The sequence below is a fragment of the Sturnus vulgaris genome, chromosome 16 (genome assembly GCF_052056855.1).
Source record: "Sturnus vulgaris isolate bStuVul1 chromosome 16, bStuVul1.hap1, whole genome shotgun sequence".
Lineage (NCBI taxonomy): Eukaryota > Metazoa > Chordata > Aves > Passeriformes > Sturnidae > Sturnus > Sturnus vulgaris.
Window position 1 is genome coordinate 3,021,005 of NC_142258.1, and position 118,536 is coordinate 3,139,540.

At 47.0% G+C, this 118,536-nt stretch overlaps 7 protein-coding genes across 11 annotated transcripts; 3 read left to right on the forward strand and 4 right to left on the reverse strand.

Moving 5' to 3' along the window:
* The first annotated feature begins 28,758 nt into the window (after nucleotides 1-28,758).
* Nucleotides 28,759-30,450, forward strand: ATP5MF (ATP synthase membrane subunit f). Its single transcript, XM_014870816.2, has 4 exons — nucleotides 28,759-28,835; nucleotides 28,925-29,032; nucleotides 29,855-29,971; nucleotides 30,297-30,450. Exons 1-4 carry the CDS (start codon nucleotides 28,820-28,822, stop codon nucleotides 30,323-30,325), a joined length of 270 nt encoding a protein of 89 aa, XP_014726302.1. The 5' UTR covers nucleotides 28,759-28,819; the 3' UTR covers nucleotides 30,326-30,450.
* Nucleotides 30,451-31,301: 851 nt separating this feature from the next.
* Nucleotides 31,302-38,041, reverse strand: CPSF4 (cleavage and polyadenylation specific factor 4). 2 transcript variants are annotated; one of them, XM_014870792.2, is made up of 8 exons: nucleotides 37,778-38,040; nucleotides 36,805-36,855; nucleotides 36,165-36,317; nucleotides 35,338-35,433; nucleotides 35,105-35,198; nucleotides 34,329-34,401; nucleotides 33,683-33,775; nucleotides 31,302-32,498 (listed from the first exon to the last, which is right to left on the reverse strand). In XM_014870792.2, exons 1-8 carry the CDS (start codon nucleotides 37,878-37,880, stop codon nucleotides 32,430-32,432), a joined length of 732 nt encoding a protein of 243 aa, XP_014726278.1. In that variant the 5' UTR covers nucleotides 37,881-38,040; the 3' UTR covers nucleotides 31,302-32,429. The 2 variants fall into 2 exon arrangements, with proteins under 2 accessions (XP_014726278.1, XP_088030405.1); XM_088174279.1 differs by lacking the exon at nucleotides 34,329-34,401 and having other exon boundaries at nucleotides 37,778-38,041.
* A 175-nt stretch (nucleotides 38,042-38,216) lies between these two features.
* On the forward strand, nucleotides 38,217-42,769 carry PTCD1 (pentatricopeptide repeat domain 1). Its single transcript, XM_014870785.2, has 8 exons — nucleotides 38,217-38,809; nucleotides 39,343-39,483; nucleotides 39,673-39,891; nucleotides 40,203-40,304; nucleotides 40,630-41,382; nucleotides 41,620-41,736; nucleotides 42,043-42,225; nucleotides 42,444-42,769. The coding sequence occupies exons 1-8, from the start codon at nucleotides 38,348-38,350 to the stop codon at nucleotides 42,621-42,623; spliced, it is 2,157 nt and encodes a 718-aa protein (XP_014726271.2). The 5' UTR covers nucleotides 38,217-38,347; the 3' UTR covers nucleotides 42,624-42,769.
* A 442-nt stretch (nucleotides 42,770-43,211) lies between these two features.
* Nucleotides 43,212-45,379, reverse strand: BUD31 (BUD31 spliceosome associated protein). Of its 2 annotated transcripts, none has more exons than XM_014870804.2 (5): nucleotides 45,245-45,379; nucleotides 44,663-44,815; nucleotides 44,096-44,218; nucleotides 43,784-43,950; nucleotides 43,212-43,480 (listed from the first exon to the last, which is right to left on the reverse strand). In XM_014870804.2, exons 2-5 carry the CDS (start codon nucleotides 44,754-44,756, stop codon nucleotides 43,430-43,432), a joined length of 435 nt encoding a protein of 144 aa, XP_014726290.1. In that variant the 5' UTR covers nucleotides 44,757-44,815; nucleotides 45,245-45,379; the 3' UTR covers nucleotides 43,212-43,429. The 2 variants fall into 2 exon arrangements, with proteins under 2 accessions (XP_014726290.1, XP_088030406.1); XM_088174280.1 differs by having other exon boundaries at nucleotides 44,914-45,273.
* An 80-nt stretch (nucleotides 45,380-45,459) lies between these two features.
* Nucleotides 45,460-53,613, forward strand: PDAP1 (PDGFA associated protein 1). Its single transcript, XM_014870773.2, has 6 exons — nucleotides 45,460-45,564; nucleotides 48,603-48,694; nucleotides 50,500-50,607; nucleotides 50,960-51,081; nucleotides 51,977-52,128; nucleotides 52,763-53,613. The coding sequence occupies exons 1-6, from the start codon at nucleotides 45,555-45,557 to the stop codon at nucleotides 52,819-52,821; spliced, it is 543 nt and encodes a 180-aa protein (XP_014726259.1). The 5' UTR covers nucleotides 45,460-45,554; the 3' UTR covers nucleotides 52,822-53,613.
* Nucleotides 53,614-54,894: 1,281 nt separating this feature from the next.
* On the reverse strand, nucleotides 54,895-61,919 carry ARPC1B (actin related protein 2/3 complex subunit 1B). Of its 2 annotated transcripts, none has more exons than XM_014870761.2 (10): nucleotides 61,511-61,919; nucleotides 59,039-59,112; nucleotides 58,312-58,416; nucleotides 57,629-57,851; nucleotides 57,215-57,322; nucleotides 56,722-56,928; nucleotides 56,145-56,220; nucleotides 55,869-56,065; nucleotides 55,322-55,412; nucleotides 54,895-55,188 (listed from the first exon to the last, which is right to left on the reverse strand). In XM_014870761.2, exons 2-10 carry the CDS (start codon nucleotides 59,100-59,102, stop codon nucleotides 55,150-55,152), a joined length of 1,110 nt encoding a protein of 369 aa, XP_014726247.2. In that variant the 5' UTR covers nucleotides 59,103-59,112; nucleotides 61,511-61,919; the 3' UTR covers nucleotides 54,895-55,149. The 2 variants fall into 2 exon arrangements, with proteins under 2 accessions (XP_014726247.2, XP_088030404.1); XM_088174278.1 differs by having other exon boundaries at nucleotides 59,039-59,137; nucleotides 61,511-61,669.
* Nucleotides 61,920-64,323: 2,404 nt separating this feature from the next.
* ARPC1A (actin related protein 2/3 complex subunit 1A) lies at nucleotides 64,324-80,236 on the reverse strand. 2 transcript variants are annotated; one of them, XM_014870739.2, is made up of 10 exons: nucleotides 80,077-80,236; nucleotides 76,786-76,867; nucleotides 75,932-76,036; nucleotides 73,263-73,485; nucleotides 71,502-71,609; nucleotides 68,466-68,678; nucleotides 67,181-67,256; nucleotides 66,790-66,983; nucleotides 65,786-65,876; nucleotides 64,324-64,710 (listed from the first exon to the last, which is right to left on the reverse strand). In XM_014870739.2, exons 2-10 carry the CDS (start codon nucleotides 76,847-76,849, stop codon nucleotides 64,672-64,674), a joined length of 1,113 nt encoding a protein of 370 aa, XP_014726225.1. In that variant the 5' UTR covers nucleotides 76,850-76,867; nucleotides 80,077-80,236; the 3' UTR covers nucleotides 64,324-64,671. The 2 variants fall into 2 exon arrangements, with proteins under 2 accessions (XP_014726225.1, XP_088030407.1); XM_088174281.1 differs by lacking the exon at nucleotides 80,077-80,236 and adding an exon at nucleotides 79,398-79,553.
* Nucleotides 80,237-118,536: the final 38,300 nt, after the last annotated feature.

The window sequence follows — 118,536 nt, forward strand, 5'->3', positions numbered from 1 at the left end:
AGCTTGATCCCCAACAGCAAGGAATTAGAGTAACTCTACCCTGCGTTTTTAGAAGGGTTTCCATCTCCCAGGAATCCAAAGTGCTTCAGCAGCCCTCCAGGGAATGCAGGACTGACATTCAGATCCTTCTGGGGTGGAGACTGGCAGTGGGACAGGCTGCTGTGTGCAGCGGAGATGGGAGGGAACCCTGGTGCTTCTGTACAAAGCTATAGGATCTCTATTATGCAAGCAGAGTAGGAAAGGGTTGGCTTCCAAGGACACAGAATATAATTAGCCTATCTCAGAACAAGTAGCAATTCCTCCCCTGCTAAGCTGCTCTCAGTTCAGCTTCAAACAAATCATCTCTGCTCCCTGGCTGTGTCTCCACACACGAGCACCAGACGGCTCTTCACGTCTGGAGGGGACGAGGGGCTGGAGGTCTCCATGTAGTTACTGAACATTTTCAAAGCTGACTTAGAAAGTTTTTGTTCTTTTCTGCCCCCACTTCAGTTTTCCACCCCCTCAGCTGTACTGATGCAACTGCTTGTGGATCTATGGGGAAATGAGACCACAGAAATTATCTATTTTGTTAAATTTTTTTTTTAAGACATATTCACTTGCATCACTTCAGCAGAGCATCCCCCAGTCTCAGAGCAACACAAAGTTTGGTGAAGAGGTGGAAAGAAGCTCCCAGAGGGGAAGAGGAAAGTGAAGGAGCCTCAGGTGCCTCCTTCAGCTGCTGCTATCCTGAAGTGCTCTGCTCTGGAGCCACCACGGCCATGCACAACCCTGGCGACCCTGCAGCTCTGCCGAGCCAGCTCCATCCAGATGTCCCTGCAGCTGGCACGGGGGGACACTTACAACTCCCTTGTTTCAAAGATGCTTCTTTGCTTTGTGTCTCTGGCTTCACTGCCATGCCCCAGCTGACTTCCCACGTGGCAGAGCCCCTTTGTCACAGATGTCACTGGAACTGCGGCTTCTCGGGGAGCTAAAGAAGAACTGGGAAGCACGAAAGGAGGAGGAAACTGCAGCTCCCTCCATGGGAAACAGAGACAAGTGGAAGTGCAGGGTTTCCAGGTCATCCCAGGATGACCCCCATGCCCATTCTAGGGCAGAACTGGGGAAAGACCTTGAAGGAAGAGGGGAAATGAGAGTGTTTAACCCCTGCCAGGATAGCAGCCATGGAGAGCCCAGCACCTGTGAGGGTGGGAGCTGGGAGGGTTCACTTCTGCTACAACAGAGAGCAGTGGTCCTCAACTTCTCTGCCTCTGCACCACTTCCAAAAATCCTCCAGATGGGAGCTGGGGATGATCACGTTTGTTGCCTTGCAAATAGTGATGTCCCCGTGCAAAGTGGTCAAACAAGGAGCTGTCAAACTTCCCTTTGCCCCCTCTGCACCCTCCAGACAATGCATGAGAGGCACCTTGTTTATGGGCTTGACACTGGGTATGACTTAACCAGCTTTGACAGGGGTGATCCTATTTATAGGAGGAACTCCTAATGCCTCTCATTCAATGTCATGTTTGGGAAAAAGTGAGAAATGAAACAGAAATGACCCCTGAGTTTCTACTTTCAGTAATGGAAATTTCAGCTGCTGACCTGGGCAGGATGAGCAGCACTGAGCCAGTTTACTCAAGGTCACTGAGAAGTTCACATCACATTCCAATTTCCCCTCTTTGAATGTCCTTTCTGGCTTAGCTTGGCACTCCTGATCCATTTTTCAAGCCTGGATCCCTTGCATCTTGGAACCTTCCAGAAATTCAACTGCAACTCAGCCCATTCCATAAGGATGGGAATGTGAGGAGCTGAAGGAGAGGTGTTATTTCATAAAATTTCCACTTAGGAGTTGCACAAATGCTTTGCTAAACACCCCTGAACACAGGTCAAGCAGAGGAACATCCAACCATCCACCTTTATTGCTCCTTACACTCAAAGGCTTCAGCAGAGGTCAGATCTTATTGGGGGTGCAACTCCTCCCAAGGGGCAGCACAGGGGCAACTCCAACCTCTGCTCTCTGGGAGCAGGGACAGGACCCAGGGAATGGCTGGAGCTGTGTCAGAGAGGGTTAGGTTGGATATTAGGAAAAGGTTCTTCCTCCAGAGGGTGGCCAGGCACTGACCAGGCTCCTTAGTGAATGGTCACAACCTCAAGGCTGCCAGATCTCCAGGAGTGTTTGGACAATGCTCTCAGGGACAGGGTGGAATTGTTGGGATGTCTGTGGAGGGCCAGGAGTTGGACTGATGATCCTTGTGAGTCCCTTCCAACTCAGGATATTCTATGATTCTACAAAAAAAAGTATTTTTTTAAATCCCTGTGAGTTTTCCTAACATCTCAAAGGATGGCTGGCCATGCAGTTGGCCACCAGTCCTGGCCCTTCTCAAGCCCTCTGGTCAATCCCTGCTCAGAGGGAGCATCCAGAGGTGCCTGGCTGTGTGATGAGCCGTGCCAGGAGACAGCACGTGTGCGAGGCATCCTGAGCTCCAGGCGGCTACGATGACTCAGAGCCAGTCGCCTTTTTCCCTGCAGTGCAATTGTACCAGGCCCTGACAGCATCAGCTGGATTTTATCACTGCTCCACATCAGAGCTGTCAGTCCTGAAGACAATGGAAGGTGTGTGGAGGGGGAGGAATTGAGCATCTCTGCGCTCTGTTGGCTTCCCAGAATGATGCCAAAGTGGCGAGCAAAGAGGTTTTGATTAGCAGCAGCAGCAGAGTTTTTGATTAGCAGCCTGCTGCCGCAAGAGGCTCAGCGAGGACGTCAGTGAGTGTGGCAGCACTGAAATAAAGAAATGATACTTCTGGAGCTTCCTCCACTGCTGTTCTGTGGGGAAGAAATGGTGATGAGGGCCCTGGAAGGTACGTAGCCACTGGATGGTTCATCCATGCTCACAGCTCTGTGGATGGAGGGCACCTGTCTTCAGATCTACTGGCTCCAGTGGGGTCTGCAAAGGATTTGAGTCATTTATTTCCACAGTGCAGCTCATCTTCCCCACGTGTAACTTCTCAAACTCACCTGTTGCTGCGGCAGTGATGACAGAGAAGGAAGAGACTCGAAAAGCAAAGTCCGGGGGCATTTAGAGAACAAACAAAAGCCTCAAGAGAACAAAAAGATGGGATCTTGCCAGCTCTGCCAAGGAGGAGGGGGGCGTTTGTGCCTCCTTCAGCCATGTCACGGAGTCTCCTGTGGCCCAGGATTGCTGGAAGTTCACCCACGTGGATTCCAGAGCTGCCCTTGTCCCGTGCCTCTCCCTCGCGCTCCGGAGCCGCTTCCCGTGAACGCCCACGGAGCGATTCCTTCTCTCCCTGCGTGTCCCTGATGAGATGCCAGTGGAAAAGCTGACAGCAGCAATGCCCAGGGTCTATTTGCCTGTCAGCTCTGCCTTCTTTCATTCCTTCTCAGCAGACTTGCACCTGCCTGCTGTCCTTGTCTTGCACTTATGCACCAAAGTCCCCCAGAACAGAAATCAGCTTTTTATTCTGCTTCTAAAGCACAGAACACAAGGGCTTTGATGCCATCTAAATACTATGTTTATCCTAAAACCAGAGCTAAGGAAAGTGTTATATTGATTATTTTCCAGACTCAAAGGTTAGGTTCAAAGCAGGGTAAGTGATTTGAAAAAGGTCTAGGGAAATCTGTGAACACTGTCAGAACAGGGTCTGTTTCTCTCAAAATTCAATCCAAAACCTGAAGCAGAAGTCCATCCTTCCCTCCAAGACGGACTTAAATCAAGACTGTTTCCTAAAGTGCTGAGGCATTATGTAAAATAAATTAGCTTGGTCTGTGCAGGCCCAGGTACAATGGGTTTCTAAATTAAGCCCTTGTAAATGGAAATGGTAAGACAGGTGTGAGAGAAGATACCTACAGGCTGGAAAGCTTAATCAGAAATGAAAGTTGCTGAATGGACCAGCCAGTGATTTCAGCAACTGTTATGTGGTGTTGCTGCAAAACAGCAACAAAATGGCTGTTGTTTTATTGATCCCACACAACCTGCTCTGCCCATGCTGCTGATGTACTCAGGCACTGTGTCACTGTTTTCCTGAGAGCTGCTGCAGTGACAGAAGTCACCACTTGTCCCTGGGCCCTGTATGGCCCCAGCCTGTGAGTTTCCATCCAGCCCCCACAGGTGAAATGCCCTGTGATGACCAACTGGCATTTCATCTCCACAGTATTCCTCTGGAAGTGACACATGGGGAAAAGAACACATTCAGCACCAGGACAAAAGCTACCAAATAAGCAGAAAGGGAGGAAGTTTAAAAATTAATCAGAGCTTAAAGTGCTGTCATTTTTTTCCTCCTCTTGCCCTTTCTGGACACACAGCCATCAGCAAAGATTAAAACTGATCGACTGACCAGGTCAGGGCAGAGCAGATGTGATAATAGGAAAAAGGGAATGACTTCAAACTATCAGAGGGCAAGGTTAGATGGGATATTGTGAAGAAATTCTTCCCTGTGAGAGTGGGGAGGTCCTGCAAAGGTTGCCCAGAAAAGCTGTGTCTGTCCCATCCCTGGAAGTGTCCAAGGCCAGGTTGGATGGGGCTTGGAGCAATCTGGAATAGTGGGAGGTGTACCTGCCCATGGAAGGGAGATTGGAACAGGATGATCTTTAAGGTTCCTTCAATAAAAGCCATTTTAGGATTCAGAACATTGTGTTAGACTCTCGTGGCAAACAATTTACAGATCTCTTCCTCCACCCCCTTTCCTCTGTAGCTCGTTCCTGTTCCCTTGCTATGAAAAGTTTGGTTGTCTTCTCCTTTTTCTGGCTGAGTCTTTCCACGGCAGTTAGCTGCCATGGTGATAGAAGTTAGAGAAATTAGTAAGAAGAAGAGTCATAATTAACAATTGACTGACAGTCCCATCTGACCTGAGACAGTAGCTGAAAGCTGCCTCCCACTTCAATCTGCTTGCCATGAAACAGCCAGGAACAGGCAGATCCACTAGCCAGGGTGGTCTGGCTATTGGCTCCATTCCTGCAGTGGCTGCCCTCAGTGGATTTGGTGCTCAGAGCCTCGGTGAGGATGTGTCACCATTGCCCTCTTCTGGATCCACAGCCAAGCCTGCTCCAAAGCTTGGGAGATGTCACTGTTTAGTGATGGCAACACGCAGTGACTCCAAGGGAACTGCTCCAGGAGTGACCACTGGTACCTCGTGCAGGTGCTTTGCACTATTTCACTCCAAGAGCTTCGAGTTCTTTTGTGTTTCTCATTCCAGAATGGTGACTACACTGCAGGGCAGATTTCGAGCAGATGGTGGATTCAAAGGGAAGGAGATATTAGAAAACAAATTAACACTAAATATATGACTAATTCAGGATCTTTGGGAATATGTACCACTGTGAAAGGTGGGTGGTTCAAAACCTCCCAGGAATGGGGGGATCTCAAGGTTCAAAAGAAAGGAGACGTGGTTAAGCTGAGGAACTCCTTGACACAGGATGCTGAAAAGGCTAAAAATATATATGAACTTAAGAACCTGGAAAAGTTTGTGGAAGAGAAATCCAGCAAGGGTTACTAATTACACAGAACTTCTAGCCATTTATATAAGTTATATTTCTACATTAAATACATATTTATGGAAGAAAAGGCCTCCTAGTCTATGCTAGGTACCTTCTTTTGGTGTCATAGGACATGATCCTGAATCAGCCCTTTGCTGACCCAGTATAACTCACTCTGTTTGTATGAATATGGAAAAGCAGGGGTCAGGTCCTCAGCTGCTCCCTCAAGGTTTTATTCAGCTTAAAACAAGTGAAGACTCAGTAATTGCTCAGTAACACACTTGAGGCCTGGCCCACCATGAAGTCCCTGAGATCTGGTGTTTTTGTAATGCACAAAATTATGCAGAAACCTCACTGTTTTGTACAGGGAAGAAAATTAGCCCAGCTCAACAAGCATATTACTTATGGACTGAGCAAGGCAATTTTTCACACTCAGCTGGAAAGAATTTCTGCACTTGTCTGTCTGCTGGAGTTCATGCAATATGGTAACACAGAGAACCAAACCTGACACTGGAAATTATGGGGCTGTTGTCAGCATCCAATGACTGAAAATAGGCAGCAAATAGGAATCTGGTGAGGAGTTTCAACAGCTTGACCCGGCTCTGTAATGGACTTTAGAGTCAAGAGCAGGTTGATGACAGCTGTTAATCCCTTCTAGCACAACCCTCCCTCACAGCTCTGCCTGTGTTCCCTGCTGTTAAATAATGTTATCTCCCAAACAGGGAAAAAATAGGAGCGGGCATCTCCTGTTTCACCCAGCATGGGGGAAAGGAAAGATGGGGGAATGATGTGTCCCTGGCAGCAGGGAGAGTGATGGATGAGGGAGCCAGGGGATGTGTGGAGTGCCTGGCTCATGGAGGGACAATGTGGGTCCAGGGTGAATTACAGAATACAGGGGACATATATTCCTGAAACAAGGATTTAGTGGGGAAATTGGCACACACGTCTTGAGTCAAGGGGTGGATCAGTGAAGTAGAGTGGGATGCAGGCTGGGATTATCCAGGAAAGTAAGAATGGGAAGCAAAGTGCTCCTAGTTCAGTGCAGTCAGTCCCAGCACAGGCTCTGAGCGTGAACAGTATGACAGAAGGGACAAACCCACAGCTCAGGCGTCTCAACATTGTCTCCAGTGAGTCTCTGCCAAATGAAGATCCCGACACTGAACTGCAGAGGTCTAGAGAGGAACTTGTGAGACAGAGGTGATAAATGGGACATAGCACACAACATGCATAAAAGAAGCTCTCCACGACCTCAGTGACGGAGTGCCTGAATGATAGATCAGGACTAAAAGTCAGGATTCCTGACCCATGATTAAACTTTGGCACATGTTAATTTACACTGGACAAAAGAGACATTCTGCCCCAGTTCCCTGCTTTCCAGCAAGTGTAAGAGTCATTGCCTGCCCTAGAAAGGGAGCATTCTCCATTCATGTTTGGGAAGCTCCTGGAGAGCAGAAGCTGTGCAAGTGCAGAGCATTATCTCCTCACATCCTGCAAGAACATGCCAGCAACATTCAACCTCCCCTCAAATCCAGTGGCAGGTCACAGCGATTGGCGGGTCTCGCATGTGTGTGACTGTGAGTCACCCAGGATTACTGATCTTCATATTAATCTATTGTTGTAAATGACTTGGAGCTGCCTACAGACAATCCTTCAGAGTAGGGAACAATGGAGAACCTGCACATCTGAATAAAGCCTCCTCTGCATGGCAACTAATTGCCATCGTAACCAGCATAAACAAGAGCAATTAAGACAATTTGAGAGCATCACCTCCTCCCTCTGGGGTCTTAATGAGAGCACGCTCAGAAGGGGGCTGGAGCAGAAGCAGCAAGGGCTGGGAGTTATCTTGTGCAGGAAAAGAAGGGAAGGGAGAGTGCTGGATCCAGAGGATTGCTCCTCTCCACTCCATGGTGTAATACAAAGGGCAAGCAGGGGGAGAGGCTCAGTCTCTCTGGGGCAGATAGAAAAGGCTCTGAGAGGCAGAGCTTTCCTGCTGTCTAACCCTCACACCAGCTGTCGGGACTCTGCAGATTTTGCTGACATATCCAGGTTACCAGAAGTAGCCAGAAGGGGTGAGAAACACACGGGCACCACACAGAAGGATAACAGGGTTCCAAGCCATTGTTCTTGGTAGAATCATGGTTGGCCTTCTAGGAGCAAGGTGTTGAGGAAGAAGCTCTTCAAAAGATGGTGATTATCCATCCCAGAAAATAAATACGAGCTCCACACGGTGCTGTTGGATTAGTGTACAGGTTGCACATGCTCCATAAATCTTTGCTGTATGGTACTGACCTACCAGCACTCAGATGACTGAGAAGCTGTTTGTGGGTGGCTGTGCAGTGAGGAGAGATGGAAAATTGGGAAGCTCTCCTTTGAGGAATCTGTCAGGAGATGAGAGAGACTGTCCTGTACAAATACTCCAGGGAAGGAAGGGAGACAGCTTGGTGATGGCACCTTTTTTTTTTGGAAACCTGGCCCCTTGCAATGGAGAAGAAATGGATGGGGCTCTGGAGCAGAACTTTTGTGAAGGTTTTCATAGGATTGAAGGAACTATATGCTTTTTGACTGACTTTTCAAATTAAAGGCAGAAGTCAAAATCGAGGTTCCTGCACTGTCACAGTGTATAAATAGCCTGATGGAAGCATAACAGCAGCTCAGTTTGGTATGTATCGTGCACTCAAATAATTTTATTTAAAAACCCACAGAATTCTATCCAGCTACTCCTGCAAGAAGCTCACCAGCTTCTGTTTAATGTGTGTGCAATGACAGCTACCCATACTTCAGGTGGATCACAGAACTCACCCTAGAACCAAAATGGTTCTTTCCATTTTCTGCAGAGACAATTTTTTCCTTTTAACTTGAAATTTGCTATCATAGACTTGATTGTCTGCTTAAAAAAAAAAAAAAAGAAGAAGAAAAGTGGCACATTAACTTGCAAAGAGAAGAAAGGAGCTAAATCTGAGACCTCTTATCTGAATCTTCCCAATGCCTAAGTGCTGGATAATTGGAATTGCTGTCTGAGCCATAAAAGGCAGTTTTGCTCAAATGTTCCTAACCCCAGATAGTCTTCTCCTTTCTGCTTCTCCTTCAGAAGCACTCTGGTTCTAAGATCTCAGGAGATACGTGAAATCTGACCTTCAGTGGAGAAAGATCCTACTTAAACTTCCTAAAAGCCAGCAGGAGATAAGTGCTTTGCAGAATGAGCAACCCACTTTCCTTGGAGTCAGGAGTTTTTTGGAAGTACAGGGTAACTCCACATGGACCAGTTTGCCCTTAGCTAAGAGTTTTGGCAACCAGAGTTCAAACCCTCCCAGCCAACAGACTTCTTATCACCAGGTAGGTTTTTAGGAAGGAAATAGCTGTGAAATAGTCATCTTTAGGAAACTGGGTTTATATGCTGTGCTCATTGCCTTGTGCTTATGCTGTGTGCATCACCTTGGATGAGTGTGCAGAGATGGAGGCCACCTGAAAAACATAGATGACTCTATAAAGAGAAATAGCTATTAGTAGTTGCTGATATTCAAGACAAGACAGATTTCCCCAAGGATATCTTGTTTGGGTACTGCCTGGAGGGCAACTAGTGAGGACTCAGCAATTCTGAATACCAGCCTACATATTTAGGAACCTCATGTCAAATGAGTCCTAAAATACAGCAAAAAAAAAGAAGACCATTTGACAGAGAAAAATGGGAAGATGTGAACAGCTGAATCTGTTCTCTGTCACCTGACTCATGTCAGGGACATGGAGCAAATCACTTTATTTTTCCATTATTCAAATACCTCCTTGCAAAATGAGGCCAACAGCAAAGCAGGTCCAGCACTTCCCATAGCGCTCAGGTTTGTACCTGGTGCGGTGTGTGTGTGTCAGCTGGGGAGCACCAGAGTTTTCAGTTCACAAGGAAGGTCTGTAGAGAGACATCAGTGTTTGTTAATCCATGCTTTATAATGTTCTGACATCTGGAAGGGCAGAGCAGAATCGTTATTGTTCAGATGATGACCACTGTGTCCCTTATTAAGAGGAAATTAAAAATAGGAAGTGGTTATAATTATCATTTTGGACACCATTCCAGTGGTATCATTCTCAACACAGTGCCAGGATTATAAAGTAATAGCCAAGGGAATGTCAATTTACAATTCCTTTTTTCAGTGCAGCACGAGTGTGAGCCAGTACGATCCCTGCTATCTCCTTCCCCGACATCCAGCCGTGCATTTCCCCGTACGGCTCATTCGGCTTTCTGAGGTCCATTGTAACATTAACAAAGGCAGCCCAGTGATATTGTTACATCCAAATGATGGACAGAGACAGAGAAAAAGCTCCCGGTACCTCTAGAGATGAAAACAATAATCTTGTACCGTTGCATATGGGAAGAGAATTTCCCAGATAAAGATTTACCTGTCTTCTGCTCTAAGGGAAAGTGCTGTTGCTCGTTCCAAGCTCACTGGCTTTGCTCTCCACTCCACACAAGGAAGCGAGGACCTGCCTTTGGAAACTGCTAACCTTTTCCTGCATGGAAAACCAAACGGGAGCACTTTGTTTGGGAAAGGCTTGCGCTGGGATTCATAATAAGCCATCATTGACGTGACAGACCTTGTTGTTGACTCGGAGCCAAATCTTGAGGTCCTTGCCTGAAGGATCAGAAGGATTTGACCCCAGGACTGTTATTAGCCTTGACATCACCAGCTCCTGACATGGGATATTTTTCCAGTGAACTTGCTTGAGAATGTTTAGAAATGTCAAGTGGCCGAGCCACGAGGACACAAGAACGAGCAGGTATCAAATTCGCCCAATTGAACGGGAGAATTTCAGTCCTCCCCCTGCTCTCGCTGGCGATGGCAGCGCTGCTGACAACGGATGTCAGGGTCACACTGTCTCATCAGGCCCCTCTCAGCCCAGCACCCTTGGCCAGCACAGTCCATGTGCACGTCCCAGCTAAGCGAGAGCAACGGGATCCCGATGGAGGCTCAGAGAACCACCAGAGAACTTTTCCAGCACTATTGTGTTGTGGTGGACAGAGTTTGTACCAAACCGTTTACACAGAAGATGGACACTGTGCGAGCTGGACAGGAAGAAGTTCTGTTTGTGGTGTGGTAGAATTTTGCCAAAGGATTCCTGGTGTCACATCATGCTGAGAGCTTTGAGCATGGGGAAGGAGAGGGGCAGAGGAGACTGAAGAAGCCACAGAGCTGTAGGCACCAATGAGCCTGTGAGCTGCAACAACCTCATACATTTACTTTTACTCCATGTAGGCCAGAACTCCATGCTGAACTCCAGCAGAGGAAAGGCCGTGTGTTAGATAAAACCTCTACCCAAACTTTCTCCATGCCGGGCATGGCTTCAGCACTCATTTCAATACTTGCAGAACAACTTGTCTCAACATGGTTTAAACCAAACTTCTCAACAACCTTTGCCATTCCCCATTGTCTTCCCTGTGTTCAGTGCTGCCAGCTTTCCTTGGACATATCCACAGCACAGTAAATCTTCCTCCTGTGCTCCTTGAGTCAAGCCACCGTTCTGGTTGCTCACATTAGTCAAGGTCTAACAGGATCTACCATTCCATTCACGCCTCCAGAAGATTTGTGCAATCCAGATGCCCTTACTGAGTGAAACTCCCATTGTTTCACACAGCTAAAATCAGTTCCACTAACAAAAATGATAAGGTGTCAGAATCCATATTGATCATATATCCACCATCTCTCTTGCCATCTCTCCGCAATTTCCGCAATCCTTGAGAGCAACACTTGCTAGTGCGCTGCAGGAGCTCATCCAAAATGCTTTAAGATCCCTAAATTAATCATGGAGGATTCACCTTCCCTTCCATCAGGGAAAACAAAAGCTTGAAATTCAAGGGGAGGGCTGGAATCTCCCCGGCTGATTGGCTGGAGGATGCTTCTCGCCCACACGTCCCACTCGGTAACATTTCCAAATATTTTTGAGCAAGCTGAAAACAATTGTGTTGGAGGGGCAGGGGGGCTGCTAATACCCTATCGGTTTCACATTCCTAGGAGAGTTCCCAGCCCACCAATCTGCCATCCTATATCAGGCAATGAGCCCTCAGCTGGAAACTTTACCCTGGCTCTACCTATTGTCCAATGTTTTCCTTCCTGCCAGATGATTGGAATTGCACTAGTTGTTAATTTTACACCTGCTGTTTGTGAATATCCCTGAGTGACCTTTACGACAACAGCCACCCCGGGGGATTTCTCGGTGGAGAGATGCACACACATGCATGCAGGAGCAGATAGAAAGGGAACAGGAAGGGGCCTCCTGATGAATGATGAGGGATTAAAATAGCTCTTGCTGGGGCCATAGTGGGATGTTGGACAGCAGGAATGATGAAGCGGATGTTTAAAACATAGCGAAGTGTCGATCTAAGCACAGAGGGCAAAATAGTGTTAGCAGATCCCTTCCTCTTTCCAGCTCTCTCCTTGTGCCCAGCTGGCTGAGCAATGCAACTCCCAGAGCCTCTTACAAAAGAAGAATGGCTCCCTGAGACGCTGAAGCCAAGTTCTGGAGAATCTGAAAACCCTTTTATTTGGGAATCTGAAAGGAATATTTGCCCTGTGGCCCCATTCATCACTTCTTAGCTTGGTGTAACTGACCCTAATGCCATCTCTGGAAGGTATCAATCACCCCAGAAGGGATGTGTCAGTACAGCAGGACAGGAAAAGCCATTGGCTTCTGAGTCCTGAATTCTAGCTGGTCTGAGGAAGTCACAGGTGCTCAAATATCACTGTGACCAGTTTTAATACTCAGATTAGGTTAAACAGATCTAGCCCACTTTAGAAGTGGATTAAGAGCACTCTGGTTATTAAAAATTATTTGTGGGCCCAGAAGTGGATCAGAGAAGAAACTGTCCATGGGCTGTAGCCACATAACCTTGACATTTCCTACAGCAAGCTGGTACTTGGCTGTAGAAAGTGGAGTGGTATACAAATAGGAGCAGGAGATGGCAAATTTTCCTCTGAAAAAAAGACTGAATATTGGATAAATAACACAGTGGTGGATGTCTGCTGAGTGGTAGCAGATGTTCAGGGACAGGCAAGCCTGACCCTTGTGGAGGAGAAATCACTGATGTGGATATCAACAGAATTCTGTGTGTACAGTGCTCAGTCACAGGCATCCATCCCCCTGGTACAGCAGGGATCTGTGTGCCAAGCAATCCCTCTCGAGAGATCTCAGCTCAGGATAATTCACCCTTTCACTGGAGAATGGCTCTGGCTCAGCTGAGTCTGTTCAGAGATGATGGGGCAAATCTTGCCTCCATCCTCTAACCTGGCCAAGCACAACTCAAATGGAAAAAGCCTTCTCAGATCTGAACCCAAGGTCCAAAGGAAGCTGTCCCAAACTCCTATAACTTCTCACTACAGGATGAGGGGACCCCATGCTGTTCTGGAGGCCCCCTTGCACGTGAGGCTCTCCCCACATTTCAGCTAATGAGCATCCCACTGTGTCTTGTGCAAAATGGGGGCTCCAAGGGTTGGCCACTTCCCAATTTTGAAGAATTTGAACATTCTGACAATCTAAACTCCTGCTTTAACCCTAAAAGACATTTCTCACATCTTCTCCTGATCAAGTGAAGATGACAGAACCATTTCTGCAGAGAACTGTCTAAAAATGCCAGGAGAATAATCCCAACACACATCTGAAAGAAAGGATGGCCCTCATGCATCATTTTGCTGTGGTGTTCTTGTGAGTCCTTCTTCTTTGACTTCCAGGCCACCAAGCCACCACTTTTTAAATACTCTTGGCCAAAAACTCACTCAAATGAATGGATAGCTGCAGACAGTACAAGGTGCCTTGGGCAGCACTGGAAAGGGTCTGTGTGTCAGGTATCTCCAAACTCCTGGGAATCAGGGGAACAATACTTGTGGTCTCTAAAAAAAGAACTCCTTAGTTGAGTGAAACCCATGGTGGAAGAATGGGGATGGCAGATGAGCTTCTCTCTGCAGCCTCATCAACATGCTAATGGCCATCTGCATCTCTGGATTCAGCTCCATCCTTGGCCAACTCAGTTTAGAAAAGATTTTGTTTTTCTTGGGCTGGTTTTGTTTACAGCTGCTTGACCGAGGCAGAGAGTTCACCAGCAGCTGAGTGCAACCCAGGCTCTCCCAAGTGAACGTTCTCCAGTGAAACATCTGGTTACAAGGCAAGGTCAAATGGGCCTGAAATGGGAGAGGGCCACAGATTCTGCCCGCTGAGATGCAGCCAGCTGGGAAAAGAACAGACATTTCTGGGTATGTTGGAGGATTTGGATGGGAAAAGGAAGGAGAAAAAGAAATATACTGCAGAAAAGCTGAGGATCAAGAGGCTGTTTTTTTTATTGGTTAAAAATCAAGAGCACCCTAGTTTGTCACATGAATTTCTGAGTCTTATTTAGCAGGAATTCTAGTTGCTCCCAAACAGACAGAAAGTCTCTTCAAATCCCTCATTTATACATATTTCCAGTGTATGTATATTAATTCTTCTATTCCCCATTATCCTGTGATTACCTCAGACAAACATCTCAGACCTTCTCACTCTGTTCTTTCTAATTTTCACCTCTCACAAGGCATTGGAGCCAGAAGGATGAAGACAGATCTGAGTAGCAGCACACTGCAAACCTTGGTCTCCTAAGTTCCTTGGGACAAGGACCACCCAGGTGCTTGGTGCTTATCCAGCACCTGCACCACTGGTGCCCAAGCCAATGTCTGGATGCAATAATGACACAAATAACAACATTGTTCAGGACTGGTGTGCTTCTGCAAACCAAATAAACCATTCAGGAAGCTTAAAGAACAAATCCTTCCAATGCAGCCCCAGGGAATGCTAGCAGCAAATATTTAGGGTTTCTTTGTTTTTAAAACAAGGCTTGTTCCTCTGAACAGGAATCAGAAGAAGCCCCCATGTGAATTGGATGAACCAAGCACACAGAACACCAAGAGAGAAAGCTCATCTTGCAGACACAGCAGGAGCTGCTTGGTGAACCGGGATTGATTCATGGACAACCAAAAAACAGCGGAAAACACTAAATTCACATTATGGTGTTTATGCAGCATGAGCTGACCAGCCTTAATAACACTAATGCTTAGTACATGACTTTCAGAGAGAAACAAGTGAAGAATAATTGTCTGAGCATGGGACCAAGCACTATTTCTGAGCTGTGATACTTCCTTCTTTGGAACTTTCACTAAATATCCTGACCTGTTTGTGCCTGAGCATCCTTCTCTAAAAGGATAAGGACAACAGCAGTCACTCACCTACTTTGGTGGGTAATAAATGACTCAGATAGCTCTCACCGACCTCAAGTCCTGCACACAATACCCGATGTGTCATGCAGCACCTCGCAGCAGCCAGAAAGCTGTCACCTCTTAATGGGCCTGCCTTGCCAGCGTGATGGGCAGGGCAAAGCCTGCACAAGGTCCTTTGGCACTTCTATCCGAGCTGGGAATGGTCTGCAGAAGGATCCAGTGTCCCATGGAAGGAGTAGAGAGGGAAGGGGAGCAGCCTGAGCAGGGTGTGTGCTGCCATTTCATCGGGTCCTGCTGCAATCCGGACATTGCAGGCAGAGGCAGCTCTTGAGGCTCAGCACATCAGCTGCTGCCTTCATGCACCAGAAATAAAGGACTCCAAATCCAAACCTGGAAGCCAACCAAAATACCAGAAGATCGTTGTGCTTCTCATGTGCATAATCTGATGCCTAATTTGCATGCACTGCTTGTGTATCTTAATCCCAGCTTTCCAGAAGATGCTGTCCCATCCCTGATCCCATCAACAGATGGACTCCATCTGCCCAAATGAAAGCTACAGTTTCACCCTGCCCAGAGTTCTCCCACCAAACTGCTGGATGCAGCTGTTACCCGGGCCCCTGCCTTATGCAGCCCTTGGTCTGAATGCAGAGGTTTTCCTACACAAGACTGTTACCATTGCAGTCACCCTTCAAGCTGCCTGGACATGAGTGAGCTCTGGTCTGCAGTCACTGTGCTCCAATAAACTCCATCAGCACTTCCAGCACACAGCACTGGCTGGAAAAGCAGCCACTGCTTGCTTGAACACAAACGTCACCTTTAAAAACTTCCTTAAAACCCTTTTAAAAGCCAACCATGTGATTTTGGCAACTTCATGCACCCCTCACGCTGTAGGTAATATTCACTCGTTTGCTCTGACCCCCTGGTATCTGCAAATAGTGTTGGAGGGATAAAATGGAACCTGGTCCCATGCTTTTCCCAGAAAAGGGAAAACCCAAGATATATGTGAGGCCCTGGCACAGGCTGCCCAGAGAAGCTGTGACTACTCCATCCCTGGAAGTGTCCAAGATCAGGTTGGAGCAGCCTTGGTTAGTGGAAGGTGTCCATGTCCATGGCAGGGATTGGAACAAGATGAGCTTAAAGGTACCTTCCAGTCCACACCATTCCACAATTCTATAATTCTATATTTCATTCTCCAAATAACAAGCAACACAAATAACAAGAACACAAAGTCACATTCTTATTTCTGTCTCCCAAAACTGAGGAAGGGGCATTAGGAAAAGGTGCATTAGCAAACTCACAGAATTAGATTTGCTAGGACTCACTGAAGAGTTAAAAGGGTAAAAAAGCCGACTGGGAGCACTAAGTATGCACATGTGGGAAGACGCTGTAGAAACTGGGCTTGAGAAGCCACATAGTTAAATGTTGATTCATCCTCAACCCTTTGCTTCTCTTCTGTCTTTTCTCTCATGATGGGAGCAGTCTCTCTAGAAAAACCTCACTGTATCTTTCAGTTGTGATAAAAGAACCTTGCTGCCTACCCCAAGCCCATGTCTGAGTGCTTTAAGAGCAGAGTTTTGTCATAGGTAAAGGGTCAAATAGTTCCCCTGTCCCTTTACTCATTTGCCCCATGGTAGGTAAATTTGGGTCATTCCCAACCTCTAATGGGCACAAGGGCTTCTTTCCTATTGAGGCTGTACCAAAGTAGCCAGTAAAGTCTGTCGAGGCCTCCCCTCTCTCTGCTGGGAAGGAAGAAAACACACTGAGAAACTGTCTGGGACTTGGGCACTTCCCTTCCTCTTCCTTTCAGAAATGTTTTGATTAAACTAGTAAAACCATTCATTCTCTCTATCACTCCTTAACTTTATTTTTGTTACTTCTAGACAGCTTGGAACACCCTTTCCTAGGTAACGTTCACTAAATCTGTCTCAGAAGCCAAACTCGCTGCCTCCCTACACCCAAGTGACAAAAAAAACTCCCATGCATTGGAACTGGCATCACCTGGGGAGCACCAAAGAACCCACCCACCTCCATTTCTCTGCCCCTTGGTTCCGGGAGGTGCCATCCTCCAGCTGGGAATGATCCCTGCCTCATTCCCCACGGCTCTCAGTCAGGAAATGCCATCCCTGAGCCCCTGAGCTGGGAACAGGGAGTGCTGTGGGGACACCTCTGTGGCCTCCCCATAGCAGTGGTTTAAGGGTGCTGACTGAAAGCATCCGCTGTGGCCGGGCAGCCGTCCAAGCACGTTGGATGCAAGCTCAGCTGCACTTCCACAGGGATCACCAGCTCCTGGATCGCCAACCCTTGACTGCAGAGGGCAAAATCCTAAAGCAGAGAAACTGCCCTTAAAGCTTGTTCCCTCTCTAGTTGTTCACAGCAGGGATAAGTAAGGCCTCATCTATAATCACCTAAAACCATCACATGATTCCTGCTCTGGCAGTACAACAGCTGAGCACGCTGCAGGATACACAGCAACACACATTGGTGATGCACCATTACACACTTCCCCAGTGCAAGCCCTGTTGAAATGCTGCCATCAAATTATTTCAACTGATCAAAGCAGGGAAAAAAATAGAATATTAAAGCCCCAGATAACAAATTAATAAGAATAAAAGCATGTAGGTGAGAATTAAGAAGGCATTAACATTCTGATGGCATCTGCTGCCTAAATTAAACTACAGGGAAAAAAAAAAAAAAAAGAGTTCAGCTGACGCTCAGGATCAGGACAAATAGTTCTCAAATGGAAATTACAGTTTTGAAAATTATGTACCAAAAAAGGATCCAAATTAGGACATTTCTGATTTGTGAAGTTCTTTCTCCAGGTGGGGATCTCAGGCTTGACTGGAGGGCTGGCAACATGACTGGCAAGATGCTGGAGTTGCTCAGTTCCTGTATCCCACAGCAGGACCAAACCGGCCCCAAGCCCAGCTGGGACAGTGTCTTGTCACTTCTCTGATCCCTCTGGGGCTCTGTCTCTTTTTGGACTTGGACCATATGGATATGGTGTGTAAAGTGTGTTTTATTTGTGCAGACACCATCTTGCTAAAAGAGGAGGAATTAGGCCTGGATTTCCAAAGGAGCTCAGTGCTAAATTATGTGAATAACTGCATCAGTAATTTACATGAGCAGTTACTGTGACAACTAATAGTGAACAACTTAAGTAACCAGTTGAGCATGTAATGACCTGAGTTATATGCACCATCATGTCTCTTTGGCACACCAAATTAGGTGTGCATACACATTTTGCATGCCCTGAAGGACTTCTACCTCAGCAACGAGCCTTAATTTCACAGCACAAGCCTGATCTCAGCAGCCTAGCACAGCACAGCCAGTTTATGCAACACAAAGAACTGGCACAAACTCCATGGCCCAGGTCGGAACAGATCCTCAGACAGCTAATTAATTTTTACTGCTCCTTTGTGAACTGTAAATTACCCTTCATTTCCTAGATTTCTGTCCCATTTTTCGCCTGCCTTTCTCTAGTGAAGCAGTAAAAAGGGAAAAGTGCCAATAATGGGCTCTCGTTGTGATAAAGGCAGCCACGATTCACTCATGCTTTGAACAATGCTCTGCTTATGACCAGAATATAAAGGCAATTGGGTTTCAAGAAACTGTCCAGAGATAATGACTTTGCCTGTAGATGGGAGGATAGGAGGAATATTTTATAAAAGGAGGGGCGGGAGAAGTGTCTGGTTTTGCAGGACAAACATAGCCAAGTTCCTCTCCTGCACAGGGTTAAAAACAAGATAAATAATCTTCACTTAGAGACCAAGTTCATCAGTATTGCCTGCACAAAAGAAAAGGGAAACTGCTTACAAGGCTGAACTGCCAACAGCCTCCCCTTCTCACTCAGACAGGAAAGAAGAGCCTCTTCCCGAGAAAGAGTGACCTTCAGACCACACACAAACCCCCGGTGTCTTCTGAGAGCAGCCCCTGAGCAAACGGTGCTGGAGCAAGGACGGGCGGGGTTTTTTCAGTACTGCTGTGACCCTGTGCAAAGACTAAACTGCTGATTCTGCTGAATCCAGAAAGCAACACCCTGCCAAGAAAGGATCTATCAGTGTATACAATCCTGCAAGCCATGGTTCCAGTCTATGTTCTCTGCTGATGTCACTGTTCACAGAATCATAGAATGGTTTGGGTTTGGGAGGGAGCTTAAGCTCACCTCATTCCAGCCCCTACCATGGGTGAGGACATCTTCCCCTATCCCAGGTTGCTCCAAGCCCAGTCTGGCCTTGAACACTTCCAAGCATGGGGCAGCCACAGCTGCCCAGGACAACAAAATTAATCTAAACCTTTTACCTGCAGCCACACACTGATCAGAGGCAGAAGCAGCTGTAGGGAAGAGATCACAACACACCTGAGATGAACTTTGCACTGCTGAAATTCAGGACAGATTCAGCATTGTGAGACTCACTTCACCCCTGTGTCAGGACACCAGCATTTGCATGAAACCCACAAATAACAAAAAGGTATTACTGGAATTTTCATGTGGTTGCATCTACCAAATGCCCCTTGAAAGGCCACGGCCACAAGAACATACGGAAGATCTCCAGGTCCCAGCTGTTGGGATGCTGCAGGAATGAGAACACAGCATTGCTGGGGTGCATTTATGGGGCCTTCAGCATATGAGATACTTTTATTGCAAAACACCACATTCCTCAGCTCTGACGGAGCCTCTTTTATCTCCGTGGCAGATTCTTGAGTCGCAGTGGCTGCCAGATGAGGGTGCACAGTGAGTTAATGGCCACGGACCCTGAGCTCCTCTTGCCTCAAGTGATTTACCCAGAGCACCAGTGACGTTATCGTGTTCAGCCCATATTTACTACAGCTACAAACTGATTCAGAGAAACCTGGAGTACAGGATTAATCATTACTCTTGGGATGTTGAAAATGGATACCAGAACGGACTTCCAAATTAGGTATCTAAAAGTCCTGCATCTCCCAGGAGAGCCCCATTACATCTCCCTACTCCTTCTAATGGAATCTATAGTATGTGAGCACGGCTTTGCCTCCCACAAGCCCTCCCTGCATAATTATCCCCAGCTCAGATTGCTGCTTTCTGTAATGGCTGGAGAACCACTTTCTTCAGGCTACTGAGATATAAAGAGGAAATGTTTATTGCAAAATGCAAGTCAACCACAGCCAGTGGGTCTGGGCCATGGTGGAGGGATACAGAAATGGCTTCTTCTTCTTTTTTTGGCCTCAGAAATAGAACTCACTAAAAATAGCAGTTCCACAGGAACAAGACTGCCTGAAAATAGCTGTTTCTCAGGAGCAGGGCTGGCTGCTTCTGAAAGAAGTAGCTATTAATGTATAATTGTCCCTGAGGCTGGTTTCTGAGAAAATGCTGTACATACAGAGGGCTGTAAAGAGATATGTTCACAGCAGGGAACATAGGCACCCCTCTCTTGTCAGAGGTCCAGCAAACTCCAATAGCTCATATCAATGTATTTGGTTCACTAATCACAGGCACAGTTAGATCCATCACAGCACTGGGAAGTATTTCCATCTGTTCTGGTTAAAGCAGCACTCTAGGATGCTCTTATTAGCTAGACCAGTAAATAAGAAAGCCTCCATCAGCTTTAACCAAATGTGCACTGGTTCCTCTCCCAGGACTAAACAAGCCTTACAAGCTAGGGCCAGCTCTGAAATCCCAGCACTTTCTTTCCACAGAAGATCTAAGAACTTTGTTGAATTGCAAGTTGTGCAATCTACTTCCAATTTCCTGCTCCACTCAGCACTTAGAGTTTTCTTGTGCAGATGCTACAGGGCAATAAATCTTCTGAAGAATGGCTCTACATTTCTCCCACTATGGTGTTGCCTTTTAATGAGGAAAGACAAATTGCTTGTTAGATTGGCTGATTGGTTGGTTATTCCCTAAAATGTCTCACTCATCCCTCTCATAACACCATGGGTCCAACAGCTCATTTCTTCTGTCTTCGTTTTCCTTCCCAGCACAGCCAGACAATATCTATATCAAGGCCATTCTCCTCCTGTTCTTCTCCCCTCAAGGAAAAATCCATCTGGTCAAAAGCAGAAGAGATTATAAAAGGTCCAGAAAAGGCAAATTTTGGAAAGCAGCAGCTTTAAGGAAACTGCAGTGGGGATGAAATAGAGGACCTAGCTGCTGCCATCACTTCAGTCCCACAACACCAGTGCCAGAAGCCATAGTAACCTCTGCTGGGAACATCCCTGGATCCCAAAGACTGTGGGACTGGGCTGGTCATCACAGGATGGAAATATCAGATTGCTCCTTCCAGGCTGTGCTCTAAGTGCTGCTTCAAATCACAGCTCCTCTGTTCACTGGTGATCTGACACTTCAGCATTCCAGTAACAAAGAAGGAATCCCTTTCCACAAGAGGTGTATGGCTGAAGTTCTACCCACTGAGTGGCCTAAGGCTGGTCTTTTTAGCTTGAGAAATTATTCTTTCTTTTCCTGACTGAATTCCAGAAAAAGAAATGGCATCCTGCTTATCCTTACACCAGGCTGCAGTTTCCAGTATGGAAACTACTGGTTCCCTGGGAAGGTTTACATGTACAATGAAGACCAACATTCCCAGGCTTCATTTTATCCTGGTTTGTTTAGGAGAGAGAACCAGATATGCTTCAGCCTGGATGATCTCACATGACTACAACTGGAAAACATCTAAAACACAAAATATACAGTGCCAGAAGTGTGTTGCCTGATGTGGCCCAGTAATACTGGAGCAGGTACATACACCCTGTCACACAGCCATGACACCCAACCACACCATTGTGATCTTTCCCTTCCCTGTTGCCAAGTGGTTTGTTATATAATCTAAACTGCACACACAAAGGGAAAGATCTATAAAATATTGAGACACAAATACGCTCCTTGCCTCTTTATTTTGCTAAAGTTTTGAAAAATGCCTTGGGATCCTCAAAACCAATAGCCCATGAAAGACAGAGTACTTGATTCCTGTTTGATAGCAGCAGGGTGAGGATTTTTTTTGCAGCTCAGATCAGTTTGATTAAACAAGCGTTTTTGTTGCAGCCGTCATACAGTGCTCATTAAAAAATACTCTACATTTGTGTAGCATTTATCATCCAAGAATCTCATCATGTTTTACAAAATGTAATTAATTAAACTTTACAACTCCCCCCGGAGAGGGATAAGGAAAATCGAGAGTTGCTTTAATCCATCACTGAACTGCAGCAGGTGCTGGGTTAGAGGAAAGCAGCTTTTCAACAGCACACTGCAGCACTGGATCAAGAAGAGAACATCTCTAGGTAAAGTCACCCAGGGAATATATCACACACCTTGTGTTTGCCTGAACGGTGCACTTCCACTAAAGGTTAAATGCCAATTCTTGCAGAGAAGAGGGGGATTTTTCACCCCCACCCCACTCCCCAGGTTTGTATCTCAGGCACCTGGCAGCACAATGCCTTCCACTGAATCCCCAGCAGTTCTAAAGCCCAGGGGCAGCCAGGACCCTGCCTGGAACCCAGGAGGCAGAAGATATAAAGCCACACAGCCACAAATTGCATCTCACGGTCCTGGAATGTTGTGCAAGCTGAGGCTTAAAGTGGAGGGAGGGTAAAGTCCCTTTAATCCCTCGCTTACTTCCCTCTCCCCTCCCCATCCGCAAATCCACACCTGTTAAAGGTCACCCTGAAATGAAATACATTTAAATGCTTCCAGCTGCTGCTTGGCTCCCCTGTCCTGGTCCCCTGTGATCCCTCCTAGTCCACACTGCAGAGCAGAGGGAAGGGGGGTGCCCATGTGCCCTGTTTGAATGTCAGAGTCTCATGGCTGAAATCCCAGCCGACCCTTAGGTGATCTTTAGAGAGGAATCTCCCACTCACCCCAGCTTTAGGAGCATATAGGAAACATGGCCATGGGGCAAGCCTGATTAGACAAATCTGTTATGCTACTTTACCTAGGAAACAGCTAGAATTGTATCTGGTGCAGGTTGGGGAGGGAATGCAAAGGATCACTTTTGTGAGAAAAAAAGGGATATGTGCCAGGAGAGAGTGATGCAAACAAACACATGGGGGGAATAGATGGAGCAGCACCAACTCATTCACCAGTGATCAACACAGCCATGAATCCAATAGAAACTGCACATATGGATTAGAGAAAGAGCCTTCATTTAACCCTCCAGATGTGCAAGTACCACACTGGCAGGCCTGGGCTAGCTGTGGTGAGACACAAGTGGCCAGTGGGGGCTGAGCTGTGGCTCTCCCACTGCAGCCTTACAAACCTTCTGATTCCTTTGTGTCTTCCAAGAAGATGCTCAGCTCATGCACTGGTACAAGCCTGAGGTCTCACTGCACAGTTGTTCCTCTTGGCTCCTTGGCACTTGCTTCAGCCTCATGTCTTCTTGCTGTCCCCGGCCAAGTGACTGCAGCTTTCAGAAAGAGAAAGACTGGGATACAAACCCTTCCATTTCTCAGTGGGAAAATGTGCTGGGTTGACACTGGCTGTGGTCTGGGATCCGCAGGAAACAACATCAACAGGTTGTTTCAACAGGAGGCAATAATGTCCCAAAGCCACCAATGTCTTTGGTTTGAGTAAGGCTCAGAGTCAGCAACTGAGCTTCTTCCAAGAAACAAGGTAGGAGAGGGAGAACAGCCATCAGCTGCTTCAGCTGAGAAGGTCAGAGAGACAATTTCCACATTTATTTTCATCAGACATAAATGTGGGAAGAGAGAAGTACAAAGATTGTGCTGGAGGACCTGACAGTGGATTCAGAGATGGTAACGAGGTGATTCATTTTAAGTCTCTGTCACATCATTTAATTAGTCTCCAAATCGTCCCCTGATAATATGAGGCCCATTTGTACATCCCTCCTGCTGGGCCACTCACACTTAGCCAAACAGACACATGGATAAGATGGAATTTATCACACCAATCTTCCCCCACTAATGAAGGCAGATCACCCTGCCCTTCTAGACTGATATCACCATGCCATTCCAGTGGGTACATGTCTTTCCTCTTTTTAGCATGAAGAAACTGGGTTTTACTGGTCTCTGGTTTTATTTTCATGTTTGTCTCTGGGAAGCAGCCTCAAATACAGCTGTTGCTGCAGCAGATTTATCTCTGTGAAAATTCCTGCTTTGGTTTTGCAAGTGTTTTAATTAACGTACATTATTTTAGTACACTTTACTACTGATAGCATGTAATTATCTCCCCACAGGTATATATTTAGCTAACCACCAGGCTGATCAAAGACTTATAAAATAAGATACTTTTGCAACTGACACCAGATACAAGCGAAGGCCAGCAAGACAGGACCAAAGGAGGAGGGAGGAATTCCCCATCCCCACTCCTAAACCCAGGGCTCAAATTTCACCAGTTAAAAAGATAATCATAACATTAACGTATACATTTTATCAGAGGAGCATGAAGATGCATCAACACTCAAGTGCTGCGAAGGAGAAAAGAACTATGTACATGCTAAACTATTAATCATTGGTAAGTGATCTCCTCTGCAAAGTGTTTTGAGGTTGATGAAGGAAAATGGCTCTGTAATAACACAGAGCAAGCAATCTGCTTGTAATCACAGGTTCATTCTCTCAACTGCTTTTGCCATGTCAATCCCTAGGTATTATTATCTCTGCAAGGCAATTCACCATTTTCCTGAGGAAGTCTGGCCATGGAAGAGATTTCAAACTCCACACCCCTTTCTTATCCTATTCAACGCTGGAGTCTGGTTTTCACTGCAAGCACAATTTTAGATGAACGATGCTGAGACCTCAGCAGCTGCTCTGCTCTCACCACATCAGACTGTTCATACAATTAAAAAAATAACTGACTGGATGAAGCAACCCGGGGCCATAACTTTTCTCCAAATTACTGGCTGATAAAATGTGCATCTCTCTGTTGAGTTTCTGCAAGAGCTTGTAGCCCATGATTTCTCTTTCTCCTTGATGGCTGCAGCTTCTTAACCTGTGCTGGTGGGAATTCATCAGATTGAAATGAGTGCTTTGGAGCCAAGAGGCATCCTGTGCCAAACCACATGTTTCAGAACCGTATCTGGTCCACAGACCACGGAAAGTTTGATTCTTTATTAAAAGCACTGGGTGCTTTGTCATCAGTTTCAGTGGGCACGGGATCATTGAGGTAAATCCTCATTTCTTGACCTTCTTGAAGGCCACTCTGTGCTACCTCACACACCTGCAGACACTGTGTCTGTATGTTCCTACAGGACCACTGACTACCCAGGTGAGACCCTGAGTCTTCAAAGGGTGGCATATGGAACAAGAAAAATGATCCCAACCTCTGAGGGAGGCTGTTCTGCTTTTTATTTCTCCTTTTCAGCAGCTCAGATGAAGTGTGAGCTTAACTTTTTGGGCCACAGCTGAATCTTTGGACTAAAAGCTGCAATATTATGTGTTACCCTTGTTCGTGGAGAAAGGAAATCTCTTTTTTATCCACTGACGTCTTTGGCAAAATACTCTATGTTTTTTTTCTATTTCTATTTCTACTTCTATTATTTCTATGCCATTATTTACAAACTTCACAGCATTTTCTAGAGAGGTCTTCACTAAGATGAAAACCTCAGGGCAACACTCCATTAGGCTTTTATTTTTAGAGGTTGGGCTAAACCTTCTTGAAATTGGTAGGTTTAACTGCATTCCTTTATTTAGGGTAGCTGAAGGAGACATTAAGTCTATTCCCACCCACAATACAAGATTGCTCAAGAACCTGAAGGCTCTGGGAGGACAGCTTGGAGTAGGATTTTAAAAGGAAAACAGGTTACATGTGGATGCTACGGTTCAGGTGGAGGAAGAGACAGAAAGACAGAGTATGGAAACAAGCAGAGAACGGAAACTTCAAAGAGCCTGAACAATCACTGATATAAGACCTGGATTGAGTACAAGGATTTGGGGTCACATTGCTGCCTGGAGCAGATGTGGAGCTCTAAGCAAGGCAACTGGCTGTCAGAGTGTGAGTTCTGTGGTAGGGAAAGAAGGGCTGCAAGAATTCTTGTAAGCAAACTGAAACACATCAGAAACACCTTTCTTTGTCACAGATCCTCCCATCTGGATCAACCAACAAGACTCTGAGTTTTGGCCAGCAGCAGAGGCCAAAAGCAGGAAATGTGCAGCAAAACCTCCTGCACATCTGTACCATTCCACTCTTCCTGCTGGGTCAGGTTAAGGTGGCATAAAGAGAACAGCCCTGTTCCTCTCACCCTGCCAGCATGGGCAGCTCTGGCCAAGGCTTGACTCACTGGTGCCTCTAATTGCATTGGAGATGGATACTCATTAAGGATTTCCATTCTTACCCTAACAGTCCAAATTTCCCCAGATCTTGCTATAAGCAGTTGGAGCAGCTTTATGTGCTCTTCTACTCTGCAGGGAACTCCTTAAAACGAGGCCCCCGCCATTGGCTTTCTTCCTGTAGGTGAATTAATCTGCCTTGCATGAGTAATCCTATTTAAAACAATAGGTTGCCGTGCAAGAATGAGGGAAACAAGTTTGGAGCATGATTTTCTGCAAGTACAGTAAAAAGGGCACAGAGTAGTTCATCAGGGGACACTTCAGCCATAAAATGACAGTTACCGGTAAAGTCCAATAATAAAATAAAGGATAATTTAATAAGAGGATTTTAAACTCATTTAGCAGGGTCTAAATTTGGAACCCTTTCTTCAGGTGATCAGACGCACTATACTTTCCTAATCTTACTTTCTTTTAATAAGGAAAAAAAAAAAAGAAAAATCAGGTAGCAATGTATTTCTTCTGCCTTTTTTTAATATATTATTATGTTATGTTATGTTATGTTATGTTATGTTAATGTTATGATGTTATGTTAATGTTACATGTTATGTTATGTTATGTTAATGTTTGTTAATGTTATGTTGTTATGTTAATGTTACATTATGTTATGTTATGTTATGCTATGCTATGCTATAGAAGTACTCAATGTAAATAAATTAATTTTGATAAAATAGAACGTGAAGCTAGACATGGAGACCAGCCTCTGATGTGTGACACAGTTCCATATATTTTCAGACAGCACAAGTCCCTCGCCTCATTTAATACCAGGTAACATAACCCCGCAGACTCCAAGAATCCTGCAGTGGCAGGAGGGAGGAGTATGGAATAAGACTCTGTGAGCTAAGAGAAGTAAAAGCTGCAGAGATTAGTGTTTATGTAGGAGCCCTGTGGGCTCCTTTCAGCGTCCTTAATTCAGTTTTCATCGCTGATCCGCTCTACCAGTCCTCTGTGGGATGGAGATTTCATATCCAGGAATCCCGGGGTGCTGTTTGACCTGTCAGGAGCAGCGGGGGAACGGCTGCTCCCTGTTTAGCGCTGCAGCGCTTTGCTTTTCAGCTTCAGCACAATAAACAACAACAAACCCTGACACTGCTATGAACCTGCAGGAGAGGATTTGAAGCCTCTAGAGGTCACTACACGGGGACCATCAGTCGCAGCCACTGCCTGCGAGTGACACCTGCTGGAGTCACACCTGGTGCCACCACCCAGGGCTGCAGGTGTGCTCAGGGTGGGCCCGAACCCCCAGAAAGGCTCCGGGGAAAAAGAAATAAATCTGGGTGGTTCTTTCCCGTTTTGCTCTGAGCTGGTGCAGTCACACCTCAAGTTCCGGATGCAGTTTTGGGCACCATAATACAAGATGTAAAGCAATTTAAAGGAGGGCTACGAAGATGGGGAAGGGTCTAGAGGAGAAGCAAAACAAGGAGTGGTTGAGGTAACTTGGTTTGTTCTGCTGGAGGAGACTGAGAGGAGATTCATCGAGGGCTGCAGCTCCTCCAGGGCAGCTCCAACCTCTGCTCTCCGTGAACAGGGACAAGACTCAAGGGAATGGCTGGAATGTCAGAGGGATTATCAGTAAGAGGTTCTTCCCCCAGAGGGTGCTGGGGCACTGATCAGGCTCCCCAGGAAATGGGCACAGCCCCCAGGCTGCCAGAGCTCCAGGAGTGTTTGGACAACTCTCAGGGATGCACAGGCTGTTCTGTGCAGAGCCAGGAGTTCAGCTCTGATCCTTGTGAGTCCCTTCCAGCTCGGAATATTCTGGAATTTCTGTTTTGGGAAGGTAAAATTTATCTTTATTTGCACATTAACTGCTCCACCACTCTGGTTATGTGGGTTTATTTATATCATATACCCCAACCCAGCCTCCTCTTTTGCCTTTGACACCCTTCCAGCAGAGCTGGAGTAGAACAAAGTATTCCCACAGGGAAAAGTCCTCGGTGGGCAATGAAAAGGGACTTCCTACAGTACAATAAGTGACAATTTCAATGTATGTTGCAGTATATAATGTCTGTGAGCACATATTTACCATGTTAGAGCTGCAACTTAGGAACACACTGGAAAAGGTTCATTTGTGGGACATCAGCAAGATTGCTGATGGAGACGTGTGAAGATGCCGATGACAAGTTGTGAATTTTTCTATATTTTCTCACCATCTGAAACACTGCAAGGAGGGCACCTGATACCCCGTAACGTGGGACGGTGCGAGGCGCTGCCCTGGGGGATTGCAGGACATGCTCAGGAGTTGTTTACCATCCCCTGAAGAATGGTACAGCTGATGAAGAGACCTGCTGGACTGGAAATGAAGGGAAAATCCCACAGGTGGCTCAGCCCTCTGGCAGGCTGGCAGTGCCTGGGGCAGCGTGCACCTGGGGCAGCGTGTGCAGCCCCCACTGAGGAATTGGCTCCCAGAGAGGAGATCACAGGATCATGGAATGTTAAGGGATTGGGAGAACCTTAAAGATCATCTAGTTCCAACCCTCTACTATGGGAAGGAACACCTTCACCTTCCATAAGATCACGTTGCTCCTTGGACACTCCCAGGGATGAGGCATCCACAGCTTCTCTGGGAAGCCTGTGCCAGGGCCTCACCACTCTTACAGGGAGGAATTATTTCTGTGTATCTTATCTAAATTTCCCCCACGTCCAATTACTACCCATTAATCCTTGTCCTGTCGCTAGGACAGGCTGGACAAGCCTTGGTCTTGTCCCTGGGCTCAAGGCGACACCGGGACCGCCGTGGTCCCTCCTGAGGGGGCCGTGACACACCCAACATGGCGCCGTGACACGCCCAACATGGCGCCAGTCCCTCCCCGCCCACAGCCCGGGTTCCCGCCCTTCCCTCCTCCCATGAGCCCCCGCGGCCCGTCCCTTCCGGGCACATCAAGATGGCGCAGCCGCCGGGTGAGTGTGGGGGGATCAAGGTGACCGCGTTGTCCCCCTCCCTCCCTCAGCCCCGCGCTGACCGGGCTCTCTCCCTGTCCCTGCTGCAGTTCTCCTCAAGGACACGAAGCTGATGGACGTGAAGCTGGGCCAGCTGGGCTCCTGGCTGGCCATGAGGGACTTCACCCCCGGCGGCATCTTGGGGGCCATGCAAAGAGGTGAGGGGGCTGCGGGGAGGCCCGAAGGGTGCGGGTCCCTGATTCCTTCTCCTCACGGAGCCAGGGAGAGTAGCAAACAAGAATTCCTGGCTGCTGGAGTCGATGTTGCCTGGGGGGGGGTCTGGCAGCGCAGGGGCTGCTCCATGGCTAATTTCGCATTGCTAGGGCAGTTTCTCCTGTAACATCTCGTTTTTCATCTGTAAATTTATTTCTCGTGTGGGCTTTTTCCACCTGCTGTTTGTTCTCAGTATTCCTTCTTTTTATAAAAGGGAAATGGGGTGCCCTTAGTCCTGAACCCGTTGGCTGAAAATCCTGGGGTTTCACAACATCCAAAGTAAACAAAAAAATTATTAAAAGGCAGTTGATCCCTATAGATGGTAAAGAGGTGACAGAGCTCGTATGGATCAATTGGAATCAATGTCATTTGCTGTAGGAACAAATGTATTCAGGTAGATTTAAACACAGAATGTCAAATGCAAGTGTCTGCCTTTGATAATACATGTGTGCATCTATATAATGTATGGAAGAGTTAGGTAATTCCAAAGCAGCTTAAGCTCATTAAAGTGACAATATTTAGGGAAAATGAAAAATGGGGTTTTTTCCCTTTTGGTTGTTGTTCTTTTATTTAAGGCTTAGGTCTATTAACTTGGGGTCACCTTGCTCAACTAACACAGGTTGCCTCCTCTCAGTCTTGCTTCTGAAACCTTGAGATGTTTCATTAGAACCAATTTCCTGAAGTTTTGCGAATCCAGGCTGCTTCTTTCTCTCACAGGGTGACACACAACTCATCTGGCTGCTCTGAAAGTTTTTCCTCCTCCACAGGTTACACCAGATACTACAACAAATACATCAATGTGAGGAAGGGGGGCCTCGGGGGTATCTCCATGGTGCTGGCTGGGTACATTGTCCTCAGCTACATGTGGAGCTACAGTCACGTCAGTAAGTAAAAACCATGGCTGAGTGTGTGCAGGGCAGCTTGGAAGGTTGCCTGGGGAATAAAAACAATGAGCTGCTCTGCTTTTAGAAATAAAATGAAAGATTGGTGGCAAACAAACTTCTTTTAGCTGTAGAAGACTTGAATGCTTACTGAGTATTTTCTTGGCAATGAAGAAAGTTTAGACCTTGGTGCCTGTCTGACCTGATAGCACTTAGAAAAGACATGCTCAGGGGTTTTTCAGAGTTCTTTCTTGCCTGTAATTTCAGGTGTGGTGGGTTTTTTTTCTTGTGATTTTAGCAGAATTAACTTGCTGTGCTTTGCTTGCAGAACACGACCGCAGGAGGAAGTATCACTGAAACACCCTCAGAAGGTGAAGGTGCAGCTCCTGGCACAGCTACCCTGACAGAAGACATTACAGTGTGGATATTAAATCTGTACTCTTGTGACCAATAATAAAGTGCATACACTTTACATTTCCTGAGCTGACACTCTCCTAATTGAGTTGTTAATTGTACTGTGCAAATAAATTTGTCTTACCCCTCAGGGTAAGCTCAGAGGGAAAGCAGCTGCTCATTGGGTTGTATTATGGACTGAGGGAACTGTTGGCAACTGATTCCTGTTTGATAAAAATGATAGCATTGGATTGCTTATTCCTGGCCATTAGGGACAGGCTGGACAAGGGGCTGAGAGGATGTGTTTTGATTTGAAACAATATCTGAGATTTGTGTGTCCTGTTGCTGTTCCTGGTTCTCAGTCAGGCTGTCACCAGGGACTGGAGGTGTTTTGGCAGTTTTCCATCATTGCAGAGCACTGTCTGAGATGAGACAGGCCTGCAACTCTCCTTCTTTCACTGCCTCAGATAACCCAAAATTTCCATCAAAATAAAGAAAAGGAAAACTTTCCTTCTTGACTTAAATGCAGCTTAAAGGAGCAGCTGTGCGTTTGGCCTGAGCTCTGAGCTTCCTCATGCCCCACAGTCACGGCAGCACCTGGAGCTGGGCACTGCTGCCCACCTGAACCATCCTTGTCTGAGCAGCAGGGAGTGAAAAACACTTCGTGAGGGACATGAAGAATCTCCCAAGAGCTTCGGTGGTTACAGGAAGGCTTTCAGTGTTGGAAAATTGGTACTGAAGTCCAAGAACTCCTGAACTCAATAGGGAAGGTGATCAAACACAAGTGTTTTAGTTCCTTATCTACATGCACAGTTACATATAGATCACACAGCTCAGTCTGAGAGGGGCACAGAGTGTTATGAAAGTGTCTGATGGTCTGTGACTTCAGACTTGAAACTTCCACAGTGAAATAACTGCAGTCATTGACACCAACACAGGCTCTGGTCACTTCTCTTAATCCAGCCACATTTACCTTGCTCTTAAAGAAAAATAAATTCACAGCCAGCTTTTGCCATCAGTACATTTCAATAAAAACAAAGTATAAAGGCAGGCAGCAAATGAAGAGATGGGGTAGAATCAATAAGGTTCACATTGTGGGTAATTTTTTTCTTTTAATTCACATTTTGTCATTGGCCCTTTTGAAATAGTCATCTCAAAATAAATGGGGTTTGGGTTGAAAAAAAAACAAACTGCTCTCTACCAACACTTTAAAAGCAGTGTTCCATAAGAATATACAGCTCCACTTCCTGGTCTCTAGAGTGTGGGAATACCTGTTCAGTGTGAGCTGGATGATGGGGGCTGAGACAAGGCTCTTCTATTCCTACTCCAAGCCGTGCTCATTTCCCTCCTTTCTACAAGTGGAAACTGAGCACAGATGCAGCTTTCCTATAATCATTGTTCCTTACTGTGCCTAACCAGAGAGATGCCAATTTATTTTCCCCTTGATCAGTTCTCTCCCAGAAGATTTGATTTCTAACCTCCAGTACAGCAAGAAGCACAGAAACAAAGCAAGTGGACACGGGTTTTACTGCCTGATGTACGTGAGGGGGTTTTGTCAGCCACCAGGACAAGCTCACCAGGCTGACCTGGAAACAGGACTTTGAAGAGCTACAGGACAGCAGAATCCCTGCTTCGTCACTGAGGAGAAGGCATTGCAAGTGTTTAAGTTTTTCCCAGTCAGTCTTCCTACTTCCACAGGGAGGGCTGAAACGCTGCAGATTCTCCAAAGAGAAGTGGCAGAAGGAAAATACTTTAAAGAAACAGTGGCCTAAGATGTGTTTATGTGGAGTGCTGCACCAGTAAGGGCTTAGTTTATCTACTGGCTTTTAGATCTACCTTTCATAAGGGCTCAATGAAAACAGGCGGAGGCCAAAATCGATTTTAAAAAGGTTAAAACTTAAAAAAGTTAGGGACAGTTACAAAAATGTTGCTTAGCAGCAGCCAGCCTCTGACCAGTTCTTTCAGTAATGGCATTAAAAAAACAACCTGATTAATAGCTCCAGACATTGTGCTAGGCAGAAACCTTTCCTCAGTGGTAACAGCTCCCTTGCACCCTCCTGCTGCTCCTTCACTGTCCACTGAGAAAGGCCAGGTGTCCTTTGGTGCATCTGTTGGCATAATGACCTTTTTCACCACACTGAAAGAGAAAGAGAGACAGGAATTACTGCAGAGTTCCAGCTTTTTTCCTCCTAGCTGCCTTTCTTAAGGCACCCAGCAACTGCTGCCATCTGGGAGCTTTTCCACACATGGAAAATGCAGCATTTAGCAGGTGAAGAGAAACAGGGTGTCAGGAGGGATAGGATTTAAGGCCTGCTACCACTCCTTGGAGCAAAAGCTGCTTCTATGCTGGGAGTAACCTGATGCCATGTTATTCTCAGGCATTTCAAAGGAGAGAACCCTCAGCAGACAAGGAGGATTTCAGCCTCTCATTCTACTCCATCTGATATGCACCATATCCATGGAGACTCCTGATCTTCATGAATAAACAGAGAAAAGCACCTCTGAACTTGAGAAAGTCACAGATTCGTGACTTTGCATCTTAAAGCTACTCAAACACAGAGAAATGCAAGTATCTGGTGCAACAACTTTCTCCAGATCTGTAATCTACTTGCAGATAAAATAGGCAGCTATTAAAAGTTTACAGTGAAATGAATGCAGCTATTTAATATCCTTGTCCAATCACTGTGATTTTCACCCAAACAAGCACCTAAGGCTCAGAGTTGACCTGTAAAATATTGTAACTGTCAGGGCTAAAGGGACAGGAAGATACTTTGTCCTTTTCTAGTGACTGGGGCTTTTGTGGAAAAATAAGGAGATGGAAACTTGATTGTGTCCAAATTTTCCTCGTGCTCCTCAGTGAGCAACCAAGGTGAACAACTCATTCCTTGGTTTGACACCACAGGGTGCATTTATAGCTGAAACACTGAGCAGGCTTTGCAAACCTAATTTCTGTTACTTTCAATGACCTTCCAGGAAACAGGAGAGAAGAAAATCTACACCCACCAGTGTAAGCAAATCAGCTTATGAGACAAAAAATTGCTATTAACTCTTATTTTTGAAATGTGCAGCTTGGCAGTCTCCTTTCTGTCTTTGGGGCAGGGTTTTCCTGTTTATTAGCAGACAGCAAAGTCCTACAGAATTTGTCATTGCCCCAGCAAGTCCAGGACTAGCAAAGCAGCAACCTCAGAACTCAAAGCCAATTCCCACAGCTGTAATCAGGCACCACACAATGAATATTGAGCAGAGCTCAGAATTCATGAACCTTTTTACACTGTGAAAAAGCCTTTTGCTTTCCCTCCTCAGCCCTCCTCTCTGCATTACCTTGTAGCAGGTGACCTGCTCCAACGGCCGGGGTCCTCTGTTGCCACTGTTGTTATTTTGAGATTGCATGACTCCAATGACTTGGGGTGTCCTCTGTTGGGTAGGAGAAGATTTCTGACTCGTTAAGTGCATCCAGGATAAAGATCTCTGTGGTTTTTGTTTCGTTAAGAAGGGAAAAGAGCACCCCATATGTCAAATGATCAATTTTCCTCCAAATCTGTGTGTGGGTGCTCCACCAGCTGGAGCACCAGAGAGAAGAAATCAAGCACTGAGCCTTACAAAGCCCAGTGATCCTGTTTTTCTCTGGAAAGCAGATTTGGAGAGTAGGTTTAAGCTGCTAAAATATCATTGCCATCACAGAGGGATGTCACCCTGATTACAAAACCTGGCAGACTGCTGCACAACCACATAAGATGTGCTTCTGTGTAGCGTGGGAGTGTTCTGTGACATGATCTCTCTGTGAAGCTGGAACAATTGTGGGGTTTCATCACTATAATGGCACTCAGAGTCGCTCACTGCTTAATTCTCCCTTCCAGACCCAAGAGGCTGGGTGCCCAGTTTTGACCACTTGACAACCTATTCTATTTTAAAGCAGTGTGGGAAAGGTTTGAGGGTGGCTGTGTGGGGAGGCAGGGGATCTGGGTACCTTTTGCTGTGTTTGTGTTGGCTGAGGCAGTGGTGGTTGCTCTGTGGTTCCCATTGGCAGTTCAAACCGAGGGCTGGTTTAGATGGAAACAAGAAAATTGATTCTCAAATCATATGCCAACATTTTATCATCAGCTCAGTCAAGTAACTCCAAACAACAAAACATTCAGCCAGTTAAATCTGGCTCACAGGAAACAGACCTCCCCCTCCCCACTTCTCTTTACATATGTGTAGCATATCCCTCTGCCTTCTGGAATGTAAATCCATGTGATTCCACTGCACTTTTGGCACCTAATCACCATGCCACTCTTACTGGGAACTCCCTGGAGAGGCCCTGCCCCATATCACAGACTGGTTTGGGTTGGAAGGCATCTCAAAGTTCATACAGTTCCAACACCCCTGCCACAGGCAGGAACACTTTACACTGCCAGGTTGCTCCAAGCTCCATCCAAACTGGCCTTGGACGCTTTCAGGGATGGAGCAGTCCCAGCTTCTCTGGGCACCCTGTGCCAGGGCCTCCCCACCCTCACAGGGAAGGATTTTTTTTCTAATGCCTAATCTAAACCTTACTCACTTTCAGCTTGAAACCCCTTTCCCTTGTCCTGTCACTACATACTCTTGTAAATTCTTTCTCCATCTTCAAATCAGTAAAAATTTAGCCCGACTAAACACTGGCAAATCTCCAAACCATTGGGAAGCACGGGAGCACCCTCATTTGACATGTACCAGACCACAAGGGGAACACAAGGCTGCAGGGCAGGCCTGGAGCATACTCACTGCATGAATTTACAGGCAGGCCCCTCTGGACAGAATCCTACCAGGTAATTCACACAAATGACTCTCCGAGTGTGCCGATGCCTGCAGAGGGGACCTGCAACACAAAGCTCAGCAGTTCACATTCCACACATTCACATCCCAGCACATCCACCAGCAGATCATGCAAGGATGGAACAGCAACACTCCCCCCTTGATCTCCAGCCACAGGAAGAGCAACTGTGGTAGGCACATACCGTGTTTACAGAAGCCTCTGTCATACCAGGGACAGTCTTTGATCTTCGACTCCGGGTCAATATGCAAGAATGGGCATTCCTTGTTACTGCATTCCCCTGCACCAAAGGCAAACACACTTCTCAGCCAATTGTTGCAGGTTTGAGATCAAAATGACTCTCAAAACATCACCTAGATCGTGTAGCTCCCACAGAGCTGTTACCAACATTTGTAAGTTCAAGCAGAACAGTCTCACTGCCTGCCTTAACCTCCATGGAGAGCTCCAAGGACTCACCCCTGGGGAGCCAAGTTCTACCTGACTGGATTATTTGTGTTTTTAAAAGCAATGAGGGAACTAAATTTGAAAGAGCAGTCGTGGTAACAAAACCCAAATATTTAGTGCACCAGAAGTGTGGAGGAACTACAGATTGCACACTAACCTCAATCCAAGGAAACCTACAAGACTGTAAGTTTCTGGCACCAAGCTGCCTCATTATGTCCAGATCTCCAGAGCTGGAAAGCAAGTGCACAAAAGTTTGGCACCACCATGCCCTCTGCTGCTCATCAGCTCCCCAAAATCAGAGTCATGCAAAGTCCAGCTGCTCAGCCTACTCATCTCATACCCCCAAAAAATGAACTTAAGGCAAAAAAAAAGCAGTAAAAACAGCAGTTTCCCCCCACTTCCTGCAAGGGACAAGCAATCAAGTGAAGACATCTACAATACATCACAAATTTATGTGGATAATAAGATGAAGCAGATAAGGAAAAATGTCAATCTAACATCAGAAACAGAAGAGGACCTTCTTCAGACTCCCACATCTGCAAGGAAGGCTAAGCAGGAGCTACTTACCAAATTTGGAGTAGAAGTAACACTCAGGCATCTTGGTCATGTCATACTCGTGCAGGAACTCGCACTGGTCTCCCTTTTTGCACAGTCCTCGTAGCCAGTGTTTACAAACAACTGTCTTTTCCCCACTGATGTGTCGGAATGGGCACATGCCTCCTGTGGAGAGATGGGTGGGGCAAGGAGAAGGGAAAAAAAAACAATTTAAATATGTCACACAGAGCAACAGCAAGCCCTCTGCAAGAGGGGTTTCAGAAGACATCACCTATGATTTCAGCCTTAAGTGATAACAGCAAAACAGGGAGTTCCAAAATAGTTGTGATGAGCTTCACAATAACACACAGCAAAGTCTCCAGCTCTTAATCCTGGTAACTACAAACCACAGCAGATCCACAGCAAAGTGTGCTTGTGGCGAGTTCAAACCTTCCTTTAACAGCAGCTTTACTTATTGACTTCCCAGCTCCCTTTAAAAATACTATTATTTCCCAATTGCTGCAGATATTCCAACATACTTCAGTTTTCTCTTCTATCTAGGTTATCCCATCAGCTTTACAAAACAGAGCACTATGAGCAGTGCTGGAAAATCTGTTTTCACCCCTCCATCCTGTGAGAATAATTGCCTTTTCCAATATTCCACACAACTTGCCTTTTCCACATGCCGCCTTTAAAAAAAACTCACAGACAGCTGCGCCCGATTCTGTGGAGAGAACAAAGAAACATTATTTGTTTTAATAAAGCTTCATGGCAACTTCTACAATGTTTCCTACCCTAGAAAGAAAATCTAATCTCCAGCATCAAGAGGAAAGTAACATTTTGGTTTGGGGAATTTGCTTTCCTCCAGGACTTTCTTGATAAAGCCTGGTACTCAAAAATATCTGTTTCTTTCTAGAGTGATACCAAAAGGAATTTGCAGATTTGGAGTTGCTTGTTTTGCTTTTCAGCTATTTAAGTTCTCAACTGGATTTTCTTCTGCTGTTAAATCAGTCATATCACAGAGTATCCTGAACTGGATTGGACCTACAGGGATCATCGAAGTCCAACTCCTGAACCTTGAATTTGTAGTCATGGCATTAAAAGTCTTATATTTCTTTACCACAACTGCCTGAAACAACCATTAGCATGTTATCCCCTGCTGATCCTGACGAAGAGGAACATTCGAGGGAGTTAAATACAAATTTAGTAGCCCAGAAAAATTCAGCAAACTATGAATGTCCTGAGTTCGTGTCAGAATGAAGGAAAAGATTTAGAGTCAATCAAGGATAGACCTAAAGATGATGACTCTTCCCATCGATATGCTTCATCTACCAAAAGGGAATGAAAAAGGAAATATAAAGTACTGTGCAGGAGAGTGATGTTTATTCACGGTAACATCTCAACTTTAGTTTTCCAGCCTGGCTGGCAGTAAGTACAGATTTCACTAAGAAGAAAAGAAAAACATCTGGGTTATGACAGAAACCGCACGGGGAAAGCGGAAACGGTAGATCTATGGTTAAGACCTGAGGAAGACGCTCAGATCCCTGGAAACCTCTCAGGCACCTCGGCCCTGCCAAACGCAGCCCACCCTCCAAGGCCCCATGGCCCCGGCCCGAGCACCCGCGGAGGAGAGAGCCCACACGCACTGTCCATGCCAGGGAAGGGGAGCGGCTGTGCCCCCAGCTGCTGCTCCACGGCCAGCTCCAGGTCGAACGTGATGTGGTCCACGCTGGCGATGAGCTCTTGCATGGTGGCAGCTGGGGGCCGCCGGCAACGGGAAGGTAGGGGCGGAATGGTGGCGGTGTTGGTGGCGGCGGCCGGGCGGGCCCGGGCGGGCCCGGCCCGGCCCGCTCCGCTCCGCGCCGGCAGCGCCTGCAATGAGGGGAGGCGGCGGCGGCAGCCCCGTGGCCGCCCCGCGCCGCCCGCCCGCGGAATGACGGGACCCACGGCGGGCACGGCCGCCCGGCGGGCAGCGCGCGCGCTCCAGCCAATCAGCGGATGGGGAGCCGCCGCCCGGCGGGCAGCGCGCGCGCTCCGGCCAATCAGAGACCGCCAGGGACACGCCCCTTCCGTGCGCGCAGGCGCCGTGGGTCAGGGCCGGCGTGAGGGGGGACGGTGCGAGCGGGACCGGGGCTCGGGCCGGGGCTGGGTTCAGTTCCGATCTCGGTTCCGTGCCTGCTCCGCACCCGCTCGTTTCCGGGGACAGAGGGCACATCATGGGCTCCCTGCGGCTCCTCGTCCCCCGCTGGTGCCGCTACGCCTCCCCCGCTGTGCTGCGGGTGCGGTGCGCAGCCCCCGGGGTTGGATCCGGACAGGTCCCGCTCCTATCCCGGCCCCCAGGCCAGGGCCCGCTGCCGGGCTGGAGAACGTGCAGCTCCTCCCAGGCCTCCTGCAAACTGCCCGGCAGCGACCCGAGAGAGCTCAGTGCTGGCAGCTCCGCTGGAGCTACCGAGGAGCAGAAGGGTGAGGATGATGATGATGATGAAGGTGTGGAGTTCGGGACGCTGTCTGATAAATTTTCCTCTAGAAAATATTACCACAAAACCAGAGCGCACTTTCGGGATTTAAAGCTCCAGGAAGAAGGAGAAGAAGAACCAGAAAGAAAACCTCGACGTGGCCCTAAGAACACTCCATACTGGTACTTCCTACGGTGCAAGGCCCTCATCAAAGAGGACAAGGTTTGAGCCCAGCTCTTCTCTTGTTTTTAATAGCACTGACGAAATGTGCAGCTCCAGCCAGTCTCTATCACTTGGTATCTTTAGAGAAAAAATTATAATAAGAATTTCTTGTAGAATCATAATAAAACAGTTTGGGTTGGAAGAGACCTTAAAGATCGTCCAGTTCCATCCTCTGCCATGGGCCGGAACACCTTCCACTATCCCAGGTTGTTCCAAGCCCCGTCCAACCTGGCCTTGAACACTTCCAGGGATCCAGGGGAAGCCACAGCTTCTCTGGGTGACCTGTGCCAGGGCCTCACCACCTCACAGTAAAGGATTTATTCCGAATATCTAACCTAAATCTCCCCTCTGTCAGCTTAAAACCACTCCCCCCTATCCTGTTACCACATGCCCTTGTCCAAAGACCCTCTCCAACCTTCTTGTGAGGAACCCTAAACTTTGTAGGACTCTCACTACAATCTGCCCACAGCTGCATATATTAATATCTGTTGATTCTCTTGCTGACTCATGATGGATTTTTCTTATCCTTGTAGCTGGCAGAGGCTCTGGAGCTGTTTGAGGTGCAGATGCTGAAGGAGGAGCGTGTCCAGCCAGAAGAAAGCAATTACACCGTTCTCATTGGTGGCTGTGGCAGGGTTGGCTACGTGAAAAAGGCATTCAGGCTCTACAGTGATGTAGGTTTGACTTCAAAGCATCTTCTAAACTAAAAGCATTTCAAGCATTCAGTCATGTTACTTTGTCTCCAAAATGCCTTTGTGTTAGTGTTGACACATTCTTAGCCTGAAACTCTTAAGAATAAGTTAAAAAATGCAAGCTGTCCTTATGCAAAAAGATGAGTTCAGATCCTTCTTCTCTTCCTTTAGATGAAAAAACGAGGGTTAATCCCCACAGAGGCCACTTACACAGCCCTGTTCAATGCTTGTGCTGAGTCTCCGTGGAAGGACTCAGGGCTACAGAGTGCCCTGAAACTGCGGCAGCAGCTGCAGAGCAAAAACGAGGAGCTGAACCTCATCACCTACCACGCCCTGCTGAAGGTCTGTGCCCTCTGCTCAGACCTTAGGATGTGCTTGGATGTACTCAAGGTAAATGGGTTGCTTTTCTCCTATTAAACCTATTCTGTGCTGTGGTTAAAGCTCCTGGAAGTTGTCACATTCCATTGGGCTTTAATTTCATTTCCAGCAGAGATAATTGCAGATCATGTGTTTATATTTAATTGATTCTTATTGTCAGACAGTGAAATTGTATTTGCCAAACTCTAAGCTTAATTATCAAAAGGAAGCAGTTTTAGCTTTAAAACTGGCTGGGTGTGCCCAAAACTTGTTACCTCTAATGACAGTGGTATTTGAGCTTTACCACACAGGGTAACCAGGAATGCTCTCTCTGCTCTTTTCAGGAAATTGTGCAGAAGGGCCATGTCCTCACAGCTGAGACTTTCAGCTTCCTTCTCATGAGCTGCATAAAAGACAGTGAAAACGGCTTCCGATTTGCCTTGCAGGTTTGTCCTGGTGTTCTGAGAGGGGGAAAGTGCTGCTGCTACTCTGTAACTATTGTAACTCATCACCTTGTTACACATGGAAAGCAGTGGGGTGGTGAAATGGGAGGAGTTCAGCTCCTCTTAGCATAAATTCTGAAAACCAGACTTTGCTCAGGATATCTCATATGCTGGTAAATAACCCTGGATCATCTCACAGAGCTCTCCAGCTGAAGGTCATTGTCTTTGTCATGCTGTAAATTCACTCCCCACACAGATCCCATTAAAAGATGTACTTAGAGGCTGCTGGAGATACTCCTGTTATTTAATATCCATTTCCCCTCTTCAGGTTTGGCAACAAATGAATAAACTGGGAATAAAGGCCGACAGCCACACCTACAACCTGATGCTGCGTGCAGCCAGAGACTGCGGGATTGGCAATCCCACTGTGGCCTCTCAACTCCTGCTCAATCCCCCTGAGAACTCACCTCAGCTAAAGCTGCCACCTGGCAGGCGGAAAGAAAAGGTGAAAAATCAGAGGAAGAAGGGATCAGAGAGTGCTGCTGTCCAGCTGGATGTGGAAGCTATGGAGAAGCAATTATTTCAGGAGAGTTTGGTGCAGCCCGAGGAACGGATCCAGCAACAAAATAAAGATGTGGGTCAGGCTGAAGCAGAACCAGCTGCTCCTGACAGCCCCAGTGTCACTCACAGCAGGACTGGAGCCTTGGTGAGGAGAGCCCAGAGTGAGATGGAACGGAAACAGCCACACCTAAGCCAAAAGTTGCCTTTCTGCAATCTGCCCAACTTGTTGGATTCCAGGACGGCTGACACAGCTGTGGTTTCCCTGGGGACAGTGGCCACACCATCCCATAGACTGGCTCTGATGGGGGATGTGGAGGGATTCTTGAACAAGATGAAAGAGGACAATGCAGAGCCCAATATTAAAACGTTCACGTTACTGGCTGAGCTGGTGGAACCCCAAAGCCCCTCAGAGTCCTCTTTGCTGGCACTGCTGGATGATCATAAAGTAAAAGTAGATGTGACCTTCTTTAACACTTTAATGAGGAAGAGAAGTAAACAAGGAGACCTGGAGGGAGCAAAGGTGAGAGAAAAACCTCAGAACCAGCCCCATCACCACCTGCTTGTTCTCAGGCCTCTCTTTTGCTGAGACCCGTTTCTCTGTCCACAGTAGAAACTGGATCTCACACCATTTCCCACAAGGCGGTGCTTGGGTTAATTTCTAAGCATTTATGGATTCTGTTTTAGCACATCCAGCTCCCTGACTGGAAAGCTACAGTAAGAATTTTTGGGGAGTGATGCCAACACTTGTATCTTGCAGAGTGTGCTACCAGCTCTGGTGAAGAGGGGACTGTCACCTAACCTCCAGACATTTTGTAACTTGGCAATTGCCTGCCACAAACAGCAGGATGGACTGCAGCTGCTCTCAGATTTGAAGGTAATCAAAGAAAAATCCTCTGCTGCTTGGGGTCTGTGCTGCAGGAAGAAGCAAAGTGCAGTGTTAATGCTTTTAAAAGATCTGCTGAGGTTTTTGTGTCGAGTGATTTTGTTCTTTTCCCAAAAACATGCAGCTCCAGAGCAGCTGGAGCTCAGGTAGTCTGTGCTGACACTGCACAAGCTGCTTCACAGGTCCTGTGATGAGAACTGTGCTCCGCGTGTAAAAAGTGCCTCTGTCTTTTACTTCTGGAAGTCCTGTACTAGTCAGAAGATAAACTTGTTTAACTGTAGTATTTGTTCTTTCCAGAGGTCTGGAATAACTCCCAACAAGTACATCTACAGCACCCTCATTGCTGCTGCTGTGAGGCAGCTGGATTACAGTTACCTCACGGAGATCCTGCGGGACATGAGGAATAACGAGGTGCCTCCCAATGAAGTGATCATCCGGCAGCTGGAGTTCGCAGCACGGTACCCTCCCAAATTTGACAGGGTAAGGAGCCAGGACTGCCAGGCTGTGAAGGCATCACAGAGAACACCAGCAAGGGAGAGGAATCATAAATATGATTGTCTGTTTGAGTTTCCTTTGGGTCTGTCTGGTCTAGCTAACTATTACTTGATCACTGTTTCTTCTCTTGTAGCTCTTGCAGGCTGGTGCTGAAGTGAGCTCTCATCTAATGGAAACTTGTTCTGTTGGTTTTCTCTTTGCAGTATAAATACAAAAACCCATACCTGGAGAAGATTGATGGTTTCCGTGGCTACTACTACCGGTGGTTAAAAATTATGGCTGGAGAGGAGACCCCCCATCCCTGGGCCAAGTACAGGACAGCAAAGCTTGGGGGGCAGGACAGCAAGGCAGAGGCTGTGCAGGAAAAGGAAGCAGGATGCTGAAGTTTCAAGTTCTTCCAGCACAAGGAAGATGCATGACTTGCTTCTTTAAACTGGAATGTAGTGAAGTTGCTTTGTGTATCCTCAACCCCCAGTTCTTGCAATAGTTACATAATAAAATATTTCCTTTTGTTTTAAGGAGGAGAAAATACATTTTCAGTGAATTTCCTTCAACTGCCAAGGACTAGATGGGCTGTAGTTTAGCAAGCCCTGTGCAAAACAAAGAAGAAGCAAAATCAGATTTAACAGGGGTTTAGCTCAGTGCTGGTTTTGTCTGTATCCTGTCACTTCACATGTGATGTTTAAGTCTTTAGACTGCTGGCATTCCTGAAGGGATCTGTGCATTAATTCCAGGTTACAAACGTCAGCAGAGAATTCCAGTGAAATGCAGCTTTCACCTGCACGTGGTCAGGGAAGAACTCAGACTGGACATTTGGGAACTGTATTTCCTTTCTACACAGCCTTTTAAATTGATTTAGTTGAGAAAAAAGCCCAGAGCAGCTCACAATGTGCACTGCAACCTTCAAGCACCCAGAACACATCCAATAGAAGAGGGGCATAGGAGTGTTTCACCAGAAGATCACACCACCCTCAGGTAGTCAAGCTTTATTTTAAAATAAATGGCTACACAAAACCCTACTCCAAAGCCCCCCCATTTATGCACGATCCAGGTGATCATGCTGCTGCTTTAATTATTATACAGAAATATCCCATCACAGAAAGTGGCTGTAATTGCACTCATAGTCCATTGAGGAGGAAGAGGAGGATATCCCTCAGAGTTCAAAAAACAAGTTTGATGGCAAAAGGCTTCACCCAGAGCAGCCTCTGCATCCACAGTGAGTGCACTCAATGATTCTGCCCTGAAAAACAAACATGAGGAGGGTGTTACAGCCAAGCCACAGCCAGAGCAGCAGGCTCAGACCCTGAGGCAGGGAATGGCTCTAGGTGGGAAGGGTTTCCACAATTTGGTGTTATTTCCCACACTTTTAAGAACTTTAAATGAATGCCAAAGCTGACAGTAACTTTAGAACCAACTGTACACCAATTCTACCAGCAAAGGCACAGGAAATTACCAAGAAGAGCAGCACTACCCCCTCTGCTGTCCGTGAGCTGGGTGAAGGCAGAACAGCTACTACAGAGCAGAGAACAAGCTGGAGACTCACCACTTCCAGCTTGCTTTTGGGGACCCTGCAGATGCAGTTGGTCCCAAAGTTGGTGTCCCGAGTCTGGATGCAGCGCAGGCAGCAGAGGTTCTCATAGCCCTGCTTCTTCCACTTGGCAATCAGGTTTTTGTCAGCATAGCCCTCCTTGATGCAGTACTCATAGAGCTCTGGGGAGGAGCAGACACTGTCACAAGTCTCACTATCACAGGTGAACACCTCACTCACTCACTCACTCACTCACTCACTCACTCACTCACTCACTCACTCACTCCACTCCAGTTCTCCCCCAGGTAAAGCCTCTGCCCTCCTCACCTCTGCTGATTGCTTTTCTCTTGTAGAAGAGATCAAAGATGTAACGTGTTTTCTGGTGGTGGATCCTGAAGATGGGCCAGAGCGACTCCACTTTCCTCTTCCCTTCGTGTGGCTCTGTCTCCGCTGGGAGGGAACACAAACACCAGGTGACCAAGTGCTCCCCCCAATCACTTTGCAATGAACCAAGAACATTCCTAACTCTAATATGTGACAGGGATAAGACTGAGATTAACGGGAGGAGACTCAAATGAGAGGGACCTGACCTGGAACAGCTCGTTTAGGATATAAAACCAGTGGTAATGGGATGACAACCCACAAATGGAATCGGGGGTGACTTCATGCCCACAGCAACAACATGGACAGGAACAACCAGTTCCTCCACACATTTGTGAGCTTCATGCCTAAACTAGCTGTAACCAAAGCTCTGTGCTCCATAACGCCAAAATTAGGGACCAGCACGGCCCAGGATCAATGTGCACCACTGGAGGCAGAGAGAGAAAAAAAGTATTCATGAAGGAGCTCTTGTGAGCTTGTTTTGGGGTCTCATCCCTGAGAACACCCACTCACCTTCTCTCATCTTCTGATCCAGCTCATCCAGTGTGGGCTCAATCAGCTCCCAGCCATCCGGGGGAGGCTTCCTGCTCCTCTTCACTTTTGGCATTGCCTCGGGAACTAGAGGGGCAAAAGGCCAAAGGAACTGCCAGCACTTCCTCAGAATCACTGGGAAAAACGAAAGGAAAACAGCTGTCAGATATATTTATCCTAAGGTTCTGTGCCCCCTTCCCATTTTCTACTGCAAGGATAAAAATGAGCTTTACGGAGCTCGTGAAAGAGGTGAAAGGTCCGTGACTGCTGCACGATAAGTCAGTTTTTCTCCTCAGCAAAGCACGGCAGCCACTCCTTCTCTGAGGTGACAACTCCGGTCAGATCCCGGTGATACAGAGACCGCCCGGCCCGGCCCCAACAGCCCCACAGCGGAACCCTGCGGCGTGAAGGGAGGCCGCAGGTCCTGGTTCTGATTCCTGTTCTGATTCTCATCCTGATCCCGATCCCGGTCCTGGTCCCCATCCTGGTCCCGCCCCTGATCCCTGTCTCTGTCCCGATCTCGGTCTTGGTCTTGGTCTTGGTCCCGGTCCCGGCCCCGCTCACCGCCCGCTCCCGTCGCGCCGCCGCCGCCGTCACCCGGGGGCCTCTCGCAGCCGCACCGCCCGTGGCCCCGCCCCCTGGGCTGCCCTGCACGCTGCCTGACCAAAACGCTGCCCCCCGCCCGCGGCGCCGCTCCGAGAGAGGAGAGGAACCCCCGGGGGGAACCGACCCCGCTCCCCGCCGCCCCCGCGGGACCACCGGGAGCACCGGGAGCGGCGGCGCTGAGGGCAGCCCAGCGGCGGGGGCCTGGCGTGGGGGCGGTTCCGGTTCCGGGCGCCGCTCGGGCCGGGGGGGCCGTGCCGCCATCGCCGCGATGCCGAAAGGTGGTGGGGGCCGGGCCGGGCCGAGGGTTCCCCCGCGGGGAACGGCGGCGGGGAGGGGAAACGGGGGACAGAGAGGAGGGGGCTGAGGGGGTGTGTGGGCCGCCCGGCCCCGGCGCGGGCAGGGCTCGTGTTCGCCCCCGGCTGTGAAGATGCCGCGGCGGGTCCGTTCTCCCCGCTCTCCACGGCCTTGCGGGAGCCTGCGGGGGTCCCTTTCCCCCTCAGCGGCGGCCCCGTGGCTGTGCTTGGGCTCTGGGGGGTCTCGGGTTCTCTTTCCCCCACCGGGCTCCGGGGGTGCCTCGCCCCCCGAGTGACGGCGCGTTCCCCCCGCCCTTCCCCGAGCCGGGGCCCGTTCTGTGCCCCGCTCCGTGGCAGCGCAGCAGCTCCGGGGGTATCCGGGCCGCCGTGGGGCCGGGCTGGGCTCCATGTGCTCCCTCTGGAACGGGAACCGCGGCCGGTTCCCCTGGGACGGGGCGTGGGGCTCGGGGAGCCCCGGGGAGGTGGGTGCAGCCGCACCGGGGGCCGGCGGCCCGGGGGAGCCGAGCGGGCGCGGGGGGCGGCCCGGCCCGGGGGGGGTTCAGGGGCTCCAAACGCGGCTCCTTTGATGTGGCTCCGGCAGCGCCGCGTTTTGGGTGTTCCGGAGCGGGCACCGACTTGCTCCTCGTGTGATTCAGGAGCGGGGATGAGGCACTGCCGGGCTGTCAGCGGGATCCACCCAGAACCTTCTCCACATGCACCATCTGCATAATTGGCTGTTGCAAACCCCGGTCACACACCAGCCCTCCTCATTCCTCTTCCCTGCAGTTTGCTGCGCTTTATTTCATCAGCATTTCCCAGCCTTTAGCACCAAACTGATTCCTTGCTTAGATTTTATTCAACCACTTCATTTTGGCTCCATTTGCCTAGTGACAGGGAGATGGGGCTGAGGCTTTTATGGTTTTTTATGAAGGCAAAGAACCGTGGTGGGTTATAACCCCATTTTTCATATTTAAATACCGTGTAACTTCAGGATTTCCTGCTCTTTATTTCATTGTAGAGATTTAAATGTTTGATTCAAACCTTTTGCTTTTTGGAACAAGAGAGGTCTTCATTTTCCCCCAAGTCAGTGGCAGTTACTGGATTGTTGGCAGAGAAGTAGATTTTGGCACTCGCTGTTGATATAAAAGGGAGGGGCATTAATAAGCTACTAATAAATTTTTTGCAGGATTATTTCCGATTAATTTCCTTTTTATCCCCCCTAATACTTTGATTTTAAAAAGAAGATATTCCATCAATATCATTCCATTCTCTTTCATCTGAACTTCTTAATTAAGCTGTTTAAAGATGAAGATGTGTGAATGTGGGCCTGCCTGTGCACCACTGGGCTTGGCTGCAGATGAAACCTGCAGGTGGTTCTATTTTAAAGAGATGGAAAAGAAGTGTTTTCCCTATTTTCAGATGGGGAAACTGAGGCATGGAGCTGGTCAGTGGCAGGTGTCAAACCAGCTCCCCATGTCTGATGTGAGGTTTGATCTCCCTGTGGGAGCAGAGCCCCATCCCTGCACTGTGCTGATCTCCCATGGGCTTCATTCTTCCATTTGCTTCTTTTTAGGCTTTTAATGCAAGGTAGTTTCTCTTTAGTTGCTTCTCTCCCCTTATCACCACTGTTTATTTGCAGTAATGAGCAGTTTGTGTTCCTTGGTCCTGAGCCCAGTGTGGAATTCTGGAGCAGCTGGATGAGGAGCCTGGCCCTGGCCAGGCTGGGAGCACAGTTTGGTTATTTGGAGCTTGGTATCCCACAGATGTCACTGTTGTTCCCTTTGGGGTGATGTCATGAGCTGGGCAGTGAGGTAATGTCTTCCCAGGAGCGTTCCTATGGCAGATCTTCCAGAGGGTGTCAGTGTTCCCACGTGGGATGGCTGGGAACAGGCAAACAGCAAACACCTGGCTGGCTGCAGCAAAGCTTAGGATTTGAGAGCCCATCAGCTTCCCTAGCTGAATCCAGGGAGGAGAATCTGCACTTCCCCATTTCTTTTGGAAAAATACCTCAGGGGTTTCTGTAAAGCTTCACAGTGGGGTTTTGGGACAGAACTAAGGCATTGTGAGAGTTTTGTCTGTGCTGAGCCAGGAGAATTGGTCAGAAAATGTTGGATCTCTGCAGCTCCCAGTGCCTCCCAGTCCAGCAGCACACAGTGAGAGGGCAGTGGCAGATCTCCCGTGGATCTCACACTGTGCCAAGGAGGGAGGGAATCACTGTAAGGTTCCCACTGTCCTGGGCAGATGAAGTGGGGAGGATGAGGGAGATCCAGTGTTTCCTGCTCCTTCCATGGGATTTCAGGACTCCTGCAGTAGCAGAGAGCTGCCTTGCCAGAGTTGTTTTCTTTTTGCCAGTCTCCCTCACTCAAGGCTGTAGATTGGCTCTATCCAACTTGCTTCCCAATTCTTTGGGCTGGAAGAACATAACAAGAGCAGTGGCTGGAAGGAAGCATTAATGGCTTCAGCAGTTCATTAATCAGCAGTATACTTGGGGCAGTGCCAGCCACAGTGACTCCCCTTCTTGGTTCCTGGAGCTTGTTTTTATTTTTCCTCATAAAGCAGTAAAACATGGAGGCTCCTTTTAGTTCTTCAGCTCCCATTGTAATTCCCAAAGCTTTTGTCCAATTAGCTTCCTATTTTCTCCTGGCACAGTGGGAGGGGTTAAGGAGCCAAGCTTGTTGGAATGTTGATTGTGACCACAGGAACACACTGTGATTCCTCCTGTGCAGGAAACTGGGATCTGCTGTGGGACTGAGTGTCCCTTGCCAGCCTGGGAAGGGAATTGGAGAGGCCACAAGCACAAGCAGGGAATGGTGATATCAATAATCCCAATTCTCTCTGCATCTCACCTAAAAATCTTGGAGCATTTCACCCAGTTCAATGCCGGGTTTTGTTGTTTAGGGTCTATCAGAGAAGCTGTTTTGTTTTATCTTATCTACACCTAAAATCCAGAGAGTGCTGCAGGAGGAACAGACCTTTCTGGAAGTTACCACTAAACCATTTGTTATTTTTATTATTTTGTGCAGGTAGAAAAGGAGGCCACAAAGGCCGAGCAAGGCAGTACACGAGTCCTGAGGAGATCGATGCCCAGCTCCAAGCAGAAAAGCAAAAGGCAAGGGTATGTGTTTGTTCCTTTGTGCATTTTCTGTCCTAATTCCTGCCTTATCCAGCCTGGTTATTCTCTGTTCAGGAGCAATGGCAGCTTAGCCAAGTGCTGCAGATCATTCCAGCTGTGATCACAGTATGGATCCCAAATATCTCCAGCTGGAGAGAATCCAGGGTGTCACCCAGTCTGATTCCTGAGGCCTGGGAGACCACCCAGGGCAGCACTTGAAGGTTAAAGGATGGAGGAGCTGGTTCCACAGCAGCTCTGGGGATCTTTTCTCCCCATATTTCATCATTCCAGTCTCCAGTGTCAGCTCATTTGTTCTGCAGCTTGACTTTAAAGAACAAGAGCCACATCTTGACATATTGAAATTACTGTATTTGCCTTCTTTCAATTGTAGATTTATGAACCAAACTCCTTTGACTTCTTCCTGTACACATGATTTTCGTGTTTGCCTCTGACTTGTAGGGAGAGATAACAGATTTTTCTGGTGTGGGGCCTCTTCTGGGTTTATTTCTGTGCCCCAGCACTGGACTGTAACAGCTCCCCCCACTTCCACCATGACCAGACTGCTGTCATAAAAGTCTTGGCTGCTTTTTGGGGCTCTTTCCCTCTTCCTTCCAAGCTTCTCACAGCTCTGGTGACACTCATAATATTTTTCTGTGACTGTCTGAAGGTGCTGCCTCAGCCCAAATACACAATTCCAGCTGAGGCTTCACTGACCACAGGAGGATAATTACACCCTATGTAGGAAATGCTGATGAATACCTCTGAGATGACTCTCTCAAGCAGTTCTGAGCCATAGCATTGAGTCCTTTTTAATGTTTTGCCCAACTGGAACTCGAGATGATTGCTTGGTTTGCTGCTTAGCCACATCTTCCAGCTTTGTGTTAGATTTCTTCTTCCAAAGTGTAACTCCTCTTGGTTAGTTTCTGATTCCACCTTCTTGGTTTTATGCCATATTTCCACATTCTGAAACCACTTATGAATCTCATCCTGTTTTCCAAAATAATTCCAACTCCTACTAGTGTGATGTCATTCACAAACTGTGTAAGTGTTCTCTGCTTCCATGTTTGTAATAAAAATACTGACTGGAAATGGAACAGAAAAGCAGGACCCACTTGAAATGTGTGTCTTGATTCACAGCAAACCAGAGAACTGCTCTTTGAGAATGATTTTTTTTTTTTTTTGTGATAACCCATATCACATAGTGATGATTACATCTAACACCGATTTATTAAGGAAAGCTTAAAAGAGCCCCCTACAATTAACAAAATTACTCCTCTGACTGTTCCTTGCTCATCCACTTTGTGGGTTGCTTGATGAGAGATGTTGGTAATGTGAAACAAGCTGTTCACACCTATGCTAGTTCTTCTTATGATTCAGAAATTAATTCCCAGGTTTCTGACTGGTGGAAGCTTAAAAGGCTGCAATTCTTTGGATAAGAATGTTCTGGTTGATGGTTGTCGCTTTTCTCCTTTAGGTGTTTTTATTTATGCAGATTCAGGATGGTTTCCAGCTCTAAGCTGCATCCACGTGGTTTCCAGTGTTTGAGGTTGTGTGCACTGGAAACCCAGGCCAAAATTCTTCTGGAGAGCTTTCATTTGGGGAAAGTAAAGTGCCAGATTTGTTTGGAGGTGATGCCGTTGCTGAGGAGGAGCTCTCATTTTGTGACACCAAGCCCCCTTGGTGGCACAAGGCCACATCAGGAGCACCAGTGCTCAGAGCTGTCTCTCATCCCTCCAAAATCTCATTGAAGAGCTGGATTTGGGATTTTTAGTGACATACATTTCCTCTAATTTCCTCTGATTTTGTAGGAAGAGGAGGAGCAAGAAGAAGGAGGTGAAGGAGCAACAGGGGACCCTAAAAAGGAGAAGAAATCTTTAGATTCGGATGAGAGTGATGAAGATGATGAGGATTATCAGGTACTGCATCCTCAGGGCACTTAATACACCTAATACTTGGGCTGGGGGGAAGATGCACACTCTGGATTCTGAGCAGAGCTACATAGAGTGCATTTTTTATAGAACTACTTATAGAAGCCAAAAAACGCTCACTTGTCAGCATTTTGCCCTCAGAATAAAAACTTGTGATTATTTACAAATGAAGTACAAAGGCAAGATTTTTAAAAAGGCTGAGGGTGCTTTGAGTCATAAATGGTTTTACTGGCTAGGAGTAAAATCTTGACTTGTGCTTTTGGGGAGCTCTGGTACAACCAGAGCTGGGTGTGAGAGCTCCTCAACCTCTGAGGTTCCTCCTCTTGTTCTTGACCTGCAGCAAAAGCGCAAAGGAGTGGAGGGGTTGATAGACATAGAGAACCCCAACCGTGTCATTCAGACAACCAAAAAAGTCACTCAGCTGGACCTGGATGGACCCAAGGAGCTCTCACGACGAGAGAGGTGAGTTCCCTGCTGCACCCCTGCAATTTCAGCCTTGCTTGATGCAGGGAGCTGTTTCCCCTGCTCTGTGTCAGTGTTTCAGGGAGGCTCTTAAAAGAGTGCTGCTGCCTAAAGCAGGCACTGAGCAACAGCAGACTGGGCTGGCTGTGCTTCAAAATGTGGTTCCTTAGAAACTTCACAGGAGTTGTCTGTCCTCTGGGAGCAGCTGTGGCTATCCTGGAGCCAGGCAGCCTGCCCTGATGCTCTGAGAGAAAGGGATTTAGGCCATTCCTTTCCTAAGGTTTTACACCAAAAGTCAGACCTAACTGAAACCCTGAAATCATACTGCCCTGAAAGAGATTTAGGCCATTCCTTTTCTGGTTTTATGCCAAAAATCAGAACAGAAGTCCATCAACCAGAGGTTGCCTTGGATCCACTTTAACCTTGCTGCAGAACGTGCACTGGTGACAGGTAGCAGTTTCCCATATTCCAGATATTGTGGTGAAATATTTATCTGGGCAGATGAATAACCTGAAAATCAAAGTCTGATCTTCTAGTTTCATTTAGCAATGGTGAGGTTTGGAAAGGAGGGTTTAATCTTTTTTATTTGGGATAGATTGCTTCAGCAGAAGGACACCTTTGAGAGTAAGGCTAGGAAAAAGATGTCACAGTTCTTGTGGTGTGGGGCTTGTTCATTTGACCTCCTTGTTTGTCTGTGTTCTTACTTAGCTGAAGCAAGGTAGAAGCAGTCCCTCACCTCACCCCTATTCAAACCCTGCAAATAGACAGAACCTCTCCTTGAAAAGTGGTGAAGGACCCTCAGTTTGGGGGTTTTTCCTGGTTGGAAAGCCCCACTCTGCCTGTTCCTGTGGGCTTGCCTGGATACTCTGGTGACTGGTGTGTTTTCTTTGGGCAGAGAGGAAATAGAGAAGCAAAAGGCTAAAGAAAGATACATGAAAATGCACCTAGCTGGGAAAACAGAGCAAGCCAAGGCAGACCTTGCCCGATTAGCCATCATTCGGAAGCAAAGGGAAGAAGCTGCCAGAAAGAAAGAAGAAGAAAGAAAAGGTTAGAGAATAATTAATCATATTCTCCTACCTCTCCATGCCATGGGCTGCAGTGCAAAGAGTCACACACCCCTCATCTGAGCCTGTGTGGTGTTGCTGAGTGTCATCAACTCCCCTCAGCAAAGCCAGGCTCAGCTGTTTCCCTCTCATAAAGTTCTTGCTTTATAAACAAGAACTTGGATGCCAGAGCAGGGAAAGAGAGGAGGGCATTGCCTTTGATACCCATCTTGTCCCCTGCCTCCCAGGCAATGCTGGCTCCAGTTTGGGGGCTTAGCAGGCTCCCTGTGCTGGGTGATTTATTTGCTCTGCATGTGGGGATCTGAAGTGCCCAGGGAGTTCACAGCACTCCTTCCCTTCCTGGCCTTTCCCTAGGAGGTATGAACAAAAAATCTGAACATGGCTCCTTGGTGGCTTCCACAGAGAAATTTGGTGATTTGTGGACACCTGGAGAGAGGCCAGGGATAGAAGGGAACATACAAGAGGAGCTGTGCCTCTTACCTCTGAGAAATTGGTGGGAAGGATGGGATTTTTTCCATTAGCCAACTGGCAGGATTCTGATCCCTGGGGCTGCCAATCCACCCCCAGTCCCTCATCTGCACCATGAAATGATGAAACTCTGTTGTTTTCCTCCCCAGCAAAAGACGAAGCGGCCATGGCAGGTAAAAGACTGCAGTCACTATCCCTTAACAAGTAAGCACAGGCCATGCAAGAGGAGGAAACACCAGGGAACTGTGCCTGGTCCTGCCGGGAGCTCTGCCGTGTCGCCTTCCATCGATGCCACGCAGGGTGTCCTGCAGCATTGACCTCACCTCCACCTCCAAGAGACACTGACGATGTGTTTGTCCTCATCCTGGCACAGATTTCCATTTGGGGTTAGGGGCAGCTGCTCTCTGCAGTGCAGAGCTGTGCTGGACAGCAATTTCCCTGTAACAGTTCAGAAACATGAATGTTTTTGCTGTTTTTAGGATCAAGAAGTCGTAGACGGTGGGAGGGGGGCAGGGTGGGAGGGAGCTGTGTGGGAGGGGAGGTGCTTCAAATACTAGATTGCAAGAAAATAGATTGTGGGGTCGTTATGGGGTGGGGCATGGGGTGGGGAACTGACTTGGTTTGAAATCCCAAAGGAAAATGTATCTGAGGAATCCAGTTGGCAAAGAGCCCATCAAATTTTGCTGCAGGGCGTTGCAGTATAAGCTGGGAGCCTGACTTCATGGACATCTGGAGTGCTGTTCCTTCCCAGATTCATCCCTCCTTTCTTGCAGCCAGTCTCCCCTTTTCCCTCCTCTTCATTTTCTTTTTCTCCTCCTTATTAGGGATAGTGCCAGTTTTTAACCACATCATCCTTTGTTTAAAGGAGAAAAGCAAACAACATTTATTGTGTCAGATTCAGATGGAAAATAAAAACCAAAAAGAAAAAAAAAAAAAGATCAAGTTTAAAAACCACCAAGAGAACTTGTATATTTGGCTGATTAAACTGTAAGTTATCAGAGCTGCTGTGGCCTGGTGTGTGTGTGTGGGGAGGGCAGAGCTGGGGGGAGGCACAGCTGGGGGCTGCTGGTTGTGGTGTGGAGTTTGGCTCTGGGTTCAGGAGCTCAGTCAGCACACACAGCCTGGAGGGAAAAAGCTTTTCCTGCTGATTCTGATGGATGTCTTGCACAATCTGTTTACCACAGTGGAGGAAACAATTACCCTCAGGCCACTGTCTGGCCTAGTCCCCGGTCAGAAGGGCAGTCACTGCACTGTCACCTCTCAGATGGCTCTGGAGGGGAGATGCCCCAGCCTGCCGTGCCCCTGGGGGGGCTGTTCAGGGACACCAGAACTTCCCAGACTCACTTCCCAAAGGCTGGAGGAGATCCAGCCCCACGGCCTGGAGCACTGGAAGGCACTGGGAGAGGGGTTGCAGCTGTGGGGATGAAGGGTGACAAATGGGATTTGTTCCATGTCACCCTGGCCATGCCTGGCTGCAGGGACTTGGGCACAAGGGTGTGACACAGGACTGTGCCCCCGGGGAATGTCACAGTGAGCTGCTGGCTCAAACCACAGCTCAGACCAAGCCACGATTTGGGATAGGAAATATCCTCAGGGAGCTGTGGAAGATGAGCAAGTGCTGCCAGGAGAGGTGCCTGTGCTGTCAGCTCCAAGAGGGAGGGACCGATGTGGGGACAGCCTGCCAGGGGACGTTTGGGTGATCCTTGGAGCACAGGGAGGTGGAGAGGGCAGGACAGGGGGAGTTTTTGGGCTGCTGCCTGGGAGGAAGGAGGGCAGGAGCCACGGGGGGAGAGGGTTGAGGTTTGTGAACACATGGAAAAGGGTGGAAAAATCTTCTCCAAGTAACACTTCCCACTAGCTGAGGGCTGGAGCAGAACTGGATTGTCACTGTCCCTCTGCCAGCCAGTGCTGCCTTCCCAGGCAATGGGAAGGCCCAGGATTAGTTGGGCAGCTCAAGGTCTCTGAGCTGGCTCCAGGTCTGGGAATTGCCCACCTGGTGGGACTTTACCAAGGAACTCAGAGAATGGGAAACCTGTGCTCCTGGCCACTTCCATCCTCTGCTCTCCCTTTTCCCTAACAAATCCTGTTTTGAAATGGTGCTGAAGCAGGGAAAGGAAAAGTGACATTCCCCTTATCCCCACAATTCCAATTTCCCCTCAGCACTGGTGGCAGAAAGGACATGACCACCCATGGTGAGATGTGGCACAGCGCTGTGATCTGCCCTGATCACACCTGTGTTTGTACTGAACTTGTTCTAAAAAGTGCAAAAAACACCCCCCCATTTTGATTTATCCAGGAAAATCCTTTATTTGCAATTTTTCCAAGCAATGTATGACCAGCATCGGGAAGGATGGTAACAAAAATAGTAAGAAAAATGGTTTTCTTTGTCTGGAAACAGCCACCAGGGCTGGCTGGCAGCGGGGACAGGCACTGGTGGCATCGTGGCTGGGTTGTGTGGCATGGGGTGAGGGTGGCAGAGGGCAGCAGGCAGAGCAGGGGCAGCTGGAAGCCGGGATGTCCTTCCCAGATGGCTCCTTCATTTGATCTTGAGATCCTTCAGCACCGACTCCAGGCTCTGAAATGAAACAGGAGCGTGTTCATCAGCTCCTTGCTTCCCAAAGAAACTGGAGGTGGTTGGGGAGCTGAAAGGAGGGAAGATGGTTCAATGCTGGGTCCTCCCAGCCTGACATCCCATGGGGATTCCTTACCTTGACATCCCAGATGCTCATGCCCCCGTCCATCCCCGTGGTACAGAACTGGGAGCACTTGTCCTTCCCGCCTGCCAGCACTGAGATCTGGCTGTGGGTGCAAAGAGGGAGCAGGAATCAGTGCTGAGCCCTTGGAGCTGCCTGGCTCCCCTGGGAGTGGGGCTGGACCCCTTCATCTGCCCCACCAGTGCAGGAAGGCACTGGGGATAGACAGAGATGCTTGGGGATGCTTCAGGACTGTGCCAGGTTTTGAGACCAGACTTCTCTATCCCCCCTTCCCATATGCAAGGATGCTCTGAGCACACCCAGGGATGTTTGGGAATACCCTGGGAAACTCAGGGATACCCAGGGCTGTCACAGCTCCTGGTGCTGGAGCCTCAGTCTCTCCCTCCCACTTCTAGGTATGCTCAGGGACATTATGGGGATATCCAAGGATTCCCCAGAGCTGTCCCAGCTCCTGGGCTGGACAGCAGCACACTCAGGGGATGCTCAGGGATCATCACCCCGAGGTGACCCCAAGCCTGTCCCTCCCCCCCCCAGCCCCCACCTGATGCTGTTCTTGTGCAGGGTGTCCAGGGTGGCGTTGGCCGTGTCCGAGCTCGCTTTCTTGTCCAGGTTCTGGAAGCGCTCACGGGCAGTGAGGCCACGCTGGGAGCTCTGCTTGGGGACATCCAACTTCCCCCCAAAGGTCAGGGTGCCCTGGCTCTCCTCGTAGGTGAACAGCATGGGGCAGCAGTCGTGGCCCTGGGGAACAAACCTGGCCTGCTCAGCACCTTCCAGGCAGCTCCAGCCACAGCAGCCAGCCCGTGTCCCCAGCACTCACCGCGGCCACCAGGCTGTTCTCGGTGATGAAGGTGACAGCGAGCAGGGGCAGGGTCTCAGTGCACAGAGAGGCAACACTGCCAGGTGAGAACAATGAGCTGAGCTTCAGCCTCAGTGCTGAGACTGGCACAGCTCCTCCAACCCTGGTGATCCGGGGATGTTCCAGGGGTGTCCCAGCTCTTGGGGCTGAGCCCTCCATGTCCCACACCCATGTACAGGGATACTCAGAGATGGGCAGAGATACTCAGAAATATTCTCAGGGATACCCAGGGCTGCTCCAGCTATCCCAGCTCCTGAGGCTGAACCCCTCTACCTCCCCCACCCAAGTACAGAGATGCTCAGGGGATACTCACAGATGCTCAGAGATGTCCAGGGATGTTCCAGGGATAACCCAGCCTCTGAGGCTGAACCCTTCCATCTCCCCCACCCACATGCAGGGACACTCTGGGATTGCTCTTGGCCCAACCCAAGCCAGATACCTCCATCCCTGTGTTAGTTTGGGGGTCAACCCCTGCTGCCATCCCCAGCACAGTCTCTCCCAGTCCCCCCGAGCCCCCCCTGTCCCCAGCCCTGCTTACGCCATCTTCTTGCCAGCATCAGCGAGGCACAGGGTGCTGTCATGGCTCACCCAGGCCACACGGGAGCCACTGGCTGAGAAGCAGATGCTGTGCACCCACCCACAGCTGCTGCTCGACTCGAACATCAGCTCCCCAAAGGGCATCTTGGAGCCCCAGGGGGTGGGGCTGGGCCTCTCCTCCACCTCCTTGATGTAGGCTGAGAAGATCCTGGGGGGGGAGATCCATGCCATGTGTCCCTGGATGCAGGACCTGTGCCACCTCCATTCCTGCCCCTTGCCTCAATTATGTGACTCAGTTTCCCTGGCAGAGCCTGTGGGGTGCCCCCCCACCTCCCATGGGTGCTGTATCCCTGGGATGGTGCCCAGACCTCCCTGCATCTCCCCTGTGCTCCACTCCCTGCTCCAAACAGCACCCAGGTGAAGCCTGCCCCCCCACCCATTCTTGGGGATCCCCCTTCCTAAGGTCCCCCAGTGACCCAACCCCTGCTCCTCACCTGCACTTGAAGTCACAGGAGCCAGCAGCCAGGAGGACGTTGTTGGGGTGCCAGTCGAGGCTGAGCACTGTGGAGCGGATGGGCTTCTTGATGTGCTTGCAAACCCACCTGTGTGGAGAGGGGGTGGCAGCAGAGAGGCAGCATCACCATCCCTAGAGCCCCCCTGGGATTTTAGGGAGCTGGCTGATGTTGGTCAGGGCTCCAAGTGCCCCAGGAGCTGCCCTGGGCCACAGTCCTGCAGCAGCAGCTTGGGCATGGGGAGTCCCTCTGTTTTCCCACCTGTCTGGACCTCCATCTCCTCCAGTCTTATTTCCCAATCCATCCATCCATCCATCCATCCATCCATCCATCCATCCATCCATCCATCCATCCATCCCCCTTCTTTTTCCCACCAGGGCCATGCCAGATCCTCACCAGTCGTTCTCCTGCTCGAAGTAGCAGATGGAGATGAGGCGGGAGCCGCTGCCCACAGCGAATTTGTTCTCCTTGGGGGACCACTTGACGCAGCGAGCGGCGCGGTTGATGCGCAGGATGACCAGCGTGGGCTTCCAGACGTTGCCCTTGAGGGTCCACACGTAGGCGTTGCGGTCGGTCCCACACGTCACCAGCCGGTTGCTCTCAGGGGCCCAGTCGATGCCTGGAAGGCAGAGGGGGATGATGGTGGCCCAGGGAGCCACAGGAATGGGAATGGGGAGGTGGCACTCGGGGCTGGGGGTTGGCTGAAGGTTGTTCTGGGTGGTGTCTGCTCCACGGTTCCTCTTTGCCCCACATCGTCCCTTCCCATCCCTCCTACCACAAAGCATTCCATGTCAACACATCCCAGCCCATCCCTTTCATCCATCCCACATCATCCCAATCCATCTGACCCCATTTCTCCCATCCATCCATATCTCTTCCCATCCCTCCCTCCTTCCCTCCATCTTATCCCTCTCCATCTCTTCCATCCCATCCCACCCCTGGTTGCCTTCAGCTGGACACAACCTGCCCCATTCTCCTCCACCCCTGCACAATCCCCATCCACTGGGTGCCCGTGCCACGGGCAGGGATAGGCCCACCCACCCTCCGTGTCCCTGTCCCCTCTCCCAGCCAGGACTCACCTGTCACCTGCCCGTTGTGCTCCTTCAGCTCGTGGACTTTGCTCCACTTGGCCCCATCCTTGCGGTAGATGTGAACCTCGTGGTTGTTGGGGCACAGGGCGATCTCTGGGGGTGACAGTGGCCAGGGCAAAGCCCCCGCTGGGTCACAACCGGCACCCACCCACCCTTACCTGGGCTCCAGGTCCCCACCAAGCCCCCCAGCCCTGGTCCTGCGCTGCCCTGACGCTGCAAATTGTCTCTACGGGAAGGGAGAACCCCGCACCCCTCAGCCCAGTGTCGTCCCTTGGGGCTGGTGGGATAAGACAGGACAGGATGGGATAGGATGGGATGGAACGGGACGGCTGCGGGGGCACAGCTCCCAAATCCAGCCCCATCCCGCCCCGCCTGCCCCGCGCAGCAGAGAAAGCCCTTTTTGTTCTCCCACATCCCCCAGGCCGCGGTCGGGAAATGCCATCGGCCGTGAATCACCCGGCTCTGCTCCGTGTCCGTCCCTCCCTGCCGCTGCTTCGGGGCCGGGCACTGCGCTGGCACCGCTGTGCCAGGCTCTGTCCCGGCAGTGGGACCGGGGGACACAGGGAATGTGGCTGTCCCAGCCCCCCGATCTGCTCCCCCAAACCCAGCCCCAGCCCAGCTCGGCCCGTCCCGGGGCATCGCTCCCAAGGGAATGTTCAGCCAGGATAGCCCGGGGATGTCCTTGGGAATTTCGGGGTGCCCCAGGGGTACTCACGGGTGCGGTCCTTGTTCCAGGCATGGCAGCTGATGGGCTCCAGCAGGAAGCTGTGGTAGGCCATGGCTCACAGGCTGGGGACAGGGACAGACCCCCAGGCTGTCAGGACACGCTGCTGCAGCCACAGGACAAGATCCCAGCTCCCAGCCCCACAGAATGATCCCTCCCACTTGGATCAGTCCTGTGTTGCAGCCCACAAAATCCTCTGCTACGGAGAGGATTTTCCTGAGGATTTCCAGGCTTAGAAACTGTCAATTTCCAGGAACTTCTAAACTTTGCTGGCTGGAACTTGCTGGGCAGGAGCTGGCTGGGCACACAGGGACCCTGGTGCCAGCAGCCCCATGTGCACCCCTGGGGTCCCACCACGGGCAGCACCTCCTCTCTCCACCCCAACAGGGCCAGGTCCACTCACTCCTTCCACACCTCTCATTCAGGAAGAGCCAAAAAGCCCCATGGAGGCACTTCCATCCCATCCCATCAGTGCTCAGCTCTCAGGACCAATTCCTTCTCCTGGCTGAACTCCCACCATTCCTGCTGGTCCCCATTTGTCATGGGTTGGAATGGTTTGCCCCAAAGGCCCCTCCAGGTGCAACGGGACTGGGAAGGGCTCGAGCAGCGTCACAGCCCCTTGCCCACCCTGCAGGGATGTAGGGAAACACCTCGCCAGGGCGTGGCAGACTGGGGAATTACTCACAGCCTGCTCTCGGCTATTTTGGGAACTCCCTGAACACGTCCCGTTTTCTTTGGCAGCTAAAAACGTTACAGGGGAAGGAAAAAAGTCTCTCTTAGCAAAGCTCCATCCCTGGGCGGGGGAAAATAAAAAAAAAGAGCTCCATCACCTGCCTTTTGCATGCGGAGAAATTCCAGTGCTGATGCAGGGCAGGAGCCCTGCTGTCACACAGCCCCTGGCCAAGGACATGGGCATGGATGAGGAGGCAGCTGCCCCATCCAGCCCCACCGATCCCCCTGGGATGCAGCACAGCGTGTCCCAAGGATGGTACAAAGCTGCTGCCACCACGAGCCTCTGCCTCGAGCCCTGGGGATGGAGCAGCACCACGAGGGATGGACAAAATCAGCAGCGACAGGGACACTGCTGTCGGCATTGCAAGAGAACAGGAGGGGAAAAATGTGTGGAAAAGGGATTTGGCTGAAACAGGCACTCAGCTGAAAGGGCTCCCTGGAGGAGGGATGGGAGGAAGAACACACCGAGGCTCTTTCTGGCTTCTACACTAAGAAAACAGCAATACTTTTTCTTTTTCCAGGTGGTATGGGAGCTCAGAGGCATAAATCTCCCTTCCTGGGGTCCTTGCTGCTCCCCTCGCTGAGTGCCATCATCCCGAAGGGATGAGCTCAGCTGCCGTGCCAGGGACAGAAACCTTTGCCAGACACGGGAAGGAGAGAGGGCTGCGAGGGCCTTGGCTGCTCTCTGAAGCGGGTGAGGTTTTATTTCCCCACAGCCCCTTTGCAGCCAGTTCCCCGCTGGCTGAGTCCTGCTCCCGCTCCGCAGCCCCTTCCCCAGCTGGGAAGAGCATCAGAGGAGCTGTGGTTACATCCCCCCAATCCCTCCCACAACCCAGGGTCTCTCGAGGGAGGAAAATGGGAATTTTCCGAAGGCCAGACAGGGCGGGATTGGGAGCTGGATCAGCTCCGTTATCTCCCCGGCCAGTCCAAGCAGTTCGGAAACATCCTCGGAGGAGATAACCAAGCCTTGGCAGAGCCGAGTGCCGGGGGCTCCTCCCAGTCCCGGGAGGAAGCCACACAGCAGAGGAGCTGGAGTTTGGGTTTTTACGAGCCTGGAGGGGTGGCGGGAGGAGGGTTTGCACCCAGTGAGGATCCTGCTGGGAGCTGCGAGCCCCGGAAACTCTCCCCTGGATTCCTGCACCACCAAGACCCCAATTCCGACCCCCGGGAGCTGCTCTGCTCCCTGCGGCAGCTGAAGGTGTCACCCCCCGTGCTCCTGCCAGCCAGGTTGGGGACACCCGTCCTCAGACCCCAGTGCTGGTGGAGGGTGCCCCATGAGCCAGCCTGGCCCTGAGGGGACACCCCCGTCCCACGGCAGACGAGGGTGGCTCTGACCCTCCTCTTCCTCGCCCCGAGCAAAGCGGGAAGCAGCTGATCCCGAGGAGGAGAGGACAAATTGCGACAGCTCTGCCTCTGCCGGCACCAACCCCGACGGGACCCCCACAGGGGGACTCTTTCCACACACACACACCCCCCGCCCCCAGAGCTGTCAGACCGCAGAAAAGAGAAAAAAAAAACAACCCTCAAACTTGCTGAAAAAGCCGGGGTAAAACCCCCAAACACCCGAAACGCAGCGACAGCGAAAGTCGCCGGGGGCGAGCGGCTGCCTGCACCCCCCTGCCCCAGCCCGGGAGTGCCCCCGAACCCTGGAGCAGGGTGTGAGCGTCAGCAGTGGTGACAGGGACAGCCCCAGGTCCTGGCAGGGTTGCAGAGCTGCCTGCCCGTCCTTACCTTGCCGGGCAGCGCGGGCTGGGCTCGGTTCCTGGACGGCGGGGCTCGTTCATGGACTCTGGGCAGTCGACACGAACGGAGCCCGGAGCGAGCGGCGGGAGCTGTGCCTGCCCCGCCGAGGCTGCCTGACTTCCCTTTTCCTCTCCGAGAAATGCAACCACTTCCTTACGTGGGCGTTGGGGGAGCGCAGAGCAGCTCAGCGGCCGCCCTGCCCCTGTGCCTGCGGGCCAGGCCGCTCCGGCACCGCCGCACGTGGACGGAACCCGGCCCCGGGATGCTCTCGGTGGGGCGTGGGCAACTCGCCCTGGGTGCTCCAGGGAAGGACAGAGCCAGGAGAACAGAAGGGAAGGATCCCCGCCGTCTCCCTGCCTCTGTTCACCCCCGGCCCCCGATGCGTTTTGGAGGGATGGGGACTCTCCGATGCCTGTGCTGGCCCCCACCAGGGAACAGCCGTGCCTGGAGCCCACGAGGGGCGAGACGCCCGTCGGCATCGCCTCCCACGGCCGGGGAGATCCGCAGGACCCCGCGGAGCCTGGATCCGGTCGCCCTCGGCAGCAGCTGCTGCTCGTTCCTGCATCCCACAGAGCCCAGTGGGACCCGGTCCCAGGCTGGCTGCGGGCACCGTGCCTGTATCCCCACGCACCAGACATCCAGATCTCTGGTTTTATCACCTCCTGCTTCAGAGCAAATAATTTTTATCCCATCCCCGCCTGGATGCACTCATCCCTTCCCCCTCTGAGTGATGTCGCAGCAGTGGGACAGCAGCACGCTGGGGTCCCGTGCAGCCAGGGCAGGATCTCTTCTCAGCTGCAGGATTTGGATACAATAACCTGGAATTTCAGGGATACAATAACCTGGAACTGGCTGAGCTGCAGAATCGATCCCCAAGGGAGGGGTCAGCTGTAGGAAAGGGGGGCACAGAGCAGGCAGCCCCTCGCTCCTCATCCTCATCCATAGCTGGGCTTCATTCCATGTGTGTTGCCATGAGCCCTGCAGAGATCCCGAGGTGTCTCCCAGGCAGAGATGGGATTGAACTGTGGGTCAGTTTTAACTTCTGCAGGAAGATTTGGGGTACATCACTAAGGGAAGGGAGGGGACAGTGTGACGCCTGTTCCTCGCCTGCCATGCCCTTTCCTCCTTGCTCCCATCTCCAGGCTGCTCCTGCTTGGGCCTGTGCTAACGAGTGCCATGAGCTGCCCCCACTGCTTGTGACCCCTGCTTGGGGCTCTCCAAGGCTCCATGGGGGGAAAATCTGGCACTGTGGAAGTCAGGGATGGAGGCTCTGCCCTGCTGGGCCTCTGCCATACCCAGTTCATGTTTGCCCAAACCCTTTATCTGCTTTCTCTTCTGTTTTTGAAGTGGAAAGATCCTCCTGCCCCCACAGCACGTCACATCCTCAAAAAGGTTGTAGAGGAACTGTCCCACTGCACAGACACTGGGGACACTTCTGGTGGGGTTTTCTCTGGGGTTGGGGCAGTGCAATGATGAGCAGCAGTGATTGTTTTTGGGGGGAGTTGCAGGCAGGCTCCAGTGAGTATTCCCTGCTCCCCAGCCCATCCATCCCAGCCATGCTACCCCCCTGATCCCCTGACTGCAAGAAATGAAACATTATTGTATGTTTAGAAGGGAAATTGCAAAGCCAAGCCTGACTGCCAGGGGAGAAGGTGGGAGACACAAGGAAAACAGAGAAAGATCCAGCTCTGTGATGGAGAACAGTGGCTGCCACTCAGAGCTCATCTTCCACCCTCCCCTTTCACCCCCACCCAGCTGAGAAACGAACAGGGTATGAAACAACTCAGGTTCCAGAGGAAGTGGTAAATTTAGTCATTGAGGTTTTTTTAAAGACACTTCTGCATTTTCTGCAGAAATGACCATTTTAAGTTTTGCAAAGCAATGCCATGAGCCAGCTAATCCCCTCGGAGCACAGCAGTGCAGCAGCACAGGGAGGAGGAGCTACACCCTGTGAATAAATTGTGTGCAAATCCCTCCATGAAGCTCCTGAGGCTGGAGCCGAACTGCAAAAGGTACCTGGGGACAAAGGATCAGAACAGAAGCCAGACCACGCTGACACCTCTGGCTGGAGCCTCATTTGCCCACCAGTCGTTATAAACACAGGATTTTACAGGTTGAGAGCTCAGCTCTAAAGGACACAGAACCCCAGAACCACTGAGGGAGGAAAAAAACCTCCAAGTTCATCAAGTCCAACCTGTGACCAATCCCCACCTTGCCAACCAGCTCAGAGCACTGAGTGCCATATCCAGCTGTTCCTTGAACACCTCCAGGGGTGGTGATTCCCCAGCCTTGAAGTTTCATGGACTTACAAAGTGATTTGCTTTTAATCTGTCTTTCCCAGACAAGGCTCAGCAGATTTTTGTCTCACCTTCCACACAGAGCTTTCCATCCTGTCCCCTGGGCACAGGGGAGCAGCCTTGGGACCAGTCCCAAAGGCAACTACAAATAATTCTGGTCACTCACCTTTGGAAAAATGTAACCCACTGAGCAGACAACAAAAAAAGACATTCAGGTTAATTTGCTGTTGTTATGAATTAAATTCAAGGCACACAGAATGAAGTAGGATAAAATCATTCATCCTCCAAAATCATCACCTCAAGGGAAGAATTCCCCTGGTAAGCTCATCTGAATCTTCACATCCAGATCATCAGAACTCCAGGTCTGTCAACTTTAGAACCTTTCAGTTAAGATGAACCTCTCCTATTTTAAGGCCATAAAGTATCAGTGCAGGGTTTTCCCCACTCTCTCTCCCAATTTCCTTAACAGCCCTTTTTTTAATCAATAAGCATCAAAACAAATAATCAGTTTTTCTCTTTTTTATTATTATTATTATTTCTAGCAGACAATTTACATAAAATTCCCCTTTTAAGTTAGTGATTCATAACTTCCTGCAATAAACTACTTAAGGAGCAGCTTTGGTAAAGAATGGAATGAAACAACCAACCAAAAAAAAAAAAAAGAACAATCACAGCTGATTTTGAAACCAACACAATTCACCAAATTTAGATTCAAAAGAAAATCTGCCAAGCTGTATTTTCTCAGTGTTTCCAAATATTTCACCTTCCTCCTCCTCCCTTTTCAGGTTTGTGCAGATGTGGGAGCTGCGTTCTGTCAAGCAGTTTGTTCTGCTAGATCACAGAAATCCATTTTCACATGATTCGTAGCCCTTGGATGGAGGACTCTAAAGTCTTGAAGGAGAGAGAAAACAAAATCATAATTACAATCTGCTGCTGTAGCTTGGGTTGAATAATTCAGTGTAAATGCTTAGAAAACCAAGTAAAAACTATGAATATTTGAAATTATACTGAGTCATAGAATCCCAGAATGGTTTGGGTTGGAAGAGACCTTAAAGATCATCTTGTTTCAGCCCCTGCCAGGCCAGGGACACCTTCCACTATCCCAAGCCCTGTCCAACCTGGCCTGGGACACTTCCAGGGATCCAGGGGCAGCCACAGATTCTCTGGGCACCCTGTGCCAGGGCCTCACCATTCTCACAGGAAAGAATTTCTCCTGTGGAGAAATTAGGAAGATTTCTTCCTAAAGCAAGATCCAGAGACCACAACAGTAATTCCTTTCAAACTCAGGCATCTACAGGCCAATGATACAGATTTGAAACTGCACTAAAGCAGCTTAGAGATCATCTCCACTTCTTGTTTGACTCCTGTCCCCACCAGAGCACTCAGGCCGCACAGAACAGAGACAATTTCTCCCTAAATCAGATCCCATATCCATTTTGGGAAGACCAACAGGGCCCTCTGTTGGCCAGGCCTGAGCAAAGCAAGCACGGATATTAATACATCCTTTTAGGATTTTCAAGATTGTATTTTCCTACTGTTAGAGACAACTTATTACTCCTTGAGGACAGGACCATGTTCTGCAACAGGACAATGAGCAGAGTCCCATGGGATGGAAGAAGGAAGAGGCAGGGGTTGTGCTGTACGAATTCTTCCAGCCCAGCTGTAGCTGAGGCTGGAGAGTGAAAGAATTAAGGGGATTCCTACAGGGACATTAAGTAATTCCATTAAAAAAATAAGTCTGTATTAGCACCATCTGCTTAACAAACTGCATCTGCATTTATGCAGATTCTTGGATCCATTTTTTTATGGACTTCACTAAAGGTTTTGGATTCTCCAGTCTGGATTTCCTGCTGCTACTACAACCTGGCTTGGGGCTGAGCCCCAGGAGTTGAGACTAGAGATAAAATAAAAAAACCCACCAGCCCAGCTAGTTGACATAAACATGGTAGTGAAAGCACATTTTTACCTTAAAATCCCAGATGGTCATTGCTCCATCGATGCCGGTGGTGCAGAATTTCCGACAATCCCGTTTGTCTATCTCATAAATAGACACTTGGCTGCAAACAGACAGTGAGAGCTCCAACACCCATTCCAGAGAGCCAGAAAACTGGGAAATTTGGGTTGAATTCTACTCCTACTCTTTCAGATGGAGACATGACTATAGTAGAGCCTACACTAGATTCTTGGTAGAATGCCTCAGAGAAATAAGCCAAGAAAAAGATGCTGAAAGTTCTTTAATGGTTTAGTGAGACTAAATGTTTTCCTTGAATAAAGAGAAATTGCTCAACATCCTCTGGGATCACATTTTTTTTTTTAATGTGAAGATATTTTACCCAATTAAATTGAATGAATCCTTTTGATTAACAGAATTGTGCAATGGTTTGGGGTGAAAGGGACCTTAAAGCTCACCCAGACCCACTCCCTGCTATAGGGAGGGACACTTTCCACTACCCCAGGTTGTTCCAACCTGACCTTGAAAGCTTCCAGGGATGGGGCAGCCACAGCTTCTCTGGGCAATCTGTGCCAGGGCCTCCTCACCCTCACAAGAGACGGATTTTTTGGCATGTTTAACCTAAATTTCCCCTCTTTCAGTCTGAAAACAATGATACATAATAGATAAATACACATGGCAGTAACATACTAAATAGGAAGCTGTGATGTGAACGTCAGGTAGACTTTGCTGACTGGATTTTGCACAGTGCCACCAGCCTCTTGGGAACTACCCACATATTTGATAAGATAAGCTGTGTCCAAGGTACACAACACATTAACCACGAACAAACAGCTGTAGCCATGTCAATGATTAACTTCACCAGCACATAAATCCCAGAAACAAAGAGTTGCTGGGGAAAGACTACAAGGAAAAAGAGACACCAGCTACAGCAAACCTGAGTGTTTGCAGAGCAGCCTGGGAAACCCACTGGGCATGGAGAACATTCCCTGGACTGCTCCTGGCAGCAGGACACTCACGTGATGCTGTTTTGGTGCAGTGTCTCCAGGGTGGTGTTACGATCTTCCGTGGTGGCTCTTTTATCCATGTTCCGGAAGCGCTCCATGGCGGAGATGTTGCGCTGGATGCTCTGTTTGGGAATGTCGAGTTTGGAAACGAAGCTCAGCAAGCCACGGTCGTCACAGTTGAAGAGCATGGGGCAGCAGTCGTGGCCCTGCAAGGAAAAACCCGTCAGGAAACACCACCTTAACATTCCCACCCTGCCCTTGGGAATGCCCAGCACTCCCAAGCACTGACACCAGGGCAGAGCTCGTTTATTATTATTATTATTATTATTATTACTAACTGTGCAAAATATGGGGTTTCCTCCCCCTCCAAAACACGACAAAGGAGGAAATAGCAGACACTTACAGCTGCCACCACGCTGTTCTCAGAGACAAAGGACACGCTCAGGAGTGGGAGGAACTCTGTTTTCAGCTGCGAAACCCTGAGCACAAGGACATTTGTTAGAGGGATTCACTGAAACCTCTCATTTTCGGCTCTAACAAAAAATAGGCACCGTTCCCACACAAGGATGGTTGGAAAAGTCAGGGTAGCTCGGCTGTCCTGTGGTGACAACAGAAGGTTGTAATTTGTAATGAAAAGTTACAGCCTAATGAAAGTGTGCTGGAAGATTTATAACAAAACTAAATATTCCAGGTGAAAGGCTAACGTTACCAAAATTGTGTGTAAAAAGGGCCAAGAGTTTAAAAGGAATAACCCCAAAAATGTCTGCATTGATGAAGATATTAATTTCATTTGAATATAAAAAATACTTGAAGTTTTGCTGCTTGACATCTTTGCAGAGGAAAAAAGCCTTGATGTTCATTTAATTTAACTTTTTTTAAAATTCAACTTCTTCAATTTAATGATAAATAAAGAGAATTTTTAAACACTTTATAATGATCATATTCCCTGCCAGGTACTTGTACAACAGCAGTGATCAGAACCACAATTCAAAATGAATTCCAGCAATGCCTGGCTGACCCCAGAGACTTCTGTTACCAAAACATATGAAGAATCTCATCCTTCCTGGCTGGAATGCCAAGGACACTGCAAAGTTATGCAGATCAAGAGGAGGAGCAGTAAGAGCAACTGTTAGTAAAATATTTTGGATTGCAAGATACAAGTTGAAACCTTGCATCAACATCATCTTAAGGACAGAGGTTGGAATGAATATTTAATGAACAACTTATTTTCCAGATCCTGGTTGGGGATGGGATCTTAGTTAAGGAGTAAACATGTTTCTGGATTCTCTTTGAATTGGGAATATTTTGTATTGCAAATAATGTTTTGGAAAAGGAAATATTGGTTCCCTGGTGACTCAGTGGAACATACCCTTTTTTCCCAAATGTCTCCTTTTTCCCCAAAAATAAATTTTGGGGAAGAATCTTTAAATTCTTTGTAAGAATCCACTGAAGGATTCTTACAAAGAAGTTAAACTATATAATCTAAAATTCACAGAAACAACCTTATTTATGGAGTATTTCTATTTACACAAGCCTCAAAGAGACTCCTGGAATCCACAGTAAAACAGGCAACAGAGGCGCCAGCTTGTGAGCCCAACATCCCACACAGAATCACGGAATCATTAAGGTTGGAAAAGACCTTTCAGGACCATCAGGCTCATGATACCAGCACGGGGGGGGATACTCACATCATGTTTTTGGAGGCATCAGCCACTGACACAGTGCTGTCATGGCTGACCCAGGCCAGGCGGTTGCCACTGGCGGAGAAGCTCACGCTGTGCACCCACCCTCCGCTGCCCGCGCCCCCGAATTCTGACATCAGCTGCCCAAAAGGCATCTTGGAGCCCCAGGGAGTGCTGGCTGGCTTTTCATCCACTTCCTTAATGTAAGCAGAGAACACCCTGCAAATAAAAAGATTTTGGTGTGAAAAAAGAGAGGACAAAGCTCCTGGGAGCATGGGATGCGTTTCATGTTGGAAGCGGGGAGATGTGTCCCGGTTCTCCCAAAATAAAATATTTTGGTGTCTGTAAACAAGCCTGGAAGCAGCAGCACGAAGGGTGCAAAGCACACAGGTTTGTCATAAAGGCTGTCCTTGTAGTCCTTTCCCTTTTTTCCAGAAGATGGCACAAAAATACACGTTGTCAGTGCATTTTTCCCTGTGCCAAGATTTCCCTTTCATCCTTTTGCGGTGCTAACAGCTCTCCTGAGTCGATCCTTCAGTTAGAGAAAACCCAGGAATGGCACTGTATAATTAGAAGCTAATACAAACACCTACAAAATTACCCACTTTTTAAGAACATTCCCATTTTAGCAGGATTTCAAAGAAAGAAATGTGATGTTCTAATGCCAGCAAAGGAGCTCTGAGCCACCTTCTTCCAGCTCATTATTGCAAAAATGCCTTGAAAACCTGAAATACTGCAATGTTTTTATAGGTTTTTTTTTCTCCCAGCACTAAAATTTTCAAGATATGTTTAAATAGAAAGCCTCCTCCTTTCATCAAATTCCTTCTGCATGATTCAGACATGCCACAATATGGTGTTCTTGACTGTTACCATGGAATTTAATGGGACGTCACAACCATAGGATTTGAGTCCATTGAACAGGAGGAGCAAGGCAGCTACACCATGCTACTACCAGAGGGAAAAAAAAATCAGTATAAATGAAAAGCTATGATCAAATTTTCATGGTTGCAGTCACACACAAACAGGAATTATTTTATAGTGAGTTTAAGGAAATGTAGCTCCCCCTTCCCTGTTTTTTATATCTTTTGTGTTTGTGGGGTAAGCACTTCCAAAGGTACCTAAATTCAGCTTATTTTAATAAAGCTTCTCATTTGGAATGAGAAGGGTTTAACTGAAGCTATATTAGGTACAGATTTTCAGGGAATTAAGTATGGATATATATTTGGCTCTATCAGTTTAAATATAATCTAACGATAATCCTTTAAAAAACCAAATTTTATAGAGCCACCTAAAAGGATGGTCTCTTAATGTATGGAAGTAGGACAAGATGTTAAAAGCAACAGCCTTTGACACAAGGCAGGAAAATCATACCTAAGTAGGGAAGACCTTGAATTTAACTGTTAAAAATATAAGAAGTCTTTACCCTTATTAAAGTCTCCCTGTCTTTTAAAACTAAAATCACCTCAGCTTAAGGTCCCATCCTTCAAAGAATGTTGGGAAATGACTTTCATTCCTTCAGCAAGAACATAAAATTATACTTATGTGGTGCTTGTAGCTATAGATATATATATTTCAGATAAATATAAAGTGAGCTCATTTATCTTGGCCAAGCACCAAAAACTCTGCTGAATATCCAGCAATTTGCAGCTCCTGCCCTCCATTCCTTCCCCAAAATGTTTCCCACTTAGCTGCTTATTACGTGGCAGTGGCTCTGGCAGATCTGTTTCCTCATTTCCATCAGAACAGGTGCACACTTCAGGTATCTTTACTTTTTTTAATATGGAACTGAAGGGAGAACTGGAATTCTGAAGATCTGTACTCATCTTTTATAAAGAGAATAGTTTTTTCACGGTTTTGGGGAAGAAACATCATCCTAGAATCCCAGAATGGTTTGGGTTGGACACACACACAAATTTCAAGTAACCTATGTCAAAGTCCTGAGATCCTTTATGAAACCAAATATTTAAAATTCTAAATGTGAAAAGTAGCTGCTTCTGTTTCACATCACCTGTTTTGTGACAGGAAGTGAATACATACAGTTTATCTAATTAAAACTGGAAATAAGGCATCAAAGGGGAGAGAAATCTCCCCTCTCTTTCCCAGCTTCCATTTAATATCTCTCCTTACATGAAAGGCTTTCAAAGGAGGGGGTTTAGATGCAAGGGTTTCATTCTGAAATAAGGAATGTAATAGTCAGTCCCACCTCCCCCTCCCACTCCTCCTTAGTCATTTTTAGTACACACTTTGAAGCTTTAAAATTGCCCTATTACATAAAGAATTTAAGAAAAGAAGCTTTCATTATCGTTCAAGGTACAAGTGATTAAGTCAATGTGGATTCAAGTCAGGCCCTGCAGACTCCCCTGCAGTGACCCCAATCACTCAGCACAGGGCAGTTTGCAGGGCCCATCCCTCACCCTGTAATTTCACAATCACTTGCAAAGTCTCCTTCATCCATCTCTCAGCCAATCTGAGTTTAACAGCCTTTTTTTTTATTTTTTAATGGTCTTCAAAAAAATCCCTTCTATCTCTTCTAAAATCTCTTCTGTGTTGAGTTGCAGGTGGATCAATTCCTTGACTCTGCTCCCCACAGGCAAAGGGGAGGGAACAAGGAACTCAGGGAACAAAAAGATGGGACAACACCTTTGGAAATGGCCAGCTCCTTTGAATTTTGGAACTGCATCATTAGGATATTGCTTTTTAAACTCTAACTAGCAGTGTTGGTGTTCTACAAAATGACACCTGCCAATCCAACTTCAGCCTAATGACCAGCTCTGAGCCTAAATGCTGTGTAATGCTAGAAGGAACCTGCCAATTCCCCAAATTCAGCTGTGTCCCTCAGCACATCCAGGCTGGCTGTCCAAAGTCAGGACACAACAGCAACAAAGCCAACGTTTCTCAAGCTGGATATTTTACTTTGGTACCAACAACAGCACACAATGAGCCACCTTTTATTTTAATAGCAAGTGCAACTACCTGATCAACATGCTCAAGCTACTGATCTGATCCAGTAACCCAAACTAGATAAATGCTTTAGTTTCTCACCTGCACTTGAAGTCACAGGATCCTGCAGCCAGCAGGACATTGTTGGGGTGCCAGTCCAGGCTGAGGACAGTGGAACGAATGGGCTTTTTAATGTGTTTGCTCACCCACCTAAAATGAAACCAAACCAAAATAGGACATAAAATTTATATGAATATATTTTACTTGATTCCCACAAATCCATGAAGCACTCCTCAAAAAGATCACTCTTTGTCAATGACTAAACACATCAGTTTTGGAAAAAACTTCATGTCCAAGTCTTTCACATTCTCTTGTGCAATCTGTGAACCTTATGCTTAGCTTAATTAAACTTTCAAATATTACGAACATACTTATTAAATATGTACCTCCTCAGCTAAGTCCTATTTCCAGTCAAACTATTTTTTATAATGCATCAGATGGAAGTCGTTGATGTGAATTTTGCACAGGAATTGCCAGGTCTCTTCCCCCAGTGAACACGAGGTCAGCTGTGACTGTGACACTGAGCTAAGCAGCACTGTTTTCATGGATCACCAAGTACAAGTCCTCCAGTCCTTCCAAGTTTTATAGTCACATCTCTTGCCTATTGACTTTTCTACCGTTTAAAAATACAATAACTATAAAACACAACAAGAAAATGGGGGGACTGCCAATGACCCAACCAGTGCATTCATCTCAATTATGTGCAGTGCAAAGTGGTCCTGCTGCTGAATGCATCAATAGTGGCCTAAATATGTCTCAGCAGATTTGGTTTATCTGAAGTATTTACAAACTTGTAATGAAATCTATTATTCACTTGATGGCCTTTGGGATGATGGTGCTTTTTCTTTGATTTTGCTTCCATCAGGCACAAATTCTAAGGCTCACAATTTACAAATTATATTTCTTTAGCATATGGAGTCTTGATTCTTTTGCAGACAAATGAGGCAGAGAAAAAATATTGATAAGTGAACAGGCTGGAAGGCATAAAAGTCCAAAACAATCTTCAAAATGTATTTTGCAGATTGTGTCATTGTTTTTCATCTCCACATGGCAGACTGCACACAGGACACCTGTGTGTTTTTGTGCCTGCTTATGCAACCCAAAATAAGAGATACTCCACACACTGATTTCAGCTACAGATGATACAGCTAATGTAGCTCCAACACATGCAGCTACAAAGGGAGAAGATCAGAAGCATTAAGCCTAGATGCTAAAATGAGAAAAATGTTAATGGTGCAAATATCTTTGTGATATTTCTATGTGAAATCTATAAACTGTGATACAAGTACATGACAAAATGCAGAACAGGTCGAGGAAAAGCTCAAACATCTTCTAACAGATCTGGAGATGTGACAGATTCAAACCTCTAATGACAAGAAACGACCCAAAATAAAGTACATGGAAGAAAGACTTGAGTGAAGATTTCTTCATTCATTCTGGCGTGAAGAGGGGGAAGGAAACATTTATCTTTTTTCAACCATATAGTTGTAGCAATGAAATCTTTACTCTGCAGAAATTCTTGCACTTTTAGAAAAGCAACATATGTTTATGGCAGTCAGGCAGAACACATCCACGCCAACTTGTACTGACTGAAAATAGGCAAAGTCAAAGGCCTTTAGATGCTACAGCAGAGTGAAGGAGAGAGAACCTTTTCCCCCAGATGCTGAAGTCCACAAAAAGAACTGATGAGGCCATCCCTCATCTCCTGAATATTTTAGGAATTCGTAAAACACTAACCCAGTTACCAGCACTAAAAAGCTTCAGCTTTCCCATGCAGACCTTAAAGCCACGAAAACAGCTCACCAGTCATTTTCAGACTCAAAGTAGCACACAGATATGAGTCGAGCTCCACTTCCCACAGCAAATTTGTTCTCCAAGGGAGACCACTTGACGAAGGTGGCGGCGCGGTTGATCCTGAGGATGACGAGGGTGGGTTTCCACACGCCGTCCTTCTGGCTCCACACGTAGGCGTTGCGGTCGGCGCCGCACGTCACGATGCGGTCGCTTTTGGGAGCCCAGTCAATACCTGCAAGTGAAGAGTTCACAAAAATTCGTTTTCCCCTCATGGTGTTTGCTTTATAATGTAAAACAGAGATCACCTCACAGCACTCTGTTACAGAATCCCAGAATGGTTTGGGGTGGAAAGGACTTTAGAGATCATCCAGTTCCAACTCTGTGCTAACTCCCATTCATTATCCCAGGCTGCTCCAAGCCCCATCCAACCTGGCCTTGGAGACTTCCAGGGACCCAGGGGCAGCCTCAGCTTTTCTAGGCAATCTAACCCAGGACCTCACCACCCTCACAAGGAAGAATTTTGCCAAATATCTAACCTAAACTTCCCCTCTTTCAGTCTGAAGCCATTCCTCCTTGCCCTGTCACTGCAGTTCCTGACCAACTGATCACTCAGGCAGTTATTAGTCTTATGTCATTCACCTTCATCTCATTCTCCAGGAGCTATTTCAAGCTGTTAGGGATACTTGTTTCTCCCTCTAGCTTTCACCAAAACTGCAGATCTCAAATTCCCAGATCCCAGGGATTTGCTGGCTGAGGAAGCTCCGAGGGCTGGCCAACAGGTGGAGCTCTGCAGACCGGCCAAGGCCTGTCCACCAGCACCCTCCAAACCTCGGACTTCTGCAAGATCCCCCTCAACAGCTGAAACTCAGCAATTCTAAAACTGCACAACCTCTAACAACATCTTGTGCTTGCTGCCAGACTGCAGCCATGATCTAAAGTTTAGATAACAGGGCTTTTTGGTTAGACACTATCAATCTTTATGTATTGACACAATCCTTACATTTTTTCCATGCCTATTTAAGCTGAGCCACAAGAAAAATTTACCAACAAAAAACCCCAAAAAACTAACTCAAAGAATAAAATAAAACCTTTGATAAGGCTGCCATTGCTTCTTTCCCCTCCTAGACAATGAAGGATGTTCCCAACTGGAAAGTGTTATGGGAATATTATTTTTCATCTTTTCTGTAGCAGCCTTTGGGACACAGTCCTCAACTCTCCATTATTACATTCAGTATTAAAAACATCTCTTAAGCTCACAGACTGAAAGTGGGATAAAAGCTGTGGAAAGAATTTGTACTAATGCTACCATATTATTCATATATTGTTTACTTCAAAATAGATTTATGCTTAAAATGTGAAGAGCTTGGTAGTCAGAAATTACAGTTACAGGAGCTCTAGCACTGCCTTTGAAAGAGGGGCCATCCTGCCTCTCTTTCCTTCTCCTGCCCATCACCTCCTCTCACCAGCCCTGGTGCTGTTCTGAATTATGCCAAGTTCAGATTTTTATCTTAGTAGAAAACTAAGCCAAGAGAATGAAGAAAGCTCTTCCTGTGAGTGAGTAGAGGCAGCTCACCACAAACCCGGGTCAGAGAAGGACCTTGTCCCCTGTGATCAGGAGCTGGAGTGGCAGCAGCAGACTCACTCCTGTCAGGGTTACAAGCAGTTTGATCAGTGGATCTCCTGTGTGTAACCACAGCTTAACTCCACTCTTTACAATCACCACAGCACTTTGTATTCCAAAGGTACACACCGTGCAGGAAAGCAGGGAGAGCTCTTTTCCCAAGTCATGAATATTTGGCTTCTAACACTTCCAGGTACAAGTAAAATGTCCTGTGGGGGACACAGCTCATTTGGAAATGCAGCTCAAGTGATTCTTCACAAAGAAGCAGGGACTGTTGTACTCTTGGACAGCAAGAATTGGAAAAATTGAATAAAGTTCCTACAAAATGCTTTTGGACAAATACTTCTGCCCATTAGTGAGCTGAGAACAGAATTTGCTGCTTTGGGCAAGTGCTTGTATAAATTATATTCATTTCCTTAGGAGAATAAAGCCCTTTTAAAAACATCACCATGGAAAAAAACCCCAGTAATATAAAAGACTGCCACAGGATAATCACATTTTTTAAAATAACACCTTGTGACTCAACGTGGCAGCTCTTCTTAATTTTCATTGTGGATGTACAGATACTCTGGGCCTGAAATAAATGTGCTCACTGATGGTCTAAGTCCAGGACTGACCACTTCAAATGTTTATACAGTCCCTAAAAAAGGGTATTTATTGTTGTTGGAAACCACAAAGCAATGCTACAGTCGTATACTTGATGAAATTTTAGTACTAGCACTTGAAAGGGAGCAGCATGCATCACTGTGACACAACCAGATTACTTCAGTAGACTGAGAATGTGTTCTCATTATGTCATTAGGGATGAAAAATAAGCCATAGATAAGAACAAATGGCTCAGTAACTCTACTGAAATGTCTGGAAATGAGATAGAGCTTTTCTTCCTAACATTCACTGCATGCAGTTCAGAAAAGTGCTGCAAGGCTCTCTCTGAGTGGGAATGCCAACCTATAAAAAGATCTATTTACTCAACACTTGCAGATTTCCTGCTCAGAATCTCAACTGAGGAAAACAGGAGGGGCTGGAAAACTTCATGTCTGGCTCAGCCCAAACTCACCTGTAATGTGTCCATTGTGTTCCTTCAGCTCATGAGCCTTCACCCACTGGTTCCCACTCTTCTTGTAGATGTGCACTTCATGGTTATTAGGGCTAATGGCAATCTCTTGAAAGAAAAATAAAACAATCCAATTGTACAGAAGGCTTTTTAATAGCAAATGCTATATTTGGAAAGACTTTTCCAATCTAAAACCTCTATTCACAAATTTGAGAGCATTACATAGGTTTTGTAAACAAAGGGCCAAAATCCCTGGAAAATCTCCAATAATTATGGACAGAGAATCATGGAATGGTTTGGGTTGGAGGCATCTTAAAGATCATCCAGTTCCAATCCCCTGCCATGAGCAGGGACACCTTCCACTATCCCAGGTTGCTCCAAGTCCCAGTGTCCAACCTGGCCTTGGGCACTTCCAGGGATCCAGGGGCCTCCCCAGCCTCACAGGGAAGAATTTCTTCCCAAAATCCCATCTAACCCTGCCCTCTGGCAGTCTGATATCTGTATCCATACCATGGTCATGAGAACTCTGCACAGGAAGACAACACATTTGGAACACAACAATCCACATTACATAGAAAACTTGGCCAAGAGGCAAAGCTTTGTGGAACTCCAGGAAGACTCAATTACCTTCTGTGCCAGAGTTCCAGCAACAGGTTTAGAAAAGCTCAGATTTGGAAGACACGTGTTTTTTGGATCACAAGTAGAACATTTAACAGGTGGAACTATTTATCTGATCACCCCTTCCCTAAATGTGACCAAGGACATCACAAGATCAAAAACTGACAGCAGAAAGAAATCAGCAATTGAAAAAAAAAAAAAAAAAAGAAATGAAAAATGGAAATGAATTTATTACTTACGAGTACGGTCTCTGTTCCAGGCATGGCAGGTGATTGGCTCCAGCAGGAACTGGTGCAGAGACATTCCGAGTTACACAGATTCCTAGGTTGTAAAAAGTGAAAAGGCTGAATGAAAGGTGTAAAACTGAAAACAAAACGCTTCAAAATGAGAGAATTAATAAAACAAAGTTAACCTTCAACATTTACCGAGCATCTTTCAGTGCAGTGTTTCAATTTATTTACAGATCACAACTTAATAAATGGAATTAATAAATATAAGGCTGCTCAAGAGCTGCCTGTGTCACACCCCCAGATATTTTCAGTAGATGATGGATTTTCATTGTTCTGCTCATGTTAGCCAATTGCAATTGCCCTAAAAGCCAGATACACTTGTTTCTTTGTGTATCATCATGGACAAGAGAGCAGGTCCTCAAGAAATCCAATAAACTTATTAATTTTATTATGGAAATAGAGTAATTAAAAAAATAAATATCTAGGACAAAGCTCAGTGAACTGATTCTAAAGCTTGACTTGTATCCAGGCTCACAGGCAGCACTGTAACAAAATATTTTTCTCTGGAAGCCAAACTGATGTGTAACTGTGATCTGCTGATATATTATTTCATAAAACCATTTATATGTATCCTAGGGAAAAAATTACTAAAATTAATAATTAACTAATTAGTAATTTCTTCAAATTAATTCTAGCATTGAACCGTTTGATAATCAGGCTTCTGCCCCATGAAACTCAAACACTAAACCAAGCAGAATCATTTTAGTTTGTGAGTATTTTGTTTAAAAAAGGCAAAATACCTACTTTTTAAACTTATGCCTGTTACAAGAGATAGTGCTGAAAATTTGCAATTTGGAGGCAAATCCATCTGCAGACCCAAGATTGTTTAAAATGTTTTTATTATATTATCTTCCATCCATTTATGCTGCCTTTGGTTAATACAAGACATGGAATAGTATATTTTTGAAATTAAAATATTTTAGACATCAAAATATTTTAAGTATGAAAATATAGTATTCTATGTGCTGTATTAACTAGAGCAGAATAAATGGATGGAAGGTAACACCATAAAAACTCAAGGTCACCTGTGATAATAAAAATGTGCACAGTTCAACACATCCAACCTGGATTTGTCAGTTCCTTTTGTATATTCCACTAATTTCCACAGCAATTTATCACTGCCTGATGGATCAAAGCATTTTTACCCCCACATATCCATATTAAAAGAACTATCTCCGTGATGTCATTCCAAGACATCCACACCCATTAGAGCCTGGAATTACAACATACCCAAGTATGGCCATGTTAGCAGAGGGTGGAGACTTCAGGACAAGGTAGGAATTTGGAAGCAAACAGGAAATGAATGGCAATCCAACAGAAACTTAGGAGTGAAAGAAGGATGAGTATGTTCTCACAGAGCCTCAGGAATTACTATCACACCATCAGTTTAACAAATACCTTGAAAGTGCTGAATCTTGGAGCAGAGGTGAGAGAGTATTTCATCAATGCAAGTAACTGGAGAGACCTTTTATTTTATTTAGTTTTTTGTTTAAGGAAATAGAGCACTGTTATTCTAAAAATATGCAAATTATGGGTGCATTTTTCAAATGTACTTGAAATACAATTTTTAACAATACGACCTTTTAGTCCAGCTCACAATTTTAACCAGCATGAATTTCACGGTTCTTATAATAATCACATTGTACCAACCAAATGCAGTACTAAATACACACAGTCCTAGGCAAAATAATTATTTTTTGTTAATGTGAAAATGTTGCCATAATCTGGGTTACCTCTGCCCTTGGACATGCATCATTTGAGATCCCACGTGTGAATATAAGCAAAACACAAGTGCAAAGTGCTTTTTCCAGGATCTTGCTTTAGCTCCTGCCAACATTCAGTAGCAGCACATTTCCATATACAGAAAAAGTTCAAGAGCTGTTCCACCAACAAGGAATGCTCAGCCTTTGCTACTCTTTCCGAAATAAAATGTAAAAATATCCAGTCTCCTCTCCCCAAGGAATGCAGCTATTTTGAAATACTTTCTAATACAACTGTAGTATTTTATTCAGAGATTGGCATTACATATAAAATATGGTCCCACCCTACCTCCTAGTTCAGCTATTTTTCCTTTGCTGTTCCCAATTCCAACCCAAAGTTGTATAGCCCATTCCTTCCCATTGATTGATTTACTTGAGCTCCATAACTGGCTACAAGTGACTTTTTTTTTGTTTAGTTACAAACCCATAGAACACAACAATGATGATAACCTCAAAAAGCAGTGCTATTTCTGTCTCCTGATAGGTACAGTGATATTTTCTTTGGGAAGACAAATTTTAAAGAAGTTTTCCAGTTCTATTTATTCCTTACTAATACACAGACAAAATCCAACTCATACTTCACTAGGGAAAATTGCTGCTGGCTTTATGATTTTGACAAATTAATAACCTCAGTGCCTTCCTGTCATCCAACCTCAGAATCTCACATGGGGAAGATACTGCTATGACTTTGTTACCAAGTACTTAATGCAGCTCTCCCTGAGATTTATTTCAAATGGAAAACAACTGACTTTGAGTTTCAATAAAGTATTTTAAAATAGAGAAAAAAGGGAAATATTGCACCTTTCCAGAGCAGTTGTTTCAGTACAAGGCCTGAAAGGATCGAGGTTGGGATGAACAGGACTCAGCTGCTGTCACCTCTCAGCGGGGTGAGAAATATGTGGTGAAAACCCATCCCTGGACAACCAGCCGGGACACGGACTCAGAAGTGAAGACTGAATGTGTGACAGCGAGAAAAGGATCTTTTTAATCCTTGCCTATTCTCGGAACACCTACACCACTTACAAACACCTGGAAGCGAAGCACCTGCGATGAAGGAAGGACAGCCTCCCACACTGTCACTGCCTCCCGAGTCACTCAGCGCAGATTTCCCAGGGGGGAGGCTCCCCTCGGGCACCTCCTGCCACAAAGCACCGTTAGCAGGAAAAATCCTCGGGATGGGCACGGATTGATGGACCGTGGGCTGCGGCCCTGCCAACACAGGGGCACGGCCGTGAGGGGCACAGCGGGGGAAATGGAGGTGTACAGCGGGGGAAATGGGGAGCAGCCCCACAACCACGCCTCTCCCGGCCCCTCAGGGCGAAGGAGCGAGAGGCGCCCATCGCCTCACCCTCAGCAGGGCGTCCCCAACCCCTCGGGGCAGCGATGCTGCGCTGCCTCCCCCCCGCCTTCCCCTCACACCGGCGGGCCCGCAGGCTCTCCCCCACCCACGCCGCCCATCGCTGCCGTGGCCGGGACTCACCTGAGGCGGCGGGGGCGGAGCGGGACTCGCGGACTCTGGGCAGTCAACGCGACTCCGCTCCGGCGGCGGCAGAGGCCGAGCGGGCCCGGCTCGGACACGAGCGGCAGGAAACGCGCACGGCGCCTGCGCCGCCGCCCGACCCACACAAAGGGCGGAGCTGCGCATGCGCGGCCCCTCAGGGCGGGGCGGCGCCGGCTGCGAGTGCGGGAGCTGAGGAGGTGAGGAAAGGCCTTTAAGGTCATAAAATCCCATTGTTAATGCACCCCCTGTGCCGCTCCGATCCCTCAGCTACATCGCCCGAGCGCCTTTTGAAGGCCTTCTGTGGTGAATCCACCACTTACCTGCAGCTGTTCCAATGTTTGACCACCCAAACAGTGAAAAAAATATTACAGCATCTGACCTGGCTCTCCAGTGCCTCAAGGCCGTTTCCTTCAGTCCTATCACTGCAGGCACGGTGGAAGAGGCTGGATCCCACTCAGATCTGCTGCTGTAGTCAGCCTGGAGAACAAAGGAAGAAAACTAGGGGAAAAGGAAAGTATTTCCACCTGCCCGGTTTTTTCTCTGAGGAGAAAGAAACAAAGGTGTGCTTATTGATTGTTCCTATAGATGATTCCCAAAATACAGGGGTGCCACAGTGCTGGACACGTACATGAGATTGGGGTCCCAAACAGTAACACTATAACCCGTCCTACAGAATACATCACAGAGAATTTGTACTGCAATGATATAATAGAGACAAAATGCCACAAAAATGAGAGCAAATAAATCCACACTGAGTCTCCTTGAGACAAACCAAACCCAGTTCCCTCAGCCATGGCTCATAAGGTTTCCTAGACCTTTCATGAGCCTTTTGCCCTCCTCTGGACAGACTCCAACACCTCAATGCCCTTTTTGAAATGAGAGACCCAAAACTGAGCACAGCACTCAAGGTGTGGCATCACCAGTGCTGGTACAGGGGGACGATCACTGCCCTGGTCCTGCTGGCCACAGTGTCCCTGCTGCAGGGAAATCTGTCACTGGAGGGGACAGGGCTGCTCTGGAGCCAGGCTGGGTGAGCTGGGAGTGTTCAGCCTGGAGAAGAGAAGATCCAGGGAGACCTTAGAGCCTCTTCCAGTGCATAAAGGGACTCCAGGAGAGCTGGAGAGGGACTTTGAACAAGGGATGGAGGGACAGGACAAGGGGGAATGGCTTCAAACTGGAAGAGGGCAAGGTTAGATGGGATATTGGGGAGAAATTCTTCCCTGTGAGGGTGGGGAGGCCCTGGTGCAGGCTTCCCAGAGAAGCTGTGGCATCCCTGGAAGTGTCCAAGGCCAGGTTGGACAGGGCTTGGAGCAACCTGGGATAGTGGAAGGTGTCCCTGCCATGGCAGAGGGATTGGAACTGTATGATCTTTATGATGCCTTCCAACCAAAACCATTCCATGATTCTATGATTGAGAGTTTGAATATCAAAATAAGTTCATGAGCAATAATTTACCCTACTCTTAATCCTGTCGGGGAATTGCCTCCTCTTTGGGGTCTCATGGTTTGTTTCCTTCATACTTGTGAGATTTTATACAACAATAAACAAAAGAGTCTGGGAGAATGGGGAGAGATAAGCGACTCCTTGATATACCGAGGAGAAATAGAGTAGTGAGTTTAATTTCAAGTCTGAGAGAAAATAAACAATTTATAAGCATCTCAAAGGAAAAAAAGAAGGTGAATGCTGGCCAGTATGGCTTTGTCAGGAATGAATTGAGCCAATCTAATTTCCTCTTCTGGCAGCATAACAAGGATTGCAGATAAGGGTGAAGCAATGTATGTCATATATCTTGATTTTTAGTAGAGTTTCTGACACTGGCTTGCAGGATATTCTAATAATAAACTGGGAAACCAGTCTAGATGATACTGCTCTAAAGGAGTTGCAAAACTGGTTGAGGGAAGGAGTTCTTATTATCAGTGCTTGTACAGGGAATTACCTGTGCATTACTCATCTGTGAGGCAATAATGCAATTACTGCATCTGAAGCTGAGATCAAGTTCAGAATAAGCACAGTGGCAGAACCAGGATTCAAAATGGGAACTCTGTGGTAAAAATGGGATGTGGTTGAGCAGCAGGTGCACTGCTGTTCACTTCAACACCATCAGCTGCAGATTTACACCACTGGGAATAGGGCAGGTGGCTGTGCTGCAGGGGGGGGTGGAGGGTCAAAAGCTGAAGAGGAACAAAAAATATCTTTTTGCAGATGAGGTAAACACCACACAGGCCCCATGTGGGTAAGAAAATTCAAGTAACACACGCAGAGGAATCCTGCTCTGCTGAGCTGCTTTAGAAGAGCATTAAAGTCCTGTGCACCAGAGAAAAGTGGATGATTTGGACAAAAGGGTGGCAATAATGATCAGGGTCTGTGAACACATAACTTTGGCTGAGCCTGTTGAGAGCACAGAAAACTGAGGGAAGATGTGCTTAGTCTTTGAATAGATGAAAGGCTGCTGCTCTGAGGAAAGGAACAATTTGTTCTCTGTGTCCACAGGGTAGGGTGAGAAGTCATAAGCTGAGATAACAACAAGGCAGATCTGGGTAAAAAATTGCCAGTGACTGCTTTGAAGTAGTGAAGCCTTGTGTTAGGAACTGATTTGACAGGATGTAGGGCTGCTCTGAGAAGTTTTTCAGAATGGATCCGAAATATTTGTCAGGATGGCAAAAGTGCAATACAAGGTCTTGTGTTCAGGAAGGAGGTGAGATGGCTTCTGTCAGTGGTCCTGTGGCTCTGTGCCTGTGTCATCAGTGCAGCCCTTACTGGTTTCACAACGAAACTGCCTCAACTGCAGGGATTAAAGACACACAACTAGGCCGAGTAGAGTTATGTAACAGCAACAAAATTACATTTTAAGTACGGTTTTATGTTTACAAAATGACTTTCACCAGATGGAGGGAGAGCATCTAAATGAGGAGCTCTGCAGAGATTTTAAGCATTAAAAGCTAAGACCCTGTCTCCAATGAAGCCTCCCCAAGAATTTTCCACCACTGCTTCTGCTGTAGTGCTGATACAATTGCACTGTGCTAATCCAGGAATGAGGACGATGTTTTGGAGATTAAAGCCTCACAGGCAAGGCTGAACTGATTTTAGTGAAAGTGGTTTTGATGCAATCTGACCTTAAGGTATATATGAAAAAAAGATTTAAGCTGGGACATCTTCATTCAGCTTCAGGGTAGCAGCTAGTCAAAAAGAGATCTTCTGGAAGCAGGCTGTTAGATACACAAACAGGTAATTGGGGATGGAAAGTCATGCTTTGAGTGCATTCTAGGTGTGCATTGCCACAGGAGCTGGTTTTGCCTCTCAGCTCATTTGAATTTGCTCTTTCTGTGCTCTCTATCCTCCTGCTGCAATGCCTTACATCTTGAGTTTGAGCAGAATACAATGTTCTGCTTTCTCACTCTGAAAAATACAAGTTTTTCCCCATACAATAAACCTTAATTAGACTATGAATAAAGGCTGTTGATGAGAGGAATTATTTGCATGACCTGGATCCTTGACTTGAAAAATCTTCAATCTGTTAGCACAGATCCTTCACATAGTGTTGGATGTGTTCCATCCTTCCAGATATACCAGGGATGTATTATTTGCAAGGTTTTGAGTCTAACACACAGATAATTCCTTTGTCTGCAGATTCTTTCACTTCTTCTGTCTTCTATTCTATTATTTTATTTTAAGAAAAGGTTTAGCCCTTACTGTGCATCCGTTTGGGGAGTAGAAGGATCCTGCTCCTTTTCCCTTTCTGTTTTGCCATTAGTGAAAACATCTGTACCATCCATTAGCTGTTCCAGGAGTACCTCTGTGCCCAAAGAGACTTGTGGAATATCTGTGTTCCCTTTTGCAGGGAACTGCATGAGTCAGCTGCTGTTGAGAACACACCTTTGTTTTCCTCATCTCCATCCCACACCCTTTTCTGCTCTAATAAATTCATGGCAGGTGGATTCAAACACTCAAGCTCCAGCTTCCCTGAGCCACTGGCACAGAGGAAGAGAATTGAAGCCTTGGATAACCTCCCCAGGAAACAAAGCCTGAGACACAGTGCGTGGTGTGCAGTTTGTTCAGAGCCAATGCAGCCATCTCATCTCTCTCCCCCCACATCTTCCACTTTGTGTATAGACTTCCTTTAATTGGCCAGGCTCTGTTCCTGTACCAGAAATTGTTTGATTTAGCAAGAGAGATCTTTGCACTGGGAGAGGTTGACCTGGAATATGTCTGATATTTGTGCACAGTGACATCAAGGTGAGGAGAATGTGCATGACCCTGAAGAGTGGTAGTTAATAAGTATTTTATAAACTGTGTGTTCATGTCTGTGCACACATCAGAGACTATGCTTGAGAGCAGGAAGTGGCTGCAGAGAAGGCAGAGGAGAGCAATCCTTTGTGGAGAGTGATGCACACATTCCAGGGACTGTCTCACATGGTGCATCCAAGTCTACAAAGGCCCAATGTCTAGGGATGCTGTCAGTATGAATGGAATGTGTGCTTCCTGCAGAGCGTGTCTGGAGAGGGAAAGTGTCCCTGGTGTGCACCAGGTGCCATTGTGTGATCACAGAACACATCAAGCTGGAAGGGACCTGTAAGAATCATCCCATCAAACTCCCAAGTGATAAAACAGTGAGCTACAGCCTCCTCATTTACAGTTTATTCTGCATCTATCCCATCTGGTTGGTTTTACAGCCATTTTTTTGTGGAAGACCAACTCCTTTAGAGACCTCTTGTTGTTGTGCAGAGTTTTCAGTCTGCACACAGTGTTTCTCTTTGGTGTCTTGCTGTTTCCAGCTCCTTCATCTGAAGAGGAGGAGAAGCACAATTGATGTGCCATTTTGAGGGTCAGAAACAGGACAATGGTGCCTACCCCAGGAATTTGAAGTTATTTGTGGTCTAGAGTTTTGTTGCAGCTGAAAAATTAAAGTCATGCTGCTGATGACAGCACACCTTCCAATTTCTCCTTTGTGGGTGTAGATCAGCTGCTGAGACCAGTGGCTTGTTACTGCTGCATTCAGGCACCATAAAGATTCTGATGGATGAGTTCTGCATGGGGTGCAAAGTGCTGAAATTCCCTTGTGCTCCAGTGAGTTCAGAGTATCCCACATGCAGCTTTTCTGCCTAGCCTGGATTTCCTTGAATTAGTGCATTCCCGTTGGGACATATAAGTTGTTAAATGAAAATGTTCCTTTTCAGGTATTTGTTCTGAATGTGGAAGCTCAGGTGCAGGAAAGAGTTTCATAGCTGCTATGTTCAAATAATCTTTCTAATATATTTGTGCATGTTTTTCTTACCCTGGAGTTTTATAATGGTGGTTTTTTTCCCCTCCTCTCGGGGCTAACCATTCTGCCTATTCCATCTTGACTTACAGGTCTTTTATTGCAATTTAATAGTTGTTCTTAATCTTTTCCAGGTGCACATAGTGATCCTGCTCTTGACACAGATCTTTTGCCACACAGGAAGCCTGTGAGGAAAGTATGAAACAGATTGAGAGCACAGCTATTTATACAGATCATGGAAAGCTAGGATATGTAGATTTGAAATGTGTGTTACTTTCTGAGAAATTTTGCCATATCTTTAATTTTATTGTGTATCACAGGCTGCCTTTCTGAAGGCTGGATCCAGAGTTCACTGAACTCATTGGAGTAATCCCTGGCATTTTGGATGACTCTAGATCATACCATAAACCAGGTGGTGGGGTGCTTGCTTTGAACCACTGGACTAGTCAAAGTTGTTATCCCCACCTGTTATTAAATCAGTAGTTTTGATTCTAATGACACTTCAGGCTTTTATTTCCACTCTCCAGAGAAAAGAAGGTGGCTGAGCGTGTGCTGTAGGTGGAGGGTGAAGACATTGTCTGAGCATGCAGTAGCAGAAAGCACAAAGGTGGCAGAAGGCTCAGTGTCAGTCTGGGAGGAAATGCTGTGCATTAAATCCCCAGCTAGCTGTGATATTTGGGAAGTGCCAGTTGTCAGCACAGTGCCAAAGGAGCAATCTGCTCAGTGCTGGCAGCTCTGCTCCCCTCTGCCAATTCCAAATGCCACTGACTCGCTGGAGAGGGAACCCAGCCTACTCTTTGTTGGAGGGCTGATAGGTGTGAGGAGTGGAGTTGTGTAATAAGTGAAAGAAAGGACAAATCAAGAGGAAATGGAGGAATTCCTCAGGGTGCCATCTGTGATGCAGATTACCAGGGAGGCAGAGTGAAAGTGAATTTCTTCTTTTGTGGATTAATTCTGCCAGGCTGCAATCAGTGAGCTAACATGCATGCTGCCTTTCAGGATCATAAAAAACAGTGCAAGTGCTGACATCTATTATTAACACTGCTTTCAAATCAGCACTGGAGAGAAATAATGGAATGTATACCTGAAAGTTTCCAGCTACCACCATAAAGGGCAGAAAGGTGGGGAGGTGACTTACATCAGCCACAGCTTTCTTTGCTCCCTCATCACCTCCTCAGTGCTTGCTGATGATTTCCTCGTGCTCGTTAGCAATGTGTTGAAGGTCAGGCCCCAGCTTTCAGTTAATAGTAAACAAAATGATTTTAGAGGGCAGAAAGAAGTCTTAGAGACCCAAAACATCATCCTTATCTGCTCCTCTCTTCCATTCAGCTGCCAGAGATGATTTGTGACTGATGCAATGATACACCTCTGAGGCAGAAACAGACCCTGTTGTTTACCAAGGCCTGAAATCCGCATCCATTTTTCTGAATTTCTGTTGGATTTGAGTTTATATACCAATATTATTTATTTCAAAGCTCTGCTACAGTAGCAGCAGCTGGCTTTAGACCTGACTGAAGCTGTATTTGATTGCTTTCTCAACAAACATAGTCTCTGCTCTCTCAGTTTATAGTATGGATGTGTCTTTTTATCTCATGGAAAATATGAACCCCACAGCTCATTTAGTGCTTACTGTTTACTGATATGAATCATTGGAGGACTGTTGTTGTTGCTGCTGTAAAAATAATAATAATAATAGTAATAAAAACATTCTATGGAAGGAGAGCTCCAAAGGCTTTAATAGAAAAATAGCATTCTAGTAACAAAGGCTGCTCTTCAGCAAAACAACATCATGTAAATGTGCCACAGTGTTCCAGAATGCTGCACAACTTCAGTGCTGTGTGGGTTTTATATAACAAATAAGTTTTAAACCCCCAATTTGGTATGGAGATTGCAGCTCACCTGCTTCAAATGTATCCTTTTATTATCGGTCAATTGGAGCAGAATGTATTGGTTGTATTTTTTATCCTATTCGAATAAAAGTCACATTTATGAGTCAGTTTTTATAACCAATGTCCCATAATTGCAGCTGAGAAGTGCTTCTTGGATTATCAGTCCTTTCCAGAAGTTACACTCTTCTCCTTGGAAATGTTATCATGGGTGGTCTTGATGGAAAAGCCCTGCAGACTCTAATGGTGAATGTTAAAGTGACTTCATAAATCTGTGCAGGAGCTGAAGTGGCAGGTATGTTATTTCATTCTGCAATCTGTAATGCAAGGAGGCTTCAAATTTCACTACAATGGATCTCACTGGGGGGCTACAGTCCATGGAAGAAATTCGAGCACCATGGAAACAACTGTAAAACTCTGCTTTCAATGGAGGCAGAATTTTATGCTGTCCATTTCAGGGTGGCTTTTCCCTCAGTAGTGTCTTAACTGTTCTACCAAATTTGTTAAAAGTCTCTTCATAAGCTTTACTAGGAGTAAAGCTTAGCCAAGATGGTGTTTTTGTGAAAATCCTGCTATGAGTGTAATATTTTTAAAAACTGAGCTATCTGTTATCAGACTGATAGAGTTATCAGACTTGCCTTATAGACCACTGATATTTATGCATTATTTGCCTAATCCTGCATTTCTTACCCAGGGTTAAGATTTAATGTTAAACCACACACACACATAAACTCTCTGATGAGATAGCTGTTGCACAAATAGTTTTATTTTCTCTGTTCTTGGACACTGAGTTCATCATGCCTTCTCCATGACCTCTGCTTGCTCCTAGAGTTTTCCAGAGTGCTCACTGCCCTCCAGGTCAGCCTGCACTTCTTCCAGCTCTCTCTGAGCTGGGCAGAGGCAGCGTTTACAGCTCCTGCAGCTCCTCATGCTGGGAGCATCCTCATCCCTTTGGATCCAAAGGTCCTGAAAGCAGGTGAAAGATTAATGTAAATAATGAAGGGAGAGGATGCTGAAAGTTGTAGGAGGTCTCTCTGCAAAGCTCTTTAAAGTGATGCCAGATTTTTTTTTTTTTTTGAAACAACAGAAGTTAAAACCAAACCCCATGAAAACTCCAGCTCTCTCAGCATCATGTTTGCCTCTTATTGTAGCCACACTTTAAGAGAATTTTTTCTGAATGATGCTGATGTAACTGAGCACAAGTTAGGTTTGAGTCTGTATATGTGTATAGATGTGTATAGGGAGATAGAATCTTTGTTGCTAGTCTTTAAGTTACTAGAATTGGATTTTTGGCAGCAGTTGTATCACTTTATTCCAACAAAGAGACAGCTTTTTACTAATTTGCTTACTTAGTTTATTTTAGCAATGAAGAGCTGAAGGAAGCTCTCTAGTTTTACATCTCTGTTAGTTTCCAGTCCATTTCTTGGCTATCCTATTCAAACAGCAATCACAACTTCTTTTAAACACAGAACTTTTTTGGTTTAATTACATATAAATAGTTCTTGGGTTTTCAGTTTGACAAAATCTGATAGTAATGCTTGTCTTGTGTAAGATTTGTTGAAACTACTGCAGATTGAAATTGGTTTGAGTGGGAGAACCAGGGCTTTTGAATGCACATTCTCAATGTTTTCAAGATTTCTCTCTAAACAAGAGCACATAATCTACTGCTTTTTTGCTTAAGCATAAAATTGAACTGGAGTTATTTTCCATCCAGGAGCTGCATTCAGCCTCTCCAGTTTACCTGGCCATTCTGTTGCAGTTTTTTTCAGGTCTGGACAAGCTCACTGTTGTTCCTGCTGGCACAATCCAGCTGCATTTCCATTCTGATCAGGTCAGTGTCCATAATTTCCAGGCAGAGATCTTCAGCACTCCCCTTCACTTCAGTCTCCAGACTCGCCTGCAGAGACTCAATTGCATGCTGGTGAGTGTTTCTGTGGACTCCAGTGAAGCATATGGTACAGCAGTCTGTTATCTTGAGTGTGATCCAGCCCTTGTATCAAATTATTGCCCACCAAGTCATAAAAATATAGTAACTTTTCAAATCTGTTAAAACTGAGATACCAGGACTTTGTACTGAGCCATTCACAAATACCTTCTTTTAAAGCAGGGCTGAAGAGATTTCAAGAGGTCATCCTAAAAATGTCCTACCTAAAATCTGGATAACCTCCTGCCTAACCAGTCCCACTTGATGTGAAACCAGACTGCATTTAACTTCCAATAACAGAGACTGTAACCTCAGACAATCTGGTCCAAGCAGTAATTTCCCTTAATGATTGTCAGACTTTCTTAATGTCTATCTTAAAACCTCCATGCTGCAGCCTTATTATGTACATAATGTAATTATGGCCTACGTGATTATACATACAAAATCCATCCAGTTAGAAATGCAAAATCCATCTGGTGGTATGTGGGCAGCAGGCACCAGGCTGCCAGGAATTTCTCACATCTGCAGCATTGATACCTCCAAGGAAGACTCTGCTTCCTCCAGTGCCACCTGCAGTTTGTCCTTCTCAATCTCCAGCCTCACCCTTTGCAGCTCCTGACTGTTCTTCCCTCCCTTCCTCAGCTGATTGATTAGATCCTTAATTTCCTCTAGGGAAGAAAACAGATATTTCATGTAATAGGTTTATTTCAGGACTATGAGCTTTACTGAGTGCACCAGACAAATCCTTTGACTGGAAATAGCATGAAATGGTTTCAGTCACTTTGTCACCTGCCCTTTTCTTTCATTGCTAAATATTATCCTGGATTTCTGAATGAGCCCTGCTAGCTGTGTGTGTTCACAGAGATGGAAGAATGAAGTGCACTAAATAAAGAGGGTTTTTCCCCAGTTTTTATGCAGCCTTCCCCTTTCCCCCTTTCAGATGGTTGCTTTCACAAAATGGGAACAGGACACCACATCATCCCCCTGCAGCAGAGAGGGGCTCTCTGCCAGCTGATGGAGGCTGGAGCAAAGGGTTGTGGGGAGAGCCCAGGAAATGCCATCACTGTTTTCTCTTGGACACAAGGACAGCAGATTGTAGCATCTTCTAAATGTTTGTGGTCTTCCAGCCTCCTGTAAGAGATCAATTTCTGTAATTTATACAAGTGTAAAAAAAAAAGGGGGTTTGGGGGTGAACTGGTTAAAGGGGATGTCATCTTCCCAGGGTAAAGCTGGCTGTTGTTAGCAGCCCCCCAAGTGAATTGCTCAGAATTAGAGGATGTTGGTAGTCAGAACTGGCACTGCAGCCTCTTTTATAGCACCAAATTAATGTCCACAGAATCTGAAAGCACTGCTAGCAATAAGGAAAGTGGAATTGGTGCTGGAAGACACCCTAAGAGATCATTCAGTAGAAATCAAGGAACTTATGATGTGCAGAATTCTTGTACATTAAACCAGTACTTAACCTTAATGGTCTTGTTCTCTTTCTTCATAAATTCCAGGTGCTCCAAGGATTCTTCATGATCAGCCTTAAAATCTACATTTTCAGTTGTGTACATTCCTTCTGTGAATTTACTTCAACCTGCAGCTCTTTGCCCTTTTTTTGCCATTCCTTTAGCATCTCTTACCAAAGGCTCTGTGCTTCTTGTCCAGAGCAATACAAGCAGAATTGGCCTGGAAAAATAAAGCCAAGCATTCACTGGACACAAGTTTTCTTCACACTTCACTTCTCTGCGTGTCCTGCCAGGCAGTCACAGTTAAATTGGCAGCCATTCTAAAGGCTGGCAGCTTTTCTCTTGGTCACTCTGAATGGATGATTAAAATGTTTATGAGGCTGTCTTTCCTCACCATTAGGAATTTAACAAGATCACCCAGTTCCCATCAGTGTGATAGTCATCCTAGCTCCTGTGGTTATAATGATGCTGCTGTGGAGCAAATGTTTTCCACTTCAGATGTTCCTTGTGCAGATGTGCTGTTGGTAATTGCCTGGGTTGATCAGTGTGACTTTTTCTATTTCAAAGCAGATTCAGTTACAAACAAGATGTTATTCAAGACTATTTTAGACTATTTAACTGCTTGTCATGAAGGAAAAGAATAAAGGTACATTTTTCTTTCCTAGGAGCTTTTAATCACAAATATTCTACATATCCTTATGATCCACACATGTGTTCAGATACCATGGTGACAAGCACACCACAGGAACCGTAGAATAAAGAACTGCTTCATTAAAGGAAGGGATGGGGAAACAGATTTTTTCAGCCCAGTAATGCAATGCTGTATGTGGGATTTTCGGCTCTTGGGATCTGTTCTAAAGCCAACTGCAGGCATTGGCAGGTACCCAAGGACTTCAGTGGATTTGGAGCAGCCTTTGTGCCTATTTTAAGTAACATTTTTATTCAAATATCCCACAGTTGCACTACTATTCATGCTCATGAGCAAGAGTAGAAATACTAATTTAATGAAGGAGCTGATGTTTAAACTGTGTTGTTTAGGTCTGCTTTGAGTTTGGTAGTTAATAACCAGTGGCCAACCCACCAGTACTGCAACACTGCAAAGTTCAAAGCAGGATATCATTATCCTTTAAAGGAAGATGAATACCTTGCCTTGCAGTAAAGGAGGGCTTTTGCTTTAGCTCTACTCTTGTTTCTGGAAGTCAGCTAATGAGCTTATGAGAAGCATGCTGTGTGCTCCCAGGAATTAGCTGTGGCTCTCATCTGGGTTTTCTCTTGATGTGAGAAGTCTTAACCTTGCTTCTCATGGCCATACAGATTGCTTGAAATTTAACAGAGAGACCTTAAGAAATAAGGGATTGGATCAAAGCTGACCTGAGTTAACAGAAAGACTCCCAGAGCCTCAGGGACCAGGACTTAGCTCTTGGTGGTCAGGCTGAGCACACTCCTGGATGGATTTCTGGTCTTCTCAAGTCAACAGTGGATTCCTCCACTTCATTCTGAAGCCTCTGCTTAGTTTTCTCCATGTTGGCAGCCCAGGCTTGAACCAATCCCATTGTCTCCTCTGCTTCCAGAGCCTCACAGCCAACTTTGTCCTGAAGGAAAGATAGCAGGAATATCCTGGTGAGTAGTTCATGGAGTTGAAGAATGGTGGAATCAGCAGCCCTCACCCACTGAACACCATCACTGTTTTCACCAGGGAGAAGATGGTAACTTGGCAGCAGCCTCAGAAAACAGATTGTCAAAATTTTGGTGTTTGCTTTATCCTTAGGAAATTACAGTGGCTTTTGTAGGGCTAATGGAAGAATAAAGCCCTGTTGAAATTAAAAAAGCCTACCCAAATTCAAGCCTTAATCAGAAAGGTTTGTTTTCTGTTGTCACTGTACCAATGTTATGTCTCAACAGTCTCTGTTATTGCAAGTATTATTTTCCTTCTCTTGGCTGGAGCCCTTTGCTTTCTCTCTTACCAAATTACATCCCAACAGATCACATCCATAAGCTGTGACTCAGCAGCCAAACTAAATAATGAGGCTGCCCTAAGCCCCAGACTCCCTGAAAGCTGAGTGCTCACTTGGTTTCTTCCAGATTTTGCTTCTATCAATGTCATCAATCCTCTATTTGCTCCTCCAGACTGTGACTTTAGTGTTGAGTTTAGAGAGCTGAACTGCAGTTCAGCTTTGCTTTTCTCCTCTTCCTCCAGCTGCTCTTTCATCAGGTCCAAATCCTGCTCAGTGTTGTCTGGGCTCCCACAGCAGAGTGCAGGACTCAAGGTAGCACAAGTTGCACTTGAACCACTCAGTTCTGGACCATCTAGAAACATCTCAGCCTTCAAAATATCTTCCTGTTCAGGAGCCAAGGTTTTTTTTTTTCTTTACCTGTTTTTTGCTATATTGCAGTGAATTGAATTGAGCTCATACAACTGAAAACAGAACTTGGCTTGTCACCATCAGTGTTTGCTGTCAAACAGTGTTTCAAAGAATTATGACAGTAAACCCATTTGGTGATTGTTCTGAACACAGAATCCTTGCCAGACTGGTGATATACAGGTGCAGCACTAGAATTACTCTTTGGAGATAAGCAGAAATTTCCAACACACAGGTGTCAGACAGGGAGATGAAATGTTGATGTATTTTGAGCCAGACTTTTGTGATCTCTGCAAATAAACTGCTGCACAATCCACTGAATGGACAGTGGATGGATAATCAGGCTCTCTGTGTTCTGCTCTGCTGCCAGCTCATGGCAGACTCCAATCTTATTTCCCTATCTATACAAGGCTCATGTTCCCCACAGCCCCTCCAAGATCAGCTGCTGACAAGCCCAGACATTAACTTGGATGAGAAAGTTCTCCTTTGTGAGGGTAAACACAACAGATTTGTTACTCTGAAGTGGACAAGGTTCAAAGGAGCAGGCAGTGCCATAACCCATGACAGCAGCAGCCTCTGCAGGCAGCTGGTGCTCCCCAGCACCTTGGGCTCCTCATCCAGCTGCCTCCTCAAGTCATCTGCATGCAAGGTGAGAGAAATCTTTAGTGGACAGTCTGGTTAGGCCTGCTCTGAGCTTCCTGGAGCTCTCAACTCAGCTGGCTGGTTTTGCAATAACTGAATAAAGAAGCAGGAGAGGAACTAATTCATTGTGACTGGAGTGAGAGAGAAGGATTGGGCAGATCTGCAAGAGGAGACAGGGCAGGGCTGCCAGAGCTGGATGAAATGTAGGGATAGAGAGGGATCCAAGGGAGGTAACATTGCACAAAGCTGTCAACGAGTTTACCTTGGAGCCTGATGGCTTTATTTCAGCTTGGCTCTCCTCCACTGCAGCCAGCTGGGCATTGGCCTCAGCCAGGTTATCTTCCAGCCGGTGAACATGAGCATGGGAGCTCAGCTGGAAGAGAGAGGTCAGTCATATGATGCTGAGTAAGGCTTCAGGGGCCAAGATATCCTCCCTCCCTGGCAAACTCAGTTTATTCCAGTTGGTAATTGCACTGGGATGACTGCAGTAGCCTGGGGGAGTGCAGAGTGTCTTAACCTTGTGAGGGAATGCCTGCTCCATCAGCCAGGATGGGCAGTGCTCAGCATCAGCTGCCAACAGCTGCTTCCTGACATCAGCAGCTCCCACTGGTGAGCTGGATCCTGCTTTGCACTCGTGGCTGCACCTGTGGCTGCATTGGTTTGGTGAGGAATTCCCCTGGACTTTTGTAGAGATTCCATTCTACCCATTTCTGCCTTCATGAGCTGTTTGTCCATCTCCAGCTTTGCTTTCACTCTGGAGCATCTCCATGAGCTCTGCTATCCCAGCCATGGCAGCTGTGTTCTTCCTGTGGCCCTGCCCAGCCTGAAGTGACCTTGCTGCTTTCTGTGCCACTGGACAAGCTCCTCTGCCTGTTTTCCCTCTTGCAAGGTGTCTGACAACATGGACCTATCTCCTGATATGGATGAGATTTAATCAGCTCACATTTCTAAAGTAAATTGAAACGGAAATGTTCCTTATTATTGATGCTATCAACTTTTATTAGTCATTAGAACATGTTCAGAGCATTCTATTCAAATATAGCCTCAGCTTCCAGGTCTTATTCCAGCTCTTCACTGTCTGGAGTGACTGGAGTACACATATGAGCACAGCAGTGTCTGTGAGCAGGAGATGTGAGAGAAATTTGTGGGAATATGGACAAGAATCTTAATTTCTTCACTCCTTTCTCTATATGTTTGTCAGCTCGACTGAATTTTATTTCCTGGGAGAGATCTGTGGCTGGGAATACTGAGCCAAGAAAGCAGGAATGCCTGGCCAGGTGTCTGAGCAGACAGCTGATGTTATCTGCAGCATGGTTGGCTTCCTGTATGATGTTGGAATTTGGCCTTCAGGAATCTAATCGAGCTGATTTGATTACTTGAGGGAAATAGAGGCTTGTTCATAGAAATAGCTGCAGTCTAGGTCTGTGTGTCATGTCTTTGTTGAAATGCTGAGTGGTTAATTAAATATTTGAATATTGAAATACTTGGATGAAATAAATATTTGAATTCAGAACGGTAACTGCACATCCTGTGAACTGTGGCCTCATTTCTTGTTTTATTTACCACCTTTCCTTCCAGAGTGAGAGGGACAGTGCCTTGGAGGGCAGTAGAGTCCATGGAAAGGTCCATCAGACATCTTTGCTGACTGCCTGAGGAGGATCCTGGAAGGCATCACCTTTCTCCTTGTCAGAGCAGCACAGCAGATCTGCAGTGAGCACACAGTTCCCCAGACTTTGCAGTGGAGTTTCCAGTGAGTGGATAGTACACAAGACAAGCTGGATTCAGAGCTGGCTGAACTGTTCAGTCACTGGAAACTAAAAGGCAAATGTTTCCAAGCCCAGGGGTTTCACAAGCTCATAGAGAAGTCAGAATCTGCTGTAGAAAAAACATCAGCGTCTGTCTGGGAAAAAATAAATACTAGATCTCAGCTGGTTCTGTTATTTAAGGGTTTAAAGAGTGATAGGCTCCAGACTCCGTTTTAACAGGGTAGGTTTAAAGGGCTGTGTTAATCTTTTATGCCAACTCAGTCTTATCAAAAAGTCAAAGCTGCACAAGCTGCCTGTTGTAGGGTAGCAAAGGTAGGATGTTACAGCAAATGAATTAAACCAAATTAGTGTTTCTGCTCTGTAGTGAACAGCTGAGATTTAGTGTCCTGTCTCCCTAGTGGGACTTGCAGAGCACTTAAGTCCCTTTTTCCTTTGTGGAAGCTCCTCTTACCCCATCATTAACTGGTCTGCACTGAAAGGATCAAGCAGACTGGGAAGCTGAACCTGTTTGCAGCTCTGAAGGACTAAAACACTTAATTTTTCTTCTGTCACTTAAGTGTCCTGGTGGCCTTGCTCTGAAGCACAAGGCTCTTGTACTCCTTGTGGAAAATTTGAATTAGCAAAGCTTGCAGTATGCATTAAGGATTGTACACATTGCCTTTGCTACTTAGCTCATTAACTAGGTAAATTAGTGGTTTGGATAATATAGAGTTGGATATTTGTATTCCAGGAAGTTAATTTCTAAGGGGAGGTTTCTCAGAGCAGTGCTGGCAGACCCATCACTGAAGTAGTCAATAGTGACACTAAAATAAAGTTCTAATTTGTGATAATATTTTGCAATTCTAAAACAGTTTTTATCTGAGGATCAGAAGGCCTTACATAAACATGAATCATTTAAGCCTCATAACTTCCCAGTGATTATACACATTTTATATGTGGGTGAGCATGGAAGATGAATTACAAATATCAGACAATGAGTCAGAGAAAGACTTAGGAAACAAAATCTTGTATTTCTGATTCTGCCTGAATTACTGAACTGTATTTATGCTTGTCATTGGGTTAATGCTGAAGAGATCTGGGATGACTGTGGATTTTCCCAGTGAATTTTTGGTCAAGGGACTTTTCAGCTGTAGCTGATGCTGTCAGAGCTGTGACGTAGCACAACTGCACCCAGTAAGATTTTGTACCCTGGGAAATTCCAACTGACACATTAAACCATGACAATTCCTTAGAACATCTTCCAAGTTTCACTCATTTCATCTCGTTGAGGTTGGCAGTTGTCATTTTGAGGTCATGCTCTGCTTTAGGATGAGCCTTTTTCATCTTGTGTGGATTTTCTTCTTCAGAGTTGTCCTTCAGCTAGTTGAAAAATGGGGAATAAGTATGAAAAAAGACATTGTAACAAGGATAAAATCATAGGATCATGGAATGATTGGGTTGGAAGGGACTTAAAGACCATCTCATTCCAGCTCCCTGCCATGGGCAGGGACACCTTCCACTATCCCAGGTTGCTCCAAGCCTTGTCCAAGCTGTCCCTGAACATTCCAGGGATGGGGCAGCCATAGCAAACATAGAGATTATGTTTATCAGAAGGGCCCAACATGTAGAAACCAGAGCAAAGAGGGTCATCTCAAATAGAGACTGTGGCAACTGCACCTCACCTCAGGTATTTGAGTGCAGGTTGGCTGCTGTTCTTGGGCAGGTGGTTCACCCTGTTATCCTCACCTTGTCCTCCTCACCTTGCAGTTTTCCAAGAAGGGACAGGCCAAGACTTGTGCACAGAGTTGAGTGAGAAGCTAAACCCTGTCCTGGCAACAGACTGAAAACCCAAAGAATTCATCTGAGGTGCTTCTGGAGAGCAGCCTGAGCTCTGTGTGTGGTTTCCAGTGGTCCTATGGGAGCTCAGTCCAGCAGTGACTCTTCCCAAAGCATCCTGCTTGCCCTCAGAATTCACACACTCTTTTGGGCATTGACACAAGTTGGCAACACTTCAGTGTGCTGCCATGAGTTAATACCTAGAAAAACACAGCCCCTTCCTGTTTGTGCAGCATGCTGGAGTCTCACAGCATTGAACAAAGTAGACAATGGGGGTTTTTTTCCCTTTCCCCAGACTAGAAGAATGAGAATGGGAGAGAATAAAGAAAAATGAAACGGTTATTTCTGCCTGGTGAACTCCCTCCAAAGCCCTCTTCTCCTTTTGGCATTTAGTGACTGAGTCATTCCGAGCAGAGAGATCTAAGTTTGAACCCTGTGGTCTAATGCCTGCAGACAGGAAAAGGTTTTTGTGGATCACACAAGCCGTTAGCAGCAGCAGGACAAAATGTCACTGGAAACTTGTGCTTCTTTAGATGGAATCTGAGATTCAGTTAATAAATTCTGAGGCATATGAGGCATCTGTGAGTTTAACATCCTGTGGAAGTTAACACTGACTTCAGAAGAAGCAGCAGACAGCCACATGGCTGCTCTGGTGCAGATTTAAAACTTCTCCAATTACATTAAATAAAAAACAATTCAGGTACAGGAGAGGGAGAAGTGTTCCCCAAGGCTGGATGGAAAGGAGTTACATGGCTGCAGAGGGAGGCATTTATAAGCAGAGGCCTACCAGTATTGTTATGTAAAAGTGGGTCTAATTAATAAAGAATGTCAAGGAAATACAATGTCTTTATGTAGAGAGATCCCTAAAATTCCTGTGAAATGACTATTGCTATCAGGTGGGAGGGTGAAGTGAATAATTAAATCCATCCCAGGTTGTATGAGATGCTAGAAGACAATATAAGAAACTGTGGGGGAGATGAGTTGAGTAAATCTGAGCATCCCAAAAGGTGCTCTGAGTGGAAGAGCTGTAATGGTTGGCTGGGTTCATTTCCCTGAAGAATAAGGCAGAAAAAACCTCTTGTTATTCATCATACCCACTTCTTGTTTTTAGCCAGGGTACTCTCCAGCCCTTCCAAGTGCCATTTCAAATGGCTGAGCTAATCCTCCAGTGCCCACTTGCTGGCCCTCCTGTCAGCTCCTTCACATCCAGGAGCTGCCTCGGGAGGCCCATCCTTCATTTCATCGTTTGGGCCAGGCATTCCTCAGCATCCAACAAATTCCCTTGTTCCTTATGAAGGGGTGGGAATCCAGTGATCATCCTATGAAAGGCTGCTAATAAGATTCCTTTAACATGCCTGTGTTACAGCTGATCTCTGTGACTCAGGCCACAGCTTCTTAAGGTTAAGCATCAAAAAATCTATTTGTGCACACACAGGTTCCTAAAGAAGAGTTTGCACTTCAGTAAGATGCCATCCCAACTTTCTGTGGCTCATACTGAATATCAGTGGTGGACCAGGGACAGAACTTGGTTGAGACTTGTGACAGCAGCTCTTTTGTTTTAACCAGGAGGCTTTTCAGTCTCCTTTGTTATCTAAGGACTTTGAGTTACAGTCAAGCTGCCTGTGAAGCTCATGCATCAACCCCACGTGCTCTTTATTCATTCCATATTCTGAAAAGGAGCCTCTTCTGAGTCACCTGAGGGAGCTGATGCCCTGCCTCGATGAATCCTGAGCCTTTAACCATTCCTTATGGATAACAGCCTGAAGTTGGATGGGGAGGTCATCCTTCTCCTGGCTCAGGGTGGCTTGTCAGCTGCTCTGATCATTTGTGTTTTCTCTGAGCTCCTAAGTCTTTGACATGATTCTTTTCACCTCCCATTCCTTCAGTTACTTTTCCTTCTCCTGCAGGGCCACATTCAGCAGCAGCTTCACCAGGAATTAGGGAAAGCAAGCAATGAGATTCCCAAAACAATCAATTTCTATTATAATGCTTCCTGAAAGCCCTGAGGTGGTCATTTTATTATCAGATCCTAGAGGGTTTTGCATACCAGTGGGAGCCCTGGTGTTTCCTGAAATGCCTGTTTCGTGCAGAGTTTCATATCTCTGGTGTGAGTAATACAGCTCCTAGAAAAGGTTGTTATGGAGCACAGGAGCAGATCTGTGTGCCAGCACAGAAATCAGGACTGTATGCCAAATTCTGAACTGATATAAATGCAGAATGATTCTTATCATGATCTAGATTCACACCAGTCCAAATGGGACCAGAACCCTTTGAAAGCTTTTACTTTCTAAGGCTGTGGAGCTTCATTTGGCTCACACTGGAGCTGGGAAGGGATGTACCCAGATGAAAAGGCAGGTTTTGGTTCAACCATATGTGGAAAATTGGCTTTAAAATTTTTTGTTTCACTTAAACTTGTATATGTTGGTCAGCACTTTCTTTCCCCTCTTGCCAGAAACCCAACTGATTTGTCCATCTTGGGCCTAAGTGAAGAGACTCTGAGCTGGAAGTGCCCCTTTGTGATGGCTGTGTGTGGTTCTGCTTAAGAGAAGTGAACCAAACATCTTTGTTTCAACTTTTAAATTTTAATGAATAGTGAAATCTTGTATTCCCATATTCATATCCTCACCCCTCCTCCCTGTGCTGGTTTGAGAAGTGGGAAATCCAGGCCTTGAAGTTTGAAGACATTCTCTTTCCACTCCTTAGAGGCAGCAGGCAAAGACTCAGATTTCAGGATTTTCTCCATTTACTAACTTTTCTGGCATTGATTTGGAAAGAAATTATTCAGGCCCCTTGCCCTATCAATAATTAACAAGAAAGTCACTGCCTTTCTCAGTGTCTCCAAGTGAACATGGCTGTTACTTTTTCTCCCAGCTCTTATCTTTCCTGTCCAGACATCCCAAGGTTCTTATTGCCTGTAATTGCCACTGTTTAATTCTGCAGAACAGGACAACCTCAGTTTATTTTCCTCACCCTAATGTTTAATTTATCCCAGAAAAGCAGCTGCAGAAACTTGTGGCCATTCCTCTGAATTGCCAAGCCTGGGGCAAACAGAATATGTGGGGCTTAGAAACAACTGCAGGGGTAGAGGTTTTGTCCTTGATAAAACTAAAATACACCTTGTGCTGTCCTGTGACAGGAAATGCACTAAATGGTTTGAGTAATAATGAAAAATAATAGTAGTGATCTTGCAGCTGTTGGTTTTAAAGTAATACTGAGGCAGTGATCTCCATCCATAAGTTGAAATTTAAGGGTAGAGTAGTTTGGAGGAGTGATGACTATTGTGTAATTATTATAAATGTTGGGAAATGCAGATTTTAGGTTCTTGGAAAGAACAGAATGCTCCCTTCTGCGTGGCTGTTACAATAGCTACTTCATTATGTTATGACAAAAACATATGTGCAAAATTAATGATGCATGCTGCTAATATTAGATGACTACAACAATCTCTCTACATTTTACTTTCCAGTCTTAAATTGGATAAATGATCAGTTAGTAGGATTTTTGCCTGACTAAGGAATAGTAAAGAGCAAGTGAGATTTATCACATAGCTGAAGGTGCACTTCATTTGCATTTTATTAACTGAACTGTCTGATTAAAAGTCAGTTTCAAGAGCGTGTGTAAGAGAGAATGTTATATGCATGAGGAATTGGGTTGCTGTAGAAACTCAGACTCTGCAGCTCAATCTACACCAAAGGCATCCTGAGTCATAACTGCCATCAGTTTAGTCAGCCCAGTTTGGTTGGAGTAAATGACCAGATTTTATATCCAATTCTGCACTCCTTTTCCCCCGGGTCAGGAATGCTAAGCAGCAACTCTGGTGCCTTCTTATTGTCCACAAACCCTGCAGAGATCAAGCTGGGATTCAGGTTTTGGTATCTAACATGGAAAGAAGGTATAATGATAGAAGAACTCAGCAGCATTGCAGAATCCCCATCACTGCCTAAGATCTTCTCTGGGGTATCTTCCCAGCCCCACAGGCACTGAAATATTGCTGTAAGGAAGCCTGGGGATATTCCTACATGGGAAAGTTCTTGGAAGAAGCAGAAGCAATGGAAGCAGTCATTTCTAGCCACTCCTGTGATTTCCCATCAGGGACAGGATCCCTGCACAGGATGCAGACCTCTGACATCTGCAAGTGGAAGATGTGCATTCAGTAATGGTGTTGGAATTCAAACAACACGAGTAACTGCCTCTTCATAGCACATTTATTTGCTGTTCACTGCTTTCCGTTACTTGCCCTTCCACTTTCTTATATATGTCATAGGTGAAAACTCATGCTGCTCTTCCTCCTCTGCAACTCCCTGTTTCTGTGGTTATCCTGCAAAAAAAAAAAGCCAAAAAAACCCAACAAAAACAAAGGGTCCCAGGAGGCAATACAGCCCAATAAAAAATGGTGCCGATTTGTCTAGTTCCAGGTCGTGTATTTCCTAATTCTTTGTGCTTCTCTCACAAAATGAGAGGTTTATTAGACATCCTGTCTCTGGTCCTGGCACTTGGAATTGTCTCTCAGCCTGACAGTCCCTTGGGCACGAGGCAACCTGTGAAGGGATGACCCAAACTCTTTCATTGCTGAATGAGGATCTGCTCAGCCAGCCCCAGCTCGTGCAGGAGGCACTGTGTGCTTTGCCTGAGGATTGCTGCACCAGGCTCTTTGAATGCTTTTGGAGCAATGCAATGGGTGAAATACAGGGATCTGCTGTGCAAAGCAACTCTCAGTCCAGCTGCTTCTGGAATGAGATAAAGAAGAGTGGAGTGAAAGAACTAACAGGAGTTACCAAGGCTGAAGAGAGAAAACTTTCTGGTTTATAAAGTCATTTGTATTTCCCAGCTGGAATCATAGCCCCATATCAACTGGCATTAGCTTTGGATACACAGAAAAGTAACACAAACTTTCCCCTGTAATGTATTTCCCATTTTCATTTGTGACTTTCAAGGCAAAATACTAACAGGATTCTTTGGAGCTTTCCTGTCCTGTTTCTTGCACTCCTGAGAGTTACTGGAAGTGCTGTGAAAGAAACATCACATCCTCCGGGTGCTGGACTGCATCTCAAGAGTCAGTCTCCCCTTTTATGCTGCTTTATCAGCTTAGCAAAGCCCAAGATGGAATTCCACAAGCAGGGAGTAGGTGTAAGATGCAGCCCTGTCCATTTGATAGCTCAAAATCTGAAAAGCAGTTTCTCCATCTCTCCCATTCACCTCTCAACAGGGAAGTGCTGGGCTGAGCTGACGACAGTCCTGGTAGGCAGCGGGTTTTTCTGGTTGATCGAAACCTGACATTTGTCTGGGCAGCAGAAGGCCACTGAGCGCCAGGGGGAGATTATGTAGCCTGTCATTAATCCAGGGCTGCACTCACGCTTCCATCTGTGCAGGAATGTTTCTGGAGCAGTGCTCGTGGTGCCTTCCCGGAGCACACTGTCTGCCTCCCGTGCTGGAGGGGCAGAAATTTCAAGGTCACAGCAAGATTGTCTTTCAGCACAGAAGGACACAGGGGCAGACACAGGCTGTCACCAGGATGAAGGGAGTGTTACAGTAACAGGTTTTATCCTTTCCACAAAAGAGCAATGGGGAAGCACTGGGCACTAGAACCGGTGACATTTGTGTGCTGACACATCGAGCTGACAGAATTGATTCTACCCTAATTTTCACTCTACCTGCAGCCTCCTCTGCTTTAAGGAGCATCCAGGGCAGGACACACTGGATTTCTGAAGCAAATCCACCACTGCTTGGTGGGATCCTTCTTCTTCTGTTACCATCTTAAGATGCTGTGTCACACCTGGAAGGGAGCAGGGGAGGAAAGGCATGACCAGTTCAGATACAGCAAGAGAACAGCCTGGTAGTGCATGAGAAAGCAGATTTATGATTGGTAACCTGTGCAGAGAGAGGGAGAAATCCTGCCTGTGGGTACAGGGAAAGGAAATGAGTTAATGCTAGTGTGGGAATAGCATTAAAGCAATCCTTAGAGCCTCAGTCCTCACAGGGGGTCCTTTCCATGGAAAACCCATTTGCCCTGAATAAATGATTCTGCAGCATTGCCAAAGGAAAGCATGTTGTGGAGAGATTATATTTTTACCTTTTGGGCTCATACTTTGATGCACTGACAGAGAGGACAATGTGGCTTATAGGCTGCTATAACCAAGCACAATCAGAACATATTTTGGCACAGTCAAATGTCACCTTCAGAAACCTGCTTGGTAGCAAAGAAAGGAGATAGTTGCTGAGTGTAAAAAAGATAGACCAAAGGGCCTGTGATTCATGCTCTGATCATGTTTTGTCAGTGTGTCTGTGCAGTGGAGTATATGAATAACTGGTGGAGTTTGATAATATGCTTAAATACTGTTCCTGCTGCTAAGCATTAGCATGGCTGTGTGACAGCACAGCAGAGAGGCGAGGCACAGCCTCCAGGAAAGGCGAGACAGGCTGCAGTGAGCTGCAGGGCTCTGGCTCTTCAGCAACACGCAGGCAAGGGAAACAAAACTTGATTTAATCTTTGGTTGATGTGCCTTTGAGGTAGCTTTCCTACAGCTCTGTGTTACTAGAAACAAGCCATGAGTTTCTGGGGGTTTGTTCCTTTTCAGAATATAGTAAGGTTTATATTTTTAATCAAAGCCAGTGGCAACATGTTGGGGACTCATGGAACAGCCTTGCTGTTCTTTGTGCATTAAAATGCTCAACTATGGCATTACAGGTCAGACATTTGCATAATCAGTTTTCAACTAATTGACTGGAAAGGATTTCTGAGGTACACATTTCTGTATGGCAGAGCCACCTCTGCCTTTATGGCAACAGGCACACATTAATTTGGGACAAGCTGGTACTTTTCCCAGTGTCACTGTATGTGAAAAAAACATGGAAGTTTGGGGTGATCTATTCCTGCAGAGGGCTTGGGCTCATCTCTGACTTTGCCAAGAGCACGTTCCAGCTTACAGGGTTAGAGAAGGGGCATGGCAGAAACAGAACTGCTCTGCACTGGCTGTGCTGATGTTCCCCTTCTCCTCCCTTAGGCTTGAGGCCGTTGGGTGATTTGCCCCGGGGCTGTTAGAGTGGCAGCCTTTGATGGCCATCAGTGACCTGCTGGCCAAATCCTCCATTCTGGCACTATGATGCTGAGAGGATGCTCTTCCACTCCAGCTTGTTCCCAGCTTTTCCCCTGGGCCTGGTGGTGACCCCACTGGAACTCTCCAGACTGCAGCTGAGTGACTTGGTCAGCCACTGTTGGAGGAAAGGTGAACATGTTAATTTAAATAACAGGCAGGAAATCCCTCATTGTCCCCATTCCCTTGCTGCATACTCAGCAAAATACTTCCCAGCCCTGCTGGGAACAAACTAGGAAGGACAGAAGGGAAGCAGCTCTCAGCTCCATCCCTTCACACACACACTGTTCAGCAGGGCTGCCTGGCTGGAGCACAGCAAGAATACCTCAACAGGGTCCTGCTGCCCCTGGGCTCCTGTAAGCTCTGCAGGGTCTGTGCCTGTGCTCCACCATGGCTCCAAACTCACCAGCAAGGCAGGGCTGTTGGACAAAGCAGGATCAGGTCCTTAGCTGAGAGCTCTGCCATCTGCTAGACTCTGTGGCAGCTGTGGATGCCAGCTCTGACTCTCAATAGCACATCTGTTCATTAAAAAAAAAAACAAAAACAACGTGCTGTTTAAGGTCATTCTGTATTCCCCAGAAACAAGAGTCTGGTTTTAGCAGCTTTTCCAATCTCAGCGAGCTGGCTGAGCTCATAGCACACTGTCTTTGTCCTGGTTTGTGTTACCAAGCATGAGATCTCAACCCAGGTCCATGTTGTGCACCTCTGCCTGCTCCTCCTTGGCTTCTGGTTGAATTTCTCCACGACATCCCAAGTCAGAAGTCTCTTCTTCTGGACCAGAGCCCAGGACATCAAAGGACAGAAGAGACACAGACCCTCACAAGGGAATCCTTAGTCTGCACCATAAGCTGGAAGCCAGGCCATGGTGTCAAACACCTAAAATAATTTTCCATCCCACTGAGATTTGAGCAGCCAGGTCCCATCAGACCAGAAATGTGCTTTGCTCTCCCATCCTGCCCAGAGCAGGGAGAGTGCACAGCTCCAAACACACCAGAGAATCTTGCAGTGTGTTACTTGTGAGCCATGATTTGGGACTGTCTTTGTGGCCTATGAAAATCATATCTGCTTTGTACAAAAGGCTTGTTTGCAATGTATAAATCCTGGGAGCTGTAAAATACCAACAGCTGCTGGAAAGGGCACTGGAAGTTCAGCAGCTGGAGACTGTTTGATCTCTCTGTAGCTCAAGTCCTGCTTATAATAATAGTCTCAGAAGACAGCAGATATTTCCAATAAGCTCTGCTCAGCAACAGATACTCTTCAAAATGATATTAAAAAGGAAAATATGTGTCAAAACTAGACAAAGGGTCAAGTCTTCTCCTCACAAAAGCTGCTCCTTGAGATTACACATGTATGCGAAATGAGCAGGTTTTAACCTGTGGTCTCTGCCGCAGCTTTCAGATCTGTCAGTTTTCAGGCTTCAAACAAACCCTGTTACAGCTCGTCTGAAGTCCTGCAAACCCCGGCCACTGAATGTTAACCAGACACTCCTACATCACCCTCATTTGCCCTGGAGCAGATATTTTATCTTCAGGATTCAGCTCACAGACAATTGAACAAATCTTCAAGCTGTCCCAGCTGCACCTCAGTTGCTTATTTATCCTCAGGTTGAAGAAGCTGAATTTTATTCCTACAGGAAGCTCAGGCTGGGGGGGAGCATCCTGTTTGCTGTATTTCCACTTTCACTGATGTTTGTCCAGGATTCCAGTGAGAAGTGGCCTTTACCCATCATCTGTGGTTCTTTGCTGTGATCACACCTTGATGCACCCAGTGCTAAAAATCAGAATTGAGCATAAGCAGAAGTTTCTGCAGCAAGAGGCAGACCAAGAGGTAATTACACAATTGCCATCGGTCCAAACAAGGCATAACAAGCAGGTTTTGGACAGGAGAATGAATGTTCTTCTGGGTTTCAATTCCTGAGCGTGTTTTGAGTGATTCACAAAAAAAGCCCTCAGTGTGATGAATTGCTCAGGGTGCCTAGGAGATTTTGACATAGCAGCCATGTCAAAGTAAGTAGAATTGAACACCCAAACCTTTTGAAGAGTATTGAAAAGCTTGTCCTGGCTGTCTTCCCTGTCCTGAGGAGATTCAAGCAATTAGCATGAAGCAGCTCAACACTTCAGTTTGAAAATGATCATTTTTACCTTCATGGCAGTCCTGCCAGATCAAGGGGGACCTCACCATGCATGGATCAAGATAAGAGAAGACAACTTTTCTTTCTCACTATGGCCTGCCTAAGGAAAAGTCACTTGTAATCCTCTTCTTCCTGGATAATTAATAACAACCCCCCACTGCAGAGAACCTATTTCAATCTCTGACCAAGCACAGTTCTGTTGAGTAGGCTTTTTATCCTAGAAACAGAGGATTGAGCAGGGATGTGAGCATTAAAGGCAGTGAATAACACACACAAAGTGCTGTACCAGTAAGATCAAGGAAGAAATTATAATATTTCTTGGCTCATTCCTGAGAAATGACATGTGACTTCTCCAGACATGGAACACAGAGGGGAACATATCCAGATGTATCCAGCAGCCAGAGATGGAAAAGTCACAGCCCTATGGATGTCAATGGCAATTCTGCTTTTGATATCATTGAAAGCAGTATTTCACCAATATCCTTTGGCAATCCTGTGAGTGCAGTAAGAACCACAGCATCCTTCAGTGATGCTCCCAGAACATGCCTTTAACCTTCACAATGTTCCCACTGACACAAGTTTTAGTAGAGATATTTTAGCAGCAAGTGAAAGAGAGGCAGAAAATGCCATTGCTTGTCCAGTTATGTCATTGCTGGGTTCAGGAACAACTTTCCAGAATAACTCATCTTGCTTCTGAGCATCCTCTGAATTGCCAGTGCATGATTTGTAAGGTTGTCCTGTGAATTGTGTCCTTACACTGCTCTTTGTTTCAGTGAAGAAGTCTGGAGAAGGTGGTTTGTACCGTGTAATCACTCTGTCCATGCCTTCTGCCAGGCTCTAACACAGTTTGGCTTTTGGTCTCCACAAAGCCCATCCTCCTCGAGACCTCACTGCATCAATCCACTCCAAAATCCCCACAGGGATAGCAAATCACCAGGAGATCCTGCCTGGGCATTTTCATCCTTCCCTCTCAGCTGGAGTTTTCTGTCCACATAAATCTGCTGTGATTTATGTTTACTCAAATCACCTTTATTGCCAATTTTGGTTAGTCCAAGTGACTCTGGGGAGGACCCACAGTCCCTTCTGCCCACAGAGCTCCAGCCAAGGTGCAGGAGGACCTTGGCCAGTGCTCCTGCCTGCCCAGCAAAGGTCTGGCCATAGCAGGCAGGAAGAGGCTGAAACCTGCCAGGAAACAACCTCAACCTGCCTTGGCCTTGAATTGTCCACAGAGGCAAATCCAACATATGGATGGGTGTGATGCAAATCTGGGATGAGTTGAAAGTCAGAGGGATGCAGACAATCCCACATTAAAGAATGGCTGGTCCATATGTTTCCTCTCTCCTTTTTCTGTGTGTTGAAGGGCTTTAGTCAGGAAACGTGGTGAGGTCTTTTCACCTTGAGAGCTGAGATTTGTGGCTCTCAATTTAGTGTTGGATGCACGTGTGCAAGCACAGAACAATGCACCTTCCCTGCAGAGCTATTTTTAGAGTCTTGGTTGCAAGACAATTACAGTGTTGTGCTGATGAGTGTTAGTAATGGTTGCAATATAATCATGGAGTGAAAAATGTACAGCTTTGGGGAAGGCATCGTGTCCTTTTTGTGTGCACAGAGTCTCACAGGCAAGTAAAGAAAGAGGAAATAAATTTGTCATCATCTAAAACGTGTAACTTCACTGTAGAGGAGGAGACAGAGTTTGGTTTAATTTACAGCAGTGCAGATCCCTCCAGTTCACAGAATTCATTTCAGATTTGCTCTTGTGTCTGATTTAATCAAAACAGGGCCCATTCAACACAAGAAAAAATCCAAAGTGAAGTTAATATGGAGAATTATCTGCTTACTTACAACTCCCAGTGTTAGCCCCAGCCAGCCTCCCTGTGCCACCACAGTGAATTCAGATAAATTTGCCCTGGATGAGAAAATAAAAGATGAGTCTGTTAATCAAGATTGCAATATCGGTAGGAAAACAGAAAGTAGCTGAGAGGTTCTGAGTGTTCATCAGGGACAGACAGAGATGCCTGTAGGGGCAAATTTGCAAGTCAGTGAGAGGAAATTTAATCTTTTCAAAGATCAGATCTATAAAAAAACCTTCTTTCTTCTTGGATTCTGTATTAGAGCTTAAAGAAATCCTCCTTTCTCGGCAGCATATGGCAGAAGTATGTAGCATACAGAAACAGGAGTGAGGCTTCAGTTGAAGCTCCCCATGTTTTACATGTTCACTAAGAACTCCAAAATTAAAAATAAACTGCAAAAAAATCTGCAAAATAATCTTTAAAAATCTGTAAAATTAAAAATAATCTGCATTTCGAATCTTTGCGGCAGTGATCAGTTGAAAGGGCATTGATTGGAGGGGTTGTTCAAAATTATTTTTTTATTTGACATCTAAAAATAGGAAGGCAAAGCGAAAGTGACAAACTCAGTTCAAGAAAATAGGAACAAATACTGCTCAGTGGGAAGTGTTAGTAAATATAAATTAACTTTACTGCTTGAGGAAGCCTTTTAAGATAGTTTTGGTTTTATTTTTTCCTGAAGAAAGATCTTTATATGATCTACAGTGACCTACCAGTGAAAGGCTGCTACTTACAAATGGAAGGAATTGTTCTTCCTCTTATTTTTAGCATTATTAAGGGTCTCCAGAAGAGGATTCATCTGGATGACCTGATCTTCCAGAGATTCCTGCAAAAAGCAGCAGGATGCTCAATGCTGAAGCCTTGGGCTTGGAGCACAGTGACCTCTCACCACCCAAACCCAGCCGGGGAATAGATTTTCTGTCAGTCAGCTGCCAGGAAAAGCTGAATTACCGCTGTGAGCAGGAATTCCATTGGGGTCCTGCCCTGCCAGGGGCTCTCCACAGGGGTCCAGCCGTGTGGATTTGGGACAGATGGAGTCTGGCTAATCCCAGCTCCAAGAAGGAGCACCAAATGCTAAATGCACTGCAGGGTTTAGTACTTCAGTGTTGTAGGGAAGAGGGTTTGGGGTATTCCAGGATTGAATTCCCGCAGGGAATGGTCGGGCAAGGCTGGGATGTGCAGGCAGAAAGCTGGGAAAGAGAAATGAGGTTTGATGTTGGAGTAGGAGGAAGGTTATTCCAAGGATAGAGGGCAGCATAAGACAGGCTAGGAATGCGTGTGGGATAGGGAGAGCCTGGGGGGAGAAGTTGTGGAGGAGGAAACAGGCGCGCAGGGACAAGCTGGGACTTGACAATCCAGAGGTCTGGCAGTGAGGAAGCTGGAAGGAGGAATAGGAAACCACCGAAGGAATCCCACGGGGCTTGAATAACAGGATTTCTGCTGCATGGCCAAATGTAGCTGCTATCCGTGTATTTCAATTCAGAATTGTTTTACTGACCCCCACAGCAGAGTCTGAGGGGAGATGAAAAAGAACAAAGAAATAGGAAAGAAGAAATAGTAAATGGGAGAGGAGAGGAGAGGAGAGGAGAGGAGAGGAGAGGAGAGGAGAGGAGAGGAGAGGAGAGGAGAGGAGAGGAGAGGAGAGGAGAGGAGAGGAGAGGAGAGGAGAGGAGAGGAGAGGAGAGGAGAGGAGAGGAGAGGAGAGGAGAGGAGAGGAGAGGAGAGGAGAGGAGAGGAGAGGAGAGGAGAGGAGAGGAGAGGAGAGGAGAGGAGAGGAGAGGAGAGGAGAGGAGAGGAGAGGAGAGGAGAGGAGAGGAGAGGAGCTGCTGTCAGTATGGTGGAATTCTTTCTAGTTGATGCCAAACAACTTTCCTCCTTGCTATTATGACAAAAAAGACTGGGTCTCCCTCCCTGATTATTGATGCTTATATGTCCTTCATTATTTGAATAACCTGCTCTTCACAATATTTTACACAGATAAAACACTTTTTATTATGCTTTGGTTGTGCAGGTGGCAGGAAATAAAGTGCTGGGAAATCCCACCTGGCTGAGGATCCCCGAGGCTGCTCTACAGCACTGTTCTCTCAGGAATCTCCATGCTCTCTGCAAACACTGTGATTATTCCTCCCACTGCTATTTATTCCCACTTCCAGATCACCTGGGAACCCCCAGAGTTCTCTGTGAGTGTGGATTCATTGCAGCCACAGATAAATTCCCCCCTGTTTTATGAATGGGCAAAAAGAAGTGAAGGGAATTAATTTGTAGAGAGGGCAAAGGAATGCAGAGAACTCAAACATTCTGATGTTTTGCCATTTACTTTTAACAAGGAAACCCTTTCTCTTCACCCAGAAGGAAAAATCTGTCCCAGGGCTTGTTCACGGCCTCAGGTTTCTCTTTCTCAGGCAGAGCCAGGAGGAGAGCCTCTTCCTTATAACCATCAGTCATTTTGGCTTCTCTTTTGGATAGAAAGTAAAACTAGAAGGAAAAGAGAAGGACAACAGTGTTTCCTACATTGTTGAGAAGCAGATTGAAGAAACATGGAATTTCCTGTGGTGGTGTCCTCTTTACACCAGTGATACCTTCCAGTTCAGTAGGAACCTGAAGCAGAAGGAAGATCCCAAATACGAGTGGGTAGCTCCTAAGAGAGGTCAGAAAACAAGAGATTGACTGGATAAAAATAGGGAGAATATTCCCACTTTCTCTTCGGCCTTCCTCACTAGGGCCAGGCCACTGGGAACCTGCCTATGGCTGAGAACAGGGGGCTTTTCTCTCATACTTTTTTTCTTCTGAAAACTATTGGACCAATTCTGATGAAGGAAATTTTTGGATGGGGGTTTAGAGAAAACTGAAAGGGAGGACCTGGTTCATCATTTGCTGTGGCAAAGCCATTCCAGAGGAGGGAGCAGGGGAGTTCAAGGGCGTGACTCATGTCCCAAGGCTTTGCATTTTTTGGGACAGCAGACTGTGTCCCACACTGCAGGCAGTTTTCCTTCCCCCCACCCACACACCTGCACCAGCTTTAAAGCTGCCAAGGCAGCAGCTGATGGTGAGCGCTGTGTCCGTGTCCAGCACCCAAAGATGTGCCCCCAGGGACCAGCCCTACCTGCCCGACTCGCTGCTCCCTGCAGAGGCGAAGCTGATTTCATCATTCCTATGATTAAAGGGAGCAGGGGCTGTGCTGTGGCTTTCTTTAGCAGCAGGGACACACTGCCCAGGCCGAGGGCTGCTCTCCATCCCACTTGTGCAGCCCCAAGCAATGCTGGGCGCCAGCCTGGTGACTCAGCCGGCTCAGGAGTCAGGATGGGCACAGTGGGAGAAGCCCCTGGGCTGGGGAGGGGACTTCTGGCCACCAAGGTCTGGGTTTAGAGGCCACTGCAGTCACGACAGCATGGCACTGTCGGAGGCAGCAATGGCCCTGGCTGTCCTGGTGATCTCATTTCCCCAACATCCTCCTGAAAACCTTGATGGGCTAAAAATACATATGTGCAAGGACTCCGAAGCAGCAGGGCTGTGCCCTTGGAAACCAGTTTCCCGGCTCCAGAAGATCCTGATGTGACACCCTCGGCTGCAATCTGCTGCTCTGGGGTGAATTTCACCAGCCAAGCAGGAAGGAGAAATTTCCTCCATCCATTTCCGCTGAGATCAGGCAGAGATAAGGAATGTAACAACTCAGCAATCATTTCCCCTCTCGATCTACACAGCTAAATCTGTGGGCTGCCTGGGTGAGAGGCCTGGATTTGCAATGTATATTTGAGCCCTGGCTCAGGTCTGCACTTGATCCATCACGTCCCTGAAACACAGGGACTAACGTGGTCCCTGAACCAGATCAAGGAAATGTTAAACGCCTACAGAAGATAAACCTATGACACAAAATAGCTCACACTTGTATCAAACAGAGTTTCTTGGGTGTAGGGCTCAAACTCTTCTGGAAATTTAAATTCTTTATACTTCATTGTCCTTTCACAGCTGGTGAATCTGAGGCAGGACATGACGACAACTTAGACCTTCAGAGTTGTCCACCCAGTGTCAGCCTGCTTTTTGGCAGACAATCTACCTACAAAAAGTCTATTTTGTTCTGACCTTTCAGTCTGAAGCCAGAAGGAGTGACCTTTTTAAAAGCTTAGGTGTAAATGTAGACCCAAAAATCAGGGAATGGGTAAGGCCATGCCAACAGCTGGGGGGGAGTTAAAACTCTGAGATTTCATTTCCTCAAGATCACGTGGCATTTAATAAACTTATGGTTAAAATACCTGTGAGTTTGAGTCTACCTGATATAAAACAGTGAATATAAATCCAGATGTGTTCCACTCACACCTGCAGGCACCATCCTCTTCTCTCTCTGCCTCCCATTGCTGCCACATGGCCCTTCCTGCTCTCCATCCCACACCTCTTCCCAGCCACCACACACAGCAGGTACCTACCAGGTTAAAGGTCCTGGAAGGTGTGTGGTTGCAAGGGCTGGCCATGCTCTTTCAGAGCTTCCAAAGGGCCTGAACCAGCAATTACATTTTAAAAGAGACAACACATTCCTTATCCTTAAGTCCAGGGGGGGTGGTAATGCTGGGAGCCTGATTGGGAAGTTTTAATCCATCAGGAGACATCAAATAATGTTTTGTTTTGTGGCAATTTCTTCTTGTCTTGCCGTGTGAGGTGTTATATAAACTCAGCTGCTGGGGGGTAAGGGACAAGAGGCTGAAATAGAAAGACCATCTAAAGAAACTTCTGTGCAAAGTCACATCCTTGGCTGTATTTTCTTGCCGAGGTGGAACAGCAGATTTCATCAGACCTGATCTTTGACAGGCAAACCTCAGGCTGAACCCTTGGCAGGAGCAGCCACGCTGGTGATGGAACTGAAGTTTCATTTTAAAATAATTTCTGTGCCCCATGTTTGTGATGAATAAACCCTGTGTGTTTGCTGCAAGCAGAGAGGATAAAGCTGTTGTTGTGTTGCCATCCTGCATGTTTCAGTCACTCAGTGGGTATGAGCTGCCCTGAAAGACATGAAAGACAACAGCTCCTGTATCAGCCCTAAGTATTTCTCTGCTATATTTGCCTCAGCTGGAGCGTTTGGGATGTGGTTACCCTGCCAGGATTGCCATTGTGGGTGTTGTGGGTGAACACGCTTGGGATTGAGTTTCCAAGCAGGAAGATTCAGATAAACAACTGCTTTGAGGTGAAAATTAGAGAGTTCATGTTACACCCACCTCTTGAATTTGTAACTGACTATTCACCCTGAAAATCTGATTCTAGGAACTCAGCATGTCCCGTCAGGAGCAGAATAATACCACAGAAACCATGACCAGCCAGAGTTCTGAACGCTGAGAACTGTGATTAACTCCTCAGGAATCTCTCTGGAGCAAGACATATTTTCTGGGCTTTTTTAGGCAATTATTTCAAACCTTGAATCTGTGAATGAAGATTGTAAACAGTTCTCAGCCCAACATCTTAGAGAAGGACATGAAATGCATCAAATAAATAACGGGTTCTGACCTGTTTGCTCATGTGTAACGAGGAAAAATAAATGTTTTAACCACACAGGAGGAGAGAGCTGCAAAGGCAGCTATTGGATCTCTCCATGCAGTGATCCAAGGCAGAATGGTAAACCTGAAATAGCTGCTGGCCCACTCAGCTCATAGACACATCAGCAAGGGCCAGGACTCAGCCAAGCTGATTTCTGCTTCCAAGGATGCCTCTTGCTGGGTTTAATGATGTTGTGGCTGTGCCCATAGCCCAGGCCCTGTCCTGTACCTCGCTGGCCACGCTCTGCTCCAGCACATCACCACACTCAAACCTGCTGGGACAGCAGGCTGGGCTGCAGCTGCTTCAGCCAGCCATGTCCCTCATGATTACATTATCTGGGAAGGGGGGCTGGAAGGTTCCCTCAGAGAATAGAGGAGAGATTGGGGAGTGACGTGTCCCGATAGCAGTGAGCAGCAAAGCCTGCAGACCACGGGCTGTGGAGGGAGTTGTCTGCTAAGCAGGATGTTTGCCTTTGGTGTGGGCTCATTTTCTTGCCCTGACACAGATTCCTTCATCGTGTTAAAGTGAGACTGAGAGTCCAGCCCTCTTGCCTGAAGGGATGTGGAGAATAATTCTCTTTCAGGTTGGAAAATGGCCTTCAGATTAAGGCAGGTCAGCCCATGTAGAAGCTCAGAATGGTTTGGGTTGGAAAGGACCTTAAAGCTCATCTTGTTCCACCCCCTGCCATGGGCAGGGACACCTTCCACTATCCCAGGTTGCTCCAAGCCCTGTTCAGCCTGGCCTTGAACATTCCAGGCATGGGGCAGCCACAGCTTCTCTGAGCACCCTGTGCCAGGGCCTCCCCACCCTCACAGGGAAGAATTTCCTGTATTTATCTTACCTGCATTCCACCTCTCCAACAGACCACACATAAGAAAGGCCCTTGTCTCTTCCTCAGTGCTTCCAGGGATCCCAGGCTGTCCATAGTGCCATTCCCAATTAGAAAGAAGGAAGGTGTAAATGGAGGAGGACAACGTGAGGAATAGGGAGTACAAAACCATTTATGACTGCTGGTTATAGAGCCTCAGCCTTTGTGCTGTTGTGACAAGCCTTGGAATAACATGGAACTCAGCTTGGATGCTGCATTTTGGGGTTGCATTTCAGCAGCAGAAGCAAACTGATCTCTGGTGGTTTGGGGAGGAATGGAATCTGGATCGGAAAGCCCTGCTGAAGGATCACAGGGTTATATAAAGATCTGCCTCGGGAGACTGCAAGATGTTTTTACATTTATTAGTCATTTAAAAAATAATGAAAGCTTCAACCTCATTCTCAGCTGTTGTCTGTTCTTGCTTGGGGAGGATCAGTGTATTCCTGTGAGGGCTGCAGGGATGTTGTCTCCACAGAGACACGACCAGGCTCTAACCAAACAAGGGCAGATCACTGCTCGTGGGGCACAGAGGGTCTGATGGGGACAATGCCAAGGCCTTTCAAATCCCACCAGGTGCTCAGTGAGTCACAGATCCTGCAGGAGACAGCCTGTGCATTGTGATCAAAAGCTTCAGGGAAGGATACACACAGGAAAGCAAAGTTCAAGTCTGTCTTCCTGGTATCCAACTTTTCAGTGTTACATTTCCAGTTGTAGCACCCAATGCAATGAATTACAGAATCAGAGAATCATGAAATTGTTTGGTTGGAGGACCCTAAACTCATCTCTTTTCACCCCCTGCCATAGGCAGGGACACCTTCCACTATCCCAGGTTGCTCTAAGCTCCATCCAACCTGGCCTTGGACACTTCCAGGGATCCAGGAGCAGCCACAGCTTCTCTGGGCACCCTGTGCCAGGTCCTCTCCACCCTCACAGGGAACAATTCCTTCCTAATATCCCAGATAACCCTGCCCTCTGGCAGTGGGAAGCCATTTCCCCTTGTCCTGTCCCTCCATCCTGTGTCCAAAATCCTTCTCCAGCTCTCAGAGCCATTTTAGGCACTGGAAGGGGCTCTCAGGTCTCCCTGGAGTCTTCTCCTTTCCAGGTGAACGCCCCCAGCTTTCCCAGCCCAGCTCCAGAGCAGCCCTTGGAGCATCTCTATGGCATCCTCGGGGCTCACTCCAGCAGCTCCTCATCCTTGTGAAGAGGGATGCCCCAGAGCTGGCAGCACTGTCCCAAGGGGGGTCTCAGAAAGCGAAGCTGAGGTGCAGAATCCCCCCCCTCTGCTGCCCACGCTGTGAGATCAGCCCAGGGCATGGGTGGGTGGTGCAGAATTTGGCTTACATTTTTATATTAAATTTATTACACTGTCACATTTCCAGGACAGGCCTCAGAGCAGTGGAGTGGCACGAAGGAGGTGGCACAAGGAGATGGAATTACCAGGGGAGCTCCCCAAAAGCTCATTCCCAAATCAGTGTGTGTGAGATGGGAAGCAGTTGCAACAGAGAAGAACCTCTGGGCTTAGCAAACATTACCTGCAGCTCTTGGATCAGGGGAAATATGCATGTCCAATCCTCTTTTTAGCATTTCCTAAGCATGGCTTTCAGAGGAAGGCCCCTGAATACACATTTTAAACAAAGACACTAATTTCTGTTGAAATGCTGTCCTCAGCTGGGATAATGGGAGGCACTGGAGCAAGGTGAGCAGCGTCTGGCAGCAGGAAAACTCATCCCCTCCTCTAATTAAGCTGCACATGGACTCCTGACAGCAAAGAGGCTTCCAGAACCTCAAACCCCCACGATTTATAGGGGTTTTCTGGTGTTTTCATGGAGTTTCTCTTTCCTGCACTCCACTCCTTTAGAGAGCACCTTAGCCTTTCTCCTGGTAGGTGCTGTGGAGCAAGGCACGATTGCATGATTTATACAAAATTATGTGGGTTTTTTATTAATTCCAAGGTTTCTTCATCACTCCATTGTGCCTCATCCCCAAAAGCACTATAGATTTCTGTTTCACTTCCTTGAATTACAGAGTCAGGGACTAAAGCAATAATTATTGCTGAGCCCTGCTAAGGAAAAAAAAAAGTAAGATTTTGGCCATAGGTGATTATAGTTTCTGCAGCTGAATCAGTGTCCCATAACTGACAGAGGATAATGGATTTAATAAATAACTCTGATTAAGTCTGATGTTATTTTTAAATAATTTCAAAAACTGTTACTCTAATCCCTCCGTGGCTGGCAGAAAGGAGGATGCTCAGAAGTTAAAATTAGTTCCTTAACGCTCAGCCTGGTGTGGAGTTACAGGAGCTCCAGGGCTGTCCTGGTTTTCTGGGGCATCCACTTACAGTGGAATGGACACAAACAGCTGCCTTTGGAAAGTGGGAATGAGCTCCCACAACTCACAGAGCCCTGCTGCTCTTCCCCTTCCCAACACTCTGACAGCTCAGCAGGAGCTCCCAGCCCAGCTGATGGGATAATCAGTTGGTGTTACACTCCACAAGCTGTCTTCCTGCACACAAATCCCCTTTCCCTTGATTCCCAGGGAATTCCTAACTCTCCTAGGCCTCTTTATGCATAACTATAGATCTCTTCTGTATAATGTCAATATTATTCCTTTCCCTATTGTTTTTCAGCGTCTACATTTCAGACTGATCCCATTTTTTGGCTGGAAAACGAACCCGAAGAACACTTTGCCTTGAAAAGCACCACAGAATCCCACAGCCACAGCAGGAGCTATTTCAACTGAAATGATGGAAAACCATGCTCCTTTCCTCCTCCTCCTTCTTTTCTCTCCCAAGGAGATGGGCTGACAGAGCTGTTCAGCCTGGAGAAGATGAAACTCCAGGGAGACCTGAGAGCTCCTTCCAGAGCTTAAAGGGGCTCCAGGAGAGCTGGAGAGGGACTTGGGACAAGGGATGGAGGGGCAGAACAAGGGGGAATGGCTTCCCACTGACAGAGGGCAAGGTTAGATGGGATATTGAGAAGAAATTTTTCCCTGTGAGGTTGATGAGGCCCTGGCACAGGGTGCCCAGAGAAGCTGTGGCTGCCCCTGGATCCCTGAAGTGTCCAAGGCCAGGCTGGACAGGGCTTGGAGCAGCCTGGGATAGTGGAAGGTGTCCCTGCCATGGCAGGGGATGGAATGGGACGAGCTTTAGGGTCCTTTCCAACCCAAACAATTTCATGATTCTCTGAACTGACACATCCCCATGGTTCCCTGGCTGCAGAGGAACAGGGGCAGAAAAGCAGCACCACGTTTTTGAGGCTGCTCCACTCAATAAAAGGAAACCTCAAACTGAACCTTCAGCCTCAGAAAATCCAGCTGCAGTGCTCGGCTTCGCCTCTGGCTCAGCAGTAAGGCAGAGATAACAATAAATCCCTTCTCCCACCTTCTGCATGTCCTGATTAGACAGGCTGGAGCAGATGGGGGCTGTCATTATTCCGTGCTTGTTCCGTGCCTGGCACAAAGCGGCTCCGACCCCGCCCGTGGTGGCTGCAACAACAACAACAGCTCTGACAAGGAGCTGCTGCTGCTGCTGGGGAGGTCACAAGCTGCCCAACCTCTGCCACCCCAGGAGGGACCAGTGGAGTGAGCACTGCCTCCCTCACAGATTGTGTGCCAGGACGATGGATCCCAGCTGAAAAAGGAGGAATTTCCAGGCTCCATCCCTGCCACATTTAGGAATGCCACACATCCAGGAAGGCATGAAGCTGTGTCAGGGAGATTGAGGCTGGATATCAGGGAAAGGTTCTTCCCCCACAGGGTGGTGGGGAACTGCCCAGGCTCCCCAGGGAATGGGCACGGCCCCGAGGCTGCCAGAGCTGCCAGGCACAGGGTGGGATTGTTGGGTGTCTGTGCAGGGCCAGGAGCTGGACTCTGATCCTTGTGAG

Excerpts from the sequence above, each read along its gene's own strand:
- ARPC1A (XM_014870739.2), bottom strand. The coding sequence starts at position 76,849 with ATGTCTCTGCACCAGTTCCTGCTGGAGCCAATCACCTGCCATGCCTGG. Across the intron at positions 66,984-67,180 it reads AGAACAGCGTGGTGGCAGCT|GGCCACGACTGCTGCCCCAT; the intron begins GTAAGTGTCTGC and ends TTTTCCTTGCAG. Across the intron at positions 65,877-66,789 it reads CTGCACCAAAACAGCATCAC|CCAAGTGTCTATTTATGAGA; the intron begins GTGAGTGTCCTG and ends GTCTGTTTGCAG.
- PDAP1 (XM_014870773.2), top strand. Across the intron at positions 51,082-51,976 it reads GAGCTCTCACGACGAGAGAG|AGAGGAAATAGAGAAGCAAA; the intron begins GTGAGTTCCCTG and ends TTCTTTGGGCAG. Across the intron at positions 52,129-52,762 it reads GAAAGAAGAAGAAAGAAAAG|CAAAAGACGAAGCGGCCATG; the intron begins GTTAGAGAATAA and ends TTTCCTCCCCAG.
- PTCD1 (XM_014870785.2), top strand. The coding sequence starts at position 38,348 with ATGGGCTCCCTGCGGCTCCTCGTCCCCCGCTGGTGCCGCTACGCCTCC. Across the intron at positions 39,484-39,672 it reads CATTCAGGCTCTACAGTGAT|ATGAAAAAACGAGGGTTAAT; the intron begins GTAGGTTTGACT and ends CTCTTCCTTTAG. Across the intron at positions 40,305-40,629 it reads GCTTCCGATTTGCCTTGCAG|GTTTGGCAACAAATGAATAA; the intron begins GTTTGTCCTGGT and ends TCCCCTCTTCAG.
- ARPC1B (XM_014870761.2), bottom strand. The coding sequence starts at position 59,102 with ATGGCCTACCACAGCTTCCTGCTGGAGCCCATCAGCTGCCATGCCTGG. Across the intron at positions 57,852-58,311 it reads GCACAACGGGCAGGTGACAG|GCATCGACTGGGCCCCTGAG; the intron begins GTGAGTCCTGGC and ends TCTGCCTTCCAG. Across the intron at positions 57,323-57,628 it reads TTCGAGCAGGAGAACGACTG|GTGGGTTTGCAAGCACATCA; the intron begins GTGAGGATCTGG and ends CTCTCCACACAG.
- BUD31 (XM_014870804.2), bottom strand. The coding sequence starts at position 44,756 with ATGCCAAAAGTGAAGAGGAGCAGGAAGCCTCCCCCGGATGGCTGGGAG. Across the intron at positions 44,219-44,662 it reads GGATCAGAAGATGAGAGAAG|CGGAGACAGAGCCACACGAA; the intron begins GTGAGTGGGTGT and ends GTTCCCTCCCAG. Across the intron at positions 43,481-43,783 it reads CCAAAAGCAAGCTGGAAGTG|GGCAGAATCATTGAGTGCAC; the intron begins GTGAGTCTCCAG and ends TTTGTTTTTCAG.
- CPSF4 (XM_088174279.1), bottom strand. The coding sequence starts at position 37,880 with ATGCAAGAGCTCATCGCCAGCGTGGACCACATCACGTTCGACCTGGAG. Across the intron at positions 33,776-35,104 it reads CCTGCCTGTAAATTCATGCA|AGGACACCCCAAGTCATTGG; the intron begins GTGAGTATGCTC and ends CCTACCCAACAG. Across the intron at positions 32,499-33,682 it reads AGCAGGTCACCTGCTACAAG|TGTGGTGAAAAAGGTCATTA; the intron begins GTAATGCAGAGA and ends TTTCTCTTTCAG.
- ATP5MF (XM_014870816.2), top strand. Across the intron at positions 29,033-29,854 it reads CTTGGGGGCCATGCAAAGAG|GTTACACCAGATACTACAAC; the intron begins GTGAGGGGGCTG and ends CCTCCTCCACAG. Across the intron at positions 29,972-30,296 it reads GTGGAGCTACAGTCACGTCA|AACACGACCGCAGGAGGAAG; the intron begins GTAAGTAAAAAC and ends CTTTGCTTGCAG.